Source organism: Diplotaxodon limnothrissa, linkage group LG8 (assembly GCF_057381915.1).
Source record: "Diplotaxodon limnothrissa isolate DT_005_m linkage group LG8, D_limnothrissa_male_GT1.1, whole genome shotgun sequence".
Lineage (NCBI taxonomy): Eukaryota > Metazoa > Chordata > Actinopteri > Cichliformes > Cichlidae > Diplotaxodon > Diplotaxodon limnothrissa.
Window position 1 is genome coordinate 22659665 of NC_140603.1, and position 138816 is coordinate 22798480.

Below are 138816 nucleotides of genomic sequence, written 5' to 3' on the forward strand. Positions count from 1 at the left end.
TTTCTTTTTCAGCTTGTTGCATTTGACAACAACCTGCCCATTGAGGTGTGGGTGCATCTCTTTACCTAGACCCAGGATTTCAAGATGAGTGTGATTCAACTGTGTTTGTTTGGAATACCTTTTGTAAGGTTCTTAAATCTTGACCCTGACAAATACCCTCATTATGACAAATAAAAAGACTAAAACTAAAACTGAAGCTAATGAAAAGACAGCAAAAACAAAGTGTTTTAAAACACTTAAAAAGACAATTGAAACAATAAATTCCACTGTGGGAACAATAACTAAAATCAATTAAAATCAGAAACTGAAAATAAAATAAAATAAAAATAATAATAATGCTCAGATTCTTATCTAAGATATGGCAGCCATAAATTACTGTTGAACATCTCAGTCTAATGTGCTGACACTATATGGTTGTGGATTTGTTCCAGTTCAGTCACTAGAGCGTGAGATTAACACTCCTGGCACAGTTAGTAAGACACTGGTGGGCTTTAAGGCCTGACACAGAAATGGCACTAGCTCATCCCAAAGGTGTTGGAAGGGGCTGAGGTCAGTGTTCAAGGGCCTTATCCACCCTGAAGGTTTCTCTTAACTGGAACTAAGGAGGGTGTGAACAGTAATATGTCCGTGTGGTGTCTGAACACCGTATGTAATCTATTTTCAGATGGATTATGTTTTCTCTGTGTGAGAAGAGAAACAGATTGAGAGAGATCTGTAAACTGACACGGCCTCTTCAATCCGTCCTTTCCCCCACAGTTCACTGAATCGCTGTCTTTACTCTCGCTCCTGTGGCGCCAGTGAAGTAAAGGCCATCCTCACTGTCACTCACGGATTTAATCATTCGGATCTACCCAGGCTCTCACCTCATTTTCTGCCTCCGGTAATAGCGTTTCAGCTTCGTACGGGCGGTGAGTGCGCCCTGTCCAAGGTGCTGCAGCGGCGCGCGGCCCCGCCCATCCTCTCCTCTCACTCTCTCTCTCTCTCTTACACACACACACACACACACATACACACAAATACACATTCACACTCCATCGTTCTCCTGCGACCACGTGACGTTCCCTCTGTCGAGTCTCGCGGAGAGCATCAGACTGCACCTTTTCCTCCTCAGGAGAACGGAGAGAAGGAGAGGGGGAGAGCGGCATTGAGTCACAGAGAGAGAGAGAGCGAGCGAGAGAGAGAGAGAGAGATTGAGCGCGAGAGAGGAAAGGGAAGCTAGAGAGAGTGTGTATGAGAGAGAGAGCAATAGCACCTTGTCGCCTGGAGGCGATCCTATGATAGTTTCGTCCCTGTCCGGTAGACCGACTCAGTCTGCCACCAGGCGCGCGCCTGCTCTCTCCTCTCTCGCGAATTCGGGGGAGATTCTCCTCAAATGGAAGGGAAATCGATGAGCCGCGCGCGGCACTGTTGCCACGGAACCACAGGATGCGCGTGAGGTAGGTCGGTTTTCTAGTGTAATATGTGCCTGAGCTGAGGGAACACCGCGGTCGGTTTGCCTTTTATTTACCGGGGCGAGGCTGCCACGACACTATTACAGGTGTAATTCCAATTAAAACAGCAGGTTAACCGTATAAAGAAAAAAAATAAGTAATTAACTTGTAACCGGTGAGCTAAGCTGTAGTTAACGTCAGGCGCTAAGGGCTCAGGTGATGAGACCGAACCCCCGGTGTAGTCGAGAGGGAGAAAAAAATGGAGAGAAAATATAGCCGCAAATCGAGAATCGATATTTCAACCGCATTCATTCACCCCGTCTATCAATAACTGTGATGTCGCCGCTTTTCGCCTCTCAAAGACTCCGAGAAGACGCTACGTGTAGTCCACTGTGCGTGTGCATTTGCTGCCACTGTGGGGTTGTGCCGCGTGTGCGCGTGTGAATGTGTTCAACTGTTTGAAATGGGCTCTGAAGCCGTTAATTCGATAAAAGCGAGGCGGTTTGAGTCATCCGCCGCAGCGCGCGGTGCTGCTCCCGCTCTTTGTGATGAACCTAACACGGTGTTTGACGGTGCCGCGAGGTAGCCTCGTTAAACCCATTTACAAAATAAACTGAAACACGAAAGCTGTTGATTAAAATCTGTAAGAATACCGCCAGTGTCAGAGTGGGTCCAGCTGTTCTTTTTGGACATTAAGGCCGCCGCAGGTATGCCACTTTATAAAAATCTCCTGCGGCATGATGGGAGCTCTGCTGAAGGAGGTGCTGTTTGTGTATGTATGTATGTATGCGCGTGCCTATATACTGTATGTGCTTGGCTTAAACCACTGCCGTGTGGGCTGCGTGGAAGTAAAAATTCTACGTGTTAATCTGTATGTTTATAAAGACTTATGTGGGCCTGCTCCTTGTGTAGTGTGACAATATGATGTCTTTGTGTGTATGCGCGCAGAAATGCTCGAGAAAGAGTAATCTGAGAACAACAGCGGGATCAGGTTGTGTATGTGTGCGCGAGAGTTTGTGTATTGTATATATGTATGCGTGAGTGTGTGTGTGACCCTGGTTGATTGTGCCGTCTCTGTTCTCTCTGTAGGTCGCTGGAGAGAGTGATGACGCGGCAGTGAGAGACACACATACCTCACTTGCACACACACATACATTCGAACACACACAAACACACACATATTTTTTTTTGCCCACACAGACTTTAAGTCTTGCCCTACTAAGAAAGGGAGGAGGGGGAGAAAATACTGCTATGACGGTGTCATTTCTCTCCATTACCAGTGTGTGAGACACACACACACACACACACACACTTGCACTTGTACTCCGTGGGGAATTGCCTGCATGGGGGATAAGGCCCTATCTAGGGCACAAAGATGGAGTTCACATACAATTTGTCACATATCTAACACTCACACAGACGTTCACACAAACACACACACCTGGAATCTCATATGTCAGAAGATAAGAATAAAGACTGAATGGAGAGGAGACACTGAGCATCTCAGAGACGACACAAACAAGAGGCCAAGGGAAAAAAAGATGTCCAAAGCATACTGAAAGGATGGCGGGAGCCGCTGTTTGACCCCCTCCCTTTCCTGGAGCTGAATCCTATAGGAGCCAACCTTTGAAAGGAGCACTTGCAAGATAGAAGGGTCACCTGAGAAACCCATAAAGAGTTCTTCACAAGCCCCTACAGTTGTCACCATGAGCTGTAGGCTAGAGGGAACACCCCAGCTCTAGCCACTATCTCCTCCCGTGTGTGTGTGTGAGTGTGAGCGTGAGTGTGTGTATGAGTGTAATGGCGGTTTGTGTTTGGGCGGCAGCCCCACTGCTCTTCCTGGGGCTCTGCCTGTGCAGCGTGGGGGGCCAGGCCCAAGGTGAGGTCCTGGAGTTTGGAGGCGTTTCCAGCCAGTGGGGGCGGTTCCCAGTATGGAACGCTTGCTGCGAGAGTGTGCTGAGCTTCAGCCTGCGGACTCACAGCCAGGAGGGCCTGCTGCTCTACCTGGATGACGAGGGATTCTGCGACTTTCTGGAGCTGCTGCTTCTCCACGGTCACCTTCGGCTGCGTTTCTCCATCTTCTGTGCTGAGCCGGCTGAGCTGCAGTCAGGTGTGGCGGTGAGTGATGGGCGGTGGCACGCAGTGCGTGTCAAGCGGGATTGGAGGAACACCTCGTTGGAGGTGGATGGGCGATTGGAAGGATGGGCAGAAGTGAAGAGTAAGAGAAGAGACATGACAGTATTCAGTCATACCTACATGGGCGGGGTGAGCCCAGAGCTACATTCTTCGCCCCTCCGCCTCACCTCTCCTTCAGTGCGGGAACACCCTGCCTTCCGTGGCTGGATCACGGCAGTGAGCATCAACGGCTCACTGGTGACACTAGACGGCTCAGAGGGCGTCACAGTAACAGCTGGCTGTGGCCCAGACCATCAGTGCCAGAACGGAGGGGTGTGCAATGTGGTCAACGACCAGGCTGTCTGCGACTGCTCCGACACCGGCTACCAAGGCAATGACTGCAGCGAAGGTAAGGCCCAAAATCATGCTGACCCATCATATACATCCCATCCTTTACACATACACATGTACACCTCAAAAGACACATGCACATACGCTTACATATGTGGACATATATGTATACCTCTCTTTACAAACACCAAGTCCTTCAACAAAGATATCTATTTCTCATTCACACCTTCACATTTACCTTCAATTTGTGTGTATGGACCAGGAGCCTTCACAAACAGTGCAAGACATGCATACTGATTATGTTTGAGATTGATTTCTTACACCTGCCGGTGGCTCCCAGTTTAAGTGAGCTCCTCCAGAACCCAAAATTAAGCCCACTCCCAGGAAGAGAAGTCAGTGTAGTGAAGCTGGAGAAGAGAGCTTGAAAACAATTTGAAACAAATTCTTGAAAGTCACTAAAATGGCTGGCTGCAGGTTTTGAGGAGCTCAGTAGGTGCATTTGGCAAAACACAATAACTATATAGATCAGTTGTGGACATGGCTGTTGGCTCATGTTGAGAAACTCTAATTGGAGCAGGGCTTAGATGCTGGAAATCAGTGGTTGTTATATGGCCGACACCTGCCTGCCTGTGTTAATGGATTTGCATTGATTCTAAATGGCCTTCAGGGGTACCATACATAGGGTGCTGAATGATGTGTGTACAATCTATCGCCTGCCATTAATTTGAACAGCTTGCAGCCTGTTAAGATGCTCTGTTTGCGTCTGTGTGATTGTGTGTAATGATTTTGTGTCAGTGCTTTTATGCATAATAAAAAAGGAGACAGTGTTGTGTTTATAAAGATGAAAAAGTCAGACTATAAACGCTTGTAAGTATGCCGCAGATCGTTTTATAACTGCTAGAAGACCTTCTCTTAATACTTCCAGTAGTGCCCTTGGTCACTACAAGTGCCAATACATTGGGCAGCGTACTGATGGCTGTTACAAAAATGAAACAGCTGCTTAATGAACTCAGCTACCAGGTTATGGTTATCATTGCAAATTCGTTAATTTCCCCCTTCTAAGTTGTGTGTGTCTTCAGATTTGCTTCAGTTCATTCAGAGATAATTTGCATTCTTAATCGATAGCTCTCTAAAACGAGTCTGTGCTTTTTTGTTTTCAGCACCAGCGATACCAATCAGCCCCCCCCCCCCCCAGCAATTGATTTTTCTTCTTTTTCCTCTTCTTTTTTTTAAATGACACAAATGTATCAGCCAAAAAACAGCCGAGTGGCCTTCCATCATGGCTAACCTTAAACCCCACCCAGCACCAATTTCAACATCACACATCCCCTTTAGCCACCCGTCATATCACACCCTAGCATTTAGTGGACAGTAGGCTGGCTTAGGTTACCATGGAAACAGGACTAATAAGAAGACACGATGAAAGATGCGTTCCTAACCCTCCTGCTTCCACGCCTCAGCTCCAGCCTCCCCCCTTCTGCACTCGTTTGTACCTGCAGCTCCAAATGACTTCAGGCATCATATCTGCCACGCAGTCTTTCCACTCTGTTTACACGCATGTGGCAGTGAGTGGAGATTACTGCGTGTTTAATCTAGGAGGCATGTTCACAAATCGGGCCACCTGTCCTACAACAAACAAGGGAGATGCACACAAACGAGGCAATTAACAAACAGTTAATTAAAAAAAATAGGAAGCATAAGAAGTGAACCTAAACTAACAATGACAGGTTTAGTTGTAAAGTCAACACACTGGCTTCAGGTGTTGCCAGGGTTGCCTGTGTTGTCCACCTCTAGTACCTGGAAAGAAAATAGCCACACACATTCCATAGCAGGTGCAGATGGGCATTTTAAGCAAAAATATTATTCAGTACTTATCAGTTTCAATGGTGTCTTTACAGATTTTGCATTGGACCTTGTTTTCAGTTGTTTTTCTTCAGAACTTTAACAGCTGTTGCATTTTGTGGACTCACAGAAACATTTGATTTCCCCATGTCTCACATGGTGTAGTGGTCTGGCGATGGTCATTAACATCTGTCCATCTATTTTCTTAATTGCTTATTCAAATGAGAGTCATGTTGGAGGGCTGGAGACTATCCCAGCTATCATAGGTCACACTGGACAGGCACCAGTTCATCACTAGGCTAACAACAGGGAGACAGACAACCATTCACACTTACAGTCACACCAATGTCCAAATTAGAATCAGTTAATACCTTAACATGCATATTTTTGCACAGTATCGGCACAGGCAGAATATGCAGACTCCACACAGAAAGGCTGTGTTACCTCCTACCAGCCACTGGTAAAAACAAGGTGATATCTAAATGTTTTAAGACAAGAATCAGTGACATAGTCTATTTATTGATTTAGAATTTAATGACTTTGAAATGACCTTATTAACCACTACAAAAGGCAACATATGGGCTTCTTTTCAATATACTTTTTTGCTTCCTCCCCTCACATCTCTTTCTCGCATCTTAGCTCCTCCCAGTGAGGATATAAGGTGAAGATGCAAGGACGAGATGCAAGGACAGCGGTGCCGAAGCTTCCATTATACAAATCCATGGATCCATAGTGCCAGCCTTAAGAGCTGCTGGTTACTTATAACAGGCTTCACAGTTGGACGCCCTGTCTAACTCATTCATAAAGATTTCCTAGAATCTTCTATAAGGAACAATTTAAAATTTTACCTTTTAAAGACAGATGGATATGAAAATCTCTTGTTTATAAATTCATGAAATATGAAAGTTGTTTAATACATTGAATTAGCTGCAGCTATAATAGTAATTAAATGAACATTTTAAATCCTCTAATTCATGTATAGAACAGTGCTGTTTGTTCTGAATTGTTACATTATTATTTGCACTAAAATGCGCCACGTGGCTTCATAAAAATGTTTTCGATTGTAAATGAAAAAACAAATTGGGGCTTTGCTTGACGGCACAGCACAACAGTGCATTGCGCCTCAGTATGTGCTTTCTGTCAATCCTGTAAATGACACTACAAAGCAAGCACTGTAAAAATAAACTGCTACATGTGGAGTTTTCCGGGTCATCGGAGGAGAGGGGATGCGAGGAAGCAAAAGTTAGTGCAATTAAAAATCAGACGCAGCACGGAGAGGGTCGTCAAAGGCAATAATGAAAGTCTTGACCACCACTCCTAACATGCCACGGAGATAAAAACGGTATTAAAGTAGGTACGTTTATGTTCATTTGTGAGGAAATAATTAGTCTATATGAGAGAGAAATAAGAAGAAAATTAATTAGCAGCTGTTTTGATGATTAAAAATGAATTAATTAGGAAGAAAATACAAAGAATGTCCCCAAATGTAAGCATTTGATGTTTTTCTTTGTCATATATGAAAGTAAACTGAATATTTATTGGGTTTTGTACCGACTAATAAAACAAGCAGAGTATCTTACCTTGACTATTATTTAACTATTTTCCAATATTTTATGAGCAAAAAGCAATTAATTGGGTGAGTCATCTGCTGATTAAGTAATCATGAAAATGCGTTTAAGCCACTTCTAAAGTAGAAATGCCAAATATTCCCTTGATCTAGTTTCTAAAAAGTGAGAAATGCTGTCTTTTTTGTCATTTGTATCATTTTACATTTAATATATTTATGTTTTGGGCTGCTGGTCAGAAAAAATAAGAGTTTAAAAGCATCATCTTGTGCCCCGGTACTTAACGCCAGACAATTTTTAGTATTATTTAGTAGTTTTGGCATTTTGCAGACTAAATCATTAGTGCTAAAATAAATAGCAGTTGTTGGGCTTTTGTGCTGCACGTGTGTTCAGGAAGTGAAAGGTGAAGCTACGATCAGCTCTGTGCAGAAACTCAGTGCTGCATTGAGAATTAGGTATGATCCAAGCCAGTCTAATCCAGTCTGCTGTTCTGCTGCTGCTGCTTAGGGCACAGTGGGAGACAGACAGCAGTGGCACACGCATACCTGCACAAACACGTGCAACACAAAATATACAATCACACAGAGAAACACATTCACACAGTGCACTGGCTCCAGCACCAGCATTAGTCACAATACCACTGAGGTTCCTAACAGCGGTGTAGCTTTACAGGCTAAATAAGAGGTGAAGACATTTTATGGAAAAGCTCACACCAGATACAATATCTACTTTTCTCTGGCACTCGTCGCTCAACAAGAGGCCACTTATTCCTTTTAAGGGGGTGTTTTATATTCCTAGTGTTGGACTCACATTTCATTTGTGAGTGAAGCCAATTGTTTTGGAAAACATGCGCCAGAGTCATGTTTTTTCTCTTGGCACCAGTGGCTGCTGTTAGTAATTGTAGTCACATAAATTATAGTCTCGAGTTTGGAGGTCTGCTTAGACGGATGTGCTTCAATGTCTTAAGTAAGAAGCTTTGTAGCATTACATGGTTAAAATAATGTGGAAATTCTCTTTTCAAACTAAATTGCAGCTTCAGAGAAAACATATTATTGTGTTTTACTTTGGAGCTGAAATTTGCTCTGAGACTTGGTATTGTAGCTTAGCATTAAGTTTTGGTGTAAGCAAATCAGTTCAGACTCTTCTCTTTTTATTTTTGTAGATTAAGATTTCAGAGTTTAGGCATAAATGTTGAATGAAAATGATGTGCAATTGTAACACAATATTTTTCAATGTTTTCATTATTTTAATTATTAATTTGCATAAAATTGCAAAACTTCTGGGTTAAAATGGCCCCCCCAAAAAGAGTTAAAAATTTCACTGGCTGTCTGACCGGGTTGCACCCCAAGGCATTTGTAGCTTAGCTGAGCCAGGCTTTCCCCTCATAGCCATGAGGTTTGGCAGATAAGGATATAGTGCAAAATAGCATGCCTTTTATTTGCAGTTTATGCATCAGAAATGGGTTGATACGCTACGTTTTGGGGACATAGTTTTGAGAGGCATTTGCAGACAGTGAATTTCAGATAACAAACACTGGAAATAGCATAGCTGTTTTTGTGTGCAGCTGCATTTTTGGTTTCTATATTTGGCCAGCTTTTCACGTATAGCGTCACAATTATTAATTGCTTTTGGATTTAATATATTAAATTATTTATGGGCAAAAAAAAAGAAAAGAAGAGGCAAATTCTATACCCTAAATTCTAAAGCAATCAGTCAAAGGAAAACTAGTTGATTTGTGCAGTTGCTAGAAGGGGGGGAATCAAATGCCTTGATTGATAGGAAGGACAATAACAAATTCTGTGAGGGAGGAAAATGCATCAGTTTGTTATGTGGAGGAAACTGCAGTTAACCAAAAGGGCAACTCAGCAATTAAAGAAAAATGAGAAGGTGGGTTCAGCTGTGTCAAGCATATCAGCAGCAGTTTTTTCATCTGTCAATTTCATCAGTGCACATTAGGCACAATAATTTTTTTTTAAAAAGCCTAAAGAAGCTTAACAGTCAGCTCTTGAAGGTTAATTGAAATCTTTTTTAGTTACTTACTGGTAGTAGTATTAAAAAAACTCACAGACATTAGTTCTGGAAACAGATTTAATGGACTGAGCTTTTCTACTGAAAGTGCAGTCTTTCTTAGCCAGCTAACCAACACACAGACCTTGGACAGAAGAGTGCAACGCCATCTTTAAATTCTCAGAATCATTCTTGGTTCAGAGATATAAAGAAGTTGGTGAGGAAAAACTGAGCAGATGATGTGTTTTCTTTGGATAGCCCACATTTTCTGGAGGGCTATTTTGTGTGTTCTGGATCTATAATATTTATTTTTAAAAAAGCTGGCCTCATGCGCTGTTGTTCATTTTGGTGTGACAAGATACCGGCACTGTGGGATATCTCAAACCCCAGGAACCGCAGGCTGAACCAATATATATGCATCAGCAACACTAGCAGTGAGTTACTCTTACGGATTTATAGTTTTTCAAAGGAAATTCTCATTCTAGATGCACTGACACACTTTAGAGGAGATAATTCTCAGTTTGTGTTTAAAATTAAGTGGATGGCTAAAAAAGAAGGGGACTAGAGGCCCAGGTCTCTTTGACTGAAGCAAAAACATGTTAATAGCATCTAAGGTTGCAAATATGTTGATTGTAGGTTGTGAAAGAGTTGTCGCTTTCAAAACTGGGATGATCATTATTTGCGAGTATATGAGCCGACACTGTGTAGTTGTTTTGTGTAGAGTCAGGCAAAGCCGGGCATAAAGGTTTATCTTTTATATGGTACCTTGAAATTACTGTGTTATTTTGAACCCAGCAGCCTCGGTGTAGCTGCACAATAAAGCTTTGAGATAAAATTATAACCCTCTAAAAATTAGAAAAAAATTCAGTTATGAATCTTTAATACAGAATGAACATGCTCTGCTAGAGGAAAATATGAATCCTTAGGACTATGCTAGAAATAAGCAATTTAGCTGTGGCAGTCTTAGTTTCCGTACACGTTTACAATTACACAGTATCTTCAAGGCTCCCAAATGATCCACTTTTATTCCTGCTCATATTTTTGCAGATTTGTGTCAAGCCTAGAAGTATTTGCAAAGCGTAATGTTGTTATTTACTGTAGGCATTCTCAGCCCTGAAAAAACTGCAGTATATTACATATTTAATACCAGTGCAATGAAGGAACTATTTATGAGGGTTTTGTTCCGGAGCACATCAATATGTCACTTTGGTGAAATAAAATGATTTGGGATACTCAGAATATAGATGTAGTAAGTGAAGACAGTTTGAGCAGAGCCCGTGCATAAATGTAATTACTGTCTAAGTTATTTTGCCCTCCAGTGAAGGCAGAGTGAACCTGGCTTGTTAGGCCTGGCCTGGCTTGCATTGTCCTTGAGGGCAAATCACTGTTAGCATGCTAATGGTTCCACCTGTTTCTGCCATGCCACCGGCACAAGGGCAGAGGGAAGGAAACACTCACATGAACACAAAGCTCAAGACTCACACATCCACACACAGGCGCCCAAAGTTTCATGTACACACAAGCACACAGACACACACACTCTGTCCCAGTATTGGACCATGCATGCCCCTTGTCTTCCTGCACTGCTAATCCATCCCTACATGTTTACCCTGCTATTTCACATCATTATTACTGCCATAGTCGACGTTGGTGTGAGTGTGTGTGCGTGTGTGTGTGTGTGTGTGTGTGAGAGAGAGAGAGAGAGAGAGAGAGAAAGCGAGAGAGAGAGAAGGAGGGGAGAGAGGTAAAGAGGATGTGGGAGAGATTGCGAGATTGAAAGTGTGTGTTGCATGCTATATGTCGGGGGGCTCCGGGGAGAGGAAGCGGCTACAAGGTAAGTTATGGGGTAAATGGCTCTTGAATCCAAACCTACAGGTAGGACTGTATATTTACACCAACACCCCCTCCCCACCCCTCTACCTGAATACCCCTACCTCCACCCCTGTGTACCCTACAAGTGTGGGTGGGCGTGTGTTTGTTTACGCTCTTAGATATGTGTTTTTGTACCCGCGTGGAGTCGTAGAGAGACTGTTCATCTGTATGTATGGATAAATCTCAGTTTTGGCTACCAGTGCAGCATGGTATCCATTGTGTCCGTGCGTGGACTTTTGCATGTGTGTTGCCGCGGTAACCCCGGACAGGTGTGCATGTACAGTAAGTAGCCATGGTAACCCAAGGGCTGAGCATGCATGTTAATGAATGTCTGTCTCTCTCTCTCCTCGGCCGGCCGCAACACCTTTCCAGAGCACAGCTACACTCCAGGTAGGTTGTACTATCTATCTATCTATCTATCTATCTATCTATCTATCTATCTATCTATCTATCTATCTATCTATCTATTTCAATATCCTGCTCTTAGTTCAAACTTTTCCTCATTCTTCTCGCTTCTTTTTTCTAATCGACACCTTTCTTGCTCTTCAGTTAACTCGTAATCATGATCATCTTTTCTTTTTCATCATTCCTCTTCTCGCTTTCACATCTTTTCCATGTCAGTATTACCTTCATCTCTCACTCAGCACATTTTCTGTTATGGAAATACATTAGTAATAGATAGCCAGGTTAAAAAAAGGTAACCAGCCTAGATGTATGTTGGTCTGTGTGGGTATGTAGGGGTTGGATGCTGATATCTGGTAAGTACTACATCTCATGCGCAATCATCTGAAGTGGCTCTTGCCTCGAGGTTATGTAGACGCGCAAATACTGTAAAGTGTACGACCTAGTTTATGGCTATGTGCAAACGTCTGTGTTCATACCTGTTTGTGCGTAGGATCGGTGCCTAGGATAAGTAAGTGTCTTCAAAGCGAGGGTTGTTTTGGGGGGTTTTTAGAGATTTTGTATAATTTAGATGACTCATGCACTCACAGATACACACACCGGCACAGAGAAATTTAGCCTTCATCAGCATGCCATTGACAAACTCCTGTATCACAAAATCACATACATGCGCACACACAGACCCCATGATCCTTTACTGTGCTGACTGTGCTCTTGTCTTCCTTTAAGGTCTGGCACACCTGATGATTGGCGACCAAGGTATGGCCTCCTCTTACCTCACTTCCTGTTGTCCTCTGCTATACCATCACCCTTCCCTCCCCCTTACCTCTTAACTCCCCCTACACTCCTCCAACACTCCTTGTATCCCTCCCCCACCTCATCGCCACCTGGAGCCGAAGAAAGTTGTCTCTCTAGGCACTGAACGAAGGTCAGTTTTTTCTCCGTGATTAAGACGTTAAACAGTCCAGAGTTTTAATTTAAGCTGAAACGAATGCAATTTGCTGAAACAGTTAGACCTGAACCATGCCTTTGAAGATTATTTTAGGTGTTAAGTGATGAATCTGAGAGAAACTTCTTCTAAGATATATATTCAGTAGTCAAGGCTGGAGTAACGGGAGGGTGTAGATGGCTGCTGCTTCAGCGCTTGGTTGGATTAGACTTGGCAGGGCTCCAGGTCATGGAGATGGATCTATGGGCCGACTGACCGACTGACAACATGGATGGTTTGATTTGGTCTTTACTATTCACCTCATTTCATTTTCTCTCATCTGTGTGTAAGAGTTTGACTGAGAGGGATGTGAGTGCTGAGTGTGTGTGTGTACGATGTAGCCATACATGTGCATGTGTGCTCTTACAACAGGGTTTGAATCAGTGACTGGAAGCTTTCAGAGAAACGCACATCCGCACTCCTCCATGGCTTTTCATCTGCTTCCAGCATGTCTCGCTCTGCCGTTGCCGGTGCTCACATGGGCTCCCGTTAATACGTTGGCAAGCGCATGTGATTCTGAACAGATGTTCCTGCAGCATATGAAAGCATTGCTGCTACACCTCAAAACACAAGTTGCCCAGTGTTTTTGAAGACATCCCCAAAAACAAGTGCCACTGGTCTGCTTGAAAACTGTTCACTGATGGCCAAAAAACTCACACTGCCACACCTCTTTTCTTCTTGCCCCACCCCCTTCTCCTTCTCCTTCTTTGTTCCTGCCCTCTTACACTCTGTGTGGGACACCACCCTTTGTGATTTTAGGAAAGCTCAGAGGTACCTCCCATACTTTTTTATGTATCTATGGCTAATGAGCTATTCTGGATGGTTTTGAAGTTGAATGTATTGACAGGCTCTTGAATGTATGGTAATTTCAGACTTAGAGCTGTTCAGCTTCAAATTCTTATGTGCAATTGCTGTTAAATTGGAATGTTTCATTTTTGGTAAGGTAAGGTGTTGACGTATGAGTGTGTGTGCATATGCGTGCGTGAGCGTGCTGTTACTTTTGCCTGCATGCGTGCGACTGAATAGAAGCTCGAGCCTACCGTGCTTTTGAAAATCGGGAAGGTAGGTGCTGCTCAATCGGTCGGCTCTGCATGACGCTGATGAATACACTGATTGGCCCACATGAAGACAGGCTTGATCGTGACAGGCTGATCTGCGTCTATTGTGCTCTTTGATTGGATGAGAGAGACGATGTGATGACGGCTGTCTCCCATTGTGACAGGGCTGCCGTGCATTCGCTGAAATGTGCCATTTAATGAAATGTTCATCCTAGCTAGCAGATAGAAATATCTTGAAGAGAACAAATGATGTCTCTAAACATCTATCATGTAAGACATCTCTATTATGACAAGTATATTTCTATCTGGGCTTTTTTTTCTGTGTTTTGATTGCTAAGTAAACTCACATTGCTGAAGTTTCTGCCTTAAAATGTCTGCCGTGAATCATCCAGGTGGCAGTGAAAATTTAATGGCTTCATCTGGCTTATGCTCAGCATTTTAAATCACCTACTTAAGGACAGACATGTATTAACATATGTTTCCAGCATTATTACACAATGTATTCAGTGTATTTGTGTATAGTGGATGCCCTCGCTATTACGGATGTTTGGATTGTGATAGGCTAAAAAGTAAAACTGTTTCTCTTATTTATTTTTTAAACCTTTGAAGCCTCTTTCAGACACTGTACACATGAAAAGGCTGCGTGTGTGTTTGCGCGAGTGTGTTTTTGCTCTGCATACTGAGATGTAAAGGCTGTCAAATGGTGCAGACGAAGCCTAGCTTAGGTTAGCTCAGCGTAAAGAGGCTTTTTGAGGAGCCTGCAAAGCTGAAATGAGTTTCTTTGAGGGGGTGGATTGGTGTGGGGAGGGGTGTCTTAGAAAGATATATAGCATATGTGTGTGTGTGTGTGTGTGTGTGTGTGCGTGTGCGTTTGTGTGTGTGGGCAGGAGAAATTGAGAAAAAGAGACCGTGCCTGTGAGAGAACAGCTAAAGGAATGAATGATAGAGGGAGCAGAGAGGGAAATAGGAAGCGAGGGAGAGATAAAGTGAGTCGTCTTTTCTCCTGTGATGTAGAGCAACTGCCTGTATCTGCAAAGGGACAGCGGTGCTCCTGTCTGCCCTCCCAGCCCAGTCATTCACCAAGGGAGATCAGCCCTGATGGGGAGCGCTGGACCTTTCCCCTCCTCCATAAAACACAGTTATCATTCTCCCTGGAAATGATACCCACAGATCACTAATCACTTTGAGTGGGTGAAAATGCACGAATTGTGGAGGGAAGAAAGAAAGGAGGGAGCCAAATTGGATTTTCATAAGTATCGAGCAGCCAAAGGAAGAGGGGGGAAATGGATTTTTTCATGAAAAGTATTGAGCAGCAATAATCTGGATGGAAAATGTGCTTAAAGCCAAGTAGCAGATTTTGCCCTTTTCTTTTCTCTCTGTCTCTCCAAGAATAGACCGTGAAGGGTTCTGGGTGAATGAATGATTGTAGATTCTGAATAGGATTGACGAGTGGCTCTTGGTCATAATTGGCAGCTATGCTTGTTTATGATATTTGTATGTTCTTCGAGCTCTGAAGCGGGCTGCCTAGTTAATAATGGTTGTTTGTCTGCATGTCCAAGTGTTCTCGATATCAATCCAACAATCTATACGCTACACAGACAAGTGGTCAGCCTCGCTTGAAGTGACCTTTAAAAATGCGTGTACGTGAACGGACGGACAAACAGACGCAAACTCACACACAATAACCTTTAGAGAGTGCCCGCTGAGTAGGTGAGTGAGTATGTGTTCAGTGTAAATATGCATGAGTAAGGCTGCCTGCACATATTCTTCACGGTCAGTGGATGAAGGCAGTGGAGAGCGAGGTGTGTTTGCCTGTATGTCAGTGTGTGTCTTGTGTGAGTGCATGGGTGCATGTTCAGGGGAGGTGGATTGTGAGTCATCAGTTGTGACTCATAAAGCGTCGGCAATCAAAGCGGCTCATTTTAACACATTGTCTTATGGTAAAAACGCTCAGATGGACGCACACTCCTGGCTGTGCACACACATGCCCAATATCACAGTCTTTGGATTTCTTTTTGAATTGTCTCTTTTGTGCGTTTCCCCCCCGCCTCTCCACCCCCTTTTGTTCTTTCATGGATAAATGCGCTTTTTCGGAAGAACGAAAAAAAAGCACACATGTACACACACATACACATACGCAGTGGACGAGCTTCGTGCTGACTCCACCATATGTGGGGTTGGGAGTGGTAGCAGACGCCAAGACAAGAGGAACCAGTCGGTACCAGCAAAGTACAGCATGTCTCCTACCTCTTACTCATCACCACCAACAGCCCTAATAATAAATCATACAAGAGCTGTTTATTTTTTAATAAACTACAGGCCTGCTGAAACAAAATTTAAATACATATTTTTGTTAGTCTAATTACACTTGTATAATTTCTCAGCACACTCTCATCTTACTCTGTTATTTTAGGTGGTACTGTTGAAATGCTTCGCCCCTCATCAGAAGATTAATCAGCAGCAGTGTAAATTATTGATAAATGATGTGTTGCTCTTAGCAAAATGCCTTCCTTTTTAGTTTTAAATAATTTAGGTCTACAGATAATGATTACTTATTGATTAATTGGCAAGTTAGTTTTTTGATCAACAGATTCTGGTGCAGTGCACTTTTATTTATATCATGCCAAATCTTTTTGCCAAATCTCAGCAAAAGCCACCTAAGGGTATATTATAGAAAGAATGTGTAGTGTAGCCATTTACCTCGACCAATTGGTGGGGCTTCTATTTTTATCTATTTTCTTTTTTTACCCGTTACATTAAATGAAATAAATAGAAATGTTTTACAGCCCAAGTTGATGTCTTGGATTTGTCTGACCAACAGTGAAAAACTTCAAAATATTAAGTTTACTCACATGTATGACAAAGCGAAGTAGATACAAACTCCATGGCATTACTAGTAGTATAATCAAACAAAAACATTACCAAGATTGGGCATTAATTTCAGATTAATTAGCCTAGTTAAACACAATATGTTTTGGTTTAGGCTGGTTGATCCATTGTTGACATTTTACTCCCATGGTGAGTATTTTCCACCATATTATGACATTTTAAAATGATTAATCAGCAAATTAATCATCTCCAAAAATTTTAGTTAGTGTCAGCGCTGTCAGGAAGCAGTGAAAGAACAGGCCCTGCGTTTATGCTTTTAGGTACAGTGAACAAGTATCAACTCAAAAATGTAAATTCACTCAGTTATTGTTTGCGTTGGCCTGATTTCTGTTCCTCCGGCTAATCCTAGCAAAGTACAATGAATGAAAGATACTCATCAGACGCACATTAGCCGCTGATGTTGTAAAGCTTACATAATTAACAAGACGGGCAAGTGAGCAGCCTCCAACTCGAGGTGAGAGAGAGAGATGCTTAGTGTTAGAAGGCAAGAATCTGATGATTGGCTGCCTGCCTTACTGACTGGCATGATTTTGTTTCCTGATGGCCTCATCTTGAGCTGTGAAAAAAGAAACTGTGCGCCCTCTAGCAATCAGCAATGGTAAAGCAATTGCAGCAAAGTTTTTATTGGAAAATTGACAATTATCCCAGATATAAACTCTCCACTAATGGGACTAATTCTGCCTCTACTCTCCACTACTAACACCCATTACGCCACTGTACTACAACACTCATTAATGCTTAACACCCATGCAGTTCTTGTAATGAAAGTCACAGCACCACATACAGTGCTCAGCCCCCACATTATCAGGGAGATGCAGTTACTGAATTCAACATGGGAAATGTGCTGCAATCCCACTACTAAATGTATACTTTTACTGGTAATTATATGCAATTACCAGCTCATTAGCAAGCGTACACATTTACATTTTTTAGCATTCACTGCAACGCTAATAGGGAACACGCAAAGCCGAAGCACCCTATAATGGCCTAAAAATAAAGACATCAAACGGACTCTCCATTTGCAGAGGATGAAGGGGAAAGATAGAGCGGAGGCTGGCAATGAGTATGTAAGGGAGGGTGGGAGGACGGGTGGATGGGATAGGGTAAAAGAGTGCAGAAAAGTGATGGTGACGAAAGATAGGAGCGAATTCAGAAAGTGGGAAAAGAAAGGTGGAAAGAGAAGGTCGGCGACGCACGGGGAGACAGGAAGGGAGATAAGACTGCAGCGTTTCTCAGCAGGAGTGCTGCATCTCTCCTTGGGCTCCCCGACTCGACAGAGCCTCGCATCAGCCGGCATGGTATTCATCAGTGATGCACGTACCTCATCGAACACGCACACTCAGACACACACACTCCATTTTTAGAAAGAAAGAGAAAGAAACAGGGTACTTGGTGCTCCAATTGTTTCTTACTTGTCTTAGCAATTTCCATTGTGCCTGGGTGGGAACCGAGAGTAGCGGCCCAATTGGCGATTCACTTCACTACCCCATCTGGCATTTGAAGTTCATTTCTTCGCTTTTTGCCAAAACGACACATGAACGAGCATACGCACACTCAAAGGAATCGTGCATGCATACACAAACACTCATTTACTTGTGGCACTTGTCTGGCGTAACTATGACAATTAAAATAGCCAAAGTGTTCATTAAAAACCCATCACATTACCTTTATGAAAAGAGCTCTTTATGTGCTTGTTATTTGTTAACAACATGCCACAAGAGGGTTTCATTAGGTGCGTGTGTGTGAGAGATGTTAAAGCATGTGTGTGGATCTAAATGCTGCCAATTGTCTGCTTTTTACACATTTTTCTAATTCTGGTGCTCTTCTACTTTACTGTGCATATGTGCCATGTTGTATGTACTGTATGTGTTTGTCTGCATGCCGGTGTGAGTGTGTCTAAAAGGGATGAAACTGACTCTGATCTTATCCAGCTTAAGACAAATACACTGTTCTGCCTGAAGACATTGTCATGGAAACAAGCCAGTTTCCCTGGGTACCAGAGAGAAGGCCAAATTTGAGCAAGACAGAGAGAGAGAGAGAGAGAGACAGAGAGATATGAACACAGATAAAAGGAACAAAAAGGGACAAGATATAAAGGATTGAACACAATGGCAAAAAGTGTGCTGTTCATAGTTTTTTTCTTAACATGGAAATTGAAAAGGATTTCTGATGTACGGTATTATTTTTGTTATGCTCTACTTCTTCTATTTCTATCGCAAAGAAATTCACTTAAATGATTGTATCTTCTCAAAAACATTGCTAAATTTAATATGATTTGCAATAGTCCTGAGATGGACCTTGTTGTTGTTTGTCCAAGAGGTTGTCTGGGGAAGCCATGGCTAGCCCTCGGACCACCTTGCACAACTAATGACAAAGCCTGATGGGGGGGAGGGGGCTACATGTAGAACTGTTAATACATTTAATACCTACTGACCATCTACGTGTTTCTCTGACACATTTAAATGGCAATTATCTTATGAGCCTTATCTTTATCAACAAGATAAATATCTTACACAAGCTCCTATAGTGCATTTCTTCATTGAAGTGATGCCTGAAAAAGAAAAGAAAAAAAAAGACTATTTAGGCTACATTAATTTAACACATAGCAATAAAACCGAGTCATCCATTTCTGTGCCACCCCGGCGTTTGGTTTGACACTGGCCACCCCTATAAAAAATGTCTGGCTCCTCAGTGGCGCCAGCCGTGGGTTCAGACCTTTTAATAGGCTCACTCCACCACATTGACTGATGAAAACGCTAGTATAACGGTTCTGTTTGATAAACAGCAAACCATCCATTCATCGCTAATGGATGGTGCGTGGATGATTTGCTGTTTATTAAGCAAAGGCAATCAAGCAGTCCTTTGTTTTTAATATTCTAAATAAGTTTTAAATACACTACATGGGACTCAAGGAGACTCATATCTTCTTACAGATATAATTCTTTGTTGACAAAAGGACTGCTCATAATGATTCTTTTCAGTGCTGTTTAATGTGCTGCTCTTCTTTTCAATTATTCGATCAGAGCTAATTAATGGAGTGCTTAATCAACAGAAAGCCATCATTCATCCAGGGAATCAATTAATGAATAATCCAGTATCGTAAACGATAATCTCTATAGACATACACCTGAATGCGAATTTACATAAACTGATGGTGGGGAAGATTTTGGGATTTGTTAGATTAAGGTCCAGATTAAGCTTGGGTTTTCTTAACCAATCATAGTTAAGCAGACTTTGGTAGCTTAGAGATAAGTCCAAGAGTTATTGGATTTATTATAATCCATTCTCAAAACCATAATTTATTTTATGAAGACATTTTGACTTTTTATTAGCTTTGCACTAGTATCCAATGACCGATTAACAGGATTGGCTAAACCTTAAATTTTGACCTTTGACCTCAATAGTTGTGTTGTGAGCTAACTAGTAAAGTAAAGTAAAAATGTATTTATATTGCACCTTTCAAGATAAAATCACAAAGTGCTTCACAGAAACTAGAACATAAAACAACATCAACCAAAGGCAAGTTCGTCCCTACAGCCCTGTCACTGATTATGATTAACAGTAAAGGTGTGCCGGACTTGCTGGAGTATTCTGAAAGATTGGTGCCGCCACTCAAAACCACTGATCAGGGCTGCTATAGGACAAGAAGTCAAAATTCTCAGTAAAGGAATTGTGGCATTTCTTTCAAAGCGTTCTCCAAAACGTCTTTTTAAGTTTTTGCAACATCCACATCCGTATAATCTATAAATCTCCAGGCTTCTGCATTGACCTGTCATTGAAATTGTAGCACCAACATTATCACACATTTGTGTCTTTAATCCACGCCAGCAACGAAAGAATGCAAAAGTTTCTTTCTTTTCAAAAGTTATAAAATGCTGCTGTTCACTGTTAGAACGTATATAAAAATTCTTATGACTGATGATCATGATTATGTAGATAACACCTGGTTTCAGTTGCATCTGATTCTTTCAAGTCAATGAATCACTGCAAAAACAAAAAGTTGGCTTTACTTAAAGTAGTGTGAAAATTCAACCTGAAACAAGTGAATTGTGCCATCTTGTAAGGTTTTTTTTTTTTTTTAAAAAAGCCAACTTAATGCAGTATTAACTCCCTTATTCACAACAGGCCACAGCCTGTTTTATTCATTGGAGCAGGATCTTAATGATATGGTCTAATGCCAATCACTTGTTAGGCAAAAGTGTAAACCACTACACTATGGAGCCACTTCCAACTTAATATAGTGTACGAAGGTAAAGGAGATATTTTTAATCTTTAGTTATATCATGCACCCAGAGCACTTGCATGAAAATATATGACCATTATTTGTTAAGCGGCAAGTTTCAGTTTGTGTACCATATACCACAATGTTTCCAGAAAGACTTGTTTTACTGACATCACATTGACTGGGAGTCTCTGCTATGGTGGTCTATTGCTACATAAGCACTTGAAACCACCCTGCATATCCAGAAGAACAAAAAGTGTAAACATGACATAACATAAAAAATGATCACAACATTACTAGATTAATTAGCAGTCCTGTGAGTCTTACATTCCTGCTATTGCAGAAATTATATAAAACCTTCCTATCATCAACGATTTGCAAAAAATGACAAACATTTAGAAGAAACCATTCAGACAGGTGTCTATATTGTTGGTGATTTTTCAACTCAATCACAGTTTCTGCACTATTCTTCACTTTTAGGTCAGTATTGTATTTTTCTGTGCTGGTGTAGCATTTTTTAAAGTGCATATTTCATACTGGGAATAAATGCTTTCAATTGAACAACAACAACAAAAAAGAAATAAGACATCAACATTGCAGACGAGCAATCTGTCACTTGTGTCCTGACAGTAATATCCTCCTCTACAGTATTGCTCCCTTGGCTGTGATGTGATAGCCCAATCGCTTTCAAAGCCAGATGCTGTATATCACCGAATAGAGATGGAAACGGCATTTGCAGCCTTTAGTGAACTCGACTGTATGAATTCTCACACTTTAACTTAATATGGAAACTATGCATATGTTAGCATACATTTACATACATTTCCAATGCTGGTCATCTATCTGTATAGTGTACGAGTGTATAGTTAATCCACCTGTCTGTTATTAAGAAGGGATGCCTTCGTGCAGGATGCTTGAGTTTATGCTGCGTGTGTGTGTGCATGTGTATTTGCATGTGTGGACAGTCTGAGAGGAGCTGATAGCAGAACTGCATGGTGGGCTAAAAACGAGGTGCAAGGGAACTGCAGCGTGCTATCTTCAGAATGACAGGGCTGCCATGATTGAGGCTTGCTACACTAGGATTTAGATACACCAGCATTTTTCTGTCTTTACCTCTCTCTAGCCATCCATCCCTCCTTCTCTGCCACTCCCTTTCCTTGTCTCGTCTTTCTTTCCTTCTACCTTATTCTCTCTTCTCTTCCATTCTGCATTGCCCATCTCAATGAGTCTCCTGCTCCCTCTTTTTTTATTCCTTCTCCTTTCAAATTCTCCAATGCATCTTCCTCTTTCCCTGCTTCTTTCCATCCTGCTCCCTCTATCAGGTGCTGTATAATGTAGGCTCCCCCGACGTGCTCCCAGCCTCCATCCGCCATTTTGATTCAGTACAGCTGTCCATGATAATGTACTGTTCACTCAATCACTCTTTCTCTCTCTCGACCTCCTTCTCCATCTCTCTTCCTGTCTCTCCCCCCTCTCTCTGTTTCTGTCTCTGAAACACATGCATGCACAAACACATTCATATTTGGTGTAGCCCCTGTAACAGTGGGTTGCCATGGAAATGACAAATTAGTGTGCGAAACGCTGAGGACGCACATGAGCAGAAAAATGCAACACACACTCGCCATGAGAGCGCAAACAGACAGAAACATCCAACTGATGTGTGTTTGATCATTGGAAGGGTGGTACAGCTGCAGCTGGTCTCTGAAGCAGCAACCATCAGATCAGTTATTCTCGCTCCCTCTCTCCCCCCTCGCCTCCCCACGGACTGCTTTATTCATTACAGCAGTAGCTTAACGATAGTCTTCAAGAACTAATGCCAATCACCTTCCATCTTTACATTTATGCTTATTCTCAATCCTTGCATAGCCTTCAAAGTTCACTTCATTAATTTTGTACAAGTTCCTTTCATATTATCCTGTTCCTAGACAGACCTCTCCTTCTGCAAATGCAGTCGCTGGAGTGTGTTTTGGACCATTTTGCAACCCACATATATTCACCCCTGACAGCCAGCTGTAGAAAGGCTTACTTTAAAGGTTCAACTGATAGCTGGAATCAATTAATAGTGACATATTTTCACAGCTTACCAGGAAGTCGCTCGGTTTTTTCCAAACCGTCACTCGTTTTTTGTTCTTTCTTTCTCTGTGTATGAAAGTGAAGTAATTGAAAATGCAATACAAAAGCCTGTCTTCCTCTTCTAATTGTCAGTGCTGACAGATGATGGGAGAATCTCAGCTGATAGGCTTTTGCATAACAGTGGCAATTGTATGGTGATTTTTTTAGTGAAGCTTTATGCCTTGTGTAAATTTGTTTTAAGGTGCATAGAGTCTTTATGTAATTGCAGTGGTCTCATTACACCATTAGTTAGAACAAGAATTGAGAAAAGCATATTTTGGTAAGCTGCAGAACATTTTCTTTGTTTATTTTTTTCAAAGTATTTGAGCCAACCACAGGGCCCATAAACCAGATTATTCCTAGCGTCCTGTCCAAGTCTGGATTAACAGGGAGGATTGCATCAGGAAGGGCACCCAGTGTATAATCTTTGTTCAAATTAAACAAGTGAATGAAAAATAAGATTTCCAAACCAGAGCAGACGAGGGCCAGGCTAACAACAACCACTAGTTACTAGGTTACCAATGAAAACTTTGCTACTGAGGAGGAAGATAGTGAGAAGGTGTGTTTGGAGACAGAAGGAAAACTGGGAGTGTAGAGGTGAGACTACGGACTTAAAATGTAGGTACTACAATATCTGGAGCTTTAGTGTGACAGGAGACAATGTAACAGATAGGGTGTGAAGGAAGGGAAATAGATCGTTTGCTATAGTGACCCCTAAAGGGAGCAGCCAAGAGAAGATTTGATTAGTCACCGAGGTGCAGTGGAGGAAGCTGTTTTTGATTTAGTTGTATTTTTCCTGGTAAAAAGACATTTCAGGAAGTGTTTTAGAATCAGAATCAGAATGGGTTTATTGCCAGATGTTGAGGTTTACAACATTAGGAAATTGCTGCGGTGCTTCAGTGCAGACAATAAGAATTAAAGTGCTATGTAGAAAGAAAGATATGTTACCCTACTGACCTTCATTAGAGCATATTTTTTCAATAGTTTGCTGTTCAGTTGCTGCATATTTCAACACGTTACAAACCCCAGCAGTGCCGCATCCTTGGTGTTTTTTATTTTATTGATCATTGAGGGTTAAAAGATGAAATTAAAAATAATTGTTGGATCTGTCTACCAACAGTCGGCTTGTGTGAATTACTTACACACGAGAAGTTTCACAGCTCTGTGTCTCTCCAGTGCTCACAGCTGGAGGAATTCAAAAGAGAGCCTGCTTTGTTTTTAGCTAAAAAAATTGTTGATACAACCACTTATTTTATAAAGTGGTAAATAAAATAGTAAATAAATACATTTAACAGCTTCCCAGTATCCAAGAAAAGAAATCTCCTTATTAATAACTTTGTAAATTCAGTGGTGTAAAATCCCAACGTATTTATATGACCCAAAGAATAGAACATTTTAGAAGTTTAGGCCAGCAAATGTTTGGTATTTGGTGACAATGAACGGCCAATTAATTTTTTTCGACTAAAAAAACACAAGAAGAATGGATATAAAAACAATTTTTACAGTTTTCTTCAGAAATATCCTTTAATTAGCTTTAAAGTTACCCAAAGCTAATTAACTTTAAAGAGTTTTCTTTTCCCTTCTTCTATTCACTCGCTTTAATCAGGTATAATTTAGGACCGTTATTGCAAAAAGTGACCTCAGAGATAAAGTAACGCTTAGCTTAGCTGTCCAAACACGCAGCCCACAAGAAACAATTCCCACAGTAGGGGTGGGTGATATAGACACAAAATGATATCACAACATTTCAAGAAAACTTCTAGTATTTTTGACAAAATAGAAAAAACTCCTGAACATTTTACTGATGCTAGCAGCCTGCATTTAAGTGCAAGTTAATGACGAGTATTTTTCCATCCTTTTTTCAATTGAGTCTACTGAACCAAAGAGCCAGCAGTAGCAGCAGCCATAGTGCAACAGTGGTGACCCAGCAGTACATTAAGTGACACCACATAAATCAAGCTGCTTTGCTAGTGTTTTCCCTGGAAATTTAAGTAATTTTATGTTAAGCAGGTATCTTAACACTTTTATTGAATGGTAACTAAAGTAACTTGACCTTGTAACTTTTCAAAAGCCGCACAAATATTATCAGATAATAAAACTGGAAAATATTTTCTACCTTTGATGGGTTGTGTCTTGGGTCAAGCTTTTAAACCAGCTGCTTAAAATTTCCATCCACTCCATGTGACCTTCCTGTCATGTGGAGTGCAGCTAGCTATGAACTAGCGAGTGCAAATACCCAGCACAACTAGTCAGCGCACCAACAACACAAGTGGAGTCATGCGCCTATATCTGGGTTGACGTCCAGTCACCAAATGCTGGAATCTCCTACTTGTAGCCTGGTTATACTCAACAGTTTGTTTTTGCATCCAGGGGTGAAACGAGTCGTTTTCACCTTTTGGGGGAAACATTTTCTTGCATATTCTGCAAAGCACTGCTCATGATCGAAGGTTATTAAAACAGCTACTCTTTTAGATGCTAAATTATGACATGGTGCTGTTGTGCTCTGATGTGCCTGGGCTAGTTTGTGTTATGTTGCTATAGCAATGATATCACAATAACGATAGTATTTTCAGATATAATAAAAGATTTAGGGTGTATGGCCCAGCCCTATACCAAACTTCTACAGTACATTAATAAATATAAAGTACTAAAAATTCTCCACAGGAACATTTTTATAATTCTCATTCTTAGGCTCTCCTTTTCTTTCCCCTTCATTTCTCCCTCGTTCACTGTATTCCTCCGTTCTCCGACTCGCTTGTTTTGATCGACAGTGCTTTCCACAGGATGAAGTGTGACATGTGGTGTGTATGTCAGTGTCTGTCTCACTGTTTACTCTGAGCTAATACTGACTCACTCCATTAATCTGAGCTACAGAAGATCCACTCCAACCTGCCCACTTGAGAGCGTGTGCGTCTCTGTGTGTTTTAGGTGTGTCTTCACAGTGAACACATGCACGCACGTCTTCCTTGTGTTTGTGTCACCCAATATGCATTTTCCTGTCTGAATGTGTGCGTGCACGTCTGTTGTGCATGTGATGTAATAGAACGAGGAGTGAGCGTTTGCGGGCCAGAGCTTCCAGATCGATGCAGAGATGCTTTATGTGCTCCTGTCTGCTCTAATGATGTGTCTGTAAATTAGCAACAGAATGGTGGAGCACTACACTGAAACCTAATGGCACCTCTGTAAATTACCGCTACAATGCTGCTGGACGGCTGCGTGTGTTCCCATTGTGAACAACACACACCCACCCCTTCTCGCTCTGCCACCTCATCTACATTTGGCTCCGTTTGCGTGTGTGTGTGAGAGAGTGAGTGAGTATGTGTGATTGTGTTAACATTTGTGGCTGGTCTTTCTGTGTACGTTTGTGTGTGGGGGTCTCCTTTTTCTTCGCTCCTCTCAGTAAAGACTAGCCCGAGGCCCTGAGTTGGTAATAGCTTTTCTGACAGCAATACACCAATATTTACAGAGACCAGCACCCACCCACACCCCCGCACATTTCATGCACACATAAAAAGCATATAGTTGTCTACACTTTCAAACGCTTGAACGCGAACTCGCACGCAGTTTTTCTTTTTCTCTTTGAGGCATGCAGACACATACTCTTAATTAACATGCTGGGAGGGAAGGAATCACACAACACAATGTGTTGTTTCTCACTCGTATATTGGCATTCACACTTTGGATTTTTTTTTTCATGCAACTAAAGCAAAGAAAGACAATTTGCCACAATTGGCCTTTGAATTGTGATATATTCTCACTTTTTCCTTCTCATTAATCTCTCTGTGTTATATTCACTCAAGTGCGGCCGATTCCATTTCAACATCCCTCTCTCTGCCTCTCACTACCTTAATAACCTATTACACTTCAGTCTATTCATTATATGGCATCTTTCCCCCCCTCTTCTCCTCTCCAGCGGTTCCTCACCAAGTGTCTCTCCTGCTCCAGCTTCACCTAGCGTGTGCTAAATCCTCCTCTGTTCCCCTCGTCATTGTGAACTACAAGATGGTGGTTATGCCAGAGGCTCCACAGAGCAAAGAAAAAGAGGCCAGTGAGATGTGAGGAGAGGAATGGTGGCATGAGGCCAGGAGGGAGGTGTGAGAGCTATAGGGATGGTGGTGAGGAGAACGCTGGAGCAGATGCAGAGGAAGGGTGATGTTTTTGAAGGTGGGGGGAGGTGAAGAGACAGATAATGTCGCCCCTACTTGTCTATGGCAGCACGATAGTATGATCATTTTTGCGGATGTGTGCGTAGGTGTGCATATTTGTTCTGCTGCTGGCTTGCGTATAGAGTAGTGTGTGTAGGTGTGAGAGCAGATAAGTGAATGCGAGCTTAAGTATGATGGATTGTAAAACCTTGGTCTAGTGTCCTTGTGGGTCACTAAGGGTGTGCAAGGTAAGTTGCTACTGGCTGTCTGCCTGTTACTGAATTCTAATTGGCCACTCCTACCTGCTTTGGCTGCCATTATGCTTGCAGGCTGCTCTTCTCCATCTTCATCGTCGGTTTTTGCCATTCACTTTTAAAACTTCCCTAACCTTTGCTGCCGCCACACACACATACGCAGACACTTACACATTTCTGGCATTTAACAAACATCATGAAAGGAGCCATGTTGTCAAACAAGAGCACCTCACTTTAGACTGCCAACACAGCTGTTCTCTCAAAAGAGAGACAGGTTTCGTAACGAGTTTGGAATGCTACAGACTCACGACTGTCTCCCGCACATCCACACTGTTTAATCTCTAACCCACATGAATGATCAAAGCTTGTTTACACACCACTCTGTGGTACAATTAGAGGTATGGAAGGAAGTGTTTCTTCCAAGTGCTGGCATCAGTGAGGCTTTGCTTGACAATAACAGCATTTTCAGCATCTTAAACAATATGTTTTGCACTGCATATCCGAATCAAATTTAACCAGGCCCAGCTGAGCTTTGTTTTACTCAGCTGGCTCTGATGAACACCCACCATTTTATCATCTTTGAGCATTTTGTGAAGAGCAGTGTGGGAAGAAGCAACATAGCTTGGAAAATGTACCACTCATTATGATAATGCTTTGGCAACAACGTAATGGTTCCATGCTTCTGTTTCCTCCTCTTCTCCCTCTTCCTCCTCTCCCTTTGCCTCTCAGCTCGCGAGGAGTACGTCGCAACCTTCAAGGGCTCAGAGTACTTTTGCTACGACTTGTCGCCCAACCCCATCCAGTCTAGCAGTGATGAAATAACGCTCTCCTTCAAGACACTGCAGCGCAATGGCCTCATGCTGCACACCGGCAAGTCAGCTGACTACGTCAACCTGGCGCTCAAGAATGGGGCAGTGTCACTTGTCATCAACCTCGGCTCTGGGGCCTTTGAGGCTTTGGTGGAGCCCGTCAACGGAAAGTTCAACGACAACGCTTGGCATGACGTCAAGGTCACCCGCAACCTGAGACAGGTAACCAAACAACAGGAGATGGAGGAGTAAGCGAAACAGAGAGGAGAGGAGACAATTTATGTTACTGATAAGGCTTTTGGGAAGAAACATTTTCAGTCATGTAGAGAGGGACATAAAGATAACAAGGATGAATGGAAGTTTTACTGATAAAATGCTTGGTAAATGGCAGAGTGAAGTAAAGCACAATTTGAAAATATTTTAAGATGTCAAGATAAAAAAAATACTTGTTCCAGCTTCTCAAATGTGACAACATTGTGATTTTTTTTGTTTTTTTACTTCATTAGCTTGTTTGTGAAGTTTAGACCTCAGCTGGGGTTTTCAGAAACTTTGCATTTAATGTCTCTTATTGTACAGGATTGTATTCAGGCTATAGGTGCGGGCAACCCACCACTCCTCATATCTCGTGGCACTGATTCTCTGACGAGATGCAGAGAAGCCAGAAGAAGCAATGATTAAAAAAAAACAAAAAAAACGTGCATACTAAAAGGCTACGCCAAAACAATAATTTCGTTTGCCTGAGAAATAATTGACTCATTAACCAAATGAAGATGTTTATTAGTTGCAGAATTAATTCTGACTCCTTGTTAAATAGATTCGCTCTGTATTTGACTTTGATGAACCACAGTGCAGGTGTTCCAGGGCCACACGGGGCTGAAAAGACTGTAGTCAGCAGAGGGAAGCTAAACAGTGTAGAAACCATGGTCAGTGGTCTGTTGTCCAATTGCAGTGATGCTATGGTAGTAAGAAAATACCTGAGGTTTTGGTCTTAGTTTACAGTGGCTTTACCAGCAGACCTGCACTGCTCTCAGCTCTAGGTGAGTGCATTTTCAATTGTGTGTTTGAGTGAGTGAATGACTGAGAGAGTGAAAGAGCGAGGGAGTGGACTAGAGAACATACAGGGTCACTAGCACCCAGGTGCTTGTAACCTACCTGTGCCCTGCCTCTACCGTTTGCCTGTCTGTACTACTAACTTGACTACTAACTTTACTAACCTGCTAGTGAAACTAACCACCATCCATGGAATGATTCATTCTACTAACCTAACCTGTGCCCTTCTCCTAGCGAAACCACTCCAACCAACCTACTAACCTCACCAGAGGCCTTCTAGCTTTCCTTTTTTTGTTCCCGAGGTTGTTCTGTTCACAGTTTTTTGCTTTCCTTTCTCCCCCTCTCCTACAAAGCACTCAGGCATTGGACACGCTATGGTAAACAAACTCCATTGTTCGGTAGATATCATTCTAATTGTTTCTTAGTTTGGGTTTGCCCCGTGTCTATTTCCTTTTGAACCATAGACATCAAAACTAAACCAATAACAGGATAAATGCGGTTGGTAATCTTTTACGCTTAAAAAGCCCACATCCACCTTCCTTGCCAACCACTTTTTTTCTATAAATCCTTTCCCTCCCTTACTTCTACTGTTTTTATTTTCACCCCATCACTTTGTGACTGACATGTAGGCCCACGCTGATTGGCTCATCCCTCACCTGCACGCAAATGACGAGCCCTCCCCTTCCCCCATCCTGCATGGCGTGACTCAAAAACCCTTCCCCTCTCTAATTGGTCCGTAAAGTGGATAGAGAGGTTCCTTCCCTTCTTTTTTTAAATTCTTTTTTCTTTTATTTTTCACCAATCCTCCACTGCATGTTCTTCATGGTGCCTCTAACTCATCCTGTCGTATGTTGTTGGGGTTTTTTTGTATTTTATTATCTATTGTGTCCTCTTTGCCAGTGCTTGCATGCAGAGAGAGGAACAGACTGCATGTTTGTATATTTATGTGTGTGGAATGAGGCGTAACCCATCTAACACCTGTGCGTGTGTGCATTAAATCTGTGTGTTTGTCATCCTGATTCGCTGATCTAACAAACCCCCCCCAGACCACTAACTAACCAACTAACACCATCATCACAATTCACCCTAACAACACAATAACATAACATCATCACAATGACTAACAGCATTGAAATCATGAACCCTGACCTCAGTAACCCAACACAGCTTGGCCTGACACAAGTAACACTTCTGTGGCTGCCAACAGTGCAACAACTAACAACTACTAACAAGTAAATAGTACTAACACCTTACTGCATAGCACGAAGATGCCTGCGGAGACTTACTAACACCTGACTGGCTGGGCAAGTTTGCCTGGCAATGATGAGCACCAGCAGTCAGAGGGAACTTATTGTAGTGGGGAAATAAAGAGCTCACAACCTTTATGGGCAGCCAGACATGGTCAGTAATGTACTGTAGAATATCAGAGAGTGATAATGTACCACTAACGGTGACTTGAGTGTGACAAGATTGGATATCAGTGACACCTAAAAGCCTCTGTACAGGCTATTACACTCCAAAATGAGCTGATTAAATTATAAGAGCACCAGTGTCACTTTAGGCAAAGCATTTAGGAAAAATCTTGTTAGCATATTAGGAAATAAATCAAATTGCGTCTTCTGCCTAGACCGTAAAGCAGCTTAAGCGTACGAACCATAAACATAAGTTGGAAAATTTCACTGATATGGGTTAAGTTGGCTTTTCCTTTAATAAACAAGGCTAACCTTTTAGCAAAATCACTATGGTTTAGTCTATTTTTTACCATGCAGTCACAGAATAATAAACTGCCTTTGAAGTCTGGGTACCGAGAGAATTGTGGCCCTGAAGCTTTGGGTTTCAGCAAAACTTTATTAATCGCATAGAGAATTTACAATAGACTTTTTGCTCTTGGTAGGCCGAAGATAGAAGATTATGCCGTTTTAATTCTCAGAGCGCACAAAAGAAAAATGAGAGTTTACCACTACCTGCAGGAGTGAGCGGTATTTAGCAGTGCATAGTTACATATTTCTGAAGCCGGTTACATCAGCAAAGCCAAGAGGCGACACTACTCAGTTACACCACACAGCCAGCACTGATCCAACTGCTGCGAATCAAAGTGGCCAATTCCCAAAACCAATCAGGCCTTCTCCCTGCCAGAATGCATATAGATTGGTTACCAGAGCAACGGGGGCTAATTTGGCTGGTCAGCGCCTAGCTAGCGCTTAGCGCTGCCTTTGGTGTGAGTATATAGCGTGTCCTTTCCCTGTGCTTTGTTGTGTAGGTGACCATCTCTGTGGACGGCATCCTGACCACCACGGGCTACACACAGGAGGACTACACCATGCTAGGCTCTGATGACTTCTTCTACGTGGGAGGAAGCCCCAGCACCGCTGACCTGCCTGGTTCTCCAGTCAGCAATAATTTCATGGGATGTCTGAAAGAGGTGGGGCACATGCTTGATAGGTAAAAAAAAAAAAAAAACCTAATTATTGGCATAGGATAAAACTTTGCATGTGTAAAATGTCTTTCCAAGTGCTTAATGCTGTCCGCTTTGACCTAAGGTTTAAGAAATATTCATTTAAACTAAAATAAATCTTCTTTTCTTTCTTCTGCCACGCATCACACAAACATTTTTACACACAATATCTTATAAAGCACACATACACCGACATGCTTCCATTTGGCAGACTCACACAAGTAGTCCCAGACGCACACGCACACACCCTCCCCAGCATCAGAGAGAATCAGTGATGAGTGTAGTTGAGAGAGTAGATACAGAACTAAGCACTAACATGCTAATTAGGTACGCCACAGAGATGCTCCATCCATCCACTGTGCTTGAAATGGGCCACAGCACCACAGAAACAAAAACTCACAATGCACACATGCATGCATGCACAGAAAACACAGTCGTAGTGTAATATTATATGCCCAAATATTTCCGCTGAAACAGTTGCTGCACGCAAATAAACATACGTATGGATACCCAGAGCTTGATACAACGAAACTCCCAAAGACATCCTCACGCCCATCGGATACACACCCTGCCTGAGTCTCCCTTTCATTCACGCAGATTCACACAGAGGCATAAACAAACAACCAAACAAGCCAACAGATGATGTGCCAAACAGAGAGCTATCTGTATCAGTAGTGAATGCACTCTGTGTTGCTTCATTAAGAGTGATGATGTTTAAATGAGGCTGCCGCTGTCAAAGTGAACCCTCCACTGGCACATTTACATATTTAATACGATGATATGATAATCCATGTGAGCAAATTAAGATGTATGCTGCGAATCATCATATGTATGAGCAATCACGGCTGTAACAGTTTTGTGCATTGGATGCAGCACAGGCACAATCCTCCCCATAAACACCCACACCGTAAGACCGTTTGAAGCACTTATTGTGTTCAAGAGCCACCCCCTTGCCTTAAACACACACACACAATAGCACCTGACATGCAGAAAATTAAAACGCAGAGCCAATGCAGAGGAGTATTTGGTTGCTCACAGGTTATAGAAGGAGGTCTGGATTAATAAAGCAGAGCCTGTGTGCTCATCTCTCAACATCAGAATGCTCAGCACAAGCACACTCTATACACTGAGTCAGAGAGCGGACTGTGTCAGGGAAAGCAAAGAGAGAAACAGTAAAGCAAAGAAAATAGAAGATGTAAAAGCAATCATGCAGGTGGCAGGGACAAATGGGAGTTTGAAAAGATGAAGCCGGAGTGGATGCTGGTCTTTAGGTTCTTGCTTTCATATAAAAAACCCATCAGAACATTTGAATAGAAAATGTGTTTGAATAGGTTAAACATTAATCGATGTGTGCTCAAAAGTCAATCAATCTTACTGTTGCTGAACCTTTTCATACATTTTCCCCCAACGTTATCCTGGGAACTGTCACGTGTGTGTTCCCTTACAGGGAAACAGTCTAGCATCATTGTGTGTGCTAGTACATAATGTTTGGATAGCAGAAAGCAGATAGAGGGATAGTGAGACAGAGACGCAGCGAGAGAGATACATTCCTCCAGCTTACTAATAAGAATTTAGCATTACTTTAATAATTTCTCTATCAGAAATGTTATGTGTGTTGGTTAAAAGTGAAGCAGCATTCAGATATCATTATTTTCTTTCAATCCCCTCCCCTCAAGGTGGTGTACAAGAACAACGATGTACGGTTGGAGCTGTCTAGACTGGCTAAACAGGGAGACCCCAAGATGAAGGTATGTGCTTTAATCAACACGTCCCAACAAGCCAGACAATGCTGGATCCCCTCAAACACCTCATGTCTCGCCCTGTGAGACTCACACTGTAGCGATGTAAATGGGATTATATATTTGAGAGGTAGCCACAAGCTTTTATCTTTTAGCCACTTCACAGCTGGAATCTGGCTTTATTTCGGTCTCAGACTACAAAGGAACCATACTGGTCCAGATAGTCACTACAGCAATTTAACAACTCAACTGTTTTCTGTACCAGGTAAGTGGGGTGGTGTCCTTTAAGTGTGAGAGTGTAGCAACGCTAGACCCCGTGACCTTTGACACCCCAGAGTCTTACGTGGCACTGAGCAAGTGGACAGCGAAGAAGGCGGGATCCATCTCATTTGACTTCAGGACGACAGAGCCCAATGGGCTGATGCTTTTCAGCCACGGCAAACCCCGGCAGCAGCAGCGCAAGGATCCGCGCACACCTCCAACCGTCAAGGTAAAAAAACATTCTAGGCTAACTGTATAATGTATAATGTTGAAATAAATTTTAATGACAGTGTTGATGTTTAGCAGCTATATTTTGGGTCACTATAGTACAAAGTGCAGAAGTTCATATGAGTTACTTTAGTTTTGAAGGGGTGTAGCCAAATAAACAAAGTATTAGGTATTATCAAAGTATACATTTTTCAAAATTCTGATGAAATAGTACAAAATCCATTTATGAAGAACAGAAATTCATTTAGAATATTTTTTGTAGAATATTATTGGCTGACCACTCACATAATGCAAGGTGGCTAAATTCATCTCATTAATCTTTTTAGTCTGCTGGATGTTGGAATGATTATCTAGATAGATATGAAGGGATGTTACTTATGAAGAAGGTGGAATGGTCCACTAGTAAGTATACGAACAGTAAGTGGAACAGCGTGCGGGAGTTCAATTGAGCTGTTTTAATGAAGTTTATTCCTCCAACGCACCTGTCGCTTATTAATGTGTACAAAGATTTTGCATCTGAAAATTCAGTTCATTAAAACGGCTACCTTTAATCATCCTCTCTAACAGGGCAGTGACTTTATAATCGTGACTGATATTCTGAGCTTTAGCTGCAGAATTGAGATTTTAAACAAACGAAAGTCCCCACTTCTACAAATTCAAGATGAATAGTTCATTAATGAGAATTCAAAAAGAAGTAAATTGAACAAATTGCACTCATGTCACACCTGCAACTATAATTTGCATTTTCACAGCTTGCACAAATGTTCCTGTTTGTTTTTTTTTACACCTGTCTCCGGTTCATCTACAGGTGGACTTTTTTGCTATTGAGATGCTTGATGGACACCTGTACTTACTGCTGGACATGGGCTCAGGAACCACCAAGACCAAGGCCATCGACAGAAAGGTCAATGATGGAGAATGGTACCATGTTGACTTCCAGAGAGACGGACGCTCAGGTACAATCGCAGCTCTTTTAATTCTGAAGCTAATAGGAAAAGTTGAACTGACAGTAGCTGTGCACATTTTGAAGCAAGCAGCAGATTAACATGACCATTTTTGCAACCATCTGCATTCTGTATGTATTTAATTCACCTGTTTCTATTGAATCTGACTTTAAGGGGTTTTATTTTGACTATTTTAACCCAATTCATATACAGCAGGTCTGTCAAGTGTATTGTTCATGTGCTGGTATAATAACACTCAGACTAAAATTAAAGCTTTTGGTGGCCTGTTTCGTATCCAACTGGTAGACCCATTAATGCTACTTGACATCATAATCACATTTGCTCTAAACCTTTCCTTTCTGTCACAATTACTGTCAGTCGGTATGTAAAACATACTTGCACAATGTCTTAAAATCATTTTGCAGTTACAGTTATGTGCAAAAGTCTTGAGCCGCCCATCATTTCTTTATACTTTGCTGCTAAGGACCCAGATTCTCTGGTAAGTCTATCGAGTGCTGTGCAAAGTCTTGAACAACACTTCCCCAGGCTTTCTTAAGTTTATCATTGGACATTCATTGCTTGTTAATTTATTTTTAGTCCAGTTCTTGTACTTGTACTTGTACTTGACCACTGTCAGATGAATTGTTTTTTTTTGTTAAGCAATTTAAGACTGGCCTATGAATCACTAGATTTGTTGTGTCTATGCATAACAGAAAAATTAGCAAAGAACCCATTTTAAATTGTATCTTTAGGGATCTTTAGGGTTATTAGCTGCCTGTTGCAAAAATACATAATTTGTTCCAAATGTTTTTAAATTTAATCAACTCAAAATACCAAAGATAATACAATTTGGGAGGCATAAAATAGTATTTTTGCACCAACAAGGTGATTCCCAAAAGAGCCAAAAACTTTCCGTATGGTGCGTACTGTGTTGTAAAAAGTGTAGGGACAAATTGGACGAGTGAGGACAAAAGAAGAGGTGGAAAAAAACTATCTACAGCATCTGAACAGCATCTGACAGTTATGTCATAAGAAAAGGAAACAAATCCAGATACAGGACCTGTGAGATCTGGCCTTTCTGCCAGATCCATCTACTTTCCTACTCTTCTTACTTGTAATCTGACAAGAGAGAGTTACACTAGTGAGTGTCTGTAATTGATGGAGGCTCTGTCATGGTTAGTGACTGCATTTCATCCAGTGATGTTGGGAATTTTGTTAAAATTGATGGAATTATGGAATTATTAAAACACTGAAAAGTACCATCAGATTTTGATCTACCATGCAATACCATCTGGAAAGCACCTGATTGCCAATGGCTTCATTTTTCAGCATGACAATGATCACAAAAACAAACTACCAATGCAGTGAAAGCATACCTGGATTAAAAACACACAATGAAACACCATCAGTCATTGATTGCACTCCCCAGTGCCTGTACCTCAACTTTATTGAAGCAGTGTGGGATCATCTTGACTGAGAACATTGCAAAAGGCAGCAGACATCCAAGGAAGAGGTTTGAAGTGGCCTTTAAGAAGCCCGGAGAACTATTCCTGAAGACTGCTTAAAGAAATTAAAAGAAAGCTTGCCATTGAGTTAAGGCTGTGTTGAAGAATAAAGGTTGTCATGTCAAACATTTACTTTTAAACTCATTAGAATTGTACAAGTTCTGTTTTTGCCTTACACATACTCTATTTCCATGCATTTTTGCAGGTGTTTCAATGAACTGGTGCTCCTATTTTTACATTTTCCTAGCAAAATATAAAGAAATGAGGGGTGACTTTATACTTTTGCACAGTACTGTACAGTTCTATTACAGATGGGGATGTTTTACACATGTCAGCCTGTTATGAGCATATAGTTATTGCTTGAAACTCTGTGTTAATTACAGAGGTCTGTAGAAGCTGCCTTTCCTCTCAGTGGGAATCCTATTTGTTTGCTCCAACCGCGCGTTACTGTTCCAAAAGGAAATATATTATTAGCAAAAAAAATGTTAAATGTGGCATTTTTTAACTCACAGGGACTACCTGAGGACTGTGTAGAATTTCAATTACTTCTGATTGTAGCTGTGATTTGTGGTGGTGGTGGTGATGAGGAGGAGGAGTACAAAGAGAGGCGCAAGGATGATGATGATAAAGATGATAATGATGGCACTCATAATAGTGGTGCTGGTGGTGATGACAGTGGTGATTGTGATGAGGATGTTCACGCTGAAGGTCATAACAATTACTGATATTGTTTTGATGTCTGGCGACGTGTTCAGGAACTATTTCGGTGAACAGTGTAAGAACAGCATACACGGCCCCGGGAGACAGTGAAATCCTGGACCTGGATGACACCTTGTACCTCGGAGGTTTACCTGAGGATCGTGCTGGACTCATCTTCCCAACAGAGGTTTGTGTGTAGATATCATGTGCTATGATAAGCATTCTAGCTCAAATAATTAAAAGAAAATTTCCAGCAAACATCAAACATTCCTCACTTTTTCCTGTGTTTTAATATAGTCAGTGTGGGTGTTTAGGACTGGCAGATGATGTCAACTTCAGCTCTAGTAAAGTGTGGCAGTTGCAGACAATAATGAATAACCTAAACTCTCCATATTAAAATTTTTTACCTACATTAACAGAATGTCTGATTCTGCCGGCAATCTACTTACAATATACAGATTTTTTTCTTCTTTTTTGTAACATTGACCAAGTTAATTTCAATAAAGTCCAGCATTCCAAAGCTGGAGGAGAATGTGCGAGAGAGCTGTTAACAACTCGTGTGCAGCCTGTTACTTGTAATCTGACAAACGTGTAGGTTTTACGCGTGTTTCTCCCAGGAAACAGCATGACATCACAGACCAACAAGAAGCAGTGGAAGTTTTCTGCGGTAGAATGGGAGGCGTTGGAGGAGGTGTTTCACAAGTTCATTAAAATACATCAAAACAGCAAGGTCCCACTTCTTACAAAGAAGCAACTTTAACACCATTGTGGGCACAGTAAAAAAGTGCCATACAGAGAGGAAGTTTAAAATAGATGCTATGACCTAAAGAGGTACACTAAAAAGAAGTCATTGTTTATAGTGCTTGTATGGTTGGCAGTGATCTGGGGGAGAAAACTGTGTGCTGTCCATGGTCCTGAACTGTGAAAAAACAGCAGGGAGTTTGAATGTCATGAAGCTGATTTTTGGGTGCCACATAGCCTTAAAAGGATTTATGAAAAATAAATCTTTGGAATTTTAAATCAAGAACCAGAGGGCGAAAAATAAAAGTTTGAAAGAAACATTTTGGTTCCACCTGCATTGAATGCTTTCTTATAGTTCAAGGTTTCAGGTCGTTTTTGATTTCCTCCAGCAGATTACGGAATAATTTGCCATGGCAATCAGCATGTCTTCAATTCTCCTGGCATTCAAATATATTAACACAATTGGAGAAATTTCTTTAGCTTGCAGCATGTGCTCTCTGTTCTTGGCAACATCTAGCCTTGTCAAGCACAGAGTGACTTAACATATCCTTTTTTATTTCTTTTGCTGTCTTTCACCTCTTATTGTTAGTAATTTGGTAGTATTTTACCTCCAGGGTAAAACTGACCGTAAGTCTCCAGTACTTAATCAATAGTGATTTAATTTACTGACCACAACTTACTGAGTGAATTTACTGAGCAACAACTTACTGAGCACTTGTGTCTGCTAATCGAAAGGTCGGCAGTCCCTAGCTCTTCCTGCCCACATGCCGTAGAGTATTTACCAAAGACACTGAACTCCAAATTGCACCCACCAGAGTATATGTGAAAGTTAGAAAAACGTAAGGCATAGACTAAAGAGCTGCATGAATGGGTGAATTGGGCTGGTAAAATTACCATTTAAAACATATTCCCAAATATACAGATTATTTTATTATTATGTTCTTGTTTTTGTTGTTTATACTTCTTTCTCCTTTTGGCATGGACATGGAATTTTCATTTGTTTTTCCTGATGTTTTATCAGTTAATTGAGAAAATAACTGGCGGGCCTATAATTGAAATTGATTTTAAAAAATTAGATTTGGGGAACTTTTTATGTTAACAATATTAATAGGTATATAAAAAATTATTAAACTAACTTTTAAAAAAATGCAGCTTATGCATTTTGCAGTCTTGGAGCACAGATGTGCAACCAGTGTTTAGAGAATGATTTTCAGCAAAAGGTTTTAGTAATTATAGATGAAACAACCAAGTTTAAACTAATTTTTTGTTTTTAGATTAATAAAAAAAAAGATTACCCCAATACCTGTTTTATGCAAAGTGTGTAAGAAATAAAAATACATCATGATGAAATAAATAAAAGCTGTACAGTGATGATACAAACATTATTTGTTTGTATTTAGTTTTGCAACACACACTGCAAGAGTTTGGACAAATATCCAGTAGTCATGACTCAACACTGGCATCCTCTTCTTCAGGTGTGGACGGCGCTGTTGAACTACGGGTACGTAGGCTGCATCAGAGATCTATTTGTGGACGGGCAGAGCAAAGACATCCGGCGGCTGGCTGAGGCCCAGAGGGCGGTGGGAGTGAAGCCCTCATGCTCCAGAGAGCCGCCCAAACAGTGCCTGTCCAACCCCTGCCAGCACAACGGTATCTGCAGGGAGGGCTGGAATCGCTATGTGTGTGACTGCTCTGGGACGGGCTACCTGGGACGCTCCTGTGAGAGAGGTGAGAATAACAGGGTAGGAGACTGGGGACGAAGAGCAAGAGAAATGCTAATGTCTCCTTTTCACAATGGAGATGAGTAAGAGAGTTAATTAAAGTCAATGCACAGCCACATTGGGTGAAAATTTAATAATATGTCATGATGCAAATTGTAGTCATCATGACAGCTTTGTCATTTGCTTTTTTGCCTGAGAACACTGAGTAATGCCAAAGGCATGAGTGACAGATGATGTGGGGTGGAAGCACAGAAGTCTTAAGATCAAAAATAAATCAGCTGCTGAAAATATGTTGTGATCACTTGGTTGTAAAAAATTTTGGTTATTTGTGACTTTGAATTATGCTTTTTCACTCATAGCAGGTTGAATTAGCGTGATAGGTGCATTAAAAAAGGTGCACTTGTAAAATAAAACGGTAAATAAAAATGTGACTAAAGCATTATTTCATTTTTTTAATGCTGAAATCAGATGTCCTGATGTGTTTACTTTGCACTAAATCCCTGGTGATGGAGTGTAGGAAGCTGAAAATAAAAAGAGGAGTAGATACTGTATGGATGGGTGAAGATAAAAAATGAAAAAAATTAGTCTACTAGCTCACCAACAAAAATAATAACGGTGCAGGTTTTCTATCTTTGGCTGTATTTTCTGTACCAAAGAAAGAATAGTGGGAAAGGAGAGAGGGAACAGAGGTCGAGGAGAAGAGGTGGGAAGAAGCAGGGCTGCAGACAGGACTATTGGAGTGCTATGGATGCAGTGACTGGGAATCGATGGGAGAGGAAGTGTGCAGAAAGCAGGGAGCAGGAGCTGTGACAGAGGAAGGTGGACTCACCGGGCTGGAACCGCCATATGACAGCGGGTGAGGAGATGAGGAGGAATGGGAGATGGGAGAAGAAAATCTGACACAGAGAGAGAGAGTTATGAGAAATGGTATGAGACCAGGGCGGGGGAGAAATGGAAAGCAGGAAAGATTGGCAGAGGGACTGATACAGGCCTGTTTGAAGAAGCGAGATGGGTGTCAGACAAGAAGAAGAGAAGAAATGTTGTTTGCGCCATAACCGCTGATGCGTCTCAAGTGATGATTGTACTATCATCTAGCAGGAGATATGCCCATGCAGACTCACACACAGGCTTTCTGAAAGGAGTTGATATGAAAATGTTTTATTTCATAGGACAAACATCCACAGTGTGTATGTTTATCATAGCAATGCAGCATCTATCGCTCTCTTTTCCTTAGCTCTGTGTATATCTTACTTCATCCCACTCTGTGTGCACTGAGGGGTCACTAACTGGTGGTTCAGTGGATTAAAGGAAGCCCAGATGGAGAAGCAGATGGAGAGAGTGATTGGCCATGTTTATGCCTTCTACCTGCGGTGTCTCCCTCCCTTTTTTCCCCTCCCTCGTTCTCTCTCTCTCTCTCTCACTCCTTTGTTCCCCCTCTCTCTTCATTAATGAACAAAGATGCTCGCCACGCTCTGGCTCCGAGATTGCTTTTATTTTTTAATGACACATTTTAATGGCGAGTATAATGGGAGTAGTAAAATGACGAATTTGAATTTATGGCTAAGAATTATTACTTTTCAGTCAAAAAGATGACATGTCAAGATTTTCTAGGATAAATTGTGCTTTTTTAAATGTCAACAGGGGTTGATACTCACATCACCCTGCTGCTAGGGCGGTGTGCGTGAGTGTGTGTGAACCCTGTGTCAAATAGTGGCTATTATATTTTTATTGTTACATTGTGACCACTGTGCAAATGTTAGCAGATGTTTAGCCTGGTTTTTATTTATTGTTGCAGATAGTTTCGTTCATATTAGTATTAGAGTACAAGTGCTTGAATCCCAGTGATGTAGATATCCTGATCCCAATACCTTGTGTTGGATGTGTCGACAAAGTGACTTAAAGTAGCCTGACATGTTTTTTACTTAACAACTTTGCAAGAACAAATCAATTTGGAAATGAGGTTAAGAAAGTTAGAAGGCATTGAGAGATGAGCCGGGATCTGATTTTGGGATTTTCGGGGGATCGATGACATGAGAAGAAAAAATGCAGAATGTGACTGGTCTTATCCTTTACTTATTCTGTTTGTATGGTCCATCTGGTGTGTGCTACAGGCGTCAAATGATGCAACAGTATGTGACACAGCCAGCGTGCATTGTATCGTCAGTCTTTTTCTTTCCCCAGCATGAACGGGCTTCCATACTTTTCTTCTCACCAACCCTCTATCCCCTGTTTGCCTGGTAGTGAGTCAGGTGCTGTGATGAGGAAAATTTAGTCAGCTGTCTCCCTTATCAGAAACGTGTTCATGTGTGTGCATGCGCAGGGGCGGGTGTATGTGTGGCTGTTAGTTATGTTATGTGTGATATAACAGGCCAACCACCTTCTTTTTTACCTCAAGTTAATGAGGGTTCATTTGCATTTTAGCCAGGAGCTTCTCTCCCTTTCCCCATCCTCCTTTCCCTCTTTCTTGCCCCCCCCCCCCCCCCCCCCCAGCCCCACTCTCACTTTACTAAACCCCTCTCTGTTCACACTTAAATTCACTCACTTATTCTGACATGCACGCACACACACGCACACTGTCTCTCTCTTTCCCTCCTTCTCGGCTCATCAGTATTCATGACGCCTTCCTCTCTTCCTGTTCTCTTGTTTTTGCCTTGGCTCAAACCGTCTCCCACAGAAACAGGGAGAGTGAAAAGAGGAGAGAAGGCAAAGGAGGAATGGAGTGGAGAGATATAAGAAGAAGGGAAGAAGGAGGAGAGATAAAGACACAGAGGCATGGAGAGTGTGTTTAGCTGTGTATGTAATTGGCCAATAAAAAATAGGGTCCTCAGAGGTAAACAGTTTAGCAGTCGGGGATTGGCCCCAGCAGGAAGCAGGGAGAGAAGATTATGAATATGCAAATGAGTATGCAAAAGACATTAAAGCAGGTTCACCTGAGCTTGTTACATTATGACTCCAGGGTCTGAGATGTCAGTGACGATGGCTAACACATTCAACACCATGCATTCTGATTGAACCGGATAATAGGGCCAGCCAACCAGCTGCGGCTATTTTTACATACTCCTCTCAAAGGCGGAGGGAGTGATGATGAATTAAGAGTGGAAAGCGATGGGATCATTTTGTAGAAAGGTTTTCAACATGTATTGGCGGGGGAACCAGCAAAAGTATAACCACGCAGTAACATACTTTGTCATGTTTAAATCTGATTCATTCAGCATCAGATTGCCTTTCCCTCCACCCACCTTATGTGTTTTTTCCTTGTCAATCATCCTCCTTTTTTCTCTTTCTACCCACCTCACCCTCCTCTGTCGTCATCTCTCTCTTCCTTCTCCATATCTCTTTTTCTTTCTCTTTCTGTGGATCATGTGCAGATGCAACTATCCTGTCGTACGACGGCAGTAAGTTTATGAAGGTGCAGTTGCCTGTGGTGATGCACACCGAGGCGGAGGACGTCTCGCTGCGCTTTCGCTCCCAGCGGGCCTATGGCGTTCTCATGGCAACCACTTCCCGTAATTCCGCAGATACCCTTCGTTTGGAGCTGGATGGGGCCCGTGTCCGACTTACTGTCAACCTAGGTACACAGATGCTCACAAACACATAGAATCTCAAGCATTACTTTAATTACCTGTCATGGGAATGCAGCTGATACTGGCCTCTTGGTAATTTCTTGCATAGAAAAGTCATTAACTGTTGATTAATAACTTTTTGTCCCGGTAAACTCAAAGGAGCCCTATTATGCTTTTCTTATTTTCTGTCATATATACATATATACTGTTGCAATGGCCAAAATTTAGTGCTCACCGTTACTCTAGTGTGAGCACAGAAGCCCTACCTGACTGCTTTTGTTTGTGAGGGGCAGCCAATCAAAAGAAAGTTTTTTTGAAGAGAAGGAGAAGAGAGTTAAAATGAATTGTTTTGGGAAATGGGTAAACCGGGGACTGTGCAAAAGTTGAGTATTAGATAAAGGAACACAAATTTGAAATATGAATCATGCAGAACTCATTCACTACCTAGAGTAATGGAAAAGTAGAGCACCAGAGTCCGAGGCTAAAAATATATAGCTGGAAATGAGCATGAGATGTCCCTTTTAAATTAGAATTCTCAGTAATTCCAATAAATATTTCAGCTAATTTTGCTGCAAGTATGCACAAGAGATGGATTTCACTGCTTCAGCAGATATGTTGCACAGATTACATGCACACATGCAAATATAAACAGCTAAAGGTTATTGGTTTTGTGTTGAACAGAGGGTCAAGCCTCAAGCTGCATTCTCTGCTCACTCCCAGCAGACCTGTGCATCCCCAACACCTTCAACAAACAACACAAACGCACACACACATGAATACTTTGCACATTTCGCAGCCATTTTTTCCACAGCCACACACTTTCACGTGAATTCATTTACATGCTAACACACACATCCTTACAGAGGGGTGCATGTGTTGGTCTCTGGTTGTCTGCAGCCACGTCTTTTCTGTGGTTGACGCCACTCGACACACCAAGGCATCATGGGGTTTTTTTTTAAAAAAAGGTACAGGGGCTGAATCTTCCAACCATTTACGGAGATTCGCGCTCTGGATAGGCGACAAAAATTATGGGATGTGTTCAGAGTCGTTAGACAAAACTGACACACATAACCCATCACAGTCTACCCACGCTTTTTATTGGTGACTGAAGCTGTCGCTCAGGCCAGAGCAGCCAATGACCACACCAGTCATGCTGTGACACACCGCTCTCTTTATTGTGCTCAAGGTAAAAATCCATCAGTCTTTATTCAGATTTTTCCTTTTATTGGCTACAAAATAAAAATCGAAGAAACTGCATTTGCTGCACATTGTCCAGGTCCAGCTTGTGGTCCTGTGACAAACGAGGGGCGTGTGTTTTCTCAGCATTGTGTGCGTGTTTGTATATGTATGCAGGGTGTGTCGATGTGTGCATCCCCAGGGCGTGGAGAGTATGTGTATGTGTGCAGCATTAACCCTCTGCTCTGCTCTCCCTCCAGACTGTATCAGGATAAACTGTACAGCCAGTAAGTGATCCTCCATCTCACCTAACTCCCCCCCCCCCCTTTCCTCTACCTCCTCAGAACGTGTGTGCGCCGTTGTGTGTATGTGCTTTTATAAATGTGTGTGGCTGTTTTTCACTCTGTGTATCATGTCAGTTCATTTAATCTTCTTTCAACATATTTTTGTACCATTTGTCTATGTGCAGATATGTATGTGTGTGTGTGTGTGTGCATGTGTGTATGTGTTTGACGGGGGAGGTGCACATATGCGTGCGATGTTCAGCTACACTGCAGGAGAGGTGCGATTTTTGCTGAGGGCCAGGGTTTTCCAGGTCGGCCATTTTAGCAAAGAGGGATCGATGGCAGAGAGAGAGAATGAGAGAGGATGGTGGGGGTTGAAGGAAGGAGAAAATAAAAGAAAAAGGAGAAGAAGAAACCCGGGCATGAGGTGTTTAAGTAAAATTAGGTGTGCTGATAAATAAGAGGTACGGAAGTAGAGAGTGGAAGCTGGTGGATGAATACAACTTAGAGCTTCAGGGTAATTACTTCTCCTTCATGCCGGAGACAAAAGACGTGTTATCCCTCTGTTTCTCTCTGTCGCACCTTCATCCCGACGTCTGTCGGGTTGTTTTCTTTGTTTGCTTGTTGTTTCTTTCTAAACTGTACATGAGGGAATTTTGGGTAGTGTTTCATTTAGTGGGTTTTGGCGTGTGTGCTTGTGTGAGTGCCTTTGCATTCTGTAGTCTTTTCATTGCCCATCTGTGTGTCTGTGTGTGTGTGTGTGTTTTCTTTAGTGTGTGTTCCTGTTCATGCTGCTGTGAGTGGAGCTGAATCCCTGATGAAGTTTAATTCCCTCACGTGGAGTTTCTCTCTGTCACGACCACAGAGAAAGCAGGAGAGTGAGAGAGAGCGAAAGAAGCGGATGCTCTGTGACGGCAAAGAGGTGGTGAAATGGACGACTGCTGTTGCCATAGAAACCCTACTAGCCACACAGCACTGTTGCTATTCCGCATGTCTGCTGGCCAATTTTAGACCAGTTGTCTCAATGAACATTTCAGTAGGCAGCCACTTTTCTGGCACACCGTGTGCATACAATAAATTATACATATGATATTCAAGGGGGAAGGGGGGAAATGTATTTAACAGGCAGGCGCCAGTGAAATAGTCCACTCAGCAGTCAAATAAAAGCCTCGGCATGGGAGAGATTTGAGGCGTATCCTTCAGAAAAGCCATTTGTTATTTGGAGCTATTGAAATATGAAACACTTTTTTTTGTTTTGTTTTCATTGTCCTGCTTTTATAATGTCTCGCATGTCATTTGGCTTGAATTATGTTTTCCAAGCAACAATCAGCCTCCCTTGTGTTTTTTTTGTTTGAGTCATTTCTCATCTTTTGCTTTAACCTCACAGGCTGTTTGCTGACCGCCACAGCCTTCACTAGTAACTCACTGAATGGCTTTTTAACGCTGACCCAGAATAGGTGTGTGTGTGTGTGTGTGGGTGTGGGTGCATTTGTCTCTCCCTCCCAGGTTAACACAGATCACTGCTTCACTGTCACATCAGTCTGCTTGTTTTTTGAGTATTCAGTTACTACTCAAAAAAGTCCACGCATACACACATGATAAACTCGCACATACATGCACATACTCTTTCCCTCACTCAGTGCAAGGCAATGATCCATGGTAACAGGATGAGATGCTCATGCCCAGAGCACAGCTGAGTCTCCTCAGGGGAACCCTCTGTGCTCTCCGAGTCCACCAACACACTCTTTTAGCTTCACAATTGCACACACACACATTTCACACCACATCCATTTTGATTGACTTAATTATGATTACGTGTCGGCAGCCTGTACATCTACATTTCTTTACCTCTCTACCTGTGTTCATATGTGTGTGTGACTGTGTGGGACCGTATGTGTGTGCCTCCGTGATTGATGTCGGCATGCTTGACATTTTCTGCAGCAGAATTCGTTCGGGTCAGTTTGCTTCTCACCTCCCCCGTCATTACCGCCTATAGGTCACTGTAAGCAGACTCTCAAAGCAAGTAGAGGGAAGGGGAGTATGTGTAAGTGTATGCCTGTGTGTGTTGGGAGGTAGTGGGAGTTGCGCTCAAGGTTGGTGGGGTGCTTGTAAAGAGTAGAAGCAAGGGGACACTGAGGATTGGGGAACAGTCAGCCTGTCAAATGTGTGCAGTCAACTATGTGAAGATATGAGCTGGTAGATGAGCAAAGAGAGAGAGAGACATCACGAGAGGACAGCTCAGCTTCTTTCATTCTGCAGCACATCAGCACCTTGGAGAGCACGCTGATGTTCCACTGTGTGTCTAGTGCCACCATGAGGCTGACTGCAGCATTGCATAAGCAAATCTCCTACATTCAGGCACCTGAACAAGTATAAGTGTGGAGGCGAGAGGGCTGTTGGGTGGTCAAGGGGGTCTGAATTTGCTGTCTGTGCATGTGTGGGTTGTAGGAGAACGTCATGGCGGTGCGATCTGTCCACAGATGGATTGTCTCAGCGTGGGCCTGTTGTGACTCACAGTCTCCAGTCTTAGACACCCCCAACATCCATTTATGTTAATCCTTCTGTCTGTCTGTGTCACGTCATCTGTCTCTCTTGTAAATCTGCAAAGAAGCCTGTCTGTCTATATGTCTGTTTGTCTGGAAAGAGTGCGTTAACACTGAGGTGTTTGTCTCCCCAGGGTATGAATGGCTCCTTCCCCTGCTACTATTAGCTTCCATTTTCTCAGTTTCTGTCCTTAATTTTTTACTCAAACTATCTGGCTCTCTTCTTCTCCTTCTTCTGGTTCTTTCTCTGTATCTGTTTCTCTTTCTGTCTCTCCTCATCTTTATGCAATATGTTAATGGTGCTCTGGGCTATGTGTAGGTAAAGGCCCAGAGACCATCTTTGCTGGGTCAAACCTCAATGATAATGAGTGGCACACGGTGAGGGTAGTCCGGCGTGGCAAGAGCCTCAAACTCACCGTGGACGACCTGCAGCCTGCTGAAGGTAACCACAGCAGCCTGACTTATTTTTTGTTTTCTCCCCATAAAATGACACTTTTTCCAGGTCTTAAGTTGGAGTGTAGACATCCACTTGAATTCTGTGTTGAACATTAAGCGGTTTATTTCTTTTTTAGAGAGCATCTGTGCCTGAAAGCAATCATACTGAATTGTGATTGTGGTCATGATAGTGTCTACTTTAGTATTAGTCTGTCTTTTATTCATAGTGAGGATGTTGAATAAATAATATTTTTAGTTTTAGTGTTGAACAGTTCCACCTGAAACCCACCTTTCCAAAGCCCTCACCTCTTAAGTTTACCCCGCCACCAGGTCAGATGGCGGGTGACCACACCCAGCTGGAGTTCCATAATGTGGAGACGGGCATTGTGACCGAGAAACGCTTCATGCCTGCCGTGCCCTCCAATTTCATCGGCCACCTTCAGGGCCTGACGCTGAACGGCATGCCCTACATTGACCTGTGCAAGAACGGCGACATTGACTACTGCGAGCTCAATGCTGTTATCGGTTATAAGAGCATTGTGGCCGACCCCGTCACCTTCCGATCCCGCTCCAGTTTTGTCACCCTGCCCACGCTGCAGGCCTATTACTCCATGCATCTCTTCATGCAGTTCAAGACGACGTCCCCAGACGGTCTTATCCTCTTCAACAGAGGAGACGGCAATGACTTCATAGTGGTAGAGCTGGTTAAAGGGTGAGCTGGACAATAAGTTGTGTGTGATTTACCTTAAGTCAGTCATCGTCAAATAAAATATAAAATATTACTCATAAAAGGCAGTTTTACTTGTTCATGTTAATGTTTGTCCTGCAGAAATTTATAATTTACTATTAAGATCATCCTCGATGAACAAAAAAATAAAAATTTCTTGACTTTAAGGTTGAAATGGGCTGTTAAGTGTACGATATGAAAAATGCACAAGTCACGCAGCTCTTTTTTTATTCTTGTAATTAAGCTTCTAAAAGACAGATAATAATGCCCCGGAGCGGATGACCCTGTGTTGTTCTTCATCACAAGTACGATTAATTTCCCTTTTCACTTCTCAGTTATTTAATCCCCTCCCCTCTCTTTTTCTTTTTCCTTCTCTAGCTACCTTCACTACATCTCTGACTTGGGAAACGGAGCACACCTCATTAAGGGCAACTCTAACAGTCCTCTTAATGACAACCACTGGCACAACGTGCACATATCCAGAGACACTAACAATCTCCACACAGTCAAGATTGACACCAAAGTCACCACACAGACCACCATGGGTGCCAAGAACCTTGACCTAAAGGGTACGCAAAAATAAAGGCATTCAAAGTTAGATACAGAAGCTGACACGAGATAAATCTTAATTATCTGCATTATTAATGAGACCGTATACTGTAATACGCGCACCTCTTTTTGTTTTAAACACAAACTAGCTGTTTTTTGTGGAGGTTGTGTGCCAGACTACTTCTGAGTCAATGAAGTTGGAGGTGTTGTTACCTTGAGCAGAACGAGACTAGCCGTATCTCCCTGTTTCCAGCCTTTGTAGTAAACAAAGTTCAGTCAGACAGCTCACGTTTAAACAGATTTGTTACAGCAGCAGCATGCAGCTTGGCAGACACTCTCTGAGCTCATCACTCCATTGAATATGTTAAATATAAAATTGGGAAGTGATGAGTAAACATCCCCCCGGAGTCTACAGGTGGATGCTGGGATGGTGAAGGGATTGCAAACAGCAGACAGTGATGTAGGGCAGTAGTGGCACTGACATGTCAGAGGGAAAGGTAAGAAATTTTGTAGCTTAAATAGACTACCAAATTGGGAGGGTGTGTTTGGTATATGATGTGAGGAGAGTTATGTTTCGTGTACATGAGGCAGCGCAGATCCAGTAGTCTGCCCGAACCAGCTTCTGGAGGTAGCTACTTATTACCATACAGATATGAGAGTAGTGTCTTTTATTATTCTAACTCTAATTAAGAAAGCAATTAAACAGTTTTATAAAAAAAAAATTAAAGGGTAAAAACATGCAAAAACAATTAACCTAGTGTAATTTATCAAGCTAAATTAAATTGGTACTATATATAACTAACTGACTAACTGAAAATATTTGGCTGAGCTCACTGAACTTGTGACAACACTGCTATGTGATTAGATCAATTAGTTGATAAAGTAATTTATAATTTATTGCAATTAAATTATTGATACAGTCATGCAAAACTAGACAGTTCATGTTTGCTTTGTGAAGCTGCCATTCACTATATTGCTCCTCGACAGGTGATCTGTACATCGGGGGCGTTTCCAAAGAGATGTACCGAGACCTGCCTAAGCTTGTCCACTCCCGTGAGGGATTTCAGGGTTGCTTAGCAACAGTCGATCTAAACGGACGGCTCCCGGACCTTTTGGCTGATGCCTTGGCAACCATGGGACAAGTGGAGAGGGGCTGTGAAGGTGAGGTGCAGACAAAACGGCAGATCTGCTCCAGCCCCGTGTCCCAACTGCTTTTTCTTTCAGTTTTCATTTAAATCATGCTCTCTGTTATTAGCATAACCCACTAACCCAGCTCCTGGCCTGTTAGATGTAAACTTTACTCTCTTTCTTTTCATCTCCTCCTCAGTCTTTCTGCACATTGTGTTTTCTCTCTCTGATCCACTCTTTCAGTAGTTCACAGGCATCTGTGTGCATTGACTAACCATCTAACTTAATTTGCTTGTTTGCTTTTTTGTTTGGCTGACAAAAGTTACATTGATGAAAGCTGACTTGCAAGGTATATCGCTTTGTGCGAGCATGTAAGAGACACTTGTGTGTGTGTGATGCTGAGGAAATGTGTGTGCGCGTGTGTGTGAGTGTGTGTGTGTGCGTGCGCGCGCGTGTGTGTGCGTGCGCGCGCGTGTGTGTGCGTGTGTTTAAAACTACCCAGTGGTGTCCAGTGTTGTGTGGATCCCAGTGATCCAGAGTCAAAGGTCAGAGGAGACCTATCCTCTCCTAGCCACCGTAGTGATTTCATCACAGTAGCAACATTACCACTGCTTGACTTGAGTTGACCACAGCTCCACCACCTTGCAGCATGCTCTCTAACCTCTCTCCTACTGACTCCTAACCTCAACTTCAATACTCCATTTGTGAATCATTTCACACTCTTTCCTCCTTGCCTTGTGTTGAGGGCAACGAAGGAGAGCTAAGTTTAGCACTTTGACATTCTCCTCCTCCTGAGTCGTTTAGCATGAAGCAGGGAGAGAATGGTGACCGACTGCTCAAGGAAGAGTATTGAGATGAAGGCCTTTAAACATAACTCTGCTCTCTTATGTTTAATTTCCCCTCCTGTCCTCGCCCCATTCATTTAACCTCACCACCTGCATGCTCTCCACATTTGGCTCTTTTCACTGAATAACACACTTTAGGTTCATTCGTGTTTATACTGGATCCTGTTAGTGTAAAGCTAAAGAATGGGAGCCTTTCCACAACATCCTAGTCTGACTAATACTACTAATAATAACGTCATTACAGCACAAAAAGCCTATTCAACCATTTGAAACTGCAAAGTTTTTCAAGGAAATGCAGTTTAAAAATAACCACACTGTACTCTAATAATGTTGTAAACACATTGGGCTCCACACAAAACCAAATCCATGTGTCTTTTTCTATTTCCCTAACTTTTGCACCCTTCCACCCAACCACATCTGTCACTGCAGGACCCAGCACTACCTGCCAAGAAGACTCCTGCTCAAATCAGGGAGTTTGTTTGCAGCAGTGGGAGGGCTTCACCTGTGACTGCAGCATGACTTCATACGCCGGGCCACTGTGCAACGATGGTGAGTCTTTGCTTTTATGGTCTTTCCCAGGCCCAGGGGGGATTACAGTTTTTTTTGTGGTGCAGACAGCTCAAGTGTAGAGGTTGTTATCTGCTGTATTCAAAGTAGATACCAACTTGAAAAACGTTATCTACCAGCATTTGGATCATGCTGGTTTCATCATGCATTTGCCTTTTGTTAGCAGGTTTGTTATCTGATTTAACCGAGTTAGGTGAATCACAGCGGCTGACTCTCTAAACTGCAAGAAATAAACCTAATCAAATCTTCACTGTGGTGCAGAACTGCAGATGTGAAAATGCTGCAGTCGAATGATTTGCTTTGAAACACCAAATCACAGCATCATCTTGTGCCTTTTTTCTCAGCCTCCACAGGAGGGCACTGTCAACTGTTGATTTTGATATTGTAAAAAAATACCAATCCCTCAACTGGCTGTTCTATAGCGTGTCTATGTGTAACATTAGATTAAAAATGTCTCCATACTCTCTAGCTTTAAACATTAATTCATCCTCCAGAACCTTAGAAGAGAGATATATGTTGGTTTTAAGTCACCCTATGAGTCAAACAATTATATGATTTGTTATTTGGTTGAGTCACTTATACAGTCAGCCTCCTGCAGTAATGGTGATAAGTAATTTGGGAAACAGCCTGGAGAAGGACTTGTCAGAATAGAAAAGGCCAGTCAGCTGTGACATTTTAAGTTTTTTGTTATTATTTTCCAATATGCTCCTTGTGTTTAAAAGATTTACCAAAACATAGATTTACCAGCTGGAGTGGTCGAACTGTGATGGCAGATAACACCATCACAACACACAGATTTACCTGTAATTACATTTTTTTTATCTGTGTCGACCAGCTGGAACCACTTATATCTTTGCCCGTGATGGAGGCTTGGTGATTTACACATGGCCCCCTAATGAGCGTCCCAGCACCAGGGCTGACCGGCTTGCCCTCGGGTTCAGCACTCAACAGAAACATGCCATTCTGCTTCGGGTGGACAGCGCATCCGGCCTGGGAGACTACCTTCAGCTGCAGATAGTAAGTACAACAATTTGTCAAGGTTTATGTGATTTATCATTCTCATGTAGTATTTCTTGTTTGTATTCATTTAGTCAGCTATTGCTACAGTAACAACACTTGTAATTAGAACTGTGTGCATTCAATATCTATTAACAGTATTCACTCTTCATCATAATACGATGGTCCACCACTCCAAATGACACATGTAATTATGGCAAAACCTTTACAGATTGTGTATTTTCCTTGTTTAAACCAAAAAGACTTGTTATGAATTCTCATAAGGAAATTATATCGCACTATGAAAGAGTTGAACACGTTTATTCCTCCCTTCCAGTAACAGAAGCTATTTGTTTATTGATTCCGGGCTGCATAATTACATTAATTGATTTTTAGTGTAAAAATTAGTGATCATGCATAAAATGGACCTAATATACTAATTTCCAGCTCCTTATTTATATTATAGAAGGTTTCTATGAAGTACCTCAGTTCAGCCAACAATCTGGTAATGTTCTCTCTTTAAGTCAACTTTCTTCTGATTGGCTCTCTCACAAACAGAAGGTTTGGAGAGCCACCTGTCCGAGATGACTATATCAGGGATATCCCCCATAAAAGTAGAAACAACTGTCTTTAGCTGAGCAGTATGAAGCTTTAGCTTTGGGATCATGAGGATTCCTTGTTCATAGCCTGACTTCATTATTTGAAACTTAAGCCATGTTTATGACCGTGAACTATTGTAGCAGTATGTATAGGACAGAAAATAAGACAAAGCACAACATGTTCTCTTAAAATGATAATTAAGTATAAATTAAGGCCAACAAAACTGCATTCAGCTGTGTATTTTACTGAGGGTCTTGGTGCCCTCAGTGATCAACCTTGTCCCAGCAAGCTCTCATAAACTTTCACTTGTACAGTCATAACAGACACATGGACATTATTAAACATCCCAGCATTGGGTACTTGACAAGTGGTGAGCAATACCTCCTAAAATAAATTCTCACATTTATCTCTACAATGGTTGATAACACCTTCACAAGATTTCACATCCTCATAATCGAGCTTTTATTTGTTGCACGGTAAAATATCAGAAAATCGTGAAATATCACAGAGCAGTTTCAGTTTGAAGCATTTGTTTGCTCAAATAGGACTATGAAAATAGCACTGTTACGATCATTAAAATAAGCCATCAACGATTGCTATAGCTGTTATTTTATGTCATCATTGGTATAGTTTACAATATAAAACAACCTTATTTTGGCAGGAAACTGATGTCATCCTCGAGACCAAGGATCTCAAAGTTATTTTAACATTGAGGACCACATATGGCTCATGTCGATTTTAACTAGGCTTTATGTTAGTGTAAATAACTTTAATTACACATTTAAGCCCTGAGGTATCTTAATATAAAAAAAAGAGGTGCAACAGTATGTCTCAATCTTTCTACAGGATAAAGAAATTCAGCTGTAGTAAATGGAAGGATGTGGAAAGTTGGAAAGGTTTCGTTAATTTACAAAAAAGTTATCTTTTTTAACTCCTGACTCATTGTAAAAACAAACAAAAAAACAAAACATAAATTATTGTAGTCAATAGTTAAAAAAACAGGAAATTTTCTGTCATTTAATTGTCAATCTGTTACTATAGTATAAATGTCCGTGGTCTTAATCATTAGGAAAAAGTGTGAAACTTATGAAAATACAGTTAAAAGTCCAAAATGTATATCCTCCTCCAAAACTGTTCACTGGGCCGGATTGGAGTTTTTCCCTGGCCATTATGTGTGACAATTCTGTCTAGACTATGACTGGAATGCGAAAGACTGATTCCTTTACTGATCCAAGATGAAGTTGGAAAACAGCATAACTTGTCACTAACCTGAGCAGATTTTGATCCAGGTTCAAAGGTCATCTACCCAAAGCCCAGCTCTATCTCAGATTGATTAAATAGTTTTATCATTCTGAGTAAACAATTGAAGTTATTTGAATCAGTTGCAGCTGCTGGTTAAGCAGGCATGGGCCAAGTACTTAAATTCACCATACTTAAGACAGCGTTGGTTTTCATTGTCCACCCCTTTGTTTGTCTGCTTTCAACTTTTGGTTTTTGGTGAAACTTATCAGGTCCTTTTACACCATTTAATACACAAATACGTGGTCACACACACTCTGCTGTGCATACCCAAAAGACATGAAACTGGTAATATCCTGACCTTTACACATCTGATAAAATGTTGTCATACCTCTCCTCCTCCTCAGGACAAAGGCAACATTAGAGTAGTGTTTAATGTCGGCACTGACGATATCAACATCGAGGAGAGCTCCAAGTTTGTCAACGACGGGAAGTACCACGTAATTCGGTTCACCCGCAGTGGTGGCAATGCGACCCTCCAGCTGGACGACCTGCCGGTCATAGAGCGTTATCCCTCAGGTAGGCCCTGCCCCGCACGTATAGGCCCAACCCTCTGACTCATCACACCACTGCCTGTCCTGGGGGCAGCGCCAGCTATACTTTATTCCAATTCAACTCACTTTCTAATCAGTGTTTTCTTTCAATGTTTATATTCAAACACTGAGGTTGAGACATATAATTGCAGCTTTGTTTTATGTTATTGTGTTTGAAATGAAATATGTGTGATCTGACATGAAACATGACTTTTTAAACCATAAAATGAGGTCGTTTTTACAATAGCTTGTATACTAGCCAGCTATGTTATGTTAGGCCTGTTAAATAGTGTTAAAGGTAATTTATGAAAATATTCAATACAGTTGTTTTTTCTCACCATAAAAGAAAATAATAACAGCTGGTGCATTTTTGGTCAAATAATAATTTAAAAACATGTCATATTTGGAGATAAATGTTTAACTAGAGTAAAAAATAAGAAAAAGAAAAAAGTGTATTTTGTTGAGTATAGTATTTGTTTTTATATTTGTTGGGTTTTATATTTAAAGTGGTAATCTTAGTTAGTAGTCTTTAACACAATGAGGCTTTAGGTAGCTCATAGCCAAAATGCTAAATGCTAGTTGTTGTGAGGTGTGTGTGAGTATGTAACACTAAACTCAGTCAGTCATATAGGCAGTATGTGACAGCTGTAACATTATTTCCCTGTGCTCTTGCAGATGTTAACCCCTGAAATGTCTCTTTAAATTAAACCCAATGAACAGAGAGTAAGAGTCCGCTCAGTGGAAACGTAGTGAATTCAGCTCTTCTTCTCTTCAAGCTGACCTTAACACAGTGACATGCCAACAATGAGCAGACCATTACTTTCTTTTCATTGCTGTTCTTTTTGTATCCAGCTCCTGTACCAAGTTTGGATGTGCGTAATTACTACTGTGTTTTCATCTCTAAATTAAAGGCAACATTGATAACGAGCGCCTGGCCATCGCCAGACAGCGAATCCCCTATCGGCTCGGTCGAGTAGTTGACGATTGGCTACTCGACAAAGGTAAAAACCCTGATTAAAATTCCTTAAAACTTTCAGCTTAAAAAATACAATTTGAAGACAGTTGACTTATTGTGCACCATCAACTAACATCTAAAAATCTAAATCCATAACTAAGTATTTAAAAGTTGGGCAGCTATAGTGTGTAATACTGTGTAAACTGTAGTGCCTGTGAACGTATCTTGTTAGTGTGTATCTGATAATATCAGGTTAAAGGGACGATGGAGAGATTTAAATGTGAATAAATCAGAAAATAGAAAAGAAGTACTGATAAAAGATGCTTTATTAAATAATTTTGTTTCCTATCAAATTGTAAACGATAAAGCATTTTACTAAAGACTATATGTTGAAAAAAAATTTGTAATCAAATTAAAGTACATGCAAAGTATTGTGCCATGTAAGAATTATGTAAATTTGAAATGACTAATAGAGCAATTCTTTTTGAAAAAATGTAAAAGTTTTCCTCCTAAACTTCAGCAGAGCTCCTTAAATTAGACTCTAGTCCCTTTAACAGTGAGCAGTGCTAGAGCTTATAACCTGTGCATGCTTCATAGGGCTGTGACAACAGTTCTCTAGATCTCTGTCTCTCTGTCTGCCTGTCTGTCGCTCCTTCAAATACAATGTCGTGCCGCACAGCCATCACCATAGCAACCATCTGTCAGCCCCGTCTTCTCGGGGCCCTCTGACTCCTCTCATCTGCTCACTCTTCCTCCTCCTCCTGTTCTTTGCCTCTTCATCCTCCTCGTCAACTTCTCAGTCTCTTCACCCCCTTCTCCTTCTCTGGTTCTCCGTTCTCACTCTTATCTCTCTCAGCCTCAGCCTTCTCCACGGTTCTCCACGGCTTCGATTTTGCTCTGCCATGCATAATCTATCCCATCCTCTCACCATGGCTTTGGGGTGGTGGATTGTGTAACACTTACTTTGTGTGTATGTACGCACGTATGTGACCACTGGAATGTGTGTGTGTGTGCGTGTGGCTGTATTTGCGTGCGCCTGTCCACCTTTTTTCTATGTGTGTTTGGTTGCGGGTGTTTGTGTGTGTCTGCGTAGGCCGCCAGTTGACCATCTTCAACAGCCAGACAACAGTGCGCGTTGGTGGAGGCGAGCGAGGTGCAGCCATGTTCCAGGGACAGCTGGCTGGCCTTTACTATAACGGCCTCCGCATCCTCAACATGGCCGCTGAGGGGCACCCCCACATCAAAGTGGAGGGGAGCGCGCGTCTTGTCGGCGATATGCCATCCTCCTCGATCACCCCGCAGTCCAGCGCTTCGGCCGGAGGCAACCGTTCAGACTCCGCCCCGTCCATCAGTGACATCACAACCACCACAGCCACTAACAGGAAGCAGGGTGGAACACCGCAGGTCAGAGCACCATCAAGCTTTTCTTTGTCATCTCATGCGAGGAAAACCTATTAAATCCAATCTGTGTGGTCACATAAAGATCTGCTGTTCCAATGTAATTCCTCAGATATCTTCCTTTCGTGTGGCAATAGGTAATTAAAAAGTGGTAATTTGCTTTGATAACTTTCTTTTAGCACTCAGTAAGAGGATTAGCATGCCGCAGCCCACTAATCAAGGATGGAAAGATATAACAGGAAAAGTGGAATTGTTTTATACTCCGCTCAGAGCTCCGCTCACTTTACTCATGGACCACGTTTCATATGCAGTGTTTCACATAATAATAAGAAGCACTGGATAATACGTCAGATTTCTTCTACTTTTGACTGCTCAGTTCATTTCACCCTATCCCTAGCATCATCCCCTTTCACACCAACCCTCAGTATGTCCTCCTCCTCACTACATCTATTAATCTTCTCTGTGGTCATCTTCTTTTCCTCCTGCCTTTCAGTTCCATATTTAGCATGCTATTATCAGAGATGGCAAAAATACAGACGTTCTTTAATGTCTGTAAAAGGTAGAGCCTCTGAAAAGTAGCTCTTTGGACAACGTTTCTACAAGCTATTTTTGTGCAAAGCTAAGTGCTATATTAATATAATAATAAAATAATATTAGTACATGGGAATGCAGACTTTTTTCACTTTGCCTCCATACCCAAACAGAAAAATGTGTGCCGTCAGGGTTTAAACTGGAGCTCCAGGAGTCTTTCTTAATGTACAAGCTGTCATCAGCTGACCTGTGCTGCTGCTGAGGTTGACTGCTCTTTGTGGGTTTTCACAAATGAATTCAACGTGATGTAAGCAGATATATTCAACAAGCTATCTTGACTGATTTCCATCCCCTACACTGACAGCATACTGTTTGTGCTGTCTTTATACAAGACAATATACAGTTAGATGGAGATTGAACTTAAGTGAATAATTCTAAGCATCATCAGCTAAAATTCAAATTAATCTCTGCTACCCTTTATGTAAGCTAACACTGACCAAGAACACCAAGCCACTGTGCTCCAGTCCAGCACAGTGCTTTACATTCACCACATTACAGTAAGCTAAACTTTTTATCCTACACTAAACAGCTGAGTATTTTCATATAACTTTGAATAATACAAAGTTAGAAATACGTCAGTTTGTTTTGCAGAATGTTGGAGCTTGAAGCCTTTCAGGTTGTCAGATATCACTGATCTGTCCTTACCTTCAAATATAACCTCTTTTCTTTCTCTCCCATCCTGTCTTTCTCACATCTTTCTCCATCTCTGAGTGAAATACAGTAGCTGTACTGTTAGCTAGCAGACACGCTGTGTGACAAACTGCACACAAACATTTTGTGCGTTGGCTGATATTTGTTGAGCTGATAGAAATGTTGCGTTTGAAATAAATTGCCACTTAAAAAAAACAAAAAACAAATTTACTTCCTTTATCCTCTGTTTCCGTAGTGCTAGCTAGAAGTACTGCAATCACAACTTACAGACTAGTCTTACCAGATTAGTCTCACCAAGAATGCTGTTTCAGATCATTCTAGCTATTTAAATCCCTGAGTATAGACTATAAATGATGCATAAATTACTATAAATTTCATCTATTTGTATGCAATAAGCCCTGATGATGGATACACCCATAGGGTTATCTTTTTTGAGTTATTCCCTCCATTGTGACTCATATCATTTTGGTGTTTGAAGGTGTGCTCTGATGTGAGGTGATATCTTCTTTCAAATGTGTTAAATAAAAAGTAATGAGCCTATTTTAAAAAAAATAGACTAGTAAAGTATAAATACCTGAAAATATTAAAGTATTTGTGCTTCATTACTTCCCTTCTGCCTGCTATATATTGTCCTGTTAGGGCGTGCATTACCCATCGTAGATTAAAATTAAAATTAACTAGAAGCACAAGGTGGACAAGGATGACTCCTCAGGGGCTACTCAAAGGCAGATGAGAACTGAAAAAAATAGTTTTTTTCTCATGCATAGCAGTAATCTGACAGGGTGTATAGCACAAAAAAGTTTCCAGATAAAACTCAGATGGTAAATATAATAATTACAGCGTCAGCTCCTTAGGCCCCTTGGGCATTAGGATACTCCAGCATCAAAGTCTTTCACCTGACTTTAAAGGGAATCAAAGTCTGAACAAGTCTTATCATCTATAAGTCTGCTGCAGCCACAGACTGTATATAAAAGTTGGACATAGCCACTGTGATATCACCCTGGAGTTTCCCATTTTTAAACTTTGATTTGAGCATGTTGGCTATCCTTGGCACTGCAAGATATGGTATTCTGTAGTGCTATTTAACAGCAACAATTGCAAGGTAGATTAGACATAAAACGCCAAAACCCAGTCGAACCCTATGAGCAGCACTTGGCAATAGCAGGAAGGAAGAACTCCCTTTCAACAGGGAGAGACCTCGTGCAGAAACAATTTGAATATAAATTCATAAATAAATTCATAAATAACATAAATTCATCAAATTTATGTTGTAAACTGCAAATTCATCTTTGTATGGGGTCTATGATTGCGGCTCATGGGATATATACAAGATTTATTTAGAGTTATATATCCGCAAATAGAGGAAATAATGCCACAAAACTAAAAAGTCCAATATCTTTAAAAAAAACATAGCTTTTGCTCCAGGAAATACCATAGGCACTTTTCCTAATTATATTGGGTGATTAATAGGTTTTTATTTGCCCTGCAGCACTGTTTGTTTGTCTTTAATGGACAGAAGGCTCACTTTTTGCTCCAGCACAATCACAGAAATAGACTAGATGGCAAATTTACCGCTAAGTGGTCCCTCCCTTCTAAATTACTGCAGGAGAATTGTTTGTGCCAGTGGAGGATGTAATAGCTTTCCCATAATATGTAAACTGATGCAAATGGTACAATAGAAACACAAAATTGTTATTGTGGCATTTTTATAGCGGCAGCAGCTGAAGAGTCGATGCTAATGTCAGAGGATACATTGTGAGCAGGTACACCGCAGACGCCTCTATTGTTCAGATCACTACAGAGATGTTATCAGGCTCTTAGTGGGCGTCTGTGTGCTGCAGTTCTCCTGTGTTATAAAACTGTGCGCCAGCAGCACTGAAAAAAAGATTTATTTTTTTTTTCTAAGTGATACAAGTTGCCATGGAGATAGTGAGCCCCACTACCCGCTGCTTGCTTTCTTTCTCTCCCAGCCAGTCTCCCACAGAGACTAGCTCCTCTGTGTATAAACCGCCAGCTGTTTCAGACATAAATAATAGAACGCAGAGAGCTGTGAGCTAAGCCTCAGGCATCAATAATGGATATGAGAGCTGGAGGGATAGTGCTGCAGAGTGACAGTGCTGTCACAGGGCCTTTCTTTTCACACTCTTCACTGCTCAATTTCTCAATGTGTATGCGATTTAAGCGAACTGTTCCTGCGCCTGTGATTTACTGATGTGAATGCTGAATCTGGGATGTGGAGCTATGCAGTGCAGTCAGCATGAGAAGTGGGTCAGACCCACTATATGCTCGATATACCGCAGCACGGGCGTTTGCTCGTCTGTGCAAGTCAAATCACTCCAGTTGCCCCCCAAACTCTATTTTTGTCAGTATGTGTGTTTGTCTTGTTTAAGAAGAATCTACAGCTTCCCTATTGAGGCTGCCTAGTGTTGCCTGGCAACCAATCTGGCCTTAATCAAGACACACATAAAACATTGAATCCACACACGCGCGCGCGCATACACTCAGGTGGATCGGGAACAATAAGTTGTATTGCAGCACGTTGCATCAGAGGAGGGGCAGTGAGAGATGTCTTACAAAGGTGCAATGGGTCCGAGCACTTTGCCGGTTTCTCGCACACGCCTCAAGTTTGCGTGTGTCTCTCAGTGGATCTGCCTAAGTTACCCCATGGGTTTGCTCCTGCCGTCAGTGCTTTGTGCAGTAAGAATATGTTATGTGCTTCCTCCTGACGTCCACACTGTGTCGAGGCTTTTTTCGTGGGGTTTTTTTGCGTGTTGAAAAGTGGAAGGGATTAATAATGCATGACAGCTGAGCACCAGCGAGGAGAAGAGAGGGAGAGTTTGTGTGAGTGTTTATGCTAGAGGCTGCGCTGAGTCACAGAGCTCGAGTTTGGTTTTGATGTTCCCTGTCTGTCGGTGGATGTGTGTTTGCGCGCATTCATGTGTTTGTGTGTACCTGTGTTTGATGGGAAGACTGATGGAAGAAACTCGAGGCTCGGAGCTCTGCCCAATTGGCTACAGGAATCAGCTGACCCAGGCACTTCCACGTCTCATGCCTCGCTCGCTCCTCTCCTCTCCTCTTTCTCCGTCTGTTTTTTTTTTTCTCTCTGCCTGCATCGCTATCTATACATCTTTCACATCTTCGTCTCCATCTTGCCTTTCTTCTACTTGTTATCGATCTTCTGGTGATACTTTCTCCCTCTTCCCTCGGTTATTTTCGCTTTCCCTTTGCTCTTTCTCTCCCTTCATATCTTTCCATATTTACTCGTCACCCCCCCCCCCCCCCCCTCCTCTTCTCCCTCCCCCTCCCTCCCTGTCTGTGGTTGAGCTCCAGTGATAGGCTGTTAATGCAGGCGGTGTATGAGTCTATCTCACCATCTGCAGTAGTGGAGCTAGCTCCTCTCCTCTCTCGTCAGGATCTCTTCATCAGCCTGCCAACTTCAGCCTGATCTGGTGTATGCTCGCGTGTCTGTGTAGATGTGTTTAAATAGAACTAGACCAATGGAGCATGTTTGGCTGTCATAGAGTTTGTGTGAGTACATGTGTGTGTGATTTCCAGTTGTGAAAGTAGCAGACAATCTGTTGAATCTTCTGCAAGAGAGTGTGAGGACTGAGTGCAGCTACTATGTGTGAACTAGGCAGTCAGGGAGGCATGGATGGTCGTTGGCACTGTTCGGCGGCTCAGGTAGAGATTTTACTCTTTAAGCATGCAGATATTCTTCTTGTCACGCTCGCTTTGTCCACCTGTATCTATTTTTTCCTCCCTATCAGTGTTCATCTGTGTCCATTATTATGTCAGCATGCTCTATTGATAGACCGTGAAAAGATGGGAACAAAGAAGGAGGGTGAGGCAGAGGGGCGGAGGATCCTCGGGCATACACTTGCTTTGGCAGATTTTCTCTGAACTTCTGTGGGTAATCAATGCGATTTAAGTTGTGTTTGGCATGTCCCCATTTTTCTCTTGTGTTCACTGCCTCCCTTGCGATAAGTGGATCAATACTCCAATTGACACCCTCCCTTTGGATGGGGTGGTCAGCTGACAAGGTGATGTCACAGATCAGAGGAGGGACATTGTAAAAATGTGCTCCTCGGCTTTTGTTTTAGCTGAAGTCAGGATTCAAATCAGGTGTCTGCGGAGGGCACATAGGTGTCTTTGAATCAATCATCAAGCACCGTGGCTCAAAATTGATCGCCGACAGGTGTCAGGGGTGGTGTGTTTCCTGCGGCCTGATTGGTTCATGTGCTATTTCTTGGCAAAGGCACAGAGGGTTTATTGACTGGCTGAATTCCAGAGGCTAAGCTCGCCCTAGCAGCATTTGACAGTCCAGTGGGCAGAACTGATTGGAAAGGCAGCTGAGGAAAGAGTACGAGTCAAGCATCAGTAACCGAATGTAACTTTTAGGCCAAACTGGACTACAGCAGACTTGTAAGGCCAGTGCAGGCTTTTTCAGAGGTTTCACATCTCCGCTACTCACACCAACTGTGCTCCTACAGGAAGAAGAGACTGCGAGGTTTAATGGCAGTTTAATGAGTTTCCGTTTGCTATTCTTGTCCTAACTTAGACATCTCAGCGCTTTGATTTGGTTTAGATTGCTCCTCCACTTTAGTTTCCACCTCTGTTGCTTTTCTCTCTTTTTTAGCTCCGCTGCTCTCTCGCCTCTCTTTTATTCCGTGGGTTACTAACATCCACTGCAATGCATCACAATCCAATTTTAATTTAATGCTGGCACTGAGCACCCAGTGTGGTTAAAGCACACACACGCATGCACACACACGCTCACACATTTAATATCTCTCATGCCGAAGCGTCAAGGCGGGCGATGTTTAACAGTAGTTCATGAATATGCGGAGCACATTAGCACCGTGTTAAGTAAAGACCGCAGCACTTTGAAGTGCTCCTCCTCCTCTCCTGTCTTCTTTTCTCTTTCTTTCTCCCCAATAGCCTCCACCTGAAATTCCTTTTATCCATCCATCTATCTTTAACTCCCTCCCTCTTTTCTCTCCTTTCTCCTCGCACTCTGGCTGGAACTGCAAATCAACGCACAGGTCCCCGCTGAGGGTGCACACTCCCTTTTTTTTCCTCTTTTTTTATTCCCCATCATTTCTAACAGCCTGAACTTAGAGTTGCCATGGCAACAAGAGGAGCAGGGACTGAGAGGAAAAAGGGCGCCTTTTCCATTGAGAGGGAGCAAAGCATGGAAAAGGATCGGTCGTTGAGTGTATTAGTGGATTGGTGTAGGTTAGAGGTGGGCTATAAGTAGAAAATCAACATGGTGCTCGTGGAGAGGTTTTGAATAAAAGAGATTTAAATAAACTATCAAACGCTTAACAGATATCTAATGAAGGCTGGTTTTATTTTTGTCCTCAGCCTCACGTATGAGCATTTGCCAGTATCAGATGGAGATGGCAGAATGCAGATAGAAAGGCCAGAAGAGAACAAAGGATGGGGAGGGTTGAGACAGTACTAGATAATAACTAAGCAGTCTCCTTGTGGTTTTAAAGGGATTCAGTGTTTCTCTTCTCCTTCTTCTTTCTTCTTCTCTCCTTGGCACTCAGGTTTTGGCCGCCTGCTATTGCTGGGGGCTGTAACAGGCAGAAGTGTTTATGGTCAACTGAAAACGGGTGGGCGAAAGATTGGTGCTGTGTGCTCACACATACAGGAAATAAACAGAAGGGGTGTGGGGAACTGATGGTTTCTGTCTTAGAAATGATGACGATCATGAGTTTGTATGTATATGAATGTGTGTGTGTGTGTGTGTGTGTGTGTGTGTGTGTGTGTGTGTGTGTGTGTGTGTGTGTGTGTGTGTGTGTGTGTGTGACACGTTTGCCAATTTTTCTCCATCTTCTCTTCTCAGTCGACAGACGACCTGCTGGTGGCATCAGCTGAGTGCCCAAGCGATGATGAAGACATTGACCCATGTGACCCCAGTTCAGGTGAGAAACATTAACTAATATACATGTGAAACTGCCTTTACGCAGCTTTTATGTCACTCATGGGCAAAATACATCCCCCGGGCCCTCTAAGTCTGGCCGCCAACATCCAATAAGTTAAAAAAAAAGATTAGTTATCAATATACATGCTCAGTATGTGGCCCTTGGAGAGAAAAAAACAATGCTTCCTACCTGTTTTACATCCTCCACTCGCACTGCTACCCATTTTTATGCTCTCCAGTTAATTTTTTATTTGTGCTCAGGTTTCCACCCTCGGGCATTACCTAACACTCTCCATCTCTTCCTATCTTCCCATCTGTATCCTGCTCTTTGTCATTAAAATTTCATTTTTATATATCCCATTTTATTTACCTCCTCCCTCCTTCACCTTTTTCTTTTCCATCCCCTTATCTCTGGACAGCCATAAAATTTGATATTTAAATTCTTCCTTATAAATCATTTAATATGGTGTGAAGTCTCACCGTACTGCAGCTCTCTCTGGCTGTTGTAAAGTGTCAGAAGTATGTAATAAAACCTGATATAACGTGCACCTGTGCTCTGGATCCTCCTCTAAGCGATGTGTACTGTAATCTGTTTACGCATTATGTGATGATATGTAAACAGCTTTGGCTCTAAGCTGTAGCTTTCCCTTACCAGCGTGTAGCATTATGCAAAACGCTTGTCAAATAATTCATCACCATGATGCATTGTGTCTTCCAGTTCTCCTCCCACCATCATCGCAGGCAATCCAAATTAATAATGTATAAACTAAACCATCATATAACATCAATTTCCTCCTCTCTCCCCTCACAGCCCGCCCTCCCCTGCCAGAGGTGAAGATGTTCCCGGGTCCGTCTGAGGTGGTGCGGGAGAGCAGCAGCACTACGGGCATGGTGGTGGGCATTGTAGCAGCTGCTGCCCTCTGCATCCTCATCCTTCTCTACGCCATGTACAAGTATCGCAACCGCGACGAAGGCTCCTACCACGTGGACGAGAGCCGCAACTACATCAGCAACTCAGCCACACAGCCCAATGGCAGCGCTAAGGACAAGCCGCTGGGCATCGCCAAGATCTCTAAAAACAAGAAGAACAAAGACAAGGAGTACTATGTCTGAGGCGGATGACTTCTTAAACACAGACATATACGCATACACCTTTATATATATAACGGTATATGTACATAAATAGATATATTCTCAAAAAGAAAAAAATACACACAAACACACATGACATAGACATGCTGATCTTAATGTTTACTCCCCAATAATCACACCTGCACACATGCTGGCAAGCACAAACATGCACACAAACGAGCCCAGGCACACACACACTCAAGCACAAACATACACACACAGACTGGCCTGAGGGCATGAGCCCTTACTGTACAGTATTTACCAATGAGCAGAGCCTCTGTGAGAGGCTTCTTTTATGAACATTAACACCATTCCAAATGATTTAGAAAGCACCAGTTCAACTCCCAGTTAAGAACCATTTTGGGTCAGCCTGATAAGAAAAAAAAAAGAGACTCCCCTGCCACAGTTGGACCTCTTCAGTTGGACTAAGAGAGGTCAAGGAAGACTTTAAGTGAAGCACATGGCAAACAGCGTGTTTGCGTGAGAGGCAGAGCACCAGAACAAAGATGTAAAAGCACCAAGACAAGCACCAAGTGTCTCTCTTCCAAGCTTCTTGGCCTTTCTCCCTGTTAGCAGATGGGGCTAGAAGAAGCAATGAGGATGCTGAGGAAACAAGCACACCAATGGTCCAAGTCTACCCCCAGACAGCACGGCAGGAATTCAGGGTGTAGCCAAAGAGAGACAGTGAGTTGCGAGTGGATAGGCAGCGGCAGGGCTGGTGCACCATTAATATAACGGATGGGCTGTGGTTGTTACGCTGCAGCGCTGCTGTTTTATGGCACCCTGAAAATCACAAAACAGTGTAATCAGTGAAAAACTGAAAGATGTTTTCCTGGACAGGAGACTTCAGATGCTACCTACAGGCACCAGTCTTGCACTGTGGTGTCTTGCACACACACACATACGTACATAGACTACATACAAACACACACATGGTAAAATTAAAAAGGATCTACACATGCAGACATACACTTACCTGCAATGCTAAAAGCGCAGCATATCTTCATAACTGACACTGAAGACTATACAAGAAGACATTGGTGAAAAAGACAACGCTCATAATGATAACTGTTATGGCAACGATAATGATGAATATGAGGAACATTTGGGCAGTATAGACTCTGGGGAAGGGAGGGGGGGGATCTTATTGCACGTGAATTATCTTACTCCGTGTGATTTATACCGCGTTGAAACTCCAGAGGTTACATCGTGACGCACCACCATCATAAACTCACCACCTCGGCTTGAAGTATTTCTGAGTACGCACTTCAAATGGTTTTTCAGTCTGTGGGATACAACAATGATTTCAGTCGCCAAATCGACTCTCAGATCAAATCTTCATCGGCAAAGCGTGACCATCTCGAGTGTGCTGCATGCCCGAGCTGTGCTGTGGAGTGGTGGCGTGTCCCACTAAGTCCAAAGGTGGTAGGTTTGTCTGCAGGTGGGAAAGGAGGAGGGGGATGTTGTGGGTTGCCGTCGGACACGTGCGCCCCACGACAGGCCACATCCTGTTTCCTAGCCTGATGTCTTACAGGTCACGCCCACTATACCTACGCTAACCAACCACCTTTTATAGCAAAAACCAGCTGAGGAAAAGAAAAACATAACAAAGTAAATGTTACCATGTGTTGCTAATAGATAGAAAAGTCCAGTTCTTGATGCCATTGGCTATACGACAACTTGAGTTGCTTTGATTTCATTGGCTCTCCCTTTTCTCTCTTTCTCTTTGCGTCCTCATGTATTCATTGCTGTTGGTTGACAGATGAATCAATACTCGTGACATGTCCCAATACGGGACAGACGGATGGGTTTCCCATGGGCAATGGCGAATTATCTGTTTATGGACTTTTTGCAGTGTCTGAGCCCTCTGCAGCTCAATAAGTGTAGCCCCACAAGATACAAACAGTGCCATGACATGAACAAGCCCCTACAGTTCTTCCAAGCAATGTAACTAACCAGTCGGATGCATGCAAAACAGACCAGGGCAAGGAAGGACATGAAACAGACTGTGTGTGAGATTTCAAAGTATAAATGTCAAAATTAACTTAACATCTCCCCTTATTCTCGCCATCCTTAACTGGCCTTTTTGACCTGCCTCTTTCGTGTTTCCCTCTCGTTTACTACGTCTCCCTCTCCTCCATGTCTGTTGCTTTCCTTTACCTCTATCTCTGTTGTGTTGCCATCTGAAAACATAGGAGGCGTCTCAACAAGTGGGATTATTCTACATCTAGGTGTTCATTAACCATGTTTATTTTCTATATGTACAATTTTTCTACAGTATTTACTTTTATTTTTATTGTTACGGTTCTTTGATGAACATAAAGTGGAAATTTATTATGAAAAATAGTTTTGAAGATTAATGAGTAAATAAAATATTACCCAAGTGAGCTTTTTGCGTGTTTGTTTTTCACTTCCCATCTGCCTGCGGACATCATTAAAGCGCCTATTATCGCACCCCCCTCAGCTATGATGATATCGGATGACTGTCTAATTAACACAAGTCAAAATGTAGCAGGGAATCAGAGGGCAGATCTTAGAGGAATAGTTCCCAATAAAAAGAAGATTGATGTCAGGCATGTCTTTTAGTTCCAGCAAACCTTATTTAATGGACATAAGAGACTGTCATCAGTCTCTCATGTAACAAGTACAGAAATTAAGGGCATTTCTGTAAATTCAGAGACCATAAATTGCACATCTATCCACATTCTGTTTTATCCTTTCAACTTTTGTTTCATCAAATTAAGAAAAGAAAGCAGCTCTTCCTTTCTAGGTCCCACACCATTTTACTGGGATGGCAAATGCACAAATATACCCCACTGCACATACTAAACAGGGCTTTGAAGCACAACTCTGTGCTGTAAACGCAAAGTCTCTGCAGAGTTGCTGTTTGCCGGATGAAAGATCCCTGAGACTGCAGAGCTGAACTTGCATCCTCAGGTGAAACATACAAAGAGCTGCTATTTCAATAAACACCTCCCCAGTTGCATTATCTTGTTCTCTCGCTGTTTGTCTTGCTTTCTTTTTGTCTTTGCAGAACAGTCTGTGCTCAACAAAAGGCTTGTGTTAGGTTGTAGCCATCTGCTGCTTTGCTGTCCTTGGCCACAGACAGCTAGGACAAAGATAAAGACAGAGCCCTGCAATATTTATGGAGTGAATACAAAATAACGCTGTTTCTCGACAGTGTACAATAATCTGATTGTACAACACACAATCAGATTATTAGTATTAGCAGCAGATAATCTGAATTCTTTAAACAGGTTGTGTCACTGAGATTGAGATCTGTTTTTCAAGTAAGATGACACACAGATAGATTGTACATGTTCAGAAATGCAAAAAAGCATGTGCAGAGTGATTGGAGATTCATAAATATAACCTTTTAACAAATGTTGCAGTGAAACAGGAAAATGTAGCTTTGCATTGTTTGTAGTTTATTATTATGACAATGTTAGAATCCAAGTTTTTTTTTCCAGCTTCAGTGTGAATAAGAAGCACAGTTAATGACAAGTTTTACATTTAAGCAAATAAAAAATAAATAAATTAAAAAAAAACAGGCAATCTTGCAGTAGTGCAACCCTGTAAATAAAAGTAAAAACAATACAGTGTAAAAAAAATACTCACTACTTCACTAGGAAAAATTTGCATTTATTTATTTAAGGTTACATTTTATTTATGTGACTCCAGCTAAATATTTTTGATGTTTATTGTTTTTGCTGAATATTTTTCTAAATGTGCAAATCTAGGGACGTGTTATATGGAAAAAATAAAAACATGAGAAATGAGTATATGATTGTATATACTCAAGTATATAATTATGTGCCATTTAAGTCTTATTTGCAAAAAAGGATCAGAAGTTTGCTTCCTTAACACATTTTTTTAATAAAATGTCTGTGTTTGTATGTTTGAAGTAAGTTGTACCTATACAGTATTGTGTATTTAAGTATTTTCACCTCTCATTTCTTTATATTTTTTCCAAGAGCCAGACATTCTTGTATTTTGAAGTGGTCTGTTCAAGTTCTTCAGGTTTTCCGTGGGTGTTTCAAATAATTTTGGGGGGACATTGACAGTGTTTTCATTCATTTTCAGTCCAGTCCTTGCACCTGGCTATTTTCAGAGGAATGTTTTGTGTTTGTTAAGCCACTTCACACTGACCTATGAATCATTCAAGCATAGAAAAGGACACTTGATTCAAGGTATGAACCAGTGTTGTGTCTACACATAACAGACAACTTAGCAAAAAAAATCAATTTTAAGCACTTTGCTACTAGCAGCCTGTCACAAACACATGTTCCCAGTTTTTAGCTGAATCTGTGAAAAATGCCAAAGATAGCGTACAGTTTGACAGGCATAAAACAGGATTTTTGCACCAAGAAAGTGATTATCTAACGTGATTCCCAAAGATCTACTGGTTGAAAACTTGAAAACTTATATCTCAGCAGTTTGTCTCAGTATATCTCAGTTGTGCAAGTGGGTCCTTAAAAATGTGAAGGAGCTGGACAAGTGGAGGACTAAAGAAGTAGTTGCAGGCCTATAAAACTATCTACAGCAGACGAACATTCATGTCATTAAGAAATATGACAGACCTGAGAGAGATGCATCTGGCGCTTCAGCTGATCCATCTATGGCATCAAAACCTCATCAGAAATGGTCTCAGTGGAAAGGTGGTTGCTTAACTACACAAGAAATGGACTAAAAATCAGTGGTAACAGGGATCATGGAGTGATGAATCAACTTGTTATCAGTATGTATGGAGGAGGTCAAGAGAGACATACAGCATTTAATGTCTACAGTCATCTGTAAACCATTGTGAAGGCTCTGCCACTGTTTGGGGCTGCATTTCACCCAGTGGGGTTGGAGGTCTTGTTAAAATTGATAGAATTATGAGTGCCGAAAAGAACCATTTGTCACAAAAAGGCGGGCTGGTGTGTTTGTGGTGCCGACCCAAAAGCTGATATGGAAGAGACTAAAACTAGGCGAGCCATTTATTTGGCTGAACAAGAAACAAGAACAAGAATACGAAAAAAGGCACAGTGAACCGGGGCGAAAACTATAACCTAAACTGGGAAAAACAAAACTATGAGACATGAACATAAGATACCTGAAAACCTGACATGAAGGGAGGAAAACAGACACACCAACACTTTATTTTACTTAAAGAAATACCTAAGGGATTTCGGACTCTGTTGAAGAACAAAGGTGGTCACAGACTTTTTGCACAGTACTTAAAGCATAGAGTTTGTGATGAAATGTAGCTAATATCTCTGTTTTCCTAGATGCCCCTGAATATAACAGGATAATGTTAGGCAATGTCACATGTAGTCTGTGGAATCAGAAGGGAAAATGCCATTCCAGCTTAGTTTTTTTCTCTTGCTTTCATCCTAGCTCATCCTCATCAATGTCTGCACACACCTGTGTTGGTATTGTTCAGCTCGTGCTCCACAACATCCTCCACCTCACCATCCTCATACACCCACATTTATATGACTGACTTATCTGATAAACATATTGCAGATTTAAAATTCTCTTCTTGTTTGCTTCATCATAATAACTGTTCAAATTCACCGCCCACTGATGTGTCCCTTCTACTTTTGTTGTGGCCTTGGAGCCAGACCATGACACATGTCATTACAAAAACAGTGGTAAGGCCTTGTTTGCAGACAGAGGTAACAACATCAGAGCTGTCCGGTTTATGATTGTGGTCTATGGGGAAAATTCTTTGTGGGACAACAGGGGATTTTATTTGCTGCAACACACTGATATATACATTCTCTATTAGGTTAACAAAACCCGAAGATAATCCAATTCAGATACCCTCAGAGTTATCCTTAGTATGACTTTTGCACTCATTCTGTGGAATTATACAAGTTACAGGCAATCAAAGTACCTAAGGTGTGCTTTTTAATTTATCATTTCAAAGCACATTTGAGCCCTCATATCTACAAGAGATGGACGCATGAAATTTTTAGAGCCAAATTCATTTTAGCTGCAACCAAATCCATTTTACACACTCCAACTGCCAAAAACCCAGAATCCTGTTTTTGTTAAGCACATTATTTTTTTGAGTAACAATCTTTGAGCATCAGTATGATGGAATATGATGACAGTTTTAATAACAAAGCTGCAGCAATCTGGACACTTTTCATTAGTATTCACTTGAACTTGTACACACTACTACGGTACTGTGTTGGACCCCTTCAGGAACTTCATTCTTCTAAAAAAGTGTTGGAAACATTGACATGATGACTGTACATTTGTCGGCTGCACATCCATGATATCCGTGACATCCCAAAGATGCTCTTCCGAATTGAGATTGGTTACTGTGGAGGCCATTGTCATGTCCAAGAAACTGGCTTAAGATGATTTAAGCTTTGTGACTTGGTCTTTCATCCTCCTGGAAGAAGTCATCAGAAAGTTCACTGTAGCGTAGATATGATAGCAACGATACTTAGACAGACTGTGGCACTTAAATGATGCTCAGTTGATACTAAGGGCTCCAAAGTGCAAAGAAAACCCCCACAGCATTACATCACCGCCATCAAGGGAGCATAAATCTAGGCTTTTATGTTGTTTACACCAAATTCTGACCCTAGTGTCTGAATATTGCTGAAGAGATTGAGATTAATCAGTTTTTCAGTCTTATATAGTTGAATTTTGATTTGATTTGATATACCTTTATTAGTCCCACAAGGGGAAATTTCATTTCATAAGGCTGCCGACCTATTGCACGCAATGGCGGCGCCATCTTACCCTCCGACCATACATACATTACACAAAACATCACATGGGGAAGACAGGTCAGAGAGGTATAACAATGGAAAATGCACCACATGAGGAAAGATAAGGAGAAACAAATAACTCCCCCCAGACTGAGCTCCAACAAGGAGATCAGTTTGAGAACAGAAAAAAAAAACCTCTGCACATAGCACATGAAAAAACTCTTAATACACCAAAGAAACACATGACAAGCAACAGGGGAGGGTAAAGGGTGAGGGACAGCAGATTTAGACAGTACATCCGGGCCTGCAGCCTGTGCGCTGGTCTCCTTGATCCACCGTCAGCATCGGAAGGGAATAAGCATCGAAGGCGTTTGGAAAGGGAAGGTGGATGAGTGTGCGCATATCAGTGTATATGTATGTGTGCGTGTCCAGAGTTCAGCTGAGACAGTGTCCTTCGCCCTGCTAGGCTAAGTAAACAGTCTTCCAGCCAACCCTAGGTTTTAGAGAACAGACTGTGAGAGAGTGTTCCAGGGAAAAGTAATACAAAAAACACAAGACTAGACAAGGACATAAGAGGCTAAGCAGGGAAGCTAAGGGAGAGGAGGAGGAGGAGAGGGTGACCCTGATGACCCTGTAAAAATTTTAGCCTCAGTTTTTAGTTCTAGTTTTGACATTCTGTGCATTCAGAGGTGCTCTTCTGCATACCTTGGATTTAACAAGTGGTTGTTTGAGATACTGCTGTCCTCCTATCAGCTAAGACCATTTTCCTGAGGCCTTTAACTCAGAAAACTGCTGCTCACTGGATATTTTCTCTTTTGAACCATTCTCTGTAAACTCTACAGAGGTTGTGTGGGGAAAATCCAAGTAGATCAGAAATACTCAGACCAGCTTGTTTGGCACCAACAACCACGTTACGTTCAAAAACAAACTTTCTTTGCAATTCTGGTGCTCTGTTTGAACTACAGGAGGTCATCTTCACCAATCTATACATGTGTAAAAAATGCTTAAAAAGTGCAATTTGTGTTAGATTTCATGGTTCATGTAACCATGTAGGACAAAAACTAGCGACAGCATATGAAAGGGAACCCTTAGAGATGCACGGTGTGCAATACACTGGAATTGCAAGGATGTTGAAAAAAATCTTCAGGATATAAAAGTGTTTCATCAATATGACTATATTACAAAATGATTTTGACAGAGAAAGAATCCCAGTTAGAAGATTGGCCTGGTATGAAAATGTAAAAAGAAGGGAAAAAAAGAAAAAAATATATTTTTAAAGAAACCTTTCACAGTTACAGTTGTTGTACAAAGAAAACCATCTGATTCTGAGGGTGTCTGGTGGGAGGCACTGATTGATTTTTCAGACACATACACTGTTAAGAAAGGCTCTTTTCTAAAGCTGTTTGTTCAGCATCATCATTAGTCTACCTTTTCATTTTGGCTTCTCACAGTCACAATCAAAAGAGGACATGGACACAATTACAGTGGCTTGCTGTCCCACTGAATCTGTAGCAGACCGCAGAAATGAGATTGCCTAAATGGAGTGCAAAATATGTGTCTCAAAAAAAGAATTTTTAATTGAAAACACACACAAGAAAAAGAGCAGGAACTCCCTAATATTTTCCACCTCCCTCACAAAGGTGTCGAGCAATCAGCAGCAGATTGATCCACAAATTCAGCTGGAGCGCACACATGCACACAGGTGCTGTACAGCTTCTCCCTGCTTAGTCCTTCATCTCTACTCCCTCCAGCTGTGCTTGTTAGACTCTGCCTATCCTTTCTTTTTCCTTGTCAAGGTCTGCGGAGGCAGACCGTGCGGAAAGGTGTGTGGTGGACCCAGGTGCGAACACAAACGAGGATGCAGGAGTGGATTCCAACCAAAACGAGCCTTTTATTATGGCTGATGAAAAGAACAAAAACAGAATGAGGGCAGCATACGTGTAGTACTCAACAGAAAACCTAAACTGGACAAAACTAAGGAAAGACTATGGCTGGAGGTACAGAACACAGGAGGTGGTAACACAGACGACGCGAGACAGACTGTATGAAACACAGAGACTAAATACACATGAGGGATGATCAGGGGAAGTGGCCACACATGGGAACACAGCTGACACACATGAACTTAACGACAGGACAGAAGGAGTGAAACTGAATACACTGACCGTGAATACAGACTTTCAAAGTAAAACAGGAAACATGGAGATTAGACAAGACACATGAACCGGGGAGACGTAGTACAGGGGAGATGACATAACCGACAGCATGGACTTGACAATATAAGACACGCAGACATAAACACACGAAGGGCAAGGGAGACTTAATACACGGGTAATATGTACAAATGGCTGGACTGCCTTAGTGACCCTAAACAAAGAATAAACATCAAAATAGGCTAAAACACAAAACACTGGGTCGCACGACCCAGGACCATGACATTCCTTCTCTTTCCTTTTTTTGCCTTGTGTATAAGCAAGCCACTGTGGGAGAGTGTATCCTTGTGTGTGACAGAGTGTGCGTGGTCGTGTCAGGAGCTCAAGGCTGCATTTTTCTTCCTGCTTTGGAATAAATTACAAGGAGCTCTTTTCCTCAACCACATCAAATTCCCACAGTCCACACAAGCACACACGCGCGCGCGCCTGTATGCACACACACACACACACACACAAAAAATGTATAAATACAAAAGATGACAACATGAATGGAGAGCAAAAGCCGAACATTAAAAAGAAGAAAATGTCAAAGGGAAAAGAAACTGTATATGGTATTTCTTTTTTAATTACTGTGTGTGTGTGTGTGTGTGTGTGTGTGTGTGTGTGTGTGTGTGTGTGTGTGTGTGTGTGTGTGTGTGTGTGTGTGTGTGTGTGTGTGTGCCTGAATCCTGAATGTCCTTGCAAGCTGGCTGCGTGTCCTGCTGACGTGTGAGGAGAGTGTGGTAGAAAAGAATATTATGTCCACTATTATCGAAATGTGCTCATCATTTACAACAAATATGAGACAAGAGACAAAACAGATTCACACCTGGTGCCTGTTCTAATTTTTACTGTTAGTTTTCTGGCACGACTTAATGCTTAAATGCTTTAAAAAAACAAAAACAAAAGATAAGTACATGTAGGTCTGAAACAGTTCCTTACTTGGATGTGAAACTAAAGGCAAAAACAAAATATAAAGGCATATGTAGATATCTAGATACCACAGAGACCTGGAACATTCTAATATAACAGAGTCGTTAAACTAATTAACTGAATATTCTGGTTTTAGGTTAAACTCCAAGCATCAGCTACAAGCTTTGCCTTTCATATCAGCTGACTGTCCTGCTTTGTTTTTTGGTGTTGGCACCTGCCAGTACGGAGGAGATGAAGAAGACCATGGAGAAGATTCATTCATGTAGTGAAGGAAGAAATGCAGAGAGTTGGTGTGACAGAGGAGGATGCTAGGAATAGGATGAGATGGAGGCAGATGACCTGTTGTGGCAACCCCTAAAGGGGGCAGCTGAAATAAGAAGAAGAAGAACAACCAAGAGGACTGTGCAGCTGAAACTAAACTAAAGAAGCTTTTTGTAAGCCTACTTGTAACCAGTAATGATGTAAGGATATTCATCTATACACTAACAGACACTTTATTAGATACAACTGGCTGGTACTGCCTCAATTCTTTGTTGCATAGATTCATCAAGGTACTGGAGTAACTTCTATGTGATTGCATGATTACATATCTGCTTTACACAAACTCTCAAGCAGGTATACATAATAAAGTGGCCACTTATGACCAAATGCCGAAAGGCAAAATCGAGTAACCTGAGATTAGACTCCGACCGAAGGCTCTTTGCTACATGTCTTTTGCCACTCTTTCTATTTCTCCCTACTTTACTGTCGCCTCTTTACTGCACTATATAATAACAAGTGAGTGTCTGACGAGTGTATAAGGTACTGCATATTTGGCAGCAAGAGTGTTTTTAAGAAAAGCTGTCGTAACGTGCACTGAAGCTTTTTAGGCAGGACCAGATGACTCAAAGGAAAACTGAAATTTCCATCTGCAGTCATTAATATTTGTGGCACTCTTCTGTTCAGGAACCTGAACGCTTTTCCATGCGTATACATGAAAAGCCAGGGGTGGCAAGAGGAGCAACAAAACCTCAACACAGATGAGCGCAGGCACTCAGGGAAACAGGGATGATAAGTCAGATGCAGAAAATATACAATGAAGTGGTGTGGAGTTGGGTTGCACAGAAGCTTGCAGATGCACGACAGCCAACAATGAGGTTAAATATTATTTTTTTGATCTTATTAAAGGGATCTTTACCTACATTTGACATAATAGGACAGGAAAAAGAAAATACACATTCACAGAAGGAAGAGGACTGCACAGTTTTTCACAGCGCATCACTACACTTATTCTTCTCTTGCAGTCTCAGCTCATAGAACACCAGTCATTTATATCTTATCAAGACGTATGCTCTGTTCTGGAAGTTGTTACACAGTAGAAAAACACACATAACTCCACCCAGCTGAGACCTCCTACATCCTCATACTCCCATGAGCTTTTCACACGCCCCCAGCATTCACTACTGCATGACAGAAAATACCAAAACACCTCACATTTCTCTCTAACTGACCTGGCGCTGAACCCCCGAGCGGACAGACAGGTAAAAGCGTTCATATCAAATGTGGAGCGTGGACCAGAGACAATATCAGAGTAAAAGACACAAAAAGAAGACAAACTAGAAAAGTGAAACCACTCTGTGGACCCTGGCAGACTGAAGTGATGTTGGTAATGACACTAATGATGCTGCTGATCGTTACGATAAAGACGGCAGCAGCCTCGGCGCGCGGCTCTGAAATGGACATTAGACCTGGATTTCATCCCAGTTTGGCCAAACAAACCTCGTGCCCGTCTTGCCAGGTCATGTTTGGAGTCACGGCGTTTCCCTCCAACATCTCCAGCGCCCAGTGCCTGTGAGTACACACAAACACACAAGCACACAGAGACTCACACACAAAAGGATCCACTGGTTGTGGATCCAGATGTTTACTTTTTTTGCCATCATTGTTAGATTATATTAAGCTACCATGCCTAATCATCATCAATGTAACATTATAATACAGCGCTGTGCGGAATGAAACTTTACTGTATGATACTGTCAGCTGTTTGTTATTTTTCTTTGTGTTTCATCCTGATTTTAAAGAAGCACACTATTCATTTAAATGAATTAAATTAATGTGATGTAATATTTAAAGTGTAACACTGCTAGAGTGGTGAAAAATTCATATAAATCCCCTGAAAATTAGAAAAGCCCATAGAAAGCCTTCAATGGAGTGTCACACATGTTAATAGATTTTATTCCCCATTCTGTTTACTGTTTTTAAGGAGATGTATGTACCAGTTTTCCTCGGATTACATTATTCCCCCTCCCCTCTAAATGAAGTCTACCTATCACCTGATCACCATTCTTTTCTGGTAATTGTTTGCAGGCAGTATTTGATAGCATGCTTACACTTTTCTTTCTTTGAGACTCACAAGAGCTAGAAAAACTAAGGAATAGTCAAGTCCAAACCAGCAGAGCCAAAAAGATACCTTTCTGTCTTTACCAAGCTTTACTAAATACATGATCCCAGATATTCAATAATGCAGCTTAAAAGTTTTTCATTCCTTTTTGAGTACCCGCATCTCTCACGCTCCACACATTAAGTTTAAAATAGACCCAGTGATGTAATTCGAGTTTTTTTTCTTTCTGTAGCTTGAAAGTTTGCTTTCAAGAAAGCCTGAAACTTTAAACCTGAACAACCACAAAGTACATAAATTATAGCTTCTGCTGTTTTGTAGTCTGAGCTGATTTCCTTATGTGGAGCAACTTTAATTTGTATAATTGGCGACATCCCTCAAACTGACATGCGAGTGGAGCAGCAAATGTGTCTATAAATCCCACCACCCATTCACCATATTACAGTTTTTTCTGATTGCTTAAGCACATTTTTTGTAACCATTGGCTAATTTTGCAAAACTCTTCACACAAATAAGAAAACCTGTCACCCAATCATCAAAACATTGTAGTTCTCTTGCAAAAGCAAACACAGCTAGATTAACTCTTCACACCTTCGTAAAAATGGTGTTTCCGTATCAAACAGTACACACAAGCCATCATCTCCTAAGCACACAATGCGCCAACTGCACACTGATGGTATGAATACAAAACACATCTGGCTTTTGCTTTCTCTGTGCACAAGGTAGGCTATGTCAGTTTGAGCTCATACTTCTGTCATAGATCCATAAGCATAGAGGGATCCAAACTTCAAGTACTGGTGTACTTGAAACACATCAAAACAAACACAAGTGTTTATTTCCAAGTATAGGATTATTTGCAATCGCCATAATGACTATATGGGTTACTTGGTCTGCAGTGAACATGCTTCCTCTGCCCCCAGCATCTGGTCATCTAGCAATTCTGTAAAGTAACAATTTCAGTATTTTTACATCAGTGGTATTGGTGTGTTTCTCATTGGCATATGGCAGTGCTACAAGTCTTTGTGCGAAGTGACTGTACTAACCGATTCTCATTTCAAGATGTCCTTATGGTACTTGCTACAGTGTAGCGGCTCGAGTTAGGCTGGACCCGTTGGCCAGCTACCCTCAGGGTCATTCCACGGTTGATTACATGGTCCACTATTGTAGCTCTGATGTCATCAGCAATTCTATTTCTTACTCTTCCTACCCTTCCTCTCCCCCCTCCTCATCTTCCTCTCCCCCCTCCTCGTCTTCCTCTTGCTCCTCCTTGTCCTTGTCGTCCTCTTCATCCTACTTCTTCACCTCCACGTCCTCTTCCTCCTCTACTTCTCACTCTTTCTGCTCCCTCCATTGTACTCCGCACACACAGCTTACCTGTATTATAGTGCTTAGGCTGATTGCAAAGTGAACTAATTATCTAAGAAAGTTTTGACATGTGAAAGTGTGCCAGACAGTTGGCAAATTAGTGTTAATGATAGCCATACATGTGTATACTTTTGCTAGGAGTGTGTTGGAAATTTGGTAATTGAGTGTTGTGCAGTGAATTGTGCCTACAGTTTTGCAAAGTGTGTGTTACAAAATTGCAAACTGAGTGCAAAGCAGTTTTTGTGCTTTTAGTTTTGCAAACTCAGTGAGTGGTTTTGCTATAAGTCTGAATAGTTTTAGAGATTGTGCTACAGGAATCACAGTTAGGGTTTAAGCATTCAGAAAAAACTGTAAAGCTATACAGTAGCTATGAAATGTTTACAAATTTGAATCTCATCCGTGAACGTGCATAATCATCCGGACGTTCCTGTCTAATCCTCGCTCATCTGCCTGGACCAGTGGTTCAGTTTTGCTCTCAACTTGACTCGGTTGGTTTCATTAAACATTTAGTGATTCGGGGAAATGCATGCAAAGTTTTTCTGCTCATCCTCGGCACCTTGTAGCGCAGCAGCAGCTACTTACTATTGTTGGCCACTGAGCAGGTAGCCACAGGTTAAAGACCCCCCGCTGAGTTTTCTTGTAAACAAACAAAATGAAGGGTTTAAAAGTCAGAGCTTCCCACCAGGACAGTCTGGGTTATGAGCTTGCAGTCTTTTTCTTTTTCTTATGCTACTTTGTGTGTTACTGTTATCAATCAGCAGAATACAGGATGAAACTGTCGAAGGATTGCGCATTGTGTTGTCTGCACTATAACACGATGATTGCCTTAGCTGTTGCCCAGTTATGATAAAGTCCTGTTTGTACATTTTTTTTAATACAGATTAAGCAATCAAGACATTCATTCATGATTTTGGTACCAGGAAAATGAGCAAAGTTCCCATCTTTAGTGTAGAGAAATCCAAGCCTCAGGTAAAGTTAGGGCTGTGCGATATGACCAAAATCTCATATCCCGATATAAGAATTCTATCGTCCGATAACGATATAAATCACAAAAATGTAACATTTTCTGTAAATTCTGTGAATCTCGGGCAGCTCGACTTGCGGGAAGTGTTCCAGCTGTGCGTCATGTAGCTGGAGTCGAGTGTTTTAACCGATGCATGAAACTATACATTTTTAGACATAAGTTGTAAAGGCCACAGTTTTCTTTGTGAGTATTGCGGGGAAAAGCCTGTTCTAATGTTTGAGTCTAAGGTTTATTTTTTAGGACCTGGCGGCTCTTTTTTAATTCTCATCTGTAAATAATCTGCTCTTTCACGTGATTCAGTTTATTTTGAAAAGTCTCAACAGGATCTTGAGCTTTATTGTGAAAGGTTTATGTGGAACATAAACAAGCGGACACGCGATGCTGTTACAGTCGTTGTTGCTAACGACAACAAATAAAAACAGGCGCTTGTCCGTCCCTGTGGTTATATAAAATATAAGAGAAAGAGAGAACTTTAAGAAATTAATATAGCCACTACAGTGACCATCAAAACGATGAAAAAATATTGCCGTAAACAGTTTATTTTACAACACCACGAAACAAACGATAGCGTAAAATGAAACTTAGACGTTTTTATATTGTCATCCGATATATATCGTTATATCAAACAGCCCTAGGTAAAGTTATTTCTACTTTCATAGTGTCACTTTAACCTGTAGTGCTTGATTAAAGGTGACATGATTGATTTAGGTGTCTCATGCAGATCTGAGGGTGATGCCACTCATAGTAAACAGTGACCTTTTGCTTTGGCTGCTTAAACATTTGCAAAGAATCTCAAGGCCTTCCAGAGAAAGAGACAGGGTGAGGTGAAGATTAGAATCACCCTAAGCATTTATTCAAACTTCTATCGAAACGTACACACGAGCAGTTTCTCCTTACACAATCTATCTTTCCAAAAAAACAGAACAAAAAAACATAGCCTATGAGTAAATACAGCTGACACACACTCAAGACAAGGACACACTTGTGGCAGAAGAAGCAAACATCCCTAGAGATGCGCTGCGATCTCCCAGGAGGCCATGCGTGTGTTCTCTTCTGCTCTATATTTTGCTCGAAGGTCAAGGCTCGGGAACAGTGGGGATATTTGCAAGTATGCAGTAAGTATGCTGCAAGTATGCAAGACCACATGCAAAGAGCTTGGGAACTCGTGTAGACTTTCTTCACATATATTTTGTTTCACACATGAAAAGAAAAAAAATCTCATCGTGACTGAGTAACTGACCTTCTTCAGTGGTCAGTGTGCACACAAAGCCCCTGCGAGCCTTGTGATCAGTGTGAAGTGCTGAAACCTGATGTGAGTGGCTGTTTCTGCATCAACAGGGAAGTTAAGCAGACGCAGATCAGAGAGATTCAGCAGGGCGCCTTCTCCAGCCTCCAGCACCTAATGGAACTGTAAGTGTGCGCCTGTCGATTATGTTTGTTCTTCGATGCGGAGCATAATGTGCTGAGGAGGTCAAAACACACGAGATATGGATCATCCAAACAGACGGGGAATAATTCAGTGGCATTCCAGGAATGCCACTGTATTCATTCAATAAAACAATTGATCTCCATATTGGGGATCAATTTTTTTTTATTGAATGAATAAAATCACTTTGGTCCACATTCATATTTAACAAGAGCTGGAGTTATAGATATTGATTTTGTACTCATGTGACAATTTGTACACGGTGCCAATTACGTTATCACTTTGCTTTCTACATAAATATATTTCTACAATAAACTTTTATAATTAGCAAACAGTGATTTCAAATTAAATTGTTCTTTTTTTCTGCTGCTATGAATCATTTTAATTAGTAGTGATTAAAATATTGCTCAAGCAAGGATCAGTTGTTCAGCTTCAAAAGTGAAAATAGTTGCAGGTGCTGACTCTTACATGTTAAAGTGTAAAAGAAAGCAATCACAAGTTAAAAAATGTTTGATAATAGATTGAACTTTTTAGTTGCCTCTGTTGTGATTTTCATGATTCATCTGCAGAGTTTATTTAAGAGACTTATTGATTTTAAAACCATAGGAATTGCAAATAGAAACTGTGTTTTGCACATATATTTAACCTGGGTGTGTCCTACACCCAAAGTTTGTTTTTATTTTTTAATAACTTTACAGGAAAAATCCGAGGATTCTGTCTGATTTGAGACATCGATTACAAAAACCCCTCCTATAATAACTTTTAAATTCTTTACTTCTTCTTTTACTCATCATTACTGCCAACTACAGGACCATATCCGAGAACGACATGCTGGAGAGTATCGGTGCTTTTGCCTTTTCTGGCCTCCCTCAGCTCACCAAAATGTGAGTATACTGATTACTAAAAGCCGCTGACTGCATAAAACAGATTTTATCCTACATGTTTGTGTTTAGTCTTTGTAATGGAACATGAAGAGCTCTGGCCTCTGAGGAAGATCACCCAAATAGTTGAGAAGTTAAGCATCCGAGGGGTGGCGGAGACAAAAAAAGACTCCAAAGAATGAGTGTGAATGAATAATAGACCACATGATTTTTTAAAATATATTTCATATTCGTGTGTTTCCCTCAGTTTAATATCTAAAAATGCTGCTCTGAGGAATATCGGGGCTTTTGCTTTCTCCGACCTCCCTGAACTCAGTGAGATGTAAGTATAACTGGCAGGATAATAGCACCTGTGAAACCCCGTAATTGCAAACCAGTCATTTATATTAATGAGAATCTGACTGAAATATGTTTCTTTCAGAATCATAACAAAGTCAAAACACCTGAGTTCCATCCACCCCGATGCATTCAGGAACATGGCAAGACTACGGTTCTTGTGAGTACTCAGTGAGAGTTCACATTTCTACCACAGTTTGTCTCTCAAAACTGATTGTGAGTCCAAAATAGGTCACGGGTGACAGCCCTACTTCTGATGGCCCGCAAATGATCAAAGACATTATTTTTTAATGAGCTTGGCTCCCCGGTGTCACCCTTCATCCCCAACATGGGGGGGGGAAAGTCTTTTTTTCCACAAAATGACTTAAAGGCCATTTCATGACTGCTACTTTAATTTGTTGCAAACAAAAAAGTATTATTTTATGTCTTTTGAAACAATCTCAAAGTAGCAGTTTATAAAGAACACTGCAGCGCTCAAATCCCTTACAGACATTCTTAACTGTTACTGTTTGTCCCAATTTGTGAAAACTGGGACACATAAACAGAAATCTGCGATGGAAAAAAATAAAGCGATTGCTTTTTTAAAGAGGGCCACCTTAGTGCAAGTTTAGTTTGTTTTCAAATATTTTCCTTGGGGGTCGTGGGGGTGTTATTATGCTTGTTTACGGCTCCATATTGTTAATATAGCTTTGCAAAATTTGCAGTTCAAAATACTCCTTATTCATCTTATGCTGGGCCTTTATGCAGCCCATGGAAATAATCCATTTCATCTTCTATGAGCAGGTGGGTGAGGCTCTAGACCAGGGGTCCCCAATCCCAGTCCACGAGGGCCGGTGTCCCTGCAGGTTTTAGATGTGTCCTTGATCCATCACAGCTGATTTAAATGGATAAATTACCTCCTCAGCATGTCTTGAAGTTCTTCAGAGGCCTGGTAATGAACTAATCATGTGATTCAGGTGTGTTGACCCAGGGTGAGATCTAAAACCTACAGGGACACTGGCCCTCATGGACTGGGATTGGGGACCCCTTCTTTAGACTTAGAGCCAGACCTGTGTAAGAGGATCATAATAGGAATTCTGGCCCTCTTTAACATCACACAGAGCCAAAAGTAGAAAAAAAACTGTCGGAGCAGCCTGAAGCCTGAGCTTTTGGCTCACAGGTATTACTTGACTATATGAAAGTAATTCTTGCCTCACAGCAAGAACGTCCTGGGATTGAAATTGTACACCGGTTAATGGGTGATTTTAAAAGATTTTAAATTGGCTGTATAGGCGCCTACACCTGATTTAGAATATTTTAAATGGCTGATCCTGTTTCCTGATCCACTAAAGGAAACACGAGAAATCAAATCAGAAGTCACTGACTGACAATCAAAGACAAAGACCAAGGAAACACTACATATACATACACACACACAGATAGGGGTAACAGCTGGTTTCCAGTTGGTTATTAAACAGATGAAAACAATCAGACAGTCTGATGGCCGAATGGCAAACAATCACAAAAAGAGGTAAACGTAGGAAGTAAAACCAAACATAAAACAGGATGTAAACAAGAGACAATTAGACATGAGGGCTACGACTAAACGTGATAGGAGCAACAGGAGAACACAGAAAGCAGGAGAAACTACATGCACAAAGAAACATAATATAACCCACAAATATAGCAGGGACCGAAACACAACAAATGGCCTACATTACAAAAACACGTTGGACCTCATTGGTAAACGGTGCCTATGCACCAATCTGTGCATAAACCATGAATATGAATATTTCATGCACAAATCTGTGATTCATCGTAGCCCGAACCCTAACCTTTAATCCAGGAGTTCTCAAACTTTAAAGGGTCTTCATAATGTTGACATCCAATTAGCTGGTTCAGACTTAAAATCACTTATCAACATGGAGTGACTCAGAGATATATTTAGTATAATTAGCTACCTGGCTGGTTAATAAGCCAGGCTACTCAGCAGTTGTAGCTCAGCGCCCCCTGAGAGGAGCAAATGTTTTCATGACAGACTGATGTGAAGTGTCACAATTATATCAGAGTTTCTGCAGTGAAAATGTGGGAGGAAGCAATGGATACGTTACACTTTTGTTATTAGTAGAAAGTTTCTCCATTAGTTTCTCCACGTAATGCTAAAATATGAATCATAAGCATGAAAAATTCACCTAACTTGGGGGAGAAACTAGAGTTGTATTTTTAGGCAATTTGTTACTAGCTGCCACAAAAACACATAATTTGTCCCCATTTTTATTACTGAATTTTTTAAAAATGCCAATGATAGCACACAGAGCAACGAACATAAAATGGCATTTTTGCACCAACAATGAGATTCCCGAGAATCGTCTTTAAGTTATGTTAGGATGGCAGACACATCAGACATCAGTATGTCTTTGTTATTTTTTAATCTAATTTATTACAATGGATGAGACAGTGTATGTGATTTTATCACTGCTACTCCCTGCTTAGTGTCTGCTTTTCAGAGGTTACAATTTAGTAACATGTTCTGGTTAAACCTTTACTTTTACATCACAGGACTATCTCCAACACCGGGCTCAGGATTTTTCCAGACTTCTCCAAGATCCATTCCACCGCCTGCTTTCTGCTGTAGGTCTCAGTACAATTACAAAAAACGATCTCATATACACGCCTCCACATGTGAATTTATAGGCTATTATATGCATACAGAATTAAATACTCCCATAAGAAATCACACCACTAATCATATATTACTGCAGTAAGAATTCAGCAGTTCTTACCAAACAGACTATCAGGAACACGCACCATCTGTCCCTAGCCGTCATCCTTTAAAAATCCATATTCAAACTGTCTCCCAACTGACATCTGTCATCTTCAAAAAGACAGTGGATTAGACAGGCACTGCTGAAGGCTTCCTAATGTTTTACACCTTCTGCTGTTTTGGGGGGGTTTTCCACTAAAAAATGTATTTCTACCACTTACTTAGCAATAGTGGTCATTTATCTTAAAGTTTTTGTTCTTTGTACTGCTTAGGGATCTTCAGGACAACAGCCACATAAAGAGAGTCCCTGCCAATGCCTTCAGAGGCCTCTGCACTCAAACCATTGCAGAGATGTAAGCGATTCATCTTTCTTTTTTAGAAACACATCACCCTCACAGATCCAAGTGGGCATTACATGCACAGTGATGAATGTTCCACGAAATGCTCTTTGCCCTCTTCACTGAGTTTCTCCTTTTTTTCTATGTTTCATACTCATACTTTTATTGCCTTTTATAAATTTTTGTGCTTTCCTTTTCAGCTGCAGATCATTAATCTAACATAAAATTACATTTTTTTGCTTTTTGCATATGTCACAGATTGTTTTCTTTGAAAAAAAAAATGAAAGCATTAGTGTAATTTTGAGATAGCAGTAATTAATTACCTCTATTTAAGGCTTCTTGATGCTTTCACTCAATCATTTTCATCTGTAAAAAAAACTGCTGCTAGTTTAAAAATTAAGATTTTAAATCAACCCACATACTAATAGAGCAATGTTGTACAGAAGAGTGAGCCAAAGGTTCTCCACAATGATGTAAGAGACCGATAAAGTCATACAGAAACAACTTACCAAAGTTATGCTACTCAAGGTGATTCTACAAGCCACCAAATTCTGGGGAGTTTAGTTTTAGTGTTTAATTTTTAACAGGACTTCAGAGAGTCCTACGAAAACTTTGTTAGCAGTCATTTGGTAGGTACAGATCGAAAATTTGAGTTAGCATTAGTTCAACCATGACAGGTTCCAGTAGTGAAGATGCAGCTTAATTGCTAATGAATTATTGATATCAATCCCGTATTACTGAAGCCAGTGTGACCTTTTTGATTTTAAAAACCTTTGCTGACAGCACTTTTACTTGTAGCAGTAGTTTAGCTGTTTGTTTAATGTGCCTAAATCACCAGGAGCTTTAGCCAGCAATAGGTTAGCTTAAACGTTAGCTTAACATAGGAGACAGCAGTGGAGCCACATTTCTGTATAATTTACTGTATAACTTAATTTATAATTTATCTACTAATAAAAATTGTATTTGTTCAGCTCTTGTGGTTTTACAGGGATGATATGTCTGACTATTTCTTGGCTTTAAGTAGCTTATCGGGCAGTCAGGAAGTTACTCTACCTATCCAACAAATAGTCTGGCACATAACCTCGTGTAAAACGGTTTTGATTTGGGGTTTTTTTTTTTTACACTTTCAAAAAAACAATATAATGTGTTAACTAATGAGTCTTACAGGAGGGAGTAGGTGGATTTTTTAAACCTTTGAATTGTGCCAGGCTAGTTATCATTATTATTATTTCCTTCCAGGCTTTGTACTAAGCTAATTCAGAAAGGGTGGTACCAGTTGAAGGAAATAAATGTCAAATTTGCTTTTACATGTAAAATATGTAAGTATGTATCACTAAATGCCACTCACTCATCATTCCTACAGGAATAAATGCACTCTGCAGTCCCAGTTACCTCTTATGAACTCTGATAACTGGGAATCAAACTGCATAGTCTTCAGCTTATGAAGAGCAAAAAGTCTACTTTAAATTCTGTGTCTGATAAATAAATATTCGTTCAAATTCAAAGCTTCAGGGCCATCATTGGTAGGCTGTGACTCTCTGCACCCAGACTTCAAAGCAAGTTTATTATTCTGTGACTGCGCGGTAAAAAAGCGAACAAAACCATCTTTGTTTGTGCAGCTTTTATCTACAGAACTCGATGTTCTCCAATTCAGTCAGCAGTGCCGGGCTAGTTGTTATTATTATCTTTTTTTCCTACCAGACTTTGTGCTATAGTAATCCAGAAGGCTGCTGGCTGTAAATTAATAGAGATGGATAAAAGGATGCAATCAGCACTCAGCAAGAAGAAGCTGGATTTTTTTTCCATAAATGCAGGATCCTTCCAACAAAACATTTTGATGGCAGCGTCTGAGATCCATACTGTTAAATACAGAAGAAAAGTAGGAAGCAGAAGAGGCAGTAGAAGGCGACACAATCATATCAACGCTTTACTCAGTGTTGCACTAAAACTCTTTGTATTTGTACAGCTTTACTCACTGAGAACAAAAGAAGTGCAAACACTAAAATTGGCATTGATAGCTAAGTAAGTTTACAGTTGGAAATGTTCTGTGTTGGAGCCACATGACTGTAATTTGGCTTCCCTTTCTAATGACAGACGGCTCACCAGAAATGGCATCAAGGAGGTGGCAAGTGACGCCTTCAACGGAACAAAGATGCACAGATTGTGAGTCACAGGCAGAGACACAATTACAAACAGAAGATTTAAAAAAAAACATACACATTTAACTCCACTCTCTCTTTCTCCCTTGCTCTCAGGTTCCTAAGAGGCAACCGACAGCTTACTCACATCAGTCCCAGTGCCTTTGTGGGTTCCAGTGAGTTGGTGGTACTGTAAGCATGACATTCAACAGTAACTCATGCCTAAATGATTCACCCTGCTCATCATACCTTATTAAAGTCAGAATGTTGGAGAAAGCAGGGGGTGGGAGATGATATCTGCACAGACTTGGAAAATCTTTACAGATCTAAGATTAAAAATAGTTTAGGGTCAGGTGAACATGATGGACTCTACCTGGAAATGGAGATTTCTGTTTATTCCCCTAACAAAGAGACATGTCTACTGAAGTAAGAATCAGACAAATTATTTGTTATTCTTTTGGACTATCATCACTGTGATGTTTTTTTCCTTCACTCCCTGGCAGTCACTTGGCAATCAAACAGTAGCTTCTCTTCAGCTTCTTTCTTTTCTTTTTTTTTATTCAGCTGGCACTTCTCTTAAATCCAAGTGCATTTCATGAAAATTTATATTTTATGAACTGATCAAATCTCTATTACAGACAGCACACTAAGGGGAAGAGAAGAATCTGTTAAAAAGGCAGTTCACCCCTAAATTAAATTAATGCATTTTTCCTCTGGGCTGTGGTGACATTTATCCATCTAGATTGTTTTGGTGTGGGTTTCCCAGCTTTGGAGATATTAGCTGTAGAACTGTTTGCCTTCACTTACATGTGACAGAACTGAAAGACACTTGCCTTGCGGTGCTTAAACCATAAAAAATATTATAGTACTGTGCAGAAATCTTATATTTTAGAGTGAAAATTGTAAATGGATGCAGCGATTCTTTAAAACAGTGTAGAACGCAAGTGAGAGAGAGTTTGTCCTGACCTAACCCGCACACTGTGATAACGATTTGCACCAGAAATTTCACCTTCAGATTCATCACTCCATAAGACCCATCCACACTGATTTTCAGTCCAGTTCTTGTGTAATCTGGCATGCCTCAGCCTTTTCTTCCTGTTTTGCTTCCTTAAGAAGGGCTTCTTGACAGCCATCCTTTCACTGAGAGCATTTCTCATGAGCCTTCAGTGAACAGCAGATGGATAAGCTGAAGGGCCTGATGCGTCTCTCAGGCCCTGTGTCACGTCTTTGCTGGATTTTTTTCCTCCCATTTCTTATGGACAGGAAGTTCAAATGTTGTTGTTCATCTGCTGTCGATAGTTTTAGGGGCTGCTACTTCTTCTTTTCTCCTCCACTTGTCCAGTTTCCCTCATTTTTCAACACATTGAACACAATAACATGATTTGCCAAGCTTTTGGCTAACAGCTCTTAGGGAATCACCTTGGCTAAAAAAAATGTATTTTATGCCTGTCAAACTGCGGTATTATTTTAGTATTTCTGGTATATTCAGTTGAAGAAATTGGAACAAATGATGTGTTTCTGTGACAGGCTGCTTGTAACAAAGTGCCTAAAGATACAATTTAGAACTGGTTCTTCGCTGAGATTTTTGTTATGTATAGACACGGCACTAGTTAATCACTTGAGTTAGGTGCTATTTTTATACTTGAATGATTCATAGCTGAGTGTTCAGTAGTTGAACAAAACAACCCAAGTTTCCTTGTGAAAATGGTAAGTTTCGAGGATCGGACTGAAACTGAGTGAAAAAGCAGCCAATGTCCAAAGAAAGACTGAAAGTCCTTCTGAAAGCCTGGAAACTTGTTGCTGAAGACCACTCTGTAAAAATTTTAAGACACCAGGAGACGAAATCGTAAATGCAGTGGCACGAGTTAAAATTCAACTCAAGGCCCTTTGTCGCATGTTTTCTCCTACTCTCTCTCCTAGCTTTGGTGTCCAATAAAGGCAGAAAAAGGCTTAAAAATACCAAGAAAAAATGTCTCTTTCCCAAAACATGGCCAGGTTACTCAACAACAAAAACATATTGACAAAGCTTCCTGTGAGCAGGAGGAACTGTTTGCTTTCTGCTGCTTCCATTACAGCTCAATCGTGAATGGAGGCCATTAAGGTTTATCATTATGTCTTATAATGTGAACATGCCCCTCATTACAGGGAAATCCCATCTTCCACCAGGTGATAAGGCCTTTATGTAAGTTCCCCAAAGAAGGTCCACTCTCTTATGTTATGTCTTATTTCTTCTTGGTTATCTCTGCCAGGACCTACTCTTTAAAGTCCTTGTGATATGTTAATTTCCCTTTCAGGCCATGTCAACCTTGCGTAGGTTATCTAGGGCATTTTATCCATCTCCTCCACCACCAACCTTTGAACTCTTGGGGGGCAGTCACTATTTTCTATGTTCATCAGTTGAGCTCTGGTTTTTGAGATGTGGTCTTTGAGTAGAGTAGAAAGAAAACAAGGTTTGTTGAGTTTTTAAAAGTTTGTTTGTAGACAATTTAACTACCTCAAAGAAAGACTCTATTACGTTCGAGAAATGACAGAAATTTTGACCAGAAATGTCTTCAAAACCAAGCAGCTCACACCAAAAGAATTACTTCAATAAATACCACTAGAGCCCAGAGGAAAAGTATGTCTGTTTGCTTCTTGGGGGTGAACTGTCCATTTAAGCATGCTATTGATTCCGGAAATAAAATTTTAACTCACTTTTTTTCTCCGCTTGCTTCTGCAGAGACATCTCTGAAACAGCCCTTGCCTCTTTGCCAGACTCGATCCTTGGAGGCCTCAAGAGGCTGATCGCCGAGTCAGCCTTCAACCTGAAAGAACTTCCTCCTCTTCAGCTCTTTACCAAACTGCGCCAGGCAAAGCTGACATACCCATCACACTGCTGCGCCTTCCTGAACATGCACCGAAACAGGTACGCGTGCTCTGCCAGTCAAAAGACACCTGAAGATGTTTTTTTGGAAATTGTATGAGATTTGGGGGAAGTTGCTTCTTCACTTTGTTGCAAAGAGTTACCTGGTAGGATTGAAACCACTCTTACTGTTTATTAAATGTGGCACTACAGTGTGAACTGTCTGTGAAGCTTATATTCAGTCGCTTCAATCCAGTGGCTCTCTCACTGTGGGGTATAAAGACTACAAAAAGGCTGGGAAAAAAGCTATGAAGTGAAACTAAATTTAATTTGATTTTCTTTTGTAAGCGAAAATATAACAAACAAGATTTTTGATGCTGTTTTGGATCATAAATAATAATGTGGGCTGTTAGGCGTGAAGCATTTTTGCCTTTTGAAGTGAGGCATGCCAGGAAAATGTTGGGAGACACTGGGATGAGCCCTTACATGGACGTACACAAATGTGTGGGTTGGTTTGTTTTATGGTCTTTTCAAAATCCTATTTGTCCATTTCTGGTTAAATGCCACTGAGTCAACAGCTCAAGCAGTTGCTGAAACAAAACTCATTTACTTTGTTCCTGTGTTGTCCACTTTGTGTGTATTGTTGTGTACTAGATCGGGATGGCACTCACTGTGCGACAACCCCGAGGCTAAAAATAACCTGCACTTCTTCAGGGAACACTGCTCCAACTCCACCTTCATCACCTGCAGCCCAGCCCCTGATGACTTCAACCCCTGTGAAGATATAATGTCTGCTGCCCCCTTACGCATCCTCATCTGGATCATCTCTGTCCTTGCCCTGCTGGGCAACACAGTAGTTCTCCTTGTATTATTAGGTATGTTATGTAATTAAAAGGTATTTGGATATTTATGTCTAGAACACCTAAATAAATATTTCTCCAGCTCCATCACTGGAACTGACAGATCTTCAGGCCTTTCTGGTTTAAAGTAAACCCAGGAAAACTTTTTAATACATTGTTTACCTTCTCAGTTAATCTATTTTATCAGAGACCATTTCCTGAAACCTGACCAAAGACTTTTTCCCCGAAACTTAACCAAAATGTATGAAAGCGTGTTTCTGCCACTTTATTTGGCTATAATTTAACATTTTTGGCTATTAACTCCATTTTCTGAATTAGGTATCTCAAACGTTTGACTTACTCAGAAGTTTTAGTTAGTAAGTCAAAACCTTGAGATGCGTAATTTAAATATTTGAGACAATAGCCTTAAATTTTGAGATATTTTGAATTTGGGTGTTGTTAGCAGCGAAGGCAGGAGGAACCCAAGCTGTGGCTCTGCTGCTCTGATTAGTCTGCAGTTACACATATCTGTGTGAAATACGCTCGGATGCCCTGTGGGTTCTGAAACCTTTCCTTTCATGTGCAGCATAGGTTTTGGGGAAACTGTAGCCATTCTGAGGGATTAGACACATGGACTAGCCATCCTTTGCCATGGGCCTCGAAAAGCCTCAGGCGCACCTCACAGGACACGCAGTTTCAGAAATGCTCTAACCCAGCTGTTTAGCCATGACAGTTTACTCCAAATTGTCTGGAAACTTCCTTTTACTTGCCCACATTTCACGTTTCCAAAGCAGCGAAATAAAGAAGTGACTGCCCATTTTCTGCTTAACATATCCTACAACCCCATTAAAGGTGCTAATGCCATTGCTACCATGTTATTCACCCATTTAATATTTAATGTTATGGCTCATTGGTACTTTGGATCTGCTAAGTGGATTTTATTGCTGATATTTATTTATTTGTCTTCTTTATCTGTGATCAGGCAGCCGCTATAAGCTGACTGTTCCTCGATTCCTCATGTGCCACCTGGCCTTTGCTGACCTCTGCATGGGCATCTACCTGGTAGTCATTGCAACCGTGGATATGCTCACACGTGGACGGTACTACAACTATGCTATAGACTGGCAGATGGGCTTGGGCTGCAATGCTGCAGGCTTCTTCACGGTGTGTATTCATCACATCACATCACATAGTGACAACGCTCATTCAAGCATGTGTTTGAATTGTAAAGTAGCATGTCTGTGTGTCATTTACAGGTGTTCGCCAGTGAGCTGTCAGTGTTTACCTTAACAGCAATCACCGTGGAGCGCTGGCACACCATCACGCATGCTCTGCGACTTGACCGCAAACTTCGCCTGAGACACGCTTGCATCATCATGACAATAGGCTGGATCTTCTCCTTGCTGGCTGCACTGCTGCCCACAGTTGGGATCAGCAGCTATGGCAAAGTGAGTGTTAAATTTCACCACTACATGCTGATACAATTACTACAAGGTGGTACTTCACTCCTTTCTTAAACCAACCATCACTCTACTTTTATTGCTCTACTACTTTTACTACTACCGGTACTCCTAATACTGTAGGTGTCTGCTAATTTAGCCTGCCAGTCGATAGTTTATATTGTTGAATTATGTCAAGACCCCCGAATACTGTTTATTGTTTTTATTTCTTCATGCAGGTGAGCATCTGCCTCCCCATGGATGTTGAGTCCCTGGTCTCCCAGTTCTACGTGGTCTGTCTTCTCCTCCTCAACATCTTGGCGTTCTTCTGTGTGTGCGGCTGCTACCTCAGCATCTACCTCACCTTTCGCAAGCCTTCATCAGCGCCAGCCCACGCCGACACCCGTGTGGCTCAACGCATGGCCGTCCTCATCTTCACAGACTTCATCTGCATGGCTCCGATCTCTTTCTTCGCCATCTCAGCTGCCCTCAAGCTGCCTCTCATCACCGTCTCAGACTCGAAGCTACTGTTGGTGCTATTCTACCCCATCAACTCATGCTCCAACCCCTTCTTATATGCCTTTTTCACCCGTAACTTCAGAAGGGATTTCTTTCTCCTCGCAGCTCGCTTCGGGCTGTTTAAGACTCGAGCGCAGATTTACCGGACAGAGAGTTCCTCGTGTCAGCAGCCAGTGTGGACCTCTCCAAAGAATAGCCGTGTTATCTTGTATTCCTTGGCCAATACGCTAAGTCTAGATGGAAAACAAGAGTGCTGACTTTTACCCACATTTACAGGTATGGACTTTTTGCCTTGATTGCATATTATATCGATACAAACAGGCTGCTAATTCCTTAAAATGATGCCTTAGATCATGAATTTCGATTACTACCTGGGAAATTTTTTCTGTCTTCTTAGACCAGAAAGATCTAAGAAAAAACACAAAATTCAACCAAGTGAAAGGCAAAAGAGCTGAGAACTCATTTTTGACAATTTGACCCAGGAGTCTGCAAAACACAGTGATTGTTAAAATAAACAATGCTCTTGCTCTTGCTTCTGTTTGTGCTCCTAATCTGATTCTGTGTTTATTGGGCTTGAGCCAGTGAAGGCTTCCACTGAAGACTGCGCTTCGGTTAGTAAATAGCATCCAGAGACCCAGCTCTCAACAGAAGTGATGATCCTCCATATAAAGATCTGGGTCAGTTCAACAAAGAAGTTGATGCTTGTCTCTGTGCAAGTCTGAGATCTCTGTTAGGGATGTACATGTACAAGTGGTCAAGATTAGACTTCCAGGCCATGAGACCAGAGGTGTACAAGTCACAAAAAGCTTTTTATAAAATTATATTTATATGTCGCCACAATCTGAGCAGTTCAGACCCAAGAGAAAGCATGCATACCTACCATGTTTTCACCTCTCCTTTAAGGTTACACATAAATCACCATGTTTCAATCATAATAGTATCAGCTGACTATTCAGCACAAAGTAGACACAGTGTTCAGTGGCGTGTCTAAACTTGGTTACCTGAGCTATGCACTGCAGCAATCCATGCAAACATGACCACAAAAGAACTAATTATACACTCACTGGCCACTTTATTAGGTGTACTTGTTTGGCTGCTTGGTAATGCAAATACTTAATGAGCCAATCGCATGGCAGCAGCTCAGTGCATTCAGACACATAAACTGGGGCATTTTCAAGATTTTTTAAATGTGGTGGCATGGCAGAGACCAAGAATACAGTAGAGGGGGGAATTTAAATATTTGATTTGCAAAAAGATCAGAAAACTGACAGAAATTATTGGGTATGATTTTTGGTGTGCAACCCTGTGTTTTTTATTACAAGTTTATTGTGTGAAAAGTGGTGGAAAAAAAGTATTTAGACTTAACCTAAGTAAAAGTTGTAATTACACTTAAACAGCTTAATAGTTCACAAGTTATATAATCAAAATGTATTCAAAGTGCCTAAAGTAAACACACTCTTTATATAGAATGGCTATTTTTTTCTCGTCTCTTTAACGAGGCAGCTGTTGATGAGTTTGATTCCTGATATATTGTTCAATAGGTTCATTTATAAAACAAATACAATTAATGTACAAAATAAAAAGAAGCTAAGCTTTAAAATGAGTATTATGTAGTATGAAATTATAACAATTGTATCCAAAATAAAATGGAATCAAAAGCGGAAAGTAACATAACAAGGAAGCATTTAAATAAAGTACAAGTACAATAAATCTCTGCTTCAGTAAATTACTGGAGTAAATATACTCACTTACATTTCTAATTGTTGATACCAAGCTTTCATCCAATGGTGTTGACCATTGCAAGATTACTAAAGGGGGGGGGGGGGGGGGGATGCCACTCCAAGCTCCTCCCCCTCTAAACATGCCTCTATGTAAACGTAATCAAGACAACCTGCTAAAGTCCAAAATGAGCACCAGAATGGGAAAAAGGTGATTGGAGTTAATTTGATAGTGTCATTGTTTATGGAGTCAGATGGTCCCACATGTCGCCACAATCTGCTGGCCGGACTGCAAACTGATAGGATAGCAACATTAACTTAAATAACTTCTGTACAATCAAGGTGTGCAAGTTATGTAAGAAAACTGGGCATTGCTTAGTCTGATAACTCTTGATTTCTATTCTGACGTTCTTATAGTAGGTTCAGAGTTTGATGTAACGGAGCAAACTGAGTCACAAAGCTCAGATCATCTAAAACTGATTTCTTGAAAATGAAAAGGAGTTCACCACAGTCACCACATTTCACTCCAGCAGAGCACCTTTGGGATGTAGTCAAATGGGAGATCATCATCACCAGTGTTGGGTAAGTTACTTTAAATTAGTAACTTAGTTACATTACTAGTTACTTCTATCAAAAGTAACTCAATTACTTCAAGTTACTCGTTACTTTCAGAGTAACTAGTTACTAGGGAAAGTAACTTTGGTTTTACTCAGAATTCTCTTGTTAATGTGTTGCTTCCGTAACTGGATACCCAGCAAGATTGCCAGTCTTCTAGCTTGCTTACTTGCCACAAGTGCACTGTGCCACCTACCAATAGAAAGGAAAAAATAATGTGCACATTTCCACAAGAGAAATCCCACGCCTGATTCTATCCTAGCCTGCTTTTCACATCCAACACGAAAACTGCAGTTTCGATTGTACTCAGAACTCGGAAATTCTGCCTTCTGAATAGGAAGATGTAGGTAACACCAGACTGAAGATGAGCTGCATACAGGGCTGGACTGGGACAAAAAAATTGTCCCGGGCATTTTGACTAGAGACCGGCCGCCATTATAGGAAAAATCATAAAGCCTTTGAATGAAAATAAACACTGTTGTGACAGTGATGTACACTGTTCTGATGGTATATATGTATCAATCTATCAATTGTTTGTTGCAAGACTCAGATAATTATTTTTTTTTAAAGTGAGACATTTTAAATGAGAATAAGAAAGTATTTCTTTGTGCCCCCCTTTCCCTTTTAATGCCCTACATGGACCCCTGGCAACACTTTGCTAGACCCACCCCTGCACAGTTACCAGCTGTCAGCTGCTTAGAAAAGGATCCTGGTGTTATTAGTCTCTCAGAAACAGTTCATAACTTCCCTTCAACTCATTCATGTTAACTAAAAGGTAAACCTGTTTCTCCATCACCTGTTCAGCTCTGATGATTCAGTAAGGACATCGACTGGTTTCATCTTCACGTTTCCCTCTCACCACATAACCAAACCAATATCATAACCAGCAGGTTTACAGCTGTGGCTCCAGCCAACATCAGCTGATACTAGAAATTAATATTAAATAAATTCTAACAACAGCTGATCAAGCTTAAAAGTGCTGCTGTTGTTTACCGCGACATCCGCTGGTTTCCTCTTTCTGGCGCAAAGTGGGCGATAAACAAACAAGAGAGAAAAGCCGATCAGCTGATCATTGATCAGTTTCATTGAAGTAGAAACAGGAGAGGGAGGGTGAGAGGATGAGAGAAGAAGAGGCAGCTGTGCGGCGTAAACACAGAATAACTCCAGCTTTGTGTCTTTGTCATTGTAGCTGAAGTCTGGGAGAAACTGTTCCTTTTCACCTCAATACGAAACGCGTAATATTTTCTCTGAATACGAGATGATTCCGTTTTTTACGGGACGGTTGGCAACTCTAATAATTAACCTTATGAACAAAATAAAGTTCAACATCATTAACTTCATAGCACCCACCCAGCTGTATAGAAACTCCGTCATGCTAGCTAGCACGCAGTACGAAAAAGTCAGCATAACGAAAATAAACTCCACCTAAACTTGGTTCATATCTGACCCAGATGGACTGCAGGTTATAACTTCTTACCTGAAGTTCAGTTCACCTGACACTCTCGGACCAGCGGCCGCTTCGGGTCTCTCCTCCTGCCTCCCTTTTTCTTCATCCACTTGCTGGCTTTCTTCATCCACTTGCTAATGTTATTGAATCTGTGGAAGCTCCGCGATAGCCACCACACGAAGTAACGAATAACGAGCCTATCTAAATCCCAGTAACAAGTAACGCGTTCCCGGTTTTGGCATAATAACTAGTTACCGTGCTCGTTACCACAATAATAACGTAGTTACTGTAACGCGTTACTTAATAACGCGTTAGTCCCAACACTGATCATCACAGATGTGCAGCTGATAAACTTGCAGCACCTGTGTGATTCTATCACATCAATATGGACCACAATCTCTGAGGAATGTTTCCTCCACTCAATTCCAGTTGAATTTCTTTTAAAAATTAAGACAGTGTGAAGACAAAGGGGTGTTCAACCTAGCAAAATGTACCTAATAAAGTAGTTAGTGAATGTAGTTGGACTAAATCTGGGTCAAACAGCTCTTCTAGACACCCATGGGTTCCTTTTAACTCAAGTGACGTGCCAGATGGGTGGCAGTAAAAGAAGAAAAGAATGGAGGGGGGAGAAAACTAATGACTTCATCTACTATGTAACAAACACCATCCGTCTGGCATCCCGAGATAATCTAACAAACTAAAATGCTCCAGAATGGTTTTTAAGCAGGTTGGATGCTTGAGATTTCAGCATATGCACACTGCAAAAAAACATATTCATTCAACATTCAGTGCTGTGATTGAATGATATTCATTAAGAAGAACACTGCAGGGACCTGCTGATTAACAATCTCCTCATACACCCAGTCTACTGAACCTCTCAATGTCTACAATTTGCCACCAACTCTGTCTATTTTGTAAGCCACAGACCTGTAATTATCTTTGAAATGTAATTGTGTTTACGTTTTCAAACAAACATCCCATTAAGTGTCACTTTTGAATCTGTTTTTCTGAAGAATATTTCAATGTGCTGTTTTTTACACTATTTTATAAAGTGTTTTATTATATCCTCTCTGCTGGAATAGAATTTGTATGATGAATGTGAGCGTTCGAAGAGGCGTGACAAACAGAAAAGCTCTCTCTCAGACACACACACATATGCGTGCAATAATTGAGCTGTCTTTATCTAGCAATGCTGTCCTTCAGAGCATCCAAAGCTTTCAAGGACAAAGTGACCCTCCCAACCTCTGCTCTGTGCAGCAAAGTGGGTGGGTGGGCGTAGGAGGAGAGGTACGCAGCTGCTCTTTCTGCTTATTACGGGGGGATGGATATAGCAGCTAGATAAGCTGTGCGCGCACGCACTACACACACACACACACACACACTAGCAACCCACACTCTCAAGGCTGCAGCTGCAAGAAGGAATCCAAGACCATCTCATTGATATGGATACACTGCCTCCTACATGCCAACATTCAAAGTTAGGGTGCAATTATACACTTTCACCACCAGGTGATGCTACTGGGGCTAGATTTCTGGTGAGTTTACCTCCATCTGTGTGCACAAAAGTCCAAATAAAATCACCAGTCTCAATAGATCCTACAAATTTTGCTCGATGTTGTCTTACGACAAAAATAAATAATCAATCATTATTTCCTAATTTGCTTTTTTTTTTAAATAACTTTTTATTTCTACATAATTTTCATAAAAGATTATATCAAGTCCTGCATGAAGATTAATGCTCATCAGACAGTTACCTGTCCCCTACATACACTGTATGTCTTCTTCATTTTTATATCATATCATATAATTTTTAGTAAGTAAAAGATAAATAATTTTAATGCATTTGCACTCAAATTTATGTGCACTAAAAAAAAGTGAGTGTTGCAATACCGAAAGACATGCCGTTATGCTCTCTGACATCTTCTCTAGACAGCACTGGAGACGGTATAACAAAACACCCTCGGTATAAAGCCTTCAAGTTCAAGACTAATCGTTGGCAGATAAACAATGCCCTCTGGTGGTCGTCGTGCATAATAAATATACAAGTTAAAGCGTTAAAGTTGTATTCCAATCAAAATCTGTAATTTTGTCAGTGTCCATTCACTCAATTCCAGTGGGCTTAGAAATGTGGCTGCAATGTAAAGTGACTGTAATTGTACTTGAATTTATGGATGCAAAAGAAAAAAGTGTAGTCAATCAGTCTGCCTTTCAATTTACACCAAAGAAACGCAACAATAAATAAATAAATAAATAAATAAATAAAACTAACTGCGCATTGGTTTAAAACTTTTAATTAATAACCAATTTTTCCAAAAAGCTAATTTACAAATGTTTTTTTTGTGTGTGTGGTGAAATCAAAAAAATATTTAATTCCAAAAGTTCGACTTTTATTTAGAAAAATTCCTAATTGAACATAATTACCATTTAAATACAAACACATCTCTCAACTGACTCATATTTTCCACCAGAACATCAGCCCATATCAGTTATTTTTACACAAATTCCTTTTTAATAGCTTTTCTTTTTGCAGTTAAGTCCAGTTTTGTGTGTTTGGTTTACAATTAACCCGTAAAATACACTTACGTGACGCTTGTACAGCCCCTTGATGTGTCCTGCAATGATCAAATCGCCGCTTGACCGACTCCGAACCCCAACAGAAAGGTTTTGGCAAGTCGTTTGATATGGCGCTTCTGATTGGTCGCTGCAGGGTGAGATTATGAGATGGTAAATATTATTGGTCCATCGGACCTTGTGTTCTTTTTTTTCTCGCGATTGTTTCCCGTGTGGGTTAATGGCTCCTCCTGCTACAGACTGAGACGGAGCTGGCACCGAGCGGTGAAACGGGGGAAGCTGTGACACCGACGGAGGAAGGGAAAAAAAACGCGATTACACCCCAAATAGTAGCGGGTTTTTGATCGCAATTGTTTGGGTGTAACCGGGAATAACTGCTGTCCGGGTGGCTGTTTGGGTTGCGGGCTAAATTTGGTAGCGGGAGGTCGAGGATAGCAGTGTATTTTTTCCAACAACCAACTCCCCAGATGAACTCCGTCAGAGCCACCAACAGGAGACCCAGGCGAGTGTCGAGGCCGCGCCCGGTGCAGCCCGAGCGGAACAACGGGGACAGAGGTACGCTACTCCACGGTCAAGCTAAAGGTTTCACACGAAGTAATGTCAGGCGTAACAGCCTTTACATAACCCCTCCCTTTTAGCTAATGGTACGTTTAACGCTCCTACAGGCGTCGGATTCGGCAGGAAACACCGAGGCTTCTCGTTCTATGGCTCAGGCCAGGCCTCGCTTTGTTTGGCTTGAGTGATTGGGGCTAGCTAACGTCGCTAGCTAGCTCACCAGGTTAGATGGTGGTTGGGCGGGGGGGTGTCTTCGCTTAACGTAATGCGTATGTAGCTACAACATTAATAGCTCAGATTCAGGTAACCTCAGCGGGAGGCAAAGGGATCGACTCCAGTCGCTCACACCACAATCTCCGCGTCTGCTCGAGCGGTGCATTCCCAGCTGTCACTACAGTTTCTGAGGGTGTAAATCTGCGGCGTCTTTGGACTGCCATTTTTGGGGTGTAACGTTAACAAAAACATTAGCAGCGAATGAGGGCAAAGCTAACTAGCTGCCCCCCTCCCCTCCCCTGCAGCTTGAAGAGGCCACACAGATCAGCTGTGATAGATGATACGGTGGAAATTGGATAAATTCACCGAGTCCATTTTGTGCTCGTTGCGCTGCAGTTTGAAGCTAATGCAGGCAGCAGATTTTAGCACTATCCCTCTTCCTTACTCTCGGTGACTGCTAGCCGTGGTATGATTTGTTTACACGGCGGATTTACCAGCTACGCAGTTCAGTTTTTAGCCATTAGCCGCACGTCTGATCGACATCATAGGCGGCCCTTAATTTGACAGCACCATAAAAGATGTCTGATTCTGCACACACAGGACCGCCTTACAGACAAATGCACGCCGACTGATATCTGTTGGGAATAACTAAACATATAAGACTGGTAATGTGGCTGCAGCGGGTGCATCTGTCATTATCAATCACCAACCTTTGTCTGCCTTGCCAGCTATTACCCAGGCTGTTAGCCTGCGCAGTTGGCATACAGTATGGGATTTAAATGTGCACCACTGTGTCGATAATGATCTGGATAATAAAAGTGTTGCCATTTCTGGAAACATTATAGGTGTGAAAAATTGGTTTTAAAAAAAGAAAAAGATGAGACTTCATAAGAAAATGTTGATTTTTTATCTTTTTTTTTTAATGTAGTTTTTTTTTTTTTTAAATACATGACTCACCCTGCTTTATAAACCAGATTTGTTCACAGAGGTGCCTTTCTTGAAAGTGGTGTGTATATGTAGAATATGTTTCTGCTTTTCTACTTAGATGAGGAGGCGCCTGCAGCAGCTGCAGCTGAAATGGCTATTGAGGAGTCCGGTCCAGGTGCCCAGAACAGTCCCTACCAGCTTCGACGCAAGACCCTGCTTCCCAAGAGAACCGCCGCTGCCGCCACCGCCTCAGCCTGCCCTAGCAAGGGCCCAATGGAGGTTAGACAGAAGCACTTTTTGAGTAATTTACTGCAATGTTGTGTATGACTGTGAGTGGGAGAGAATGGCTGATTAGTTGTCCTCCACTAAAGGAGCAATAACTTTGTGACACAGCAGTAAATTTCCCGTTGATTGCTCAGTACTTTCTTGGCATTGAAGTTTATATCCTACTCATCACCTTTTACAGGGAGCTTCAACTTCATCAACAGAGGTCTTTGGCCATCGAGCCAAGCGGGCACGTGTGTCCGGTAAGAGCCACGACCTGCCAGGTGTGTGTTAAATGTCTGCAGCTGGGCAAGGACAGTGATTCATTTTTTTCCCCCAATCTATTAAATAGCATGACTTAATGTTCTTGTAGTGAAGTGATTCTCATAAATCTTACCTTTTGATTGTGTGTGTGTGTGTGTGTGTGTTTTCTGTATATTTTTAGCAGCACCAGCAGAGCAATATCTGCAGCAGAAGCTTCCAGATGAGGTCGTTTTGAAGATTTTCTCCTACTTACTGGAACAGGACCTTTGTCAGGCAGCTTGTGTCTGCAAACGATTCAGCCAGCTAGCAAACGATCCAATCTTATGGTCAGTGCATTGTTCCCATTTTGCATATTGTAGTCATTAAACAAAGAGACATCCAAGGTATGTTTTGAATGTGGTGTTTAATTATCTAGGAAGCGCCTGTACATGGAGGTGTTTGAGTACACACGTCCAATGATGCATCCTGAGCCAGGCAGGTTCTATCAAGTTAGCCCAGAAGAGCATGAACACCCAAACCCCTGGAAGGAGAGCTTCCAGCAGCTGGTGAGTTATTCATCATCATCACTGTGATCAGTAGTAGTATTAGTAGTGAATGTTGTCCTTCTTTGTTTTTCTTTCTACACATCAAAGTAAACACTGTAGAGTTTTGAACATTGTGTATGGGTTTGCAGTACAATTTTGCTACTTGTGTAGTTTAAAAAAAAAAAAGTGTCACTCTGTGGGAATAGTGCAGCTTCATGTTGCACACACAGCAAAACGAATTTAAGAATCGAATCAATATCTCTGAATTTTAGAAGTTTTATCATTTTTATATGGAGCTATAGAAGCGTAAATATCATTTGACTCATAACAATAATGAGCCTGTGACGAATGTTCCTTGCAAGCACAGAAATGGGTCAAAGGTAATTAATCAGATTTTTGTCATATGTACCTCTGCCCTGTGACTACTGAATGCCTTTTGTGCAGTGTCTTTACTTTTAAAGTCAAGTAAAATTGAGTAGTTAAAGGTTTTAATCTGGTGTCATTACTTTCTGGAAACAAGCTGGAGTGTCAGAATTTCAGAGAAGTGGTTGCCTAGTGCCTTTTATCAACAGGAAACTGGTCAAACTCAATGACGGATAGCTTTTTCGCTGCTTATACACGGCCTGTCAGAACTTCTGTGCAGTGAATTCTTACCTGTTGGAAGAAATGCCTGTCAAATGTATGATTTGGTTTTCAAGTCACATTGACTTTAGTTATTTTGCTTTTTATAGTTGCTAAGGTTTTTGCAGATGTCTTAGTCCTTGGAGTGAGCTGCTTGTTATAACATTAACCACTGCAGTATCTTGTTGTTGCATCTATTGCAAGTAACTCTTTGTTTTGACACTGCCTATGTTGTCATTCTCTTGTGGTTGGTTTTTTGGTTGCATGGGGTGTTCAGGTTAATTTTACTACATGATGATTTACAGAACAGGGATCAAGGAGGAGGAAAAAAAACATCCCCTCTCACTTTTCCTCGTTATTAATAAAATGATTATGCCTCTTACAATTAAACAAGGATTGCTAACCAAAGAGGTCAGGAAAACACTGAGTAGCGCCATTATTGTTTGACACCTAGAAAATTTATGATTTTTTGCTCTGCCGTTTGATGTTGAGGTCCAAGGATCAAGAGCAATATGTACTGACCTTGTTCTTATTCTGTGCTACAGTACAAAGGCGCACATGTAAAACCAGGCTTTGCTGAACATTTCTACAGTAACCCTGGCAGATACAAAGGCAGAGAGAATATGCTGGTAAGTTAAAACTGTAGATGGAGTGTACAGCACAAATATTTCTGAGTTGCACAGCTAATTTAAGGTTAGGTTCCAAACTGACCTGGAATGAATGAATTCTTTGTCTTTCTCCTGCAGTATTATGACACCATTGAGGATGCACTGGGTGGGGTACAAGAGGCCCATTTCGATGGTCTCATCTTTGTTCACTCTGGAATCTATACCGATGAGTGGATTTACATCGAATCCCCGATCACCATGATTGGTGCAGGTGAGCAAGTTGCCTTCACTGAAAGATAGTTAAAACATTATCTTGATGCCTCTGCTGCATGCACTCAGCATCTCTCTGCAGAAGATACACTTCAGTTGTGTACATTGTCTACATTGCTTGTGTAATTTTGCATTTGCAAGAGGAGGCAAAGGGTGAAAGAAGCACTTAGGATTTACAACATTTTTCATTTTTACACAGTACCTAATTTTTTTTTTTCGCTTCCTGAAAAAAAAAAATTAGACAATGGACTGATTTGAGTGATACTTTTGTGGGAAGATTTAGCCTGTTTCTTTTTTTTTTTATTATGTTGCTTGATGCATTTTTGTAGCAGTGTGCATTTCAAAGTGGTGTCAGTAAAAGTAAAGCAAGCCATCATTAGGCTGCTGTGAGGGGGAGAAAGAAGACTACAGAGCTCATTATACCCACTGCTGTCACCCTCTGAAACAGCATCTCACACCAAAAGTGACATTACATCCACTGGTGCGAGCCACTCTTTGGTGTTGTTTCGGCTGGTCGGGTTATCTTTCTATTTTTGTATCTGGGCTTAGCTGGCCAGTCGAAGACACGAATGTACTATCATGTCAGTTTTTTCCGCCATTTCAATATCGGCACAGAAACTCAGATTTTCAGATTATACAGGGAGAGATGTTGCAACAGCTTGAAAGGATGAGACTTTCTGAAGAAAAACCCTTCCCCAATCACTTTGGTTTTTATTTGGACTTCTTCTACTTGTATCCCAGCACTGATGGGGAGGTTTTGTCTGAGGGCTCAGTATAAATGGCGACAGGCTCTGGTGACATCACTGTTTGTACAACACGAGAAGGGGTGGTTTTTAGTTAAAAAGAAACAATGTACATCAATTAACATTAGCACTCAGATGCACCATGTGAAATGTGCCAGACTTTGCCTTATAGGTGCTTTTTTTTTCTATTTTTGTTTTTAAACCTGCAATTCCTAGCAGTTTCATTTCTATAGACTGAATTAAAAAAACAAACACATGCATCTTGTGCACTCATCATAGCCAGATGCATCTGAGTGATAACACAAAGAAACCATGTGACATTAAACAAAGATTAGAAAGCTCTCACATAAAGATGAAAGTACATTAGTCCAATTGCAAAGATATAGATGGCTAATAACTCATTTGGTTATCTGGTAACTGCTGACTTGTTGGGTTTTTTGTTTTGATTTGTTTTTTAATTACCTCCAAAGAAATAAGAATTACACTGCTGAACTCAGCAATACAACAGTCTCTGTCAGGTTTCAGAATTCATTATAGTAAAGAAACTGTGCTAGTGAAAGCTAAGTATGATGTCGTGGTCTCTGACAGCGGATGAGTCTCCGTGCATGTCTTGTTAGACCTCAGATACCACTGACCAGTATATTTTGCTACAAATACTCAAACATTATATTGTTATTAAAGAAATAGAGTGATTTGAATCGCATCCATCTGAGTTTTGGTTTTTGTTTCTTTTTTGGGGAGGGTGGGGTTGTATAGATGGGGAGTGTTTCTCACACATTACAGTTAAATATGGAGTTCCTGGTTCTCAGAACCCTTATGCAGTAATATTAGAAGGCAAAGCATACATTTTCATTGCTGTGCAAACAACACACAGCCTTGTCTATCCATAAAGCCAGAAGACACACATCACAGTCTGTTTTGTCCCATCTTATTTCTCTTCTCTTATCCTCAAACCTCCAACTGAGTGTAGCAGATGGTTGCCCTTCTCTGAAGCTGGTTCTGCTGGAGGTTTTTTTCTTGTTAAAAGGGAGTTTTCCCAACTAAAATGCCAGAGCAAAGTTTTGCCTTGTTACCTGTGTGAATACGGCTGCTTGGAGTGCTAGTCAGAGGAGTACAGCCGTTAACTCAAGCAAAAGTGAGATATTTTCAGAACCTATATGTGCTATGTTTTCACTCAATCTTCCCTAACCCATCTCTTTGTTTTCTTTTTATTTGTTCCGTTTCTATGGAAGAGTCGTTGAATCAAATCACTCTTTGAACCAAAATTTACTTGCCAAAAATTTGAGAAAGTATGGGGAAGGAAAGGAAATGCTAATGATCCAAAGCAAATTTCATTTTTTCTTTTAAACATTAAGAAGGCAATGTTACAGCACTGATCTGTGTGACTTCCTATAGAACCAGGTCACTGGTGTTTATTATGTTACTGCTGACAGAAATAGAAGAATGCATGCTGATGTGTGCAGAGTAGTATTTTCTGTTCACTCAGTGCTGTAAAACTGATAAGGTGAGCCAACAATACTGTGAAAGGAATCCGTGATCAGCGTAAAGCAAAGAAATGTAATGTTTTTAAATGTCAGTCAGTCACATGACCTCAGCTCAACTGAGCATGCTTTTCAGGGGGCAGGGATAGCTCAGTAGGTAGAGTGGTGGCCCCATAATCGGAAGGTCGGTGGTTCGAATCCACTGAACTGCTACCCTGAGGTACCCCTGAACAAGGCACCATCCCTACACACTGCTCCCGGATGCCCAATGGCACCCAATCACCGAGTGAATGGGTTAAATGCAGAGAGGAATTTCCCCATGGGGGTCTTTCTTTCTTCCCTCCCTGTTAATTAATTTCTTTCCTGTTCACCTGTTAATGACAGTGCTATCATTTAAAGGTGGCTGCAGGAAAGGAGTGGCAAAATATTTCAACATTTGGTGACGTTTGGTTTACAGACTTTAGGCAGCCATCGATTTCACTTCCAAGTATTAAAAATAATGCAACTATTTGTAGTAGTTAGAGTTGCTTTTGAGGCTGTGGGGAGAAAAACAAAATGTAATTGCTTAAATGAACTTCAAAATCTATGCTGCAACTGTAAAAGACTTCATTGCTGTGCATGAACTGGATCTGGCTGAATGAGGGTGTTAATCATTGTTCTATGCTTTCCCCTCAGCGCCTAATAAAGTAGCAGACAAGGTGATAATAGAGAACACAAGAGACTCAACGTTCGTCTTCATGGAGGGCTCAGAGGATGCGTATGTGGGATACATGACCATCAAGGTAACTGTATGTCTCAGCTTTTACACTTAAAGAGTGATTGGGTATCAAAGATTGTCCTTTAGTGCCATCACAATGCTCTGTTGTTAGGTTATGTAGTCTCTGTGTTTGAGAGTACAGCTTAGTCTCTGATCTGTTCATTCATACTTAAGGACAAAATTGCGTCCTTAATTGAAACTCATGGGAGTCTCTGTGGCTCAAATAGAACATGTACTTGAGCAAAAATCACATTGGTTTAATAACAAACAACATGGACCCTGTAATGATAATTATGAGGGCCTCACAGTCATCTACAGCTTGGTGAATGTGGAAAGAGATCATGAGAAATGCTTTACATTGTGGAAAGTTATGGCCTTGTGTGTGTGACTGATGTCTTTTCATTGATTAGCTGCTAATTAAAGGTGGGAGAGCAATATGATTTCCTGAGGCCCTCTCTACTTCTCTAGTTTCTATAACCCTGACTTATGCACCTGAGATAGTGGAAGTGTGTCATTTGAGGCACAGCATCTTTGTGTATTTGGTGATTTAGTATTAAAGGCTAAATTGGCTACAAGAAATTGTAAATCTTGAGAAAAATATGGCAGACATATTTTGTCCTTTCTGCGTTTAAAAAAAAAAAAAACGCAAGTATTGTATCATAACAGGATGTTTTAAGGTGCCTTGAAATATCCTGTTATGAGCTTCAAGTATTACTTGCACTAATTGCCTCCAGTAGGAGGAGTCCAGTGTGGATGTTGTGGGAGGACAGAAGCTCAATGTGTTGTCAGTAATCGTGGCTCGTTCTAAATTCTGCTGCTTTTCTCTCCTCAGTTTAATCCTGATGACAAGTCAGCGCAGCACCATAACGCCCACCACTGTCTGGAGATCACGGTGAACTGCAGCCCCAACATCGACCACTGCGTTATCCGCTCCACGTGTACAGGTATTTCACGCAATTATACCTCCTTGTTACAGGTTATAGGGGCGTACTCCTGACCCTGGACAACCTTGTGAAGCAGGACTCGGCGTGTGCCTTGTTGGCATGTGAATATTCAGCTTCACAAATGTGGTGTTTGCTGCAGGACTGAACTATTTTTACATGATGTTGTGGAACCTTTTGTTTTTGTGTATGTTCTGGTCTGAGCCAAGGTTTTCTTTGATTTGAAATCACAGCTGTATCCCTAATTTTTTTTTTTCTTAATTTTTTTTTTTTTTTTATTTCACTTAACTGATCAGTCTCCAGGTTAGCCTAGATTTAGCATTGGAGGGCTTGGAGATATAAGAGTAAAATTATCAGGCTTCTCAGAAATCTGTGAAAATGTTTTTCTTACTTGGTTCCAGTTTCTGTTGTACTTCTATTTCTCTAGTTGACTATTGGGGCAAATATTTGTGGGTTTCCAAAGGCACTACAGCTACTGTATTTGTGAGAGTAACATGATACTTCAGTCTGTGTTGATTGAATGCAAAGACTTTTTTTTTTTATTGCACAAACTGCAAGAAGCAGTCATGAATTTAACAGTAATACTACAGCATTTAAATCCTGGTTAAAATTGCATTTGTTCTATTTACTGGTTCATGGACACTAGTTGTGCATATGAACTCAATATGAAATGGTTCTGCATAGTTGTATTTTAGTTGCATGTGTTATTGCTGATCAGGGCACTGGTGTGCTGTAAACACTTGTGTAGTTCCAAAGATCAAGTCTTTTCCTGCATTTCTAATGAATAAAATTGAATTGATTACTGTCAGTCGATTATAAAACTGATCAGTCTTTAAAGATCATGTCACAATTCTCTTTCCCTCTTTTTGTGTTTAGTGGGTTCAGCTGTGTGTGTGAGTGGACAGGGAGCGTGTCCAACCATCAAACACTGCAACATCAGTGACTGTGAGAATGTAGGACTGTACATTACAGACCATGCACAGGTAAAACGAAAATAAATCTCCATGAATATACACACACACACGTACAAATGTTTGGCAAGATTATGCTTCTGATTTACACGTACTGTTTTTTTGTTACAGGGCATTTATGAAGACAATGAAATCAGTAACAATGCGCTAGCAGGAATTTGGGTGAAAAACCACGGTAATCCCATCATTAGACGTAACCACATCCATCACGGAAGAGATGTTGGGGTGTTCACTTTTGACCATGGCATGGTAACTACTGTAAATTGTTTTCTTACATTTTTCTGTGTAAACATCACAGATGAACTCACTTGTTGTCTTTTCTGGCTTTCAGGGCTACTTTGAGAACTGTAACATCCATAGAAATCGCATAGCAGGCTTTGAGGTGAAAGCTTACGCCAACCCCACAGTGGTCCGTTGTGAGATCCACCACGGCCAAACAGGAGGCATCTATGTCCACGAGAAGGGGCGGGGCCAGTTTATAGAGAACAAAATCTATGCGAATAATTTTGCCGGTGTGTGGATCACGTCCAACAGTGACCCAACGATACGGTAAGATAATAAACTGGGGAAAAAGGCAGTGAATCTGTTGAATTCAAGATTGTTTAATAGAATTTGATTTATTCATTTCAGGGGAAATGCTATATTCAATGGTAACCAAGGAGGGGTGTACATATTTGGAGATGGGCGGGGTTTGATAGAAAGTAACGACATCCACGGTAACGCCTTAGCAGGGATCCAGATTCGAACCAACAGCTGCCCCATTGTACGGCATAACAAGATCCATGATGGACAGCATGGAGGCATTTATGTGGTAGATGTGATATCTGGTTGATTGAGATTATTTCCCCAGTGTTTAAAATCCACACCCACAAGTTTGTAACAACCTGTTTTTGTTTTAGCATGAGAAAGGCCAAGGGGTGATTGAGGAGAACGAGGTCTATAGCAACACGCTTGCAGGAGTGTGGGTGACGACAGGCAGCACTCCCGTCCTCCGCAAGAACCGCATTCACAGTGGCAAACAGGTAAAAACAAGAGCTGACATTAATAATCTGATTCTCTCTCGGCTTATTTGTTTTAATATTAGCCAATATCAGCATGTAAAACAACAAACGTGTTAATTTAAATGTTAGCAGTGCATTTAATATTAAAACCCTGCATTGTAAAAGCTCAACTAAAGTGGATCTTGTTTAAGCTTGCAGCATCTGAGTATTTGTCAGTCTGTACATTTCATTTTTGTATTAAACTGTTCAGGGAAAAGTCGTTGACATTTTCTGCTTTCCTACCAATCTGTATACGTCCAAAGCAAAGATGCCTTATCCTTCTCAATTGAGAATATAAAAATTTGTTTGTAAACATGTAAAACAAAGAAAGGCATCACAACGGAGAAGATAAAACAACGTATTTTTGTTCTTTGTTTTATTATCAATGATTTGATGGATGATATTTTGAAGAAATTCTTTTTAGGAGTTTTGTGTGAACACGAATATTCTTGTTAAGGGGCTTATTTATGGAAACTGAGACTAGATGGTGATTATCATTAACTTCTAGGCCTTGTACTATGAATCAAGTTCAGCTTACCCAGGATATCTTTTCTTTAATTGCCCTCTCTTAGCTTGATTGCTGATGTTAGGGTAAGTGGGCACACAGAGGTGGTTATTGCTAGATAAGTCAACTCAGTTTCCCAAATTTAGTCCCAAGCATGTTAAATGGAAGGGGTGCCACTGTTACCATCTGACCAATCACAGGCATGAAAAGGTGTACAGGCAGCAGAGGAGATAATTTTATAAAAGAACCAACCATAAAGGTATGAGTGAGGGAAAAATCTGACGAAGCTGTAGCTTTATCAGTATCAAAGCTCGGTCATTATGACATGGGAGGATTTGATGGAATATAATTGATGTGCATAGTTTTAGTTTTTATTCTTTCAGTCCTAATCTCAAACATGACCTCTGCTAGGAAGGGAACTGCCTTCGTATTACAGAAAAGTAAAGTTTAACCCTAAAGCTACCGGGATAAGGCCACTGCTCCTTAGTTTCTAGGGTGTTTGTGTTTCACCTTTGTTTTCAAATGACTGCAGTGTTGTTGCCAGTAATCCGAAACTACACTTTTTGATGTGTTCTGCTCCTGTTTCCAATTTATAATCTAGTTAATTTTTACCTGTAACTATTCTTTTTTTATTTTTTATTTATTTCATCCTTTTACTTCAGGTTGGTGTATATTTCTACGACAACGGGCACGGTGTGTTGGAAGATAACGACATCTACAATCACATGTACTCTGGTGTCCAAATACGGTAAAGCATATTCCCTTTTATCTTCTTTTTTTTTTTTAAATAATTATTTTTATTTGACTTTGAGAGTGAAAAGTTTTCTAATCAGGAGCAGAAATACTCATTAATACTTATCTTTGACCAACATTATAACAACATTTCCCAATAAAGGAGCAATGTTTAACCAAACATATCTATATGAAGCCGAAAAATGTATTTGAGGCATTAAGATTCAACTTCACTGCAGTGGGTGTTGCATAGTATTCTTAGTACTAAGTACTTTTGCATTCAAATATACAGTAACACCACATTTTTGTTACATTTGTGAAATTGTAGATGGAGGTTCCAGTGTAATTTTGGCAGGTTAAGACATTTTTGGTGAAAGGGAGCAAATCTGTCTCACTGTTAAATTTGTTACTTAAAACGGAAGTTACATAGCTCATACTAGGGAGGGATAACTAGGCATTAATGTTTATATCCGTACACTCCACTGCATTGATATGGTAAATGAATTACAATCATTATTACATCTTTAAAGGACGGGGAGCAACCCAAAGATCAGGCGCAACAAAATCTGGGGAGGCCAGAATGGAGGGATTTTAGTCTACAACTCAGGTCTGGATGTCACTCATTCATTACACTGGGTCTGCCAAATAATGTGCAAATACTTTTTACTCTAATCGTGCTGTTAAATTCAACAGGTCTGGGCTTCATTGAGGACAACGAGATCTTTGATAATGCCATGGCAGGAGTGTGGATCAAGACAGACAGCAACCCCACACTGAGAAGAAATAAGATCCACGATGGCAGAGATGGAGGCATCTGCATCTTTAACGGAGGCAGAGGTAACACAGCATGATGCGGGTGGCCATGGGGAGCTTCTGACATGTTTTTTTTTTTTTTTTTCAGTTTTCTTATGTAGCTGCTATTTATGTTTGATGAACAAACCATCGCCTCTGTTACTATGTGATTCATTTATTTATTTATTTTTGCTCGTGTGTATATTTAGCTTATTGTGAAATCTAACCTTCTTTAGGTCTGCTGGAAGAAAACGACATCTTCAGGAACGCTCAGGCTGGTGTGTTGATCAGCACAAACAGTCATCCAGTACTACGCAAGAACCGCATTTTTGATGGCTTCGCAGCAGGTTAGATTTATGGGCGCAGATATCCTCTTTATTTGTACCCTTCCTTTACTCATGGCCGATTTCTCATTTCCAGGTATTGAAATCACCAACCATGCCACCGCGACACTGGAGGGCAACCAGATTTTCAACAATCGCTTTGGAGGCCTCTTTCTGGCCTCAGGGGTCAACGTCACCATGAAAGGTAACGTGCTGCTATATGTGCATTAAAGAGTAGCTCAGTCGGGTCATGACCTGGTCAGTAACCTGCCTTTCCTCCTCCAGATAATAAAATTCTGAATAATCAGGATGCTATTGAGAAGGCGGTAAGCAGAGGACAGTGTCTCTATAAGATTTCCAGCTATACCAGTTACCCCATGCACGACTTCTACAGGTAAAGCTCGTCAGAGAAACGCCAGTATGTTTTCTGTCATGTATATACACAAACCCATACAATGAGGATGCCCAAATAATGGGACCCAACAACTTATGCATCCTTAACTTAAGGCTTAAGAACCATCCACACACAAAACAACTGACTCCAAGAAAATGGCTTTGTAGCTGATGGCTGAATGCTAGTTGACATTCCAGACCCTGGTTACTTGGGCAACCCTCTAATGTGTAATACTCTGCGGAGGTTTTGAGCTGCTTCTCATTTATTTTTCTTCCAAGTAGCCAAGCTTTCTGTTAATGTTTACCTTATGTGTACTTGTCCATCTACTGTCTTTTTTGCTAAGACACTTAACGCTGACTTATGACTCATTCAATCATAAAAGGGCACTTAGCTAAAGGGATGAGCCAGTGTTCTCTAAATGTAACAGATAAGTTGGCAAAGAACCTCTTAAATTATATTTTATTCACAAAAATACATTTGTCCACCTTTCTTAGCTCTGTCAATGCTTTAATAAATCACTGCACCCATTTTCATAACAGAAATAAGGAGTGGCTCAAGGCTTTTGGACAGTACTGTTTGGCATCCTGTCATGCCCATTTGAAGGCACTTTGTAATTTCATGCTCTCTGGTCGCTGATGGTCTTTGCCTGTGTGGATACCTTTAATTCCTCCTCAGACCTTTCATTGACCCTCTCACTACCCTCCTTGTCATTTTCTGTAGTTACTGAAATGCACAAAATTTAACTCGGCACATTTGCGAGTAATCTACTAAGCCAAAATCTTAGGCTTTAGAAAGAACTACTCCATTTTTTTCTACTCTTGGATCTTTATGATGCAAATAAAGTGTCATTAATATGAGGCATAGAGATTTAGCTGTGAGCACACTAGCCCTGTGGTAGGGACAGCCAATTAGAAGAAAGTTGTAAAGTGCCTTGTTTTAAGCAGAGAGAGGGATTACTTTGAACATGTAAATCATGCAAAGAATAAATGAGTATAATAGGCCTTCTTTATTTAGAGCTGAAATGATTGGGCAGTTGATTAAAAGCTGATTAGTTTGACTATAGACGGCTTCCTCCCGAGCTGCTGTTCTAGTCCCCAGATTTCTCTTTAAAGTGTGCTCCTGTATTTGACTGATGTTTGCTGATTTTGTTACTGACTTATTTTTATGCCTGGTGCAAAGATTGAATTGTACAGTGAAACTGAGGCAGAAATGATCCTCCAGCTGTGAGGATTGTCTTGAATTTAAAGATCAAATGGTTGAGCTAGAAATTTATAATAAGCAGGTCGCTAAACAACAACAATAATAATAATTAGTGCAGGGGTTTTAGATTACTTTATTTGACCTTACTGTTATGAAAATTAATCTGATTTGAGATTTTCCCCTTTGTCTCTCCAGATGTCACACCTGTAATACGACAGATAGGAATGCCATCTGTGTTAACTGTATCAAAAAATGCCACCAAGGACATGATGTAGAGTTTATACGGCACGATCGGTGAGGATTTAGTTTTTTCTTTTTTCACTGTTTTAATATTTAATAACTTTTATTAAATATTGACAAAAATGCATCTCAGTTTCAAGCAAAGCGAGTAGTTCTTGTACCTGAATGTCTCTGAGGTTTATGCTTAAATCCCTGCTTGTCTGTTGTCTTCAGGTTTTTCTGTGACTGTGGAGCGGGGACGTTGTCCAACCCGTGCACGCTGGCGGGAGAGCCCACACACGACACGGACACTCTGTATGACTCGGCGCCGCCCATCGAGTCCAACACGCTGCAACATAACTGAAAGCCTCTGGTGGAGTTATTTTCTCCCATAAGCGTACAGACACATGACATTACACACGGCCATACACACATAAACGCACACAGTTACACACACGCATCCACTCGCAGCCATAAGGACCCAGAGAGACTCTGATTGCGGCGCTCTCGGACGGGATCGAGGTAAAAGAGGCTGCAGAGGAAGCGGCTTCCTGCTGCCTGCAGCTCGTATGCCTGCAGTGGAGGCAGACTTCACTAGAGGGAGCCGTGGAGCTGAGGGAAGACTCGGAAAGGCCACAAGAGATTCCTTATTGGAGCGCTTCTTATTGCAGTCTATAAACAAACGCGGGAGGAAGAGAAAAGTTATGCAGAGAGGTTCGAGTATTGACGATCTCACAGTTCTTTAACCTCAGCTCCTACCCCTCTTCACCAACACCATCATCATCATCACCATCGTCGTCATCATAAGAACTGCTGTCAAAGACTTCCTGCTTCCTCGTAGCTGCCATCTCTATTGGCTGCCCAGGCAGTTGTACCTAGGCAACGGATGGGTGGATGTTGCTCTGTTGTGTGTGTGGGTAAAAGCAAGATGGTGTGTGTGCGCGCGTGTGATGGAGCACTTAAGCTTTTCTTTTTTTCTGTTTTTTGTTTTGTTTGTTTTTTTTAATATATGTTCAGATCAGTGGATTTTATTTCAATGCTTTCTCATGTAGTTTTGTATTTTTGAGCAAAAAGCTGACTGTATTTGAATGTCTTTTATTTTATTATATATTATTATAATTATTATTTCTTTGGTTAGCGTCCCCTCTCCTGCCCAAACAGCCTGTCAGGCTGCAGAAACTCAGACGTTCCAGTTGTGAAGTTCTTTCTGTGAAAGAGAAACTCGTTTAAACACTAAAAAAAAAAAAAAAAAAGGAAAAAAAGAAAACCCTCTAGTATATTAGACTCAATGGCATGTGGAGCAGCTCCACAGTTGTACAAAAAGTACGAGTGTAAATGTGTGTCGTGTACAGTGAAAGTTGTGTGTGCGTGATTATATGTTTATAAATTGATGCAGTCAGTGTTTTTTGTGGAGAGGGTTTCAATAGGAGGTGTCAAGACTCCTCTAAAACTGGAACTAAAGAGACAATCTGCAGTCACGTCCCACCCCACCCCCCCCCCCCAAAAAAATATCCTCCCCTGTCTCACCCCCAGCCCTGTGTATCGTGGTGACTGTGGCTCCTCATGCAGCCTGAATCGTATGCATGTACCATAACATCTAGACTTAATATATTGTGAAGTATTCAATAACCATTATGTAGATGCTAGTTGGAATCCAAAAAGGGTATACTTTCTTAGAAAGACAAAAAAAGAAAACAGGAAACTGGCCATTTCTAAGAAAATAAAACTTTATTAGATCAGAGGTGTCTGTCTTTAAATTCACTTGCAATAAATGTCCGTTTTTATAAAAACAAAATGCAACTTGAGAACCCGAGGAGATGTGTTATGATGGTGAAAAACTGCCCTGATATAATTTGACTGCTCGCAGCCGCTCAGAGTCTTCTGTTGCCTGTCAGGGGTTTTGGATTGTCATGGAGCAACGGCGTCAATCATCAGAACTGGCTGCTGATATTTCAGATTGCTGTTTGCTATGTCTAATTCATGTAAATGGAAGATTTATGGCTGGATTGTTTCCAGTGGCCGTTTGGAGACGTGTTGAACTTGCCTACAATGACTGATGGACTTAATATTGCAGCTGTACACAGATCAAAGCCAGAAGGAAGAAAGAGACGAGCTTTGCTGAACGCCTGAATCAGGTTTTCTCTAAAAGCTGCGTGCGTTCAAAGATTGAGGATTGCGGTTCAAAAGTGTGATATAGTCAGTTTCACCGTTTCAGGTAGGCTTGCAACTAACAATTTTGCTATCGAAATTATAGCTACATTAATCATTTGGTGTACAAAACGCACAACAAAAGAGCTGTGGGTTCCCTCTGGGCTGAGGTGGTACTTGTTCTATGATGCTTTTGCATTGTGGGCGCATTGGTATTCACGTTACGAGATTAAGATATTTAAAGAATTTGGGGTTTCTGACAATTTAACAGCATTTTCAGCCTTTACTATAAATGTAATTGGAGCAGAGAAGGATTACTTACTTTAGCATACAAGCCTCCAAATTTAATGAGCATGACTGAATTCTGGTGAAATATATAAGATGATAAACATCTAGCAGAACATTTCAAAGGAGACTCACTGTGGCCGCATGAGAAAGATGATAAAAATACATATGAGTAATATTCAGTTCTGGCTTTACTTATGTATTACTCCTTTTCTACTGACACATCAGCGATGGAGATAAAGTCCTTTTTCACGAGGTGGCACCACAGCAGGTAGTTCCACATGTTTAATTTGTTAGATTTTTTTGCACCAGATTCACTTCCTATCACAACCCCAAAGGGATCCTCCTGGGATCAAACCAGGGAGCTGTCACTTGTTTGGAAAACGTGCAAACCACTAGACTGTAACCGGAAGGTCGCCGGTTCGATCCCCGGGCTCTCTGTCCTGGTCGTTGTGTCCTTGGGCAAGACACTTTACCCTACCGCCTACTGGTGTTGGCCAGAGGGGCCGATGGCGCGATATGGCAGCCTCGCTTCTGTCAGTCTGCCCCAGGGCAGCTGTGGCTACAACCGTAGCTTGCCTCCACCAGTGTGTGAATGTGAGAGTGAATGAATAGTGGCATTGTAAAGCGCTTTGGGTGCCTTGAAAAGCGCTATATAAATCCAATCCATTATTATTATTATTATTATTCATTATCCATACTGCATCGAGTGATCAGAGCTCTTTAAGCAATTAGTCTCAATTATATACAGTATTACCCGAGCTGAGCCATCTAACCTCCTGACCAACAGTAGACACACAAGTTACTGGTGTCACGGATCTGCATTAACCTCCTAAAACCCGAACTCTTCCACGGCATGCATTTTTATTTCTCTTTGATATTTGGGCATATTGGGACCCGATGAATGTAAAAACAAATAATTACCAGATTTTTTTTATTTTTGTTTCTAAGAAAAATGAGAGCCACACATGAGAATATTCGTTTAAAATTTCGATAGAACAGCAGCAGTATAATGTCCTCGTAAGTGGATATCAGGCGCTTGTAGAGTAAAATTACGTATTGGTCTAAATCAGGGGTGCCCAATCCCGGTCCTCGAGAGCTACTATCCTGCAGCTTTTAGATGCATCCCTACTCCAACACAGCTGAATCAAATGGTTTGATCTCTTCAGCATGCCATCATGTTTGGCAAAGGCCTGATAACAAGCCATTCATTTGATTCAGGTGTGTGGGAACAAGGATGCATCTAAAAGCTGCAGGACGGTAGCTCTCGAGGACTGGGATTGGGCACCCCTGGTCTAAATCATAGGTGTCAAACTCTGGCCCGCGGGCCAAATTTGGCCCGCAGCCTAATTACATTTGGCCCGCGAAGCCATACCAAATTATTATTAGAGCTGGCCTACTGGTATTATACAGCTAATATATATATTGTTTGGTATTAAGCTTTGCGTGTTTCATATTCAGTTTTTCAGCAAAATGTGTTTGAGTCCATAAGAAAAGATTCATTCTTATATCTGGAGGAATAAATATATTTCAATAAATATTAATGTTAGCCCGCGACTTTGTTACAGTTTTGAATTTTGGCCCACTGTGTATTTGAATTTGACACCCCTGGTCTAAATAACCCAAAATGTGATGTCCACATATGTGGACGCCAGGTCCTAGGAGGTTAAGCGACAGAGCAATCTCACGAAATAACTGGGACAAAAAAGACAAACAAACGTGTCTGCAGAGTGGCAATAAATCCTTTATTGGAAAACTACAGTATAAGCACTCTAGTGTTCTCCGCTACAGTGATGAACTTTAACTTTGCAGAGCAGACAGCGGGTAGGGGTTTAAAAATCAAGCAGTTTTAACAGGAACGCAGCGTGCGAGGACCTCGCTGATGTACGTGTTATTTTTGGCAACCAGCTTCTGCTTCATTTTCCTGAGCTTTGCCTTCACTTCCTCCTCAGTCATGGTGGCAAGTGGAAGTGACTTCACCTTCTGCAGAAAGTAGTGGATCAGGTTTTCCCCCACCTGAAAAATAAGCAGGGCATGGGTGTTACAAGAAATTCAAACTCTCTCTTCTGGTTTCTGAATGGACCTCAGCTCTACTCTCTGAAACGAGGCGCTTTTGCTGCCTTTAAGTCAACTTTCTTCTGATTGGCTGCCTCTATCTGTAAGAACACAGCAACAAGTGTATTTTTTCCCCCTTGTGCTTGTGACATTCCTTCACCGTGGAGAATAAAATACCAGAGGTGTGGACTCGAGTCACATGACTTGGACTCGAGTCAGACTCGAGTCATTAATTTTATGACTTTAGACTTGACTTGAAAAAATGTTCTAAGACTTGTGACTTGACTTGGACTTTTACACCAATGACTTGGGACTTGAATTGGACTTGAACCGGTTTACTTGAAAAGACTTGATATTTTACCCCAAATATAAAATTTAACATGCATATTATATAGAGATTGAAAATGTGACGTCATTCACGGGTAGAACCGCAAAGGATTCTGGGAACTCGTGGCAAGCGGTACTAGCGCATGCAGGCTTTCAATTGAAATCAGTCACACAGCGATAAAAAGAAACACAAAAATGTCAAGAAGCTGTTGTATTATTAACTGCAATAGCCGGTCGCATGACAGCCACGGGAAGCTGACGGGTAAAGAGATCGGTTGTTATCGGATTACGTCGTTGAAGAGAAATTGTTTGAGCCATGTTTCCGAAGTGACAAAGACGCGACGGGTGGCCTGGATTGCAGCCATTCAAAGATCAAATATAACGTCCCAGAACCCTCCAGCTCACAGGTTAGTCTGCTCCAAGCATTTACACAAAGGTCAGTGTTTTTTAGTAGTTAATACGTCATTTTTCATAAAATAATTGGTGATATAGGTTACAAGCAAGTCTGGCGCTGAACAGAAATTGTCGCGCTATGCTCCTTTGTTTATTGTGCATAAATAGTGAATTGTCCTGACACAATATTGCGTTTCGCTTCTGTTATTATGGTACATTGACAAAAACATATACTTTTATTCACAGGATAAAACAGGTTTTTTGTATCACTAATTGTCCAGTACGATTACAGCATACAGTATTATTGTCACTGCTACATTTCTGTAACGCGTACCAGAAATTATTTCCACTACTAATTAATTACCGTTGAGCTCAAAGGTCCTATTAATAAACGGTTAATGAATGTGTATTTATGACGACGATTTGTGAGACTGGTAAACTTATGATACGTACGATGGTCTTTCGTTCTACACGGTGCATTTCAAGGTCCTGCACCCATCCGTCGGTAAACTGTACCTGGGCTTGTTGCAGTGACCTGAAGTTACTAAACTTCATGAGTGTATGCGCTCACTCCAAGAACCGTATGATTATAAATATGCATATAAATATGCTAAGATGAGATAGCTGACTTCATCTAACTAGCAAATGTTGTCCAGGCTACGTTGGTGATACAGTTTTTTTTAATGTGTATGATATTTTTGTCATGCGATTTTAAAGCTGGTCCTACAACCGCATCCAAGAATAACATGCAGCTTATCTCAGAACCGTTGGTGAAAATTATTCTTGGAGCTAGGTTTAATTGAGCTGCATTTTATAGAGGTGCAATTTCACAATTTGTGTATATTTTCTAAGTTCACTATTTTGTCATGTGTTGAGAAAAACACAGATTTTAAAATTACATGGTCTAATATTTACATTTAGCATAACTGCAACATTATTTTTTCGTTTTTTTTTTTTTTAAAGACTCGAAAGGACTTGAAATTCAAAGTTTCAGACTTGTGACTTGACTCGGACTTTTACACCAGTGACTTGAGACTCGACTCTGACTTGCCTGACATTACTTGAGACTTGACTTGAGACTTGAGGATAAAGACTTGAGACTTACTTGAGACTTGCAAAACAATGACTTGGTCCCACCTCTGTAAAATACCCATCTTTTTACAGTGTGAAAATATCAAAGGAGGAAAAGGGCTCAAAGCGACAGTTCTGTTATCCTTCACTGGCAGTAATTAGTAACACTGGGAACAATCAGAGCTGTTTGTAGCAGCCAGGAATCTTTTGAGGTGATGACTTTCCTAGAAAGGGATTTCTAGTTCTGAGATTCTTGCCTCAAGTTTACTTTTATGTCTAACCGCAGATTTTCAATAGAGGTTTTATTTACTATGATAAGATAACCTTTATTAATCCCACACGTGGGAATATTGTTGGGTTAAGGCTGCCGACCTTTGCCAGCGCAAGGACTGAGCACCTAAGCTTGCACCTTCTGAGGAAGTCTGATGTGGATCTTGACTTGTGTTGTTCATTATCCTGCTGTGGACACCATCCTGTTTTCGTCTTCAGCTTTTTAAAAGATCCCGAGCTTCTGCCACTCTAAAATCCAACTAATATTTCCCCTGTTACGGGGGAATTCAAGTTTGTGCTACTCGATCTTGCTTAGGAAAATTTCTTATCACATCTGGCTCTGCAGTGAAACGGCTGAGATTAAACGGAACTGCACATGAAGTCTTGTGAGTAACTAAATTGTCAGAAATTACCATTGTTTCAGTGCCACTGAGCAATCATTTTTCTTGCAGTCAGGCAAACTAGTGCAAAAGATAATGTTAATCTATGTAGGAATCAATAGGCTGAAGTCTGATGACTTGTCCTCAAGGGCGAAGGCCAGTATTTCAGACTTTCAGAGCCAGTAGATATCCAGGTCAAGACTTCTTTAATGCATCCAGAGAATAAGCTCAACAGAAATGAGGCAAAATGGTGGTACGATGATTAGTCTCACAGCAAGAAGGTCATGGGTTCAACTCCACCATCTGGCCAGGGCCTTTCATTGTGGAGTTTACATGTTCTCCCCTTGTCCTCAGGGGTTCTCTCTGGGGTCTCCGGCTTCCTCCCACAGTCCAAAGACATGCAGTTAGTGGTGTGAGTGCGAATGGTTGTCTGACTCTCTGTATTAGCCCTCTAACAGGCTCCCATTCCTTTGACAGCTTCAAGTGTATTCTTATTTTTGCCCCCTGCCCTGACTTTTGGTCTCTACACTTCTTTTAATAAAAATCTGCTATTATTAGCAAGACTAGTAGTCTCCGTTTGCAGCACAAACGCACATTTATGCCTCTTGTACCAACAATGTAGTGTTTATTAAATGATAAATAAATGTCACTATGGACACCGCTGTGTCTAGATTATGGTGTTGGTATAATAGTGGAAATCTGAGCCTTACCTGCTTGTCTGTCTTTCGCCTCTTAGCCTTGGGCTCCTCCTCCTGTTCCGACTCATCTCCTGCAGGTTCTTGGAATTCCTCCAGCTCCTCCGCCTTCTCCTTCGCAGCGGCCAGCACTGACGGCGGGAAGCAAGCCAACTCGGCCACGTGGATTCCAAAACTCTGGTCACACACGCCTGAAGACAGAGACGGATCACTCTAAAGGCGCTCTGGGCTGATTATAATCGTTTGTTGAGATTAACATTTTTAAAAGCACAAAGCTGCGTTAACCCCGAGCGAAACCACGTGCTGACCTGGCTTGACTCTGTACAGCATTGTGAGTGTGTTGTGCGACGTCAGGGCTGTGACGTGCAGGTTGTGGACCGTGGGCTGCTGAGCTGCCAGCGCCGTCAGCTCGTGGAAGTGGGTGGCGAACAGGCAGAAGCAGCCGATTTTGGAGGCGATGTGCTCGCTGATGGCCCAGGCCAGACCGAAGCCGTCGTAGGTGGACGTGCCTCTGCCGAGCTCGTCGATTATGATGAGCGACTTCTCTGTGGCCGAACTGTAACAACAACAACACAGACGATGAGAAAACCTTCCCGTATCTGCTCATCGGTTATTTGTATAACTATTAATAAAGCTCGTCTGTTCTTACCGCAGAATGGCGGCTGTCTCTAGCATCTCGGACATAAAGCTGGAGACTCCTTTCACCTGGCTGTCTCCTGCACCCACCCTTGCCAGGATGCTGTCCATCACGCTAAGCTCCGCCTTCTCGCATGGCACAAAGCAACCAATCTGAGCCATCAATGCGATCACACCCACCTGCCGGATAAAGGTGGACTTGCCACCCATATTTGGTCCTGCAAAGGTTTGGAAAGCATAATGATTTTCGAGGTACTTCCAAGACTTAATAAAAGCTGCGCTTATTACAACATAGGGCTGATTTTTACAGTGATGGGCCTCATCAATGACAGCCAGACAGCCCACATGGGAGAATTTGCCTTTAAATCCACCCTTGACTTAATCTGTGCTTATTTTTCACCTGTTATGATATAGAAGCTCTTGTCTTCCTGGACAAAGCTGATGTCATTAGGTATGAATGCAGTGTCTGCATCCATCTCCATGCAGGGATGTCTAGCCTGCAGCAGCTCCACGCGCCTGCAGCCATGGTCTAAGAGCTGGAATTGAGGCCGAACGAACGGCACAGGAGCAGACACCGATGTGACGGCAAAACTCGCCACGGCGTCCAGCTGCGCTATCACGTCGCTGAGCGTCTGGAGGGGATCCACGTAACCTGACGGTTTAAAACATTTAGAGCCTTAAATGAACCATCGCAGGCGGAAGACCGCATCATGTGCAGGCTCCAAAACGATTTTGTATTTGATAAAAGAAAGACCGCAACATCACCAGTTCTTTGACGTCTATGCAAAAATTCCAAGTGCTGTAGATTTTACTGACCTTTACAGAAAATGTGAACGAAATCAATTAAACGGTCTCACAAAGCAACTTTCATGCAATTATGACATTTCCAGTTTTCACGCAACCCGGATACAATTGTTTCCTATGCTGTTCAAATCGATGCCTTGCTGAGAAGACAGTGAGGAGCATGTGATGAGATTCCTCACCTGAGGCAATGTTGATGATCTCTTTAACGATGGCGTTCTGGGCTTCCTCATACTCCTCCCTGCTTTTGGTGTACTCCTCGTTCAGAGAGCTCAGCTTACTGCAAGCGAACATACATCGGCGTGAATCATCAGATGGCAAAAAAAAAACCCCGCAAAAAAACGAGCAGCGTTTTGTGATGCTGACATTAGAGGCGCGGTGAGGCACACCTGTTGGTAAAGCGCACACCGTTCTTCTGCACATCCAGCATGGTGAATTTCTTGTTGTTCCTCAGACTCTTTTCCTCCTTGCATGTGACTCTCAGGTAAAATCCCAGCACGGCGTTTGACTCCAGCTTCACGGTTTTACCCGCCTCCAGACCTGAAACACAAAGTTACGCCAATCTGTTTAAGCATAAAAGCCAAAGTGGAAACCTTCCTTTAGACGGCCGTCACCTGCCTTGCACAAGGATTGCTGCGGCACCAGGTTAGTTAGGACACACAGTCATTAGCCACTATATTAGGTACACCTGTTCAACACCTCATTAACATAAATATCCAGAGAACCTATTTAGGAAACTACCTGTTTTTGTTTTCTTGTAGACACACACACACACACACACACACACACACACACACACACACACACACACGTTTAAATTTCAATTAAAAGAAAAGAATTAGTATTAGGTTATTTATCACTATATTCATGTCGTACTTTACAAGTTATTCCTCTAAGAACAGATTCTTTGTATATACCAATTAATAAGGTTATTGTTTTATATTATGTATATACTGTAATTACCTAGTTCTCTGGCTGCACTGTTCAGCACGGTCTGCATGCGTTTTTCCAGCACATCCATCTTTTCTCTCAGCTCACTCAGCACCGGATCAAATGATGCCTTCACCAGGTACTCGTGGTGGTCAATCTACACGAAACAAGAAATAAGTCAAATGCACAACAGGCTGTGTGCAAACGGAGGGCAAAATACTTTGAAGCAAATGAAAAGACCTGGTTCATGTCCAGTGTGGTTTCAATCATCTCTTGGTACTTGGTGCAGTCAGTCTGCAGGTCTCTGAGAGGCGAGAGGAATACTGCATTTAGCAGAACCTTGTTGCTACCTGCAACACAAACAAAGTATTAGCCTAAATTTTAGTTAAAAGTGATTTGAAGCAGACCAGATCTCAGTTTTGAATTCATCTGATTCAATACATAAATAGTTCCATGAAAAACAGCATCCTTTGTTTACACACAGTCAGCACGATGAAGCAACAACAATCTTTGGACTCCAAATAACAACAATTAAGAAACTGTCAAATCAGCTGTATGAAGCAAACAAGACAGCATCCCTGCAGCCTGCAAAACAGATTGTAGAGTGAGGTAAACAGTGTATAAGCTGCAGCTTACCCGTGTATCCCTCCAGAGCAGTGATAAGAGTCGGTATTTGGCTCACAGCCTGGTAGACACGATAACAGTCCTGCAGCGTTGCCGTGTGACGGTGAAACTTCTTGGCCAGTCGATGAAGATCGGGAAACCGCCTCAGCAAATCGTCCTGACAGGTCTGCCTCAGCACAGAGTCGCACACAAAGCTTTCCACCAGGTCAAGCCTGCACAAAAATATCCTCAGTAATTGTAAGTCCTGTAGAATGGCCTCCCCCAGAGCCCGGACCTCAGCGTTATCGAAGCAGTACGAAATCATCTTTGACTGAGAACTAAACAAAAGGCAGCCAACATCCAAAGAAGACCTCTGAATGTCCTCGAGGAAGCCTGGAGAAATACTCCTGAAGACTACTCAAAGAAATCACAAGAAAACTTGTCTAAAAAAGTTCAGTTCAGAATTTCCATGTATGCAGACATATCGGTAAATTTCTGCATCTATTTCGACTTTTCCTGTCAAATTATAAAAACATGAGGGCTGATTCATAATACCATACTTCTATTCCCTTAAATGCCTCCTTGAAATGTATAATGTTTGTTAAGCTAAAGATGTTTGACTAGGAGGTCTTATCGCCTACAGACCTGGCATATTGCTAAGTTGGATTTGTTAAAGGTACAGAAACCCTCCATCCCTCATCACTGTATTACCTCTCCTCTATTTTAGTTTTGTCCATGAGGGGCTGTTTGATCCACTGGTTGACCAACCGCTGACCCTGCGGCGTACGGCACTTATTCAACAAACCGGCCAACGAGTGAGCTCCGGTGGTGTCGTCAGGTGAACCCTGAAGTATACAATTTGCATGTTAGTCGTGAATTTAACAGATGAATTACAGTGATGCACGGACAAATTGGGAATATTTTTATCACAGTCGTACGTATTTGCTACATAACAGAAAAAAGAAAAAAAAAAACAGGCTCAGTCAATAAAATCAATATGTCACAGCTACTAGAACTTGAACGGGTTGCTGGTTTTCTAAATTTCTTGCTGGTCATTTCCAAATTTGTGTTTTTGAATTCTCTAAATCACATCTTTTTGTTTTTCTAGCACAACAACAACCAGTTCCTACAGAGCCTGCAACCACAAAGAGCCTGTGGAGATACAGAAATTATTTTATTGCTGCCATATAATCTGCATCATTATAACTGCATTAATAAGCCAAGACAAGCCAAGAAAAGAACACTTCTGTTATTCTGGTGATTTTATCAAGGTGAAAACTTTGAGGCGTTGACACCGGTCACTTACCTGGAAGAGATTAAGAGCCCTGACGGCAGCGTTGTCCAGCCTCATGTACTGACCCAGGTCCAGAGTGGTCAGGTTGAAGGAGTTGAAGTTGGACTCATCAGAGAGCAGTTCAAGGAAACGCACCACTGCAGCCAAACATGACATTGCCACCTGAGAATGACACCACACAAGGGACCCTATGGTCAAACTTCCCACATAGTGACCTGTTCATATGCACGGTCTTCAGCCTGAGTGTCATTTAGTCGGCAGGAGCTGTTATGACTGGGATTTTATCAATAATGCTTAGTTCTAAATGTTGTTGTAAAATAAAGAAAAGTTTTTTCAAACCACCACCTTTTGTCAAAATGTTTGTTTTTTCCTGTCGTTCACCTGTTTGTCCAGCTCAGGTAAGGTGTTGCTCGCCACAGTCTCCCCTCTCTTTGCTCTCAGCAGCCTGTTGAGATCCTGGACCATGTCCTTGCTGTTGAACTCAGCTCTCTTCCTATCAGAGACTAGCATGCCGCCACGCTGCACCACCTACACAGACATACAAAAACAACAATATACTCGCATCACAATCTCTGCTTATGCAGCCAGAGTATTAATATTAATTTTTTTTAAGTCAGGCCTGGTTTAAAGAAAAGAACACTCGTTTAAAGACTTCCCATTTTGCAAGACTGATGTTCATACTGATTTTTTTAACATAAGTTTAGTAATTACCGTGCCCACATACCTCACGCAGTTTACTCCCATCAGTGTTAGCTTCCCCCTGGGCTAGGAGACACTCTTTGGGACTGATTTGGACAAGCAGGGATTCCAAGTTGGAGAATATCTCATTGTCTGGAAACTCGCACACTCCCATCGTCCACTGGGCTGCATCCACATACCCGACCCCAACAACACGCTGCCCATCAGCTCCAGTTGCAAGCCGCACAGCTACGACACCTGCACAGCCCTCTGAGCCGCTTTCCCCACCAAAAAGGATCTCCTCAAGCTGAGTCAAGTTTCCTGGAGAGGCCTGCATTTGGACACAGGAGGTAAGATCCAGAGTTGTTTTTTTAAACAAGCAGAAACCACCCTGATATGTCTCAATAGCCAGCACAGTACCTTGTACTCAATCTTCCAGTCGTGCTCCTTGCTGCTCTTGCTGAGGTTCCTGTACACCTCCACTCTGTACTGCCTCACCAACAGCAAATCTTTCACAAAGGCCTCAAAGTTCAGCTTGCTCAGAACCACACTCTCCAGCTTTCGACTCCCTGTTGACCAACAAAAACATGTCAAAATCTTTGTAATGCGTCCTTCTCATGGCACAGAGTGCTGGTGGTTTCAGTACACAAGTATCTCATGTGACCAGGTGGCATTTTTTATTTAGCAGATCATCTGCCTCCATCTCAGCCTGTCCCCAGCATCCTGCTTTGTATGTCCTCCTTCAGTATGTCCAAAAACCTCCTGTGTGGGCTTCCTCTTTCCCTTCTGCCTGGCAGTTCTAATTAAGGATCTTCTGTCTAATACATCCACTATCCCTCCTCTGTACATGTCCAAATCCTTGCCCCTCCAACTTTGTATCCAAAATGCGCAACCTGAGCTGTCCCTCTAATATAACCGTTTCTAATCCTGTCCATCCTCCCAATTAATTAAAATCTTAACATCTTCAGTTCTCCCTCTTGTCTTTTTCTCAATGCCACTGTCTCTAAACCATACATCAAAACAGGTTTCACCTTCCCTTTCACTCTTGCTGCTACCCTCCTGTCAAAAATCACCCCCGAAAACCATCTCCACCTGCACTACCCTCTTGGTACTCTCTTCTTCACTTCTGTTGTGCACTATCCAGTGCTCTCCATGGTTGACTCAAGGTATTTAAACTCCATCATTTGTCCTAGTGTAAAATTTAGAGTCAGCACAAAGGTACAAGTCATGCAGGTTTTTGTGTTGTATGCTGAAAACTACCACAGAAGAAAGGAGCTGCAGCTAGCTATAAAGACTAAAACATCTAATATCTGGGTGAAGCAGTTTTTGTTCTCCATGTTTTTCTGTCAGTGACCTCACAGGAAATTTGTAGCTCAATGATATATCTCCATTTAAACAAATGAAATGTCCCTGAGACAATAAATGAAAACACTTAACTGTAAGAGGACCCCTCATCATTTCCCACAAAAACATACTCTGTCCAACATTTAATTAGCCATGGCAATGCTTCTGAACGTACAGGACCTGCTAGGGCTGCAGCTAATAGCAGCCACCTTAGCTACAACCTGTGAAACCCTTTCTCTGGCTACACGGTCACACCAACTAGGTTAGCTTAATAGTAAAGGCACCGAGGCACCCCTCGTCCCCTTACTTGTTTAAAAGCGCCAACTGAAGTTAGCTTAGTGCACAGCTAAGCTAGTACCTGAACCCAAATATTTGATGACCCCGTTCGTTTTGAAAACCTCCTTCGCCGCGAATATGGCGTCCTTCCCGTGAACCGTATAATATTCGTTACGGTCAAATATCCGGAATGTGGTGTCCGGCTTCTCCGGCATGGAGAAAATGAAGTTAAGAAAGCCGTGCTCGGCTGCGCTGTCCATGGACAGGTTCTGTTTCGGCTGCACCGCCATCCTGGAATCTCCCGCCACCGAGCAGAACCAAACAGGAAGTTGCGTTGACGAGATGTTCCCATAGAAACAAGAACGCAACCGGGGCCGCTTACTGGGAACATTTTTATTCACAAATGCAGACATTTCAAAGCTAAACCACGTATAAACAGATGTTTGAATGATCTTAAACTCTCGAGTAAGTCGCTGAAACATGTAAATGACAAGAACGCCGCTCGTTTCTTCTTTTACGTCTTCAGTAGCTCGGAACACTAATGTTATGTAAACATTTTCGAACCTGACTTAAAACTTCAGTAATCACCGGAACATAAATAATATCGACTTTCTAACTCACATTTCTCAGTAAATAACTCAAAACTAATGAAATCGTTTAAATGTATTAAAACTAAAAGTTATTACGTCGAAATTTTGAAATGATAACCCAAATTTTCGACTTCCATCCATCCATCCATTCTCTTCCGCTTATCCTTATCAGGGTCGCCTGGGTGGTGCTGGGCCTAACCCAGCTAGCATAGAGCAAGAGGAAAGGCACACCCTGGACAGGTCGCCAATCTATCACTGGGCTAACACATGCACACCTATGTGCAATTTAGAAACACCAATTAACATAATATATATACTCATATAATTATAATTAACCTCTTATGGATCAGAGTTGCCAGAATTTCATCAAACAAACTCAACATGAAGTTAATAGATCAGTAGATGCTTTTCAGTTACTGGAAACAAATTTCAGAGGGACCCACAAATAAGAAGCAGCCAAAAGTGGCTGCAGTGAAGGCTTAGCTGAGCTTCTCAGGGGAGAAACCGCTTCATGACCACATCCATGGGTTCTATACTTCAGGCAGTCATTTAATGCAAAGGATTTCTTCCAAGAATATGAAGCAATCCTTTCATTTAAACTTATCGTAGTTTGTCCTATTGATTTAGAGTATCTGATGCTTCTTTCAGCTGACCTACAGCAAGAAAAAGTAAATAAATGTAATAACTGTTATCTGATGATTATCTTACATGTCTTAATTTTATGCCTTTTAGTTTTTAAATTCTTACTGTTTTTATTTATCGCTTTTATTTATTCTTTTTTTTTAGTTCAAATAGCTGTACAGCACTTTGGTTGAAAGCGCTTTATAAATAAAGTTATTATTATTCTTATTATGATTAAAATACTATATCACCATGCAAACAACATTTATTACTTATCAGATATCAGATCCCACAAGGCTTGTTTGTATTAAATCATTTTATTCATGAAAATAATATTACAAAATTAATGTCAAACCATCCACATTTTTCATAATTAAGACATAGAGTTAAACAGACTGGTTGTAAGTATCTTTAATGCAGATATGTACCTTTGAAGCCCTCTGACATTTTGGGCTGTGTATTCCCAGCAGAAAAAAACATATTGTGCTTTTGATTGTGGCTTATCAAGACAGTTCGTGATTACACAACAATTTGATTTCCATAAACTTAAAAAAAAAAGCATGTGAAGTCATGAGCCTCACGAGCTTACTAAGATTTTTTGTATCAGAGCAACATAACTGGAACAAATCAACTCAGATGATTTAAAACGAGGTTAACAAGGTCTCAAGTGACATAAGATAAGGTTTCTTTCCCCTTTTTTTTCTTCTTTGCAGGGGGCGGGGTTGGTCAGTGTTTAACCCCTCTGACGATGCTTCCTTTTTTGACGTACGCACGACTCCGACCAATAGGAGCCTGATGCGCATCCCAGGCAGGCCCCATAAACAGGATAACTACCGAATAGGCCAGCCAGACCCGCAGGGCAACGGAACTTCATCCTTGTTTATTTCTCGGTCCTAAGCAGAGTCCAAGCGCGCCTTAACCATGAGCACAAAAGTCGGCGACATCGTGGAGGAGTTCCACACAGACAACAAGATGTCAACCGTCAACAACCACAACGAGACATCCCGCAAAGAGTTGGAGGACGCGTCTCGGTTACCGGCGCTGGAGACCGCCTACACCGACATCCTCAGGCATCTTGGGGAGGACACCGACCGGGAGGGACTGTTGCGCACCCCGTTGCGCGCAGCCAAAGCCATCCAGTTCCTCACCAAGGGCTACCATGAGACCATCGATGGTGAGTCACCTGGGAACAAGTTGAGAGAGGATGAGAGAGTGAGTTAGCAAAATGACTTACCTCAGTATTCAGCATCTTTTTACTTATGAACGTTTGGTTGGTCAAATCATGATATTTTAAATCTTCACAGACGTTAAAACTAAAAGATCAAGGCACAAAATAACGGGTAGATCAAGTATTATTAGTATTAAGCATTATTATTATGATTCCAGGATGTTGAAAAGATTTCAGATGAATGTTTCCTTAACTGAAGTAAAGATAATGCATATGTAAAGAAATGTAAATGTAATGTAAAGAAATGCATATGTTTGCTTTTGTATCACCAGACATCTTAAACAATGCCATATTTGATGAAGACCACGATGAGATGGTGATTGTGAAAGACATAGACATGTTTTCACTATGTGAACACCACATGGTGCCCTTTTTTGGCAAGGTAGGTCTATGTGATTGAAAGAAATGTTACATTTAAAAAAAAGAAAGAGTGAGACAAGAAAAAAAGCTTTCTTACTCATTAAGCATTGTTCAGTGAATTAATTTCAGCATTCAACCGCTAATATTGACCTCCTGTATTTCTCTGATTATGTGCTCTCACTGGCTGTTGTCCCTCTCCAGGTTCACATCGGGTATATTCCCAACAAAAAAGTGGTGGGACTGAGCAAGCTGGCAAGGTAACAGAGTACGCACCCACACACACACATGCACTGTACCCTCCAGCTGCCACTGTGTCTGTATGTTTCTCGTGTTAGTGTCAGCTGACTGTGTTCTTCTGTTATTCCAGTGCATTGACCTGGAGGCTTAGAGCCTAAACACACTGGCTATCATCTAGGCCTCTCATCAGACACAAGTCTAAACTCTGCTCGCTCTCGAGCCATGAGAAAATCCTTTTGGACCTGTGGGAATCCCAGACTATTATCACAGCCTCTCTGCCTGTCTCCTTCTCCTCCTGTCCTAAAATATCTCTTTAAATCTGAATATAGTGATGCAGAGTTACAGTAGCTGCAGATGAACTTGAGACAGTCTCACTAACGTTGAACTGTGAATGACAAATTCACAGAATGTGACTGATTCACAAATGACAAGTTATACAGTCTGCTGGCTGGAGAAGAGGCCGGTAGTCAGGGACTGATGCCAGACTGTGTTTATTAAAAACTGAATCATTATTAATGAATCTCCTTGGCTTTGCTTGTGTTCTGATTTCTGCAGGATTGTGGAGATCTTCAGCCGTAGGCTTCAAGGTAAGCAACCGGCAAATGTGTGCACTAGACAACTGGCATCGTCTAGTGTACCGTATAAGCTGAATTTCTTTGTTTTGTTTTGGTTTCAGTTCAAGAGCGACTGACTAAGCAGATCGCCGTTGGGATATCTGAGGCTCTGCAGCCAAAAGGTGTAGCTGTGGTTATTGAAGCGGCGTAAGTACAAACATACACACACTACCTACCTTCAACATTATTATCTGTACAGCTTAAAGCTGCTGTTATATTGCACAGATGCTCATATAGCATTATATGACACAAAATACTGGCCTTAAGCAGAGCTTAGGAGCCAGTAAGCTCAGGAGCTGCAGAGGTTTGATAAGCACACTTGTGTTTTGCAGGCACATGTGTATGGTGATGCGTGGTGTCCAGAAGATGAACAGCCGCACAGTGACAAGCGCCATGCTGGGAGTCTACCTCGAGGACCCCAAAACCCGTGAGGAGTTCCTGTATCTTTCAAGGCGCACTTAACAGACATTACGTGCCATCCACTCCTGAGCCACTGTCTACAGTTGCACGTGGAAAGCTCTAGAGTTCCAGGGGATCTGCACCTGACTGCTGCAGATCCAAGACCTTCACCTATCGATCTAACCTCAATACACTGAAACCGTGAAGATTTCAGTCTTACTGCTGATCATCTATTGTTGGAATCACTGTGAACACAACATACTTATTTTGATGGTGCCTTTAGAAGATATTGTACAGTCTTCATTGGCAGTATAGTATATTATTATTGCCAAGTATACAACTTCAGTGCAATATTGTACTTACGATTTAAATTGTTTTTCTGATGGGACATTCACAGGTGCTCTTGCAAAGTTATTGCATTTGTTATTCACTGGTTTTGCTAATTTAACAAAACTTGTGTCCTTTATAAATACATTTATAAAGTCTTTTATGCATTATGTGGTATTTTAGGATGCATATTCAACGGTTATGGCTGTAAAATGATTCAAATGAGTAGAGCTGATAGAAGTACTGAGTAGATGTTTGTTTGATCAGTGGCCACTGTGACAAGTCAAAAGCAGCATTCTGAAAGTTTTCAGTCCAATTTTGTTCATGTTGAAAATAAATAAAACCTCAAGGGCAACTACTGTTGTGTGTTTGAACTATTCTATTTACATTATATAAGATTGTAAGTATGTAGAGCGTTCATACTGTGGAACAAATAAGATATGATATGAAATAAGACCCACAATTCACAAGACCTTTCAAGAATCTTCAGAAGCAAACACCCAACACACTAGACAAATGGGAAAAATGAAGCCAAATGAGTTATATCTCTCTGCTCTTTGTTGACTACAGCTCAGCAACAACGCTATCATTCCAAATAAGGTGGTGGTCAAACTACATATGTCACTGGATATTAGATTTTGTTAACAACTGCCTAACAACAGCCTGTCAGGCCAGGCAAGCACACATCCTCCACTCTCACTCTAAGTACTCAAGTCCGCTAAAGCTCTCTGTTGAGCCCTTTTCTCTGTGCACACAACTGTGAACTCATGTAAAACTCAGACCATTGTTTGACACTGATTGGACTAATAACTTTATTTTGATTTAGTCTTGCTTTTTTTAAGTGCAGAGCAGGTTTTTTGTTTCAATTTAGTTTTTATTGTTTGAAAATGTTAACTTTTAGTTTGGAGGGTGCATGTCAGAAATAGAATTTATTAAAATATTGCTTTTTAAAAAAAATAAAAATAAAAACACGCCTTTTTTTAAAGCAGTTGTCTCACAGTCTTGTAGATATCCAGATTGTCAATAAACATATCCCTCAAAACTTCATCAGGGAAATTGTGGTAAAATTTTACCAAACTAACAAATACTAAAACGTCCTCTACATTTTTTTTTTACTATATTTAATTTTTCCAAGTTCACAAAACTGTTTCAGTTATTTTAATTATTTTCAAGGGTCTAGTTTTCCTGCAGATATTTTTATATACAGTCATATTCACCCAAAAAGCTACAAGCTATGCAACAGGCTTGTGGATTGTAAGGAAAACTAAAAGACCTAAAAGAAAATAGCAGTGTAGTACAGATAGAGAAACTCCTACTAAATGGGTAAAACTTTTGGAAGACAGTTTTATAAGTCATATAAGAAACCTGTGAATCAGAAGGAGTTGCACCAGCTAACAGATGTATACTCAAATATTCTTAAAGTTACTGTGGATAAAATAATAACTTATAGGACTGAGTTTTAACGTTGCACTCACTGTTTTTGTTTAGGGAGAGAGCTAAGAATGTCAGATTATAAAAAAATTAATTTATCGTTCACACGCTAAATGCATGTGAGCACTTCCCTGCACTGTCCCTGTCTCTGTTCTCATTGCACATTTGGGTACTGTGGTGGGAATTTTCAGCATTGGCGGCAGCCTAGGCATTATGGGCGGGCCTTGTGGCTTCAGACACATCTGTAATGGTCACTGTGTCACCTTAGCTGGATTCTCCTCACATTCTTTCATAGTTAGAAGTAAAACTAAGTCAAGTGATTTAGTAATGAAAGATTTAAATTTCTACATCAGCAGTAAGTCTTTGCAGTAGCAACCAAGCGGAAGCTAAAGGTTCGCTAAGAGTAGCAGGAACAGAGTCTAACGGCTGACCGGGAAGACTCGGACCACAGGGGGCAAAGCGCACCTCTAACGGGGCTACTTGGAGCAGATGGGACAAACAAAAAAATTTCTGTAGAACTAAAAGAGGTAACTAAGAAGTGGTGCACAGCTAGCTTTAGCACAGGCTCTCACTCGGAAAACTACAGAAACAAAACGAAACCTGGTGAGGAGATTCTGTGCTCACAATCTACACCATCCCAGTGCACAGAGTTGTTAATCCATGTTACTTTTTATTGTAGGTTTGCCATCTCTAAGCTACCACTGCTAACACCAACACTACTTTATGCTGGGGAAATAAATCTCAGGGACAAAATAGAAGCTAGTACTTATTTACAGTGGCGCGTCTAGAAAATTTTTGTTGGGGGGGCCAGGTAGGGGCACAGATTTGGAGAAGGGTGGCAGATGTAATTGGCAGATAATGTTTAAAAAAAATTCTACCAACCGTTAACCATAATTCAATAACCCTATAAACCTAACAACCGAATGCACTTTTAACTCTTATTAGAATGAGATTTTAACCACTACGGTGCAAAGTTTTTAGATACTGCGTTGATAAAGTACAAGAGATACAATCAGTCAGTGTTTATTCAGCAGTCAAGGACATCAATATTTGCATAGTATTTTTACTGACATGTTGTGCACATATGTTTTGGGCAAAAACATTTTTGAATATTAAAATATGAACATTTGTAACAAACAATTGACAAATTAGCCAATGCCAATGTAAAACTTTATGTGCCTGTTAAAAAAAGAAGATATTCTCACAAACTGGTGTTTGATTTGGAAACAGGAAAAAAGTGGGGAAACAACTGAAAAGACTAACATTTGAATAAAACCTGAAAGCAAGTAAATACTTTCTATGCTGCCTTATGGTAAACTTTGGTAATATTGATGTATAAAGAACAACACTGGCTGATGATGAAATACAGTCAGCTGGCATGGTGACACTGCCAGTATTAACCTGCAGGACTGGACTGGGACAGAAAATCGGGCATTTTGACTAGAGACCGGCCCACCAGGTATTAAAGCCATAAAGACTTTGACTGAAAACAAACCCTGTTGTGACAGTGATGTACAGTCTTGTTGGTATATGTATGATTTCTATACATTTTACATCAGATAAAAACTTTGGTTGAAAGATTTAGATAATTATTTAATAAAAGCGAGATATTTTAAATGAGAATAAGAAAGAAAAGTATTTCTTTGTGCCCCCCTCTCCCTGTTAATGCCCTACCTGCCCCCCTGGCAACACTTTGCTAGACTCGCCCCTGCACAGTTACCAGCTGTCAGCTGCTTAGAAAAGGATCCTGGTGTTATTTGTCTCTCAGAAACAGTTCATAACTTCCCTTCAACTCATTCATGTGAACTAAAAGGTAAACCTGTTTCTCCATCACCTGTTCAGCTCTGATGATTCAGTAAGGACATCTCCTGGTTTCATCTTCATGTTTCCCTCTCACCAGATAACCAAACCATATCATGACCAGCAGCTTTTTTGCAGCTGTGGCTCCAGCAAACATCAACTGATACTAGAAATTAATATTAAATAAATTCTAACAACAGCTGATCAAGCTTAAACGTGCAGCTGTTGTTTAGCGCGACATCTGCTGGTTTCCTCTTTCTGGCGCAAAGTGGGCGATAAACAAACAAGAGAGAAAAGCCGATCAGCTGATCACTGATCAGTTTCATGATTGAAGTAGCAACAGGAGAGGCAGGGGGAGAGAATGAGAGAAGAAGAGGCAGCTGTGCAGCGTAACGACAGAATAAATCCAGCTTTGTGTCTTTTTTTCATTATAGCGAGAGTACGGGACAAACTGCGTCTCTTCTCAGCTCAATAGGAAAGGCATAATATTTTCTCTGAATGAGGGACCATTCCATTTTTTTTAAGGAGCCGTTGGCAACTCTACTAACGAACCTTATGAATAAAATAAAGTTCACTATCAGTAACATCATAGCACCCACCCAGCTGTACTGTATAAAAACTCCATCAAGCTGGCTAGAACGCAGTACGAGTTATTGTAACTGACGGTAAAAAGTCAGCACAACGAAAATAAACTCCACCTAAACTTGGTTTATATCTGACCCAGATAGACTGCAGGTCATAACTTCTTACCTGAAGTTCAGTTCAGCTGACACTCGGCGGCTGCCTCGGGGCTCTCCTCCTGCCTCCCCTTCCCTCATCCACCTGCTGGCCTCTGTGGAAGCCCCGTCATAGCCACCACCAAACAACTGAGTTCTTTTTACACATCGACCTGCATCTGGCCAATCCACCACCTCTCATTGTTCATGCCATTACAAAAATAAAAATAAAAAATAAGTCACCGGGCATATGCCCGGTATGCCCGATGGCCAGTCCAGCTATGTTAACCTGCAACCAAATCTGCAGCTCCATACAGCAATGTTACGACTTAGATTATATCTTATAACTCATAACTCTTATGTTAGCTGCCCTCAGTAGCCTACTGTCTGATATAATCCACGGCTGCAATAATTCTTTAAGTGTTATTTTTTCTTTGGTATTCTAATTTCACCGAAGTTTACTAAACTCAACAAACTTAATATTACTTACATTTATTCTGTCCTCATTTTCTTTCACCGAAAAATTGTTTCCTGCAGTGCTGTCTTTCGTGCTTGGCTCTCCTACCTTTGCTAACGTGATGCACATAGCGCAGAAGCCGATGCTGCATTCACTTACACTCGGATATCTGAGCTTCACCGTTAAAACATAATCGTACATTTGATATTTGATTGAATTTTATTGTTTTGCCTTTGTGGTGGCACCTGGGGTGGCCAGTCTGCCCTCCCAGGCCACCCCGCTGGACACGCCACTGCTTATTTAGTCTTAACAATAGCCTTGACCCTGTTTCTGCACCAACACAGGTCTAAACACTAGAGAAAGAAAAGTAAAGTTTTTAGTGCCCAGAAATCTGTCTATAAGAAGAAGTAAGCAAGACTCACCGGTGACTGCAGCCTTCAGGAGCCCAGGTCGTGTCCGATGCTTCCAGCTGCTCGCCCATGTTAAATAGGCAGCTTCAGGATCGATAGTGCCTGCGTCACCAATAGGAAAGGGGTGCGTAATTATGCACAAGGTAGAACATTGGCTGCTTCATTAATATGTAGAGAGGATTGATCAGGGCTTATATCGGTTTTTTGGGGGGGGGTTTTTAACCTTAGATAGGTGGCTTGTCAGAATTTGACCCTGTTGCTAAGCTAAAGCTAAGCTAAAGCTGAATATAAAGTCGGCACATTTATTGTATTTTTTATCAATATTATTATAGATGGGTGTTAATTATCATGGCCTATGTCATCATTAGTAGTTAAAGTCAGTTTTTTATTAGCATGAAAGAATATTGCCAGGATAACATAGGCGGCCTTAAGGTTGGTGTATATTAAATGCAGTATTTGCAGCATATACCATATTTATTTGCATGTTCCCAAGTAAAGTAATGGCAATAAGTAGCCTAGAAACACTGAAAATATTTTTAGTTGTGCTATAAGTTGCCAAAGTTAAATAAATTCTTATCTAGTATAAACCTATTTTCTTATTAATATATGAATGAGAGATATTTGTGAGCAACTCAGCTGATTTGGACTTATAAACGCTCTTCAGTTATTACTGTGTTATGAAGCTTTGTCCCTTTCTTAAATACACAGTAGCACCTGTGGAAGAGAGTTCATTACTTATATGGTCTTACAGTCTGCCTCAAACTCATGAATAGGCTTGTCTGTGATCATTGTCATTCCCCAGGCCGGTTCCTGATGTAGTTTAAAGCAGGCTTTTTGGCTTTGATTGTATTGTATAGACTCTAAACTTGGGCCTGTTTATAGGTGTATGACTGATATATATTATATTAAAGTATAGTTTTAAATAGGAGTTTAACAGGTTGACTGCGGATCCTAGTTCATAATCTCTGTTTTGTGGACACCGTATGTACTAGTGTAAGCGAATCGGTGCACATAAGTGACTTTGTGATTGTGCTACTCTCCCTGAGACAGTAAAGTGAGGTGAACCAGATGTCCTCGGTTCTGCTCTGACGGTGACCCAATGACTGATGCTCTGCCACTACAGCCATGCTGCTAAAGTCCCCAACAGTTGGTATGTTTCCATATTCTCTCTTGTTTTCTCTTTGAATGTCAACATATGATAAATGATAACGAGCCACATCCAGCAAGGCCTCGAACACAATAAAACGAGGGAAATCTTCTCTTTTTAAAGTGTAATTGGCAGTTCCAGTTTGTTCATATATTTAAAAAATATGGGAATGGACAGGACACTGTTTTT

At 41.3% G+C, this 138816-nt stretch overlaps 5 protein-coding genes across 12 annotated transcripts; 4 read left to right on the plus strand and 1 right to left on the minus strand.

Moving 5' to 3' along the window:
• Window positions 1-3173: 3173 nt before the first annotated feature.
• Window positions 3174-65286, plus strand: nrxn1a (neurexin 1a). 5 transcript variants are annotated; one of them, XM_085360896.1, is made up of 25 exons: window positions 3174-3954; window positions 11555-11572; window positions 12314-12343; window positions 13332-13343; window positions 27982-28283; window positions 29465-29488; window positions 31372-31533; window positions 33243-33314; window positions 33571-33795; window positions 34603-34750; window positions 36999-37129; window positions 39159-39411; window positions 42773-42976; window positions 44404-44430; window positions 47290-47412; window positions 47736-48117; window positions 48511-48701; window positions 49669-49842; window positions 51084-51203; window positions 52057-52238; window positions 54464-54635; window positions 55561-55650; window positions 56698-57008; window positions 64096-64174; window positions 64985-65286. In XM_085360896.1, exons 1-25 carry the CDS (start codon window positions 3222-3224, stop codon window positions 65284-65286), a joined length of 4467 nt encoding a protein of 1488 aa, XP_085217022.1. In that variant the 5' UTR covers window positions 3174-3221. The 5 variants fall into 5 exon arrangements, with proteins under 5 accessions (XP_085217022.1, XP_085217023.1, XP_085217019.1 ...); XM_085360897.1 differs by lacking the exon at window positions 13332-13343 and adding an exon at window positions 26934-26945; XM_085360893.1 differs by lacking the exon at window positions 13332-13343 and adding an exon at window positions 50132-50158.
• Window positions 65287-76681: 11395 nt separating this feature from the next.
• Window positions 76682-93666, plus strand: fshr (follicle stimulating hormone receptor). The gene is made up of 14 exons (XM_085360898.1): window positions 76682-76972; window positions 81247-81318; window positions 82144-82218; window positions 82463-82537; window positions 82637-82711; window positions 85090-85161; window positions 85567-85647; window positions 87727-87795; window positions 87888-87962; window positions 90490-90675; window positions 91267-91487; window positions 92434-92615; window positions 92708-92899; window positions 93130-93666. The coding sequence occupies exons 1-14, from the start codon at window positions 76782-76784 to the stop codon at window positions 93664-93666; spliced, it is 2103 nt and encodes a 700-aa protein (XP_085217024.1). The 5' UTR covers window positions 76682-76781.
• Window positions 93667-99982: 6316 nt separating this feature from the next.
• Window positions 99983-115598, plus strand: fbxo11b (F-box protein 11b). Of its 4 annotated transcripts, none has more exons than XM_085361494.1 (22): window positions 99983-100315; window positions 101574-101734; window positions 101922-102003; window positions 102165-102309; window positions 102399-102528; window positions 103674-103757; window positions 103875-104007; window positions 106906-107012; window positions 107820-107931; window positions 108805-108911; window positions 109011-109148; window positions 109231-109448; window positions 109530-109710; window positions 109799-109921; window positions 111107-111192; window positions 111707-111783; window positions 111870-112013; window positions 112205-112315; window positions 112389-112496; window positions 112577-112685; window positions 114081-114179; window positions 114339-115598. In XM_085361494.1, exons 1-22 carry the CDS (start codon window positions 100228-100230, stop codon window positions 114466-114468), a joined length of 2673 nt encoding a protein of 890 aa, XP_085217620.1. In that variant the 5' UTR covers window positions 99983-100227; the 3' UTR covers window positions 114469-115598. The 4 variants fall into 4 exon arrangements, with proteins under 4 accessions (XP_085217620.1, XP_085217621.1, XP_085217622.1 ...); XM_085361495.1 differs by having other exon boundaries at window positions 102168-102309; XM_085361496.1 differs by having other exon boundaries at window positions 101922-101982.
• Window positions 115599-118273: 2675 nt separating this feature from the next.
• Window positions 118274-128588, minus strand: msh2 (mutS homolog 2 (E. coli)). The gene is made up of 16 exons (XM_085360899.1): window positions 128373-128588; window positions 127091-127239; window positions 126717-127001; window positions 126374-126520; window positions 126005-126154; window positions 125410-125543; window positions 124732-124931; window positions 124336-124445; window positions 124129-124252; window positions 123555-123705; window positions 123348-123445; window positions 122765-123016; window positions 122378-122582; window positions 122037-122284; window positions 121744-121919; window positions 118274-118553 (listed from the first exon to the last, which is right to left on the minus strand). The coding sequence occupies exons 1-16, from the start codon at window positions 128578-128580 to the stop codon at window positions 118377-118379; spliced, it is 2814 nt and encodes a 937-aa protein (XP_085217025.1). The 5' UTR covers window positions 128581-128588; the 3' UTR covers window positions 118274-118376.
• Window positions 128589-130355: 1767 nt separating this feature from the next.
• gch2 (GTP cyclohydrolase 2) lies at window positions 130356-132558 on the plus strand. Its single transcript, XM_085360900.1, has 6 exons — window positions 130356-130675; window positions 131002-131111; window positions 131291-131346; window positions 131882-131913; window positions 132003-132087; window positions 132273-132558. Exons 1-6 carry the CDS (start codon window positions 130423-130425, stop codon window positions 132400-132402), a joined length of 666 nt encoding a protein of 221 aa, XP_085217026.1. The 5' UTR covers window positions 130356-130422; the 3' UTR covers window positions 132403-132558.
• The last annotated feature ends 6258 nt before the right edge of the window (window positions 132559-138816 follow it).

What these genes read in the sequence shown, in the direction of transcription:
- nrxn1a (XM_085360893.1), top strand. Translation starts at nt 3,222, where the DNA reads ATGAGTGTAATGGCGGTTTGTGTTTGGGCGGCAGCCCCACTGCTCTTC. An exon ending in CAGGCATTGGACACGCTATG is followed by an intron (nt 29,489 to 31,371) that starts GTAAACAAACTC and finishes TTTGTTGTGTAG; the next exon opens with GTGACCATCTCTGTGGACGG. An exon ending in CATAGAGCGTTATCCCTCAG is followed by an intron (nt 54,636 to 55,560) that starts GTAGGCCCTGCC and finishes TCTAAATTAAAG; the next exon opens with GCAACATTGATAACGAGCGC.
- fshr (XM_085360898.1), top strand. Translation starts at nt 76,782, where the DNA reads ATGTTGGTAATGACACTAATGATGCTGCTGATCGTTACGATAAAGACG. An exon ending in CTCCAGCACCTAATGGAACT is followed by an intron (nt 81,319 to 82,143) that starts GTAAGTGTGCGC and finishes TGCCAACTACAG; the next exon opens with GACCATATCCGAGAACGACA. An exon ending in ACTCAAACCATTGCAGAGAT is followed by an intron (nt 85,648 to 87,726) that starts GTAAGCGATTCA and finishes TTCTAATGACAG; the next exon opens with ACGGCTCACCAGAAATGGCA.
- fbxo11b (XM_085361494.1), top strand. Translation starts at nt 100,228, where the DNA reads ATGAACTCCGTCAGAGCCACCAACAGGAGACCCAGGCGAGTGTCGAGG. An exon ending in TAAGAGCCACGACCTGCCAG is followed by an intron (nt 102,004 to 102,164) that starts GTGTGTGTTAAA and finishes GTATATTTTTAG; the next exon opens with CAGCACCAGCAGAGCAATAT. An exon ending in TATCCGCTCCACGTGTACAG is followed by an intron (nt 107,932 to 108,804) that starts GTATTTCACGCA and finishes TTTTGTGTTTAG; the next exon opens with TGGGTTCAGCTGTGTGTGTG.
- msh2 (XM_085360899.1), bottom strand. Translation starts at nt 128,580, where the DNA reads ATGGCGGTGCAGCCGAAACAGAACCTGTCCATGGACAGCGCAGCCGAG. An exon ending in TGCTCTGGAGGGATACACGG is followed by an intron (nt 124,446 to 124,731) that starts GTAAGCTGCAGC and finishes TTTGTGTTGCAG; the next exon opens with GTAGCAACAAGGTTCTGCTA. An exon ending in CAGTGCAGCCAGAGAACTAG is followed by an intron (nt 123,706 to 124,128) that starts GTAATTACAGTA and finishes TTTGTGTTTCAG; the next exon opens with GTCTGGAGGCGGGTAAAACC.
- gch2 (XM_085360900.1), top strand. Translation starts at nt 130,423, where the DNA reads ATGAGCACAAAAGTCGGCGACATCGTGGAGGAGTTCCACACAGACAAC. An exon ending in GGACTGAGCAAGCTGGCAAG is followed by an intron (nt 131,347 to 131,881) that starts GTAACAGAGTAC and finishes TGATTTCTGCAG; the next exon opens with GATTGTGGAGATCTTCAGCC. An exon ending in GCTGTGGTTATTGAAGCGGC is followed by an intron (nt 132,088 to 132,272) that starts GTAAGTACAAAC and finishes TGTGTTTTGCAG; the next exon opens with GCACATGTGTATGGTGATGC.